Raw genomic sequence first — 125,573 nt, forward strand, 5'->3', positions numbered from 1 at the left:
TATATATATATATATATATATATATATATATATATATATATAGGCTATGCAAAGGGAGTATAAATATTCAACGACAAAAATCATCTCATCTTCATTACAATGACAAAATTACTTCTGACTGATTAATATTCACTCAGATCTCAATAACACGAAAGGAATGTATTCAAGAATACCTTAAAGCATATCTGAACACAAAAAAAAGGATGTTAACCTAAGAAAATTGTCTTGATGTAAAACAAACAAGCAGGTCTCCCTCTTCCATCAGTTTAACCTTTTTTGAGACCCTGTGGGTACAATTACACTTTAACTCTACCATCTCATGTAAAGTCTGCAATTTTCAAAAGTCCAAAATAGGGAAGTGTGAAGGTCAGCATAGTGTGATCAGACAATCCTATCAATGCTTTTTAGCACAGATAACAATGTGGTGCAAAACAAGCAGGCCAAAAACGTGAAGAGGCTTGAAAAAAGAAGAAAAAAAATGTACCAACCAGTATTTCTTCACATTGAAAACTGTTAACTATTTAAAGGCACAAACAGACCATATAAAACAGCTTTCTCATATCGTAATTAGCGATCTTGTAACAAAACTACCATGTAAGACGAGAAGCAAAGGGCACATGTTGAAAGCAGGCCTGTGCGCACAAGATAAAGTTTGTCCATTCACATTTGTAACTGACAGTTAGCGAGTTCTCTCGTATCTCTTGGTACATGTACAACAAATACACAGTATTTTCCTGCATTGGAGATCAGTAGCAGGTGACATTTTGAATGATAAGTTTTAGTGCAAACTAATGGAGTGGTGAAGGTGGATGTTAAAGAGTGGCGTGATAACCTTTGGTTTGCTGGGAAGGCAGAAAACGGGGAAACTCGGTGTTGGATATAAGGCAAGTCATGATGGGCGATGAGAAGACGAAAGCTCATTACTCAATAGTCGATCAACAAAATGTTAAGTTAACCAAATGCAATCTGGGATATTTGGTCCGCCACGATTAGTCTGTGATCCCACACCCTGTTATGATGATTGAATGAATGATTGGCCATTGCGTTGTGGATCAAACTGATTGGTGCCTCCTAAAACACGGAGCTTGTGTTCAATTTATCTAAAAATAAATATTTTTTCCCCATCAATCTACAGATTATCTGGTTCAATAATAAGGGGTGCGGTCACTTCCAAAAAGAGAATATTAGAACTCTATTCCATAATTCATTCTTAATGTACCTGCATTAATTTCTTCATCTCTTGACACTTAATTCAGCAAATATAAAAAGATAACTGCAAAAATAAATACTCCAATTCATGGAGTGAAAAATCACATTTTGGCGATCGGTACCTTTGAACTCAAGGTAGTTGTGCTCAGAATGGCATTCTATAAAGTCACAAGGGATAACCGTTGCAACTTTGTTCACTTTTCAGAAGTGCTGCGTCGAGAGCTTTTATTCTAGAGGGAAAACAGAAAATAACAACTCCTCCCTAAAGACTTGTGGCCATCCAGTTGATACGGCTTTGATTGTGTCACAACGTTTTGGATTCTGGTTTCAGTATATGGCTCCATTCAGACCTACTGCAGGTTTTTCAGCAGACGGCCGTAGCGGAAGTCATAAACATGGCGGCAGACGAACACCATGTCGGGGTCGATGTCGTTGGGCATACAACGATGAGCTGGAATTACATAGCTGGAAGGAGGGACCAGGGAGCTACGTCTGGGAAAGCCCTCCTCACGACATTTCACCAAGGCACAAAATCTGAAACATTCAAAATCACATTTGATTTATAGAAAGGATATGAGGTGATGATACATTTGACACTTGCAATGAGCCAAAAATAAGATCGCTCACCTACAGTATTGTGCTAATGTCAACACATAGCACTTATCCTCGATACATGCCACACTGTTTTCATCCTGATGCCGAGATGCAAAAATCTCATTCTGGAAGAATCCACATACACCATCAATATTTTATAATTAACTTAAGGGATTCCATACTGTAAATGTATAAAATAAATATTGCATGCAATACAATGAAAAAACAAATAAAAGACAACCGTATTCTTTTGACACTTCGTTTTAAATCAAATATTGATGTCGGAAGATGCAGGCATGTTAAAAAGTCCATTTAAATATTCTCTTTATGATTTATGGTACATATACAGTGTTAATAACGTGTTTTGAGAGTGCTGGGAGTCATTTGTTAGTCCAGTGCCCAATTTCAGCGGTTCACTTAACACAGGAAACTTGTGCTGCCTACTTCCTCTATTAAAATAATAATCAAAGGAAGTCAAATGTTGACATTGCTAGTCCCCGGAGGACCACATTGCTGGGCCATGAACAATTCTAGACTCACCTCACAGTGCATGCTGGGATTGCGACCCCCTTGAGTGTGTTCTGGGCGGTAGTACCAAAACAAGCTCATCATCAGCTCCCCTGAAAGTAGGCATCAAGTATTATGAGCTCTTCTGTGACTTCTCACTGATGTATCAGAGAAAGCAGTATTTAGAGGAAGACTTACTTGACTCAGGGTTTTCCCAGAAGGCAGAGACTTTGGCCACGTAAGGCAAGGACTTCTTCCTGGGACCTGAACGCAGTAGCACTGTGTCTCTGACCCTGATCACCTCTCCATCTCTCTGCACTGCTTCATAGCACCTGCGTAGGGATGTGGAATCCTCACCCTTAGACGAAATGAAAAATATAGTTACACATCACATTCAATCTCGTTACACACTTTTGGATCATGTCAGACATTTGAAAAACTACAAATGATAAAAACTAATTAAGGGTCAATGTGAAACCAGCCTAAATGATTAAAGCTTTATTGAAGATAGCTTAATCAAGCATTCTGTGGTTAGCCTGAAGGACTACTCTCAAAATGCATTACATTTGCCACTAAAAATAGAAAAAAAGTTTTGAAAAAAGTTTCTTACACTTACCGAGGCTAAATTTATTTGATCAAACATACAGTAAAAACAACAATACACTGAATATATATATTACTGACCCCAAACTTTCTAAAGGTATGTGTATATTTTACACAAATACTGATGATACTAAGGGAAATATATCTAACCATGATTACACAGTAGAGTCTCTCATCAAAATGACTTGTTTTTATTACTTTTATTTGACTAGGCTAGGACTACAATCCAAATCCCTACAGAGCAGCACAAAGACCGAGTAAAGGAATGAGTCAGCAGTGTGGTCGACTAAACAGACTGCCTGCTGAATCCTGAAGTGTTGCGTTCATAAACTCTCAATTTAATACAGATGTTCTAGTTCATAAAAACACTAAAATTGAAAAATAAAAAAGCAGCATGATAAACATTTTTAAAACACCACCATTCATTGTCTGAGGTTTTCCCACCGGCATACAATTTGTTTAAGAAATATTTGTTTAAAAGAACCTCACAGGAAATTTAATAATAACAATAATGTCAATGTTTACTACTGACATTTTGCAAGTGCTGTTCTAAGGAAAATGCCTGGGGCATCATTTAGTCATTTGTCAGGAAACGCAAATGCTTTCAACGAACTGCTGCTTTGGGCACCTAAATGTCTTTTAAAGAAACTTCCAATATGCCACCATCCCAGGAGAGGGCAACTCTAGTACGTACCACGATGAATACTTCCTTTTCTGTTGCCACTCCAACAGGCAGCCAGCCGTTTGTTGTCCGGCGATGGCTGATCTTCGACTGCTTGGCAGCACTGCTGGCATGGCCCGCTCCCAGCTGGCCATCCTTAATGTGGGGGCAAACAGCAGAGTCCTGCACCCCAGAACGAGAGCCACTGGGTGGCTTGGCCCTCTGAGGGCATTCCCGTCCCACTCTAATCTGCACCTGGGGTCGACCGGGATCGGGAAGAGGTGTCTTCAGGTGGGGCACTGATTGGGTGGGTGGAGGCACAGTGGATATGGGGCAGATGGACAGTGGCAGGGCAGAAGGCATCGTGATGGAGGAGCTGTGGTCCTCCAGAGGGTAAGAGTAGTCTTCTACAGGAGTAGAGGAAGCAAAAATCATTGGTCCATAAAATGCTCAACATGCATTTATGATTATATACAAACTCCATATTGCATGTAATACAACATAGCAGACTAATGTAGTCATAAATGAGTCAGTGTGCCAGATGCTGCGTGGTCAGATGCAGAGCCTGAAACCATAATTATATACAACCTTGAGGGTATTCGATTTTATGACAGGAACAACATATCAATTTAGAAATGTGAAAACAGTGAAACACTTGATTATTAATACATAACTCAACTTCCAACATAACAATGACAGTGTATTATCAGTCCAATAACATCCAATTGCTGTGATACAAGGGTGCTGTAAGGTTTGTGTTGGCATCTGAAAAACACAACCAAATTTTAGGGTGGATGAGCCAATCTTAGGAAACCTCCTGTCAATTGCCTATGCGGTTCCCATAGTGATGAGGAAATTTGAGACGTGAGCCTGTTCATGTGATGCATTCTGTTAATGCATGAAAAGGGATAAGAAATGTGTATTTTATGATCCATCTTAGCCCAGAAATTAAATATCTACTATTATATTCTCATTTCATGTTGTTCCAAAGCTGTACTGTGTCTTATTTTTTTTATCCGTGGAGCACAAAAGGTTTTCCGTCCAAACCTTTATATTTCACATACAATAACAAGTTCATTGTGACCACAGACTGTAAAGTTCCAAAAAGTAAAAAATGCACTATAAAAGCTTGAAGTATTCCCTACAGTATGTCTCATGCACTAAGTTAGTCTTTATGATATGTTGTTGCATGGAACAGATCTATGTTGTGAAGATTCTCCTTTCGTGTTCAGCATATGTTTTGGCATGATATGAGCGAGTAAATAATGACAGATTATATTGTGTTACTTTTCATGTATTACTCAGTAGAAGAGTACATCTCTTTGGGGGAACTATTTCTTTGAACTGCTTAAATGTGGGACTAACTGTGGGAAATGCAACTGTGCAATTACAAGAAATGAAAATTGCATAGTTGGGAACTGTCAAACTAGGAGGGAATTTTTTTTTGAATACCATTTTAAGTTTTATAGTTCATAAACTGACCTTTAAAACTTTCAAATGTACTCATTTAAATGTACTTACTCTACGGCCATCCAAGATCCAAGATGAGTTGACTATTACATCATTTTCTCACCAATAGATAAGAGAACAGGTGCCATCAGAACGAGAGTCCAAACAGCTAATAAAAACATCCAAATAATCCACATGACTCCAGTCCATTAAATAATGTCTTGTGACTGTGTGCAAGGGCTGTAATGCTAAATTTCTCCATACCTATTTTGATTAAGAAGCAAACTCATCTACATCTTGGGTGGCCTGAGGGGGGTGGAGGGGGTACAATTCAATTTGGGTTGAACTGCTCCTTTAAAATGTTTTCTAAATGAAATCATAAGTCTTCCATTTTAAAATTAAACTGGAAATCTGGTGAGGCTGCTGAGTTTCATTTTTCAGTCATTTAATGCAGTTAAGTCTATATGTGAGGTCAAATCAGCACACGGTTGGAGGTCAGATAGTGGAGGCACTGAGTGACTCCTCTGAAATCATTTCAGTTAACCTTTTATAAATACTGTGTTACTGCCCACTGCAAAGTAAGAAGAATGACTCAATAATAGCTGATTAACCTGTTGTTGGTTTTAACCTGCAGCAGGACCATCTCCTTCAAGGACCTCTCCCCCAAAAGATCAGGCATGCAGGACAGGTCTATCAGTAACATCACACTACCCATCCCCTGAGGTCTGACATTAATGAATAGTAAATGCAGACATTTTATTACACTCTGAAATGCCGAAAATCTAAACAGAGACAACAAGGGTAAATCAAACACCAATTTTGAACAAATCAAACTGCCCTCAAACTAAGCGCACAGTGACATGCGGTTGGAGCGGTAATCACATTGTCTACACAAATGAAGGATAACAATACTAAAGATAACCCTATTCACAGTGCTTGGCCTCTGTGGACAGAGATTGCTTTTAAGGAATATTGCAGTCATTATAGCTTCAAATCAAGCATGAAGCATTATTGGAAGAAAACTTCACTTCTCCCTACAGTATACAGACATCTTTAATCAATCTGCACTCTCCTAATATTCAGCTTTTAGTGCACATTGAACCGTACGGAATTGTTCAGTATAGCTGATTGTGTATGTGATACTATCTTGTCGATTGTAAAGCTTTGCACTTTAAAAAATTTCACAACTTGCCAGAGCCGGATTATCCATAAGGGCACCAACCATTCACAACAACTAGGGGGGCACCACATGACACAAGCTTTAAAAATATTTTTCGTAAATTGTTTTATTACTAACTTGAAATTCTTGAAAGACCATACATAACTCGTTTATGAACACTAACTTAACAACAACAATAATAATAATAAATTGTAAATAAATAAAGATTACATGACCACTATCAGTCTCCCCTTTCCGTCCCCAATCTGTCAGAGTTGAGTTGGTCCACAACAAGTACACGGAAATGTGTCATTTTTTAACGGCTTCAGAAAGATAACTCACTGAGTGTTTCTTCATTTTCTTTGTGGTGGAAACGCGGCATAAATGAATCAAAATGGACCGACGTCAATTGAGTGGTTTTGCAAAAATAAAGTTAAAGAAAGACAAGGACGCTAGACGTTTAGCTACAATTCAAAATGTTCCAGGGATCAAAAGATTTTTTAAAACGAGTGAAGAATGAGCTCAGGACGACAATGACACAGAAGCCATCCCTGTTTCCCACTGAAGTTAAAGTTAAAACATTTCCGTCTACAGCCGCCAGAGGGTGCTCTATGCTGCTCAGTGCTCCTGTAGTCTACAATGAAAACATAGAGCGCCCTCTCGCGGCTGTAGACGGTAATGTTTTCTCTTGGTGCTTGGTTCTAAATAAATGCGACTTATAGTCCAGTGCGACTTATATGTTTTTTCCCTTGTCATGACGTATTTTTGGACTGATGCGACTTATACTTAGGTGTGACTTATAGTCCGAAAAATACGGTAGTTGGACAAGTTAAAAAATTACATTTGAGAAATCACCATAATTATGTCTGATTGGGGGGGGGGGCTTTTGAGGTATAATGCCACACTGTCTTAATACGGCCCTGCAACTTGCACATTCATTTAATAGCAAACCAAAGATCAGCTTTCAAGTAATACCAAAAATGCTTCTGCTTTGCTTGTTTTAAAGTCATGCTGTACCTAAAGAGAAACCCACAGGGAGTCAGATTTCAGTCTCATTAATGGAGATTACGGCGAGTGAAAAATGACATTGTATAACCCAGCCGCGTGGTTAAAAACCAACAAGGGAGCATGTCTGCAGAGGTCTCTGCCTGTGCCGAGGTTCATAAGTGGCTGCGAGACCACAGCTGCCACCTCACAATGAACAGACAGCTCAAGTCTCCTGCCAACAAAAATAACCAGTACCCTCCCCACCTGTGGCAATTACTCACATTCGAACCAGCAGCGAACAGACTGCAGGGAACATGTAGCCACAATGACGTGGTTGGGGAAGGGCATTTCACTTCATTTGACTCCTATTCGACCCAATATTTTAAGTCCTTGATGCGACCTCGATGGGGTTTCTCTTGACATCCCTTAATCTGTATCTCACTGTATTTGTTGTGTACACCTTTAGATCCATCACTTTAGAGACTGCATGAGCTCATTCACAAAGATGTCTGCCACTGAGACTGGGTCAAGGTTGACGATACAAACATCATCTCCATCCACATCAGAGAAACATTTTCTCTACAATTCAGTCACTCGAAAACTCTACTCAATTTATTATTTTACACTATTGTTACAATATATTCCTTATTTTAATACTTTTATTTAATAATAATCACAATAAAATCACTGTAATTATATTTTTTGTAGACATATTGAATTAGTCCAAAACAGTGGGAATGTGCCCTACAAAAACTTGGTTCTGAAATGGTTACTGAAAGAGGTCTGGCTGGGTATAAATTGGTATAATTTTCACAAATTTCACAAAAACCTGCAAAGTAAAACAAAAAACAACAACAAAAAAACATTTCATATAATTTTTAATGTCTTTGCAGGTGACCTCCCCAATTTTTTTCATATCGCAATATTGCAGAAAAGCAAATATTGCAATGTGATTTGTTGCTCAGGAAACATTTATTAGTAGTAGTAGTAGTAGCTTGATCAGTTTTGAAGCTCTTGGTGAATAAAAGCATTAAAGAAGTATTAATCTTACTGACTCTGAACTTTTGAACTTCAGTTTATACACATAAAAAAATACTTAAATTAGATTACATAAATGTACTGTATGCATTTTATTTATGCTATATATTAAGCACAAGAAGTTGCTTAAAGATGTTACTTTTACAAATGAAAAGTTAATTACACTTCCTTTCTGTTGTGCTTTTTTTGGCACACATATGTGATGTTTGCTTTATGAAGTGCTTAAAGTTTGACGGCATCTTGGTAGCTCATTTTTTTCCCCAATAGTATCAGATGTAGCCCTACTTAAATACAAAATGCAACGGTTTACCTACTACCACTTTCTCCTCTGTACTTCAATCATAATTACAAGAAAATAAATCAGAGTTGACAGCAAGCAAACTCTTTCAATCTCAAAGGCTCAAACTTCCCTGTAAAGTTACAGTTATGGAACTAATTTGACAATGCAAGAGATAATTTTAAACATTTCATTTTCCATCCTACCTGTTTCCATTTTGTGCATGCAGCTGGAGCATCCTGCATTGTACGAGCAGCCCCTGCTAGCGATGGGTTGGGTGGGTCTGTAGGTATAGCTGCTGAGCCTGCAGGCCTCTCCGTAACAGGTGCCCACAGAGTTACAGTACGCCGGATGAGGGATCCCTGTAGGATGGGACACCGAAGAGGGCAGCAGTTTGGGTCTCTGGACCCTGCTAGTGCACATTGTCAGCGGGGGTACGGACGAGGGTGTGTGGCTCCCTGGATTTGAGCTTACGGGAAGCGTCGGAGTTCCGTGATGCGCAATGTGGACGTAGTACCCTGGGTAACAGGGATAAGGATGGGCACCAATGGGCATTGCTGGATGCGTCAGTGTGTGAGGAGCAGGAATAAATCCCTTCAGAGAATGTTCATCAGTTTCCGGGAAGGTTTTCTGGCCGAGGAACAGGGCTAGCCTATGGCAGTACTCCACTGATCTCTCCTGGGAACAGCAGTAATATGATTTCACATCAGTCTCTGTTTTCTCTTCCTTCACAGGCTTGAGGGGATAGCCGAGCATGGATCTGCACTGATATCCGGGACTAATAAAGCCATGGCTTCCTGTGCTCCCATCCCACAATGCCTCAGTGTGAAGGGCTTGCTTCTCGCAGAGGCTGCAGCATTGCTGCGATACTTTTAACTTGGACTGACAAGCCAAGTTGTGCTGCTGTTTACGCGATTTCAACTGTAGCTGCTTCCCTCCCACTGCACCGCCGCTAGGTTTGCCGTCTGATTTACCCCTGCGCTTCACTCCCGAGGACGTGCTGGTCAGCTTGAGCAGGGCAGCCGCATTTAAACCCGCCAGACGTTTGGGAGCAGGACTGTTTAAAGTCTGTAGATCAATAGCGTCAGACTTAATCTTCGCTTTTTTTGGGTTTCGACATTGTTCATTCTCTCCAGTGCAAGGGCGTTTACGGTTGTCTTGGCCTTTTCTGGAACAAACATTATCTTTTGTGTCTTTAGAGAGAGAAGTGTCTGCTTTTGTCTGTTTCTGCTTCTTTGAGGGTTTTGATGTCTTTTGGGGGTCCTCTCTATCGAACAGCAGACTGTTAACGGCTTCTGCATTCAGAGAGGCCAGCCGCCTTTGGCGAGGTTCAAGGATAAATTCTGTGTGTAAGGCAGATTTATCAGATTTCACTTTGCTTTTTGGTTCAGGCGCTGACCGGCAAGTCTTACAGGCTTTCTTGCGACACTTGCAGATTTTCATCTTCCCCTGCATTTCCTCCACCTGAGCCTTCATGCTGTTCCTGCACGTTTCGCTCTCATCTAAGCGCGTCAATAAGACACAGCAGTTAAGCGCGCTCACTTCACCCAATCCATGTCGTCCCCTGAGAGGGTACAGCTTCCGGTCTCTCTCAGTGGTCTTTGTTTTTATTTCCTTACCTTTTCCTCTTTGGATAGAACATCTTTTAGCCTTCTTTACTGGCCAAGTTCTGTCCATAGTTGTCTGACAGCTCACCTGGTCTGCAGATTCACTCTTATATCCACATAAAGAGTTCCTCTGCCGTGCATGGGTCATCACACTCTGCCATGCAAAACCTATAAAGGAAATATCAAGCCTTGTTATTTGTATTTCAAAGCTGCAACCACTATGATTAAATTTATAGTGTGTACAGAAGCCATTACGACTTTTTTAACCTCTACTAATTAATATTAATGTGAACGGCTATGTGAACTAATGTTGAAAAATCAGCACAAATGTGGCCTTATGTGCCACCTTAATCAGGTTGCTGGTCTGGCTAGAGAATTTTAATTGGGCAGTAACAAGCATGATCAGTAAACAGCGTAAGTGCAATAGGCCTAAAAAAATAATTAATGAGCATATGCTGTTTTGGCCTTTTTTAACAAAAATCTTTCAACTAGAGTACATAAAATGCATTAATAATGTATAACATTTCTGAGATTTTAACCGAGATTTAACCTAAATCATTCCTTTGGCAAAAACTGGCATTACGGCTCTAGAACCGATTACATTCATCTCTAATAGACCTGGAAGACTGCCATAATTAGCCTATGAGCATTTTTCAAATATATGTTATAATTGCTAAAACGTACATTCTGCCATTGTTCACTCATCCTTGTGTTGTTTCAAAGTAAGTCATATCGCTTTTTTTTCTCTGAAAACTACGCAAAGGGAAATGTGCCCTTTTCCAAATAAGTACAATGATGGAAACTCTCAGTGCCTTTAAAACAACTAGCTAGACACCGAATAGCCTAAGTAATGACGCAACTTTTCATTTTTGGGAATTCCTTTAAGAGACCGATGAACAAAGACACTTGTTAACAATAACATAAGTCTGAGTGCCTCTAGTTTCTTAAGTGCCACTTAAATTGCTGTTCCCCAGATATTTTTGGGGATATTTAGGTAGAATTCCTTTAAACTTGCAGATGAGAAACAAATGCAGTATTCATCATTATCTACTCATGATTCAACATGTCCAACATGTTTTCTCAAGACCTACTGAATAAATGAAAGGGGTCAAACACACACCGAGACACAACAGTAAATGGGCTCCATATGAAACTTAACACTATAACTGACACAATACACTAACTGCTTGACCTATTGACAAGTTCCTCTTCCTTTAAAATAGTGAAATAGTGAAGTGACATTCAGCCAAGTATGGTGACCCATACTCAGAATTTGTGCTCTGCATTTAACCCATCCGAAATGCACACACACAGAGCAGTGAACACACACACACACACACTGTGAGCACACACCCGGAGCAGTGGGCAGCCATTTATGCTGCGGCGCCCGGGGAGCAGTTGGGGGTTCAATGCCTTGCTCAAGGGCACCTAAGTTATGGTATTGAAGGTGGAGAGAGAACTATACATGCACTCCCCCCACCCACAATTCCTGCCGGCCCGGGACTCGAACTCACAACCTTTCGATTGGGAGTCCGACTCTCTAACCATTAGACCACGACTTCCCCACAGAAGTCAGAAGTGAACAGAAGTCCTTGAAATGAACAGAGAAATGAACAGAAGTCCTTGAGGCTTTCTAGCTGAATTTGACATTTGACCTAGTAGCTATTATTATACAAAGACATTTTTATGTTTGATGCTTCCCTCTAATTTCAAATATGATTTTGCGTTTTATGTCCTGTATTATTAATATCAATGAGTTCCACCATGAAAGACAGAAAAGCTTTGAAAAAGTATGAATGCTACAGGCTTGCTTGGATTGTGTGAATAGATTCATTTATTCATGTGCTCGGTTATTAAGTTTGACAGCTGCTGTATTTGAAACTCCATCTGTCAAATAAAAGAGGTCGTCATAACCATCAGTCAACCTCAAATGCATCGTTCTCCTTTACAACGCACAGAGCAAGTTTAGCATCCGTGAAAGAAACACTCTTATGCACATTCCTAAAAACAAACAGTAAAATATATACAATAAGGCATCTACCATAACTGACAACTGTAGCATTCTCTCATTTCAGAAACAGTCATCTTCAGTTGTCCTAGTGCTCTCTATCATTTAAAATCATTCAGCCAGATAAAGAGGAATCAATCTACTAACTGGTTCTACTAAATGCAAAAGTGACTATTTTAAAATATTTCCCCAAACAGATTGACCCTTACTGAAAGTAAAATAACCAAACATCAAAGATTACAGAAGAGATCCATATTTATCATTATATTATTACTGTAATCAAAAACGTGAATTCAAAAAATAATAAATTTGGGATTTCCATTAGTTATCAATTTAAAACAGACAAAAAAATAAGCTCTAAAATCTTTACCAAGAATCAACATTAATCCAGAAATCAAACTTTTCACACTCCATTAAATAATATTCTTTGTTGAAAGCCTTTTCTCTTCTATTGCTCGTATATAGACCATTACTGAAAATAATCCTACAGCATGCTCAAAAATGTGGAAAGCTTTAAATAAACTCACTGTGTCACTGAAAACTAAATCAACATTTTGTAATTCTGTGAATGTCGCAAGTTATTGATCTGGAGGGATATGGGGCTCATAAAATAACAGACTAACTGCTGGTCACGACCAATTGAGAGAAACAACACAACTCTCCAATGAAAGGTAGTTGGAGGATGAATTGTTGGCACAATATTGTGGAAAATTAGAGGTTCTCGTTCTAGTTTCAGGAAGGGTGACGGGAAATGGACTGCTGCCCATAATTTAACATTTCGGGTGTTTTTTCGGGTTGAGGTATCAGCCCATGACTTTCTGGCAAATAATCGGATAGCCATCTTGTGTTTCGCTCTTAAAATGAAAACGTTAGGTAAAATGCGTCCAGTCTAGATGGGAATACAGTGATATCTGACGTTTAGATACGAAAGAAGTTGCTTTTCCCTTCTAGTAATTGGAAATGTACTCCTCACTCACTGTACACAAATAGATGTTGTTCATTTCCCCTCCTACACTGCAGATATGGAGAACGGGAAGGTGTGGACGGAAAAAAGAACTGAGAAAAGAAAGGAAACCTATCTGAGTGAAATGTACAGCGCGATTAAAGTAATCCGGGATAAAGGCAGCAAGCGCGTGCTGGAGGTGTATGATGATGAGAGGAGCTCGCTCGGCTCTTAGGGCGTATCACACGTTACACATACACACACACACTTTATAAAAAAAATTAAAATAAAACACACACAGCTCCGTTCGCTTCACATCCTACGGTTTCTGCCACCGCATACCTCCAAACCGAACCAGCACGGTCAACTCGAACCCGAGCAATTGCCAGTGCTGAAAATTAGACTAAATGGCCAACCGTGAGAATCGAACGCCGAAGCGGAAAGCGCTCGGTCGGTCCCTGCCGAGAATTCCGAGCCTTCGCGATGGTATCCTGAGCACGATGAAAGAACAGTTTCACAAGTCTAACTAAAAAGCGCGTCTCGGACCGAATTTAAACAGCAATGTTCGCGGATCATGTCATGTTTCGGGCTATTTCCCCACCGAGAACGAGCGAGAGAGAGAGCGCTAGAGAACAGCGCATAAACAAGATAAAACAGATTAGTAATCCTTCATTTACCTCGTCATCCACTCACTCCGCTGTATTCCCGATCAAATAATCACATTCCGCGAGCAACGAGGGTCCTGTTGTTGGGTTATTACAATAATATCGATGCTCAACATTGGAATGAAACGAGTGGAGCACACACAGCTGACAAGACACGTTTAATCGGTGACCTACTTCCGAAGTAGCGTGCTGCTCGAGATAATATTCATGCGCTGCATTCGTGAAAGCCGCTGCTGCGCTGGGACGAGGTCTCGTTGGCATCACTCAGGTAGTTGACTGATGAAAATAATTAAAAAAATGACAGGTATAGGCTGAGGTTTAGACCTCATCGCTCCTTAAACTCACTGTTGGTCAGTCCTTGATCGCATGCAGTGAGCAAGTGCCTTGAATCAACAGCTATTACATAATGGAGTGCCTTGGACTATCTGATCATCAGTAATACTCAGAAACTATAATTAAATAAGTGCCAAAGGATAAAAGTTCGCATGAGGTTACCAGAGCTGTCTAGGCACGAGTTTTAGTTTTAAAAGATATGTAATGGCTCACATAATGATATTGAACTCCCAGTCCTTCCAGGAACAAGCCCTACTTTCCTTATTCAAATCTTATTCAAACAACCAGTTGGTTTTTTGAGGTTCTCAATACAGAATGCTTGTCAAGCTTAGGTCCTTGTCCCTAGTGAGATGCATGTGAAAACAAGTACCTCAGGCTATTATGAACAAATTCATAAACGAATAATGATTTGGTGTCCCTAGTATAAATATTACAGAGAAATGTTACCTAAACTCTCACACGCACTGATATTTGTTTGAGCACTAAATATGCCTTTCATTTATAGACCATATTATAAAAGTTATAATATATGGACCCCTAGTTTTTTCTTTTAAAAAATGTGTTCATATAGAACTGAAAATATAGCTTGTTCAATCAACTTAGGGAAAATGTTTCCATGCAATGAGTTTAGGTTTGTACAAAAAGTCAATACAAGTTAATTTAAACAAATGCACAAACTTATTTCCCCGAGTAGGAACAGCATAGAATGGGATTAACACGAAGGAGACTAATCTCAGACTGATCTCAGTTAAGTGAAGCCACTCATATGATCATCATCCACATCCTAAAGAGAAGTGCCACTCTTTAACACAATGGTAACCACAAAACTAAAAAACATAATAGAAACTCTTCTAAATCCCCAACATAAACCAAAGCTCTGTAAAACTGTACATTGTTAAAATTAAGGAACTTTATGTGTTGATTATACACAGGTGTTTTACCCATATTTTAAAATACACTTTTCATTGTGTCAACTGATTAGCAAAAACAAAAAAATGAGTAATGGTCTTAAAGACTCAGATGTTTTGTGTATAAATATCTTAAAACAATGTATAACAGCTGGATGCTGTTAAAACTGCTATGAAATATAGATGTTCGTGTACATTTGCTTTGCCTTCAAATTATAAATTAGAGAGTCAACAATAGAGGAATAGAGGAAAAAAGGGCAGCCAAGTATGAAAACCTAACTGTAAATCGATGGGAAGTATAACATGTTTTACAGCTGCAGCCAGATCTCCTTGTTAAACGAAATAGTTTTCTAATGCTGTTAGAAAACTATGCTGTTTAATGCTGTTAGATCTAAGATGCTGTTCAGAGGTGACAAAAATGCATCCACCACACGTATACTTTTCATATAGGGACTGAGGTGGATTAGAGCAGGCATTTATCCAGTATCTTTACACTGAGCAGCCATAGAACAGCCTCAACTTGGCTGTGTAAATACACCTTTAAGATAACTAAAGATAGCCAGAATGTGGCTGTGATGAAGATATAATGTCATAGAGAAATGTGGATACAATAAAAACGTGCTTTGAGCAATCCATAATGATAATCATGTACAATGATAACCAACAGTATCACTATACAGACATGAAAGGTCCTGAAAAGGCTATCTGAGAGAAATGCCGGCAAAATACTATTTCTTTTAACATATAAATTGATGTGTTTAATACCATTCAGAAAGATGACATTTAATGTAGGAAAAATGAATGGAATTTGCATTCTTAGACCAATAAGCTTAACAGATCAAATGGATAAGCACTTAAGAATCTTCACAAAACTTGCTGAAGGCCAGATCTTAACACACACAATGAAACATTAACTAGGATCTAATGCTCAAAGATTCTTCCTCGCAGTCTGCAGCGTCTCAGATAAGAGTGAATATCAAATAGAGTTGTTTAATGAATGATCCCTAAAATGGGTGCCATCCTGTTGATTACAGTTTTAATCAGGGAGCCTTTAAAACACACATTGTGTGTGGCATGATGGAAAACACAGCCTATATGGCAAATCTTAGGAATAAAGTGGGTGGAAATATAAAACCCTTCTAGCATCTGAGTCCATTAGTATCTAGAGTCGAAAAAGATTAGGAAATTGAAACTGTGATTTTCTGCTTTATGAACCAATCATGATGAAATCAATGCAAATGTCTGTTGTTGTCTCAAATTACCATTTGACTTTTAAAATGGTATAACACTATAGAAAAACAAATTAACAGAGGTAACAATTAACACCGTAAGCAAAGCTCATTTTACACTGACACAAGCTCAGCATAAACCTCAAAGTAAAGATGTGTTTGCAGCAGATCAGCCTTCAGGTTAGCCTTCTCATGAACGTGATTATCTTAAGCTACTTGAAATGTGTTTTAATGCTGTTTTAATAAGAAAAAACATTTGAAATGGGCTATTTAACTTCCATAATTTACCCTCGTTTAATAAATGCTCACTGCCTTTGATAGATCAGATGAGCAAAGGACTATGATTAAAGTTTGGCCATCCATATATCGCTGATTCCAATGAGGAGATAAATAAAGTTCTGCCTATTAGAATGAAAAATTGGTGAACAAAATCCACACTGAAAAAAGCTAAAACCTACAAAGTTAATTGGTTTTAATTCCCTTATGCAGGGGTGTACAATACTGAAGAAAACAAAAAGTTCACCAAAAAGTAAATATTTGCTGAAAAATTACTCAACCTCAAGTTATAAATTCATGTTTTGTAAAATTAAAAGATGCGTGTTTGTAATAAAGTCATAATTAAGATGTTTTTAACTTCAAACCACTGCACCAGTCAAAAAAGTCCCATCTAAATTTGGAGAGAAATATGCACAGATCAAGCACAAGACATTAATTATTATGGTGTTTTTAATCAGCTCTCATTCTGACCGCACACATTCACTGCAGTGGATCCACTGGTGAACAAGTGAAATAATGCTAAATTCTGTTGTGATGAAGAAACAAAGTCATCTACATCTTGATTGGCCTGAGGTTGAGTAAACTTTCAGCAAATTAGCTGTAACTACTGCTTTAAATATTATTTGGTTTTGCCTAAATACTAGAACTTTTTGCACATCTGCCTATATAATCAAATTCAATCTACAGACCACCATTGTTAAACTTGTTTTTCAGGAATTACACATCAGCTGTTATGAAAATAAAAAAAATGCTCAAAAGAACCCCAAAAATTAAGCTTTATCAGCTCAAGTGGCCACAAGCACACTGGTTCCATGGGTTCATTTGGACACTGCCATTTGAAAAGCAGAGAATTCACAGAGAAGAGGCTGAGAAAGCGTTAATGTTAACCCACTGCATCATCACACCAAGAGTGCAGTGGCACAGTCTGATACTGACACTAACACATTGTCCAAGAGTTCACGGTCCACTGCGTGACCTTCTGCCAGTTTAGTGACTCGGAGTAATCACTTTACTCCATTACAGTGCACTAAAGTGAAGCTTTCAGATAAATTGTCTTCTAAAATTGTTCCTCTCTGACATCTTCTCCATCAATGCAAGAACTGCCAGATGTGCAATGCTCATTCCAGAACAAAAGCAGCAAAACACATTTATTTGCACTTTAAAGGGTCATAAAACTTCATGATTTAGCAGAGGTATGTGTGTACATACATTTGTGAAGACATACATTGGTTTTAATTTTTGTATAGAACTGGTTTTTGCACGGTTTTCACCTTCCAGGTTTAAAATCGTGTTTATTTCTCAGTTTGTGACATGGCAAATGACTACAGTACTTTGATGACGTGTAGGTGTCTCATAATTACTCATGAAACTGCATGTTCTTATCCTGCATATATTAACTGAGAGAAACATTCATAGAAGGAAGGAGTGTTTCTTTTTAATTTGTAAGAGTTCGGCACAAAAGCAATTAATTCATTTTGTGAGTTTAACAGGTTTTTACAGGCGTTTACATTCAAACCATCAGAAGGCTTATATAAACGCTGCAAAATAACCTTTAAAAGTTATTAGAGGTGCAACAGAATGTTCTTTTTTTTTTGATGCAGAGTGCAAGTGCAAATGGCTGTGGATTTATTTGTTGCTTTAACTCAATGGGAGTAAAATGAAACTGTCTGGAACTGAAGTCTTCCCCCTCCACTCCACAGCACACCACTCCCAATTCTAGCATTTTTTTAAAACCATGGTGAGCACTAACCATTGTTGAAACAGGGTTTCATGACCCAGTGATTTTACAGTGATTTTATGAAAGATTTATAGGCCATTTTTAGGCCTTATAAAAAAAAAAATACATATTTTCAAAAGATGTGCACAATTAAATAAGAAACATGCTTGTTTATCAAAATTCAAAAGAGGTTTACAGGTTCTCCTTTTAGAAATTGGAATATAAAGCCAAAACTAATTTTGGTTATAATAATCACTGTAGAGAAATGGCTGCTTTCAGATTAATGGATTAAAGTAGAAGAAAGATCAAGCTTTGCTATCTGGTTATGATTGCTGGTGGATCTCCTGTTGATGACAAAAACCTTTTGTAAAGACGATTTTATTTTGTTTTGTTTACTTTTTAACTAATTACCATTATCACTGTTCATTAATGCAGATTCCAAAATGATGTTTACTCAAACCAATAAAACAACAGCATCTCTTAATACATGGGACAGAACATACTGGTTGCATCCTGAAATACTGTGAGCTTTTCCTTTTCTTTAATGCTGTCTCTGAAGATATACAAGATACATTGGCTGCCATTAGAGGTCATATTGTTCTGGCAAACAAGATTTTCCTCTATAGTCAACACATTCATCATTTACAAACATCCTAATAACAATCTTCATAATGCAACATCTGTGTGTGTGAATCAGCATTAGGGCAAACAGAACAAAAGGAACTACAACTTATATCTAATAAAATAAAATCATTATATTAATAAATCACACTCAAATGAGAGAAGCTGAAAAAGGGCCCTAAAAAAGGGATGCCATCTAGCTTTCCAACTACCCATCTTCATTACCGATGTGATAAATAAGCAAGCTTAATAGTTTGGCTTTACAAATTAATAACATCTCCTGTAACAAAATTTGATAATTATATCCTGCTAATTTGTGTAATAAATAAATAAATGTTTGTATTTTTTTTCCAGAAAAATAAAATTATAACCTGCTAATAGGTTAATTATAAGTCATTATACCATATGGAAAAACTGCAAATAAACAACAAATTATATGTTTTTTTACTGTGTAATTTTACTGTGTTTGTTTGCTTTTTGCAAGAAAATAAGTCAGTTTATGTTTTATGTTATTTAGTTTGTTTATTTTACAATTTTTGTGTCTTGTGTTACCCTTATGGTATAGAAGTACTGGCCATGTTTTATGTACAGCCTACTTACAAACAAGTATATTTTATGTTACATGTAGTATATTTTAAAAGAAATGTAATATAAGTCTCTGGTGTGTCCCCCATGATGTGTCTGTGAAGTTTCAGCTCAAAATATTCCACAGATAATTTATTATACAATTTTGAAAATGCCTATTTTGAGTGGAAGCACAAACACGCTGTTTATCGGGCCTGTGTCTTTAAATGCAAATTATCTGCTGCTCCCCGCCCCCTTTTCCAAAATAAGGCTGCACCATTACAGCTCGGACCTGCTAAAAACATCTGTTTTGGTTCTGATTATCATGTTTATTGCGCTGGAATAATTTGTTTGAAACCATATGTAGTTTAAACTTCTGATATATGGTTTACTGAGTGCACACATCCAGAGCACACGGACAGAAAACGGCTGTCACAGCATGTGATTCAGGGCTCCAGACTAACATTTGAGAGCACTGGCACCAGTGCCACAAAGTTCTACAGATGGTGACGCCAAGAGCAGATTTGGTAGTGCAGGGGGTGTTTGTGTGGGTATTCAAAATAAAGATCATTTAATCATAAAATTACTATTGTTTTGCATTAATAAGTGCAGTTACTTACAATATTTCATGTTCATTTATTTTTTATTTTTTTTGTTATTGTTTATACAGATTTGACAATAAAGCACTAAACTTGAGTTAAGATGCATATAAAATGTACTTTTATTACAGTAACTGTTGCAAAATCGACTTTTTATATAAAATTTTTTACTGTATATATTCCACTGTTATTAAATGTACCATTATTTTTCTAGCATATGGAGCTGACCAACTTCAGTGATGTGTGATTAAGTAGCAAATTGAAGAAAAGTTTGTGACTTTTCTTACTTCATATACACACAAAAAAAGTGTAAAATTCTGACAAAATCTGATTTGAATCTGAATGACTCTTTATTTTTTGGCAAACAAAGGGTTTACCTTTAAAACTAAAACATGGAAGAAATATATCTGTATATATTATGTATATCTGCATAAATGTATAAGCTTTTTAAAATTTCTATTTAAAACAATATAATAAGAAGTAGAATAAGACAAATAAGTTAATCATATGAAATTAGTACTAATAAAAAACGTATTTGTACTACAGAGTGTGCACAGAAGGACACAATAGTGGCTTGTAGGTACATTTTCAGATGTTAATGAGGTGGCATGAAAGCAATAAAATATTCATGTGGAGATCAATGTTTTAAATATACAATTTTTAATACAGAAATATTAAATGATTTAACTGAAATTATAGTTAAAAATTAAACTGAACCGTCAGCAGATGGTAGCAATTCACAGATTTGATCAAAGAACTATTCATTCAATTTATTTTTTTGAATGGCTGAATCATTCAGGAATGAAGCAAGTGCATGTCTTTATGAATGGGTAATCATTAATCACTTACTAGATTCATTCAAAAACGCACTTACATTCATGAATGAAACACCTCTGTGTTTGCTTTTAGAGATGCAAAGCAGTTGAGATATTACTATATTAGGAACTATCTTTGTTGATGAAATAGAGCAAAATCAGGAAGTACTTGTTTATAGAACTGCCTTATTAAATCAATATCACCTTTGCAAACTCCCTAACTATTAAAAGCTGTCACTCTTCTTATGACAGTCTGTGGGTGCACAGAAAATTAAAGCATGCGAGTGAGTCTTCAAGCTTCAAAAGCATGTGCGAATTATATGTTCTGTCATCTTTCATCGCGTTATGAAGGCGGACCCTGCGGGAATTAGAATTGTTATTTATAGCCGCAATCCTGCGCTGAAATTCAAGTCCTGCTCTGTGTCCTCTGCTAATAACCCGACTGTGAATGATGCGAGTGGCGTTATGTTGTTAGTGAGAAGCTACAGCCGTGGCAGGGATGATGACGAGGGAGTCAGAGCAGTTCTGGATATGTTGTTCATGTATACAAGTCCTCATGTGTAGTCCTCATTTTCTACGTCTGTGCCATTTACATACACAGAGACACGCAGAACATGCTGGTTTCATATTTTAATAGTATTTTGCGGCTTAATATTTAAAGAAACTAGTTCATATTGTGACTATTTAAGTCTACTGACTTTTGATTAATTCATCCAAACTTTGACAAATTCCGTGGCATTCCATTTATATGACCCGATTCAGTGATTCCGTCCACGCTTTCCACATCACGGTAATCATAGGTAATATTGAGGTGTTTTGCAACTTCAGTGCAATGTTAGTGGATTGTGATTTATTGCAACTTAAGCAACGTCTCCTGCTGCCTTACCTTTGAGAGACAACTGATGCGTGAACACTGAAGTAGATCCAGTTAGCAAGGGCTTTTGAGTGAGAGCAAATTCCGCATTGATTGGTCGGACTCGTTTTCCAACAAATCAGAGGGGCGGTGGGCGGAGACTGCTTTAGGCCACAGAGAAAGTGGTAAGTTCTGACAGGCGGCATCAGAGTCAATTAGCACATTTCATAAGTTATTTTATTGACCAATCGGTTTTGAATGGTGGGGGAATCGATAATTGGTCGACCCCTAGAACAGTATGTTTTGCTTAAACTTTCACCATGACATCAGAGCTGGTACACCGTTGATGCTTGCAAAATCAAAATGACGGCGCCATGGGTATAAATTTACAGATTATGGGGCGGTAATATTATAATATATAATCTGTTTGCCACGTAGGGCTGGGCGATATATCGAATATTAGCGATAATATCGGAATAATTTTGACTGTGTTCTGTCGTGAGATCTCAACTGTATTGTTTGCATTTGTGATCGCAAAATAAATGCATTTACTCGACCGCTGATGTTTGAATAGAGAAACATAGGCTATGGCCATTTGGAATTACTATTGAGGAATTTCACTGATATGTTTACCAGTTTCCATAATATAGACAGAGAGAATGCAAAAGTCTTTGGTATTCATTTATATATATTTATATATAAGAAATGGCTATGTGCTTCAGAAACTAGCTCCCCATCTAAGAGGGTTTTTAGTGTCATTAGGAACATAGTTTCATGCCACAGAGCTTCTCTTAAAACCACAGACAGTTGACAGACTTGTGTTCTTAGCTTAAAAACTTGTTAAAAATGTTTAAATAAAATACTTAACCCAATTGCATAGTTTAAATTGTGAATTGCATGCACTAAAAAGTTGACAGAATGCACTTTCTGTAACTGTTACTTAATTTGCACTGCTTCAGTTACATATAGGCCTGTAACGAATTAAACCTTAATATTCATCCGGAAGAAGGAGGCGGGAACCGGCAGACAATCAAAATGAAGCTTTAATAACAAAATAAACACAAAACAGCGCACCAGCCCCTCACGGACGACTGGTGCGCGCAAATAAAAACCAAAACACAACTAAAAGCCCAGGCCTGGTCCTCTCTCGTCCTTCACTGTCGTCGCTCCAGTTTTATATCCTTTCATCTCCTACGTGGAACTCGAGACCGGCGGTGGGCCGCAGGTGCCACTGATTTGCCCAATCACTGCCGGCCTCCCTCCTTGTTCCCACATCCCTTGCCCCCCCCCCCCACTCGCCACAAGGCCTACATGTATTCATTTAATAAAAAGCAGTAAGTGATCTCTTGGTCTAGATTTTTTAACTGCTTAAATTAGCCGTTTAATCTAAATAGTTTTTTTTTTTTTTTATGGGCAAAAGAAAATCATGTTTTATTTTTTATTATTTAAAATGCAAATGCAAACATATCGAGATATATATCGAATATCGTAAAAATTTGGACAATATCGAGATATCTTTTTTTTTATATATAATCGCCCAGCCCTATTGCCACGACACCAAGGGAGAGAAATCTGATGCGCTCATTTTCTCAGACGCTTGCAGAAAAAGGTTTACCAAAACAAAGTTACTGGGTTCATATTTTTCAGGTTCCCTTGGTTGGTAGATGCACCGTGGACCTGATTATAGCACTTAAAACCCAGAAAAGTCAGATTTTCATGATATGTCACCTTTAATGTAAAGAATATTTTGACAATACAGACAATGAAGTACAGTGTTATAAGTAAAACATGCAAGCACCAAAATGCTATCTTGCCATAAAAGTATTGATGGTTAATCAGTTTACTCATTTCAAATGAGCACTGTTCAATTTCTAAAGTATTTCAAATTGACAGTTATTTTAAAAGGTATCTCACTATGGGAAATGCCTTAAGCCCCGTTCACACATCCAGCGACAGAGTGACAAAATCCCATGCATTTTCAATGGAGCGCTGGCGACTTGAGTTTGAATAATACACTGATGGTTCAAGTTGTTACTTATATGATGCAGTGAGCAGTTTAGGTTAATGATTTAATGCACGAGCACTGCTGTAGTTTATATAACAACACTCTCCAACAGCAGAAAAACACTTTTATGTCTTTTGAGTCTAATTCCTAGTCATATTAGAATGATCGCTTAGTTTTACCAGCAATACATATTTGTGATTGGATAGTTTTACCAGCAATATATATTTGTGATTGCATTTTGTGCCAAGACGTGCAGTCTAACAATAACATTAGAGCAAGCAGTAGAAACGCCCACAAGCGTCTTCACAGCACGAGTCTAGCAACACACAGCGAAAAAGTTGACTCAGGTGTGGTTGACTATGGAAGCACCAATCACACCACGTCTATCCGCAGGGCAAATCAATTACAGCTCATGATCAGGAACTCACCCCCTTCCAATAAATATACTGCTAAAATGGCATTCTAAGCACGCTCTTCCCCAGTGCCAAGAAGGGAAGCATGGTGAGATACCTCACTCTGAAGCCCAGATAGCTCTCCTACCAAAATCCCCATTGAAAAGAGCCCATGATATAGCCATACCTTATGTAGAATGAGCCCTTTAGCCCACCTGGGAATTGAGACCAAATAGCTGTATAGGCCTCCTCGAATCGCCTCCACCATTCAATGGGAAAGGTGCTGCAAGGAGATTGGCTTACCCTTACATCGAGCAGCCCATAAAACAAATAACTGATCATTCTTTCTGAATGATTTTGTCCTATTTACATAATGGCATAAAGGCCATACCGGATTCAACATATGGAAATCACACTCCTCCTCTAAAGCAAATTGAGGGAGGTTAAAAGCACTTTATTCCAAGGCAGTGCAGTTATAAACTGGATCACTGACCATGGTGATGAAAGCCGGGTTAGGCAGCAGCATAACCTATCTGCCGTCCAGACTAAAAGTCTAATTTAGCCCTTCATGGGCCAGACCCAAAGAAAGGCCGCTTTTCCACTGTAGGGCCAGTTCAAGCCAGTGCTTTAAATGGGCTGGGCGGGGCTAATAGCCTCGGACCTGTAGCACCAAAGCCAAAATAGCACAGGGTTTCCACCGTCGGGCCAGAAGCTCCGCTGCGCTTCACTAAAACCCGCCCTTTACACGCCTCTCAGGAAAAACGTCATGCAACTCCATTTCACCAACAAAGAGAAGTTATCAGAAAACTAATAAGAAATAAGTCACTAACGCAATCACAAAACAAACATGATAAAAGCGGCTGCTTATTTGCATGCTTTGTTAAATAGTTGAATCCAAAAGCATCAATGTTTTAATATAAGTGATAAATTGATCATAATTAATTTATTGTTTGATTGAAAATTAGTCACACAAAAATAAAGCATTATGAACATAGTCTGCTTACTCAGTAGAGTCCGTTTCTGTTTATTTGAAGTCACAATAGCCTATATGCACCACATTTAGAAAGAATGATAATTTCTATATTTTTATAAAAGCTCCCAAACAAAAACCATTATTATACTTTTATGACAGGCTACGCTGAGCTAAACTCTCAAGACGAGACTTATGACAGATAAAATTATAAAGAATAAGAAGTCGATGTCTGATTTCTTCAAGTAGTCGCATTTACCATGTTTACTATAGTAATGTTAATGCCTAGCATGCATAGTCTTTTGCATCGCTTATAAATATTTCTGCCTAGTATGGTGATTATAATCCACATCAGATCAAGTTATTTCAAACACTCGCTGCTGACTGAAAATTAGTTTTGAGCTCAACTTATTTAAAAAAAAATTTTTAATGCTGGTGTAATAGCTGTTTGCTTTATCAAATGATCTGTGGTGCTGACGCTCTCCAGATGCGGAGAAACTCCACTTTTGTTCATAACTACTCCTCTAGCCCGCTTTGGCCCAAGGTTTTCGTCGGGCCAAAAAACACAGGCCTTTGGCCCCGAGGAAGCATCGTCAAGACACGATCAAGCACCGGAAATGACAGTGGAAACACGACTGGCCCTGGCACGCACTAGCACGCCCGCTTTTGGCCCAACAGTGACAGCAGGTCCAGGCACAATGGGAGTGACCAGGGCTCTCTCTGAAGGAGTTGAACATTCTCTGCCAGCCACAGAATCCCCAGCCAACTGGGGCTATCAGGAGGAAAGATAATCCATTTATCTTACTCTGGTGGGAGAAGTTAAACTCAGCAGTGGAAATGCGTAAAGCAACACATCTGGCCACGGATGTGCGAGCACATCCACATCCAAAGGTGCTTCGTCCAAAAGAAAAAAAAGTGTCTGTCTGTAAAGCAGAGACTTTGTGTACCACCAGTTACTTCATAAATGAATAATTGCGATTTTCTCTCCTTTTTTCAATTTAGCATTCATATTGCTGTCTCATCTGCTTTCCTGTACGTGTTACACATTTTATATTTTTAATAAATTGTATTCCTATTTTGTTTTAGTTTTTTTTATCATCGTCTTTGTCCAGTGAGCCACATTACAGTAAGCATTTAAACGCTTAACGTGCAATGTATTGCTTCCATATTCTGGGCTATTCTGCTTGTCTATAAATATACTTTAATAATAAGGTGTGTAGCCTACTGAATTTGGCCCTTCAATGTTACTGTTTTAGTTCGGCACAACACATTAAGTGTTTGTAAAACAGCCTGCGGCCACACCCCCACGCCAGTGGTAAAGCCCACAGCAAATATTGCAAAAAAAAAAAAAAAGGAACACCTGAAAATTGTTAAGATTAAATTTATTCAAATAAATTATGTCTGAAGTCACAATTTAACAGAAGTAAATTGAAAAAAGGAGAGAAAATGGCAATTATTAATTTATGAAGTAAATGAAAAAAATGGAAAGCATGATTTAATTTTTTTATTTTTGCATTTGCAACATATGGTCTGAAAATTTAATTGTGAAGCATACACAGCCAGTTAGCCAGATGCCATGATTCTCCCCTCCAAGAGCATACCACAGAGTCTTTTCATATCAAGTAATCATCTAGATAGGCAGATATCCTGAGACCCTTGTGTCTCAGTGGTGATAGTGCTGCTTCTATGCACTTCCTGAATAAACGTGGAGCTAGGCTTAGCCCAGACGGAAACGTAAAAAAATCCCCTGTTGCTACAGATGCTATAACCCCATTGAAAGGATTGGGTTTTACAGCAAACTGGAGACTGTAAATCCTGGTTACTGTCGCAAGGATCCAATGATGAGCAGAACACTCTCTTCAAGCCTCCTGATAAAGAGCCAGCAGGTTCTGCTGAAACGATTCCATAGATGGACCTCTAGCACCATCTAACCAACAGAGAGATAAATGGCCAAGATCTGTCTGGCCCATAGACCATTTTATCACTTGGATCATTGTTTTTTCTGTGTCACTGCACCCTTGGCAATGACCCTGGATGCAACAGAGACTTTTTTATTGTTTGCTTTGAATCCAGGGGCTGAAGTGCTTTGTGACCACTTATCAGACCACATTCTTCTGGAGGCTGAATTTTCTGCATTTGAATGTGTGGTATTACTGTGGTCAACACACTGAACATTGTGTGTTTAGGGGAAGCGTAACTGCCCTTAACACAACTTAAAACTATTTTATCATCCGAACTCCACAACCTCCGCTTCTTTGCGGGTGGGGGAACAGGTGTGGCAGACTTGGGAGAAGACATCACAGAAAACCCTTTGTGCAGTCTGTCCCTCCCATGGAGATTGCGTCCTAGGTATCCCTCTTTTTCTTGCTAGAAGTGTGAATGGACCTAGACTTAGCAATGGCTGCTGCGAATGACTGCTTTCCTCACGGTTTACAACTGCTTGGAAAAGTGAGTGGGATGAGCCGTCTGCTATGTGTTTTGGAGTCAGACGAGCTCAAAAAACTCCTATTCTGTGTCAGAGGAACAGGCCACTGGGAAACAGGAGGATGCAGCATTTTCTTACACAGCATGCAGATGTCAAAAGCCTCGCCTTCCTTCTTTTGAAGTTTATATCTCTTTGTTTCATCGCCAAATCGGCCAGGCCAAATAAACCTATCAAGTCCACTGGAGCATCGAGAAAATATAATTTCTCTCTGTTTCCAATGCTCGAGAGGTTAAGCCAGAGCGACTTCTTGCTCACAACGGCAAGAACCATAGTATGGCCACAGCTCTGTATGGCACCACACAAGGTAACTAGATTGCACACCTCCTTCAAAAGCTCAGCTTGAGAGGCCATCAACAATAAAGTGGCGTTAAGGGCCCGCACGGTTGGCGCCATTGATCTATAAAGTTTTTGGAACATGGAAGCAGTGAAGTATTCCATTTTCCTCAGGAGGGAGGGGCTGGCAGATGAGAAAGTGGTCTGCCAGTTCGGGTGCAGGTAGTGAGCCACTGACTGTTGAAGCGTGGGAGGTTAGAAAGTTTGATCTTCTCCATCTTGTTTACATCCAGTGAAGAGTTGCCCTTGACAGACACTCTTTGAAAGAAGGGCTTATCCCACGCTCCCTTCATCTTTGCCACCACATGCCGGTAACGCGGGAAGCAGTTGTTTTGCCGGGGTAAAGGCTTTTACTGTCGTAAATATCTCATTTAACTCCCCGGTCCCCCGGAGTTACTGGCCAAGCGATGTTAAGCTTAGCTGCTGCACTTTTACAAACCTCCACGAAGTCACAATCTTTCACATTTGACAGCAGATCATCCGGCTCATCTTTGAGGAGGTGAGCTAACATACTGCCCTCTTCATCACCACCCTCCTGCTCCTCACCTTCCTCTAGCAGCTGTTGGTTGAGAAAAAAAACAAACAAACAAACAAAAACATACGGTGTAAGCTTCGAGGACTCGGAATCCATAATATCCCTCGACAAGGAAAGATCACAAAGGACACCCATGCAAGTGATAAATATCGGAAGGGAACTCTACCGGAGATCATCATGCGATTTTTGCCATGATTTGGTCGTCTGACAAATTATGAAAATCCTAAAAGATTGGAATAATCCTAGGCTAAAATCTGTAGTCTTTGATAATTAGTTTGACATGTTCACCGACAGCTGATTAATGGCCGTTTCGATCAAATTTTTACCTCCAACTAATTTCTGGCAGTGTCAGAAGATTTGCCGCACAATCCTGCAGTGTGACTCCTCCTACAACGAATGTCAAAGTTTGTTTTTCAAGACAAGCCATGATCATAATTAATGCTAGAGATTTTTCTAACCTCATAAACCCCGGCCCTCTCGTCCACCATTCACGAAATTCATATGATACATTGCCTTTGCCACGATAAACACCAGTTACACCGCTGTTTCCATGTGGGTGTGTAGTGCTGCTTGCACTATTTTTCTTAAACACAGTCATTCATAAACTTTTAATGATAGCCAACATTAAAGCCCCGCATGCAATGCAGCCCGCAGTCATTGAACATATAATGGGTTGATAATGTAAAACTCCAGACAAGTTTACTTGCACGCACCTGTTTTTAATGCACCTTGAGTGTCGTACAGTCTGACATTAATGACAACTGAGTCACAGTGTGACATGATCATCATGTTCATAGAGTCTGACAAGTGCAATCCTAACGGACTTTTTAAAAACTGCATAGTGTAAGCCCGGCTTTAGACACTGACATGGTGGACAAGTCAGACTTGTAGCTCGCCTTGACACATTAGCTATTGGAGACTGCACTATTGAAAGCAAAGTAGAGAAACTCAGTAACCAGCAAACAATCAAACAGATTTACAACTCCACCATGTTTTGTAACATCAACCTAAACCGTATGCCTATGAACTGGATCAGTGCAGCCTAGATGCTGAAATTAAGTGTTCATGGGGAAGAGATCAAGAATGCTGTTTCAGGCATCACAGCAGTATATATAGGAAGGCTGTGGGTTCCTGGTCACGAGCTGTGATTTGTCTGCCCTGCGGACAGACGTGATGTGACTGGTGCCATCACACCTGAGGTTTTTCCTATAGTGAGATACAGAGCAATTTTTTTTGAAAGAGAAACAAAATGGTTTGGTTAACAACATTTTTCAAAATATCTTCTTTTATGTTCTGCAAAAGAAAGAAAGTCATATAGATTTGAAATGACACTTGGGGGAGTTAATGATGACAGAATTTTTGGGAAAAATGTCCACAATTAATTTGAGTAGTTTGATTTAGATCTTGATTTTTGCTGTCAAGTTGAACATAAATGGTTATGCAGCCATACACTATAGTCTGAAAACAGTGTTAAAATTCTTTTTAAAAAATCTAAAGAAACAATGAAGAGATTTTGGAGTTAAAGAGCATATTCATTTTTTTGCTGGTATTAGTTCAGACCCTCAGATGAGTTTGTTGCCACTGAGCTGAAAGAACACAGGAAGTCAAACTCTTGTTAGCTGTTAAAGAGTCTGTCTTCAAAGGCATGAAAGACACAGGGCAAAGTGCCAAGGAAAGCGCAAGGGATGTTTTTTTTGTTGTTGTTGTTTTTAGAATACACTCGTATGACAAATCTTGTTAAAATTTCAGTGAAAGAATAGACTCCTTTAGATGCTTTCAGCATTCTGAGAAAAAAAAATCACAATAGTTTGACTGGGTTTCCAGCGGTGTAGTAACAACCAGCACAAACAACGGAGGCTCAATCTTGTGTTCTCACACGCTGGGTGTTGCCATCTGTGATTCTGAACACCATGTGCTCCACAAGCTTCAGGGGAAGCCTGAGGTCTGGCTTGGAGGATTTTAGAGTGCCTCATGAAAAGGCTTTACCGTCCTTTTAGCATAAACACTTTAGCAGCAATAATAGACCAGGAGAGCTTCAACCCCATAAACATCGACCACAGCTGCAAACCCACAAACAGCTGAGTCTGGTTTTGGTGGCCACTCTTACCCCCCGTCCTCTTCCCGAACACACCAGTAAATTTCACAGCTGTGACTATGGCACGGGACCAGGTAGTGTCTGATGGTTTAAGATTAGCCACATGAAACGACTCTTCCCCATCAAGCATATGTGCAAGCTGTAAATCTCAGGGACACATGTCCTGAAGCTAATGAAGAACAACATTCCACAGCGTCTTAATTCAAATAGAAAAACTGTAATCAAAGAACTTTTGATGCAGCCTGAAGAATGTCTTGCCTTTGGGAATTGCTGAGATAAAAAGAAGGGACATGCCAGTCTGTAACTCAAATAACCCTAATCTCACTCTAAATTATCTTAATAAAAATGACACATTTGTTTCATAGTGTCACCAGTGAGATACTGCACTTCTATAGGCTTCCAAGAACAGCTTTCAGTACATTGCTGTCAAGGGAAAACAACAATTAGTCATCGCTGATCAGTCAGCAGACATTTGTAATCATTCAAAGCACTGTTTGGAAAAGGAATCCTTAAAGATGCATGAGGAAGGAGGTATTTTAAATATTTAAAACGGAGCATGAAAAGCTTGTTTATCTGGTCAGATTATTATATTTTTTTTAATTGCAAAAGTAAACTTTTTAAATGGGAAAGGATGGGAAGACTATAAACAAGTCTGAGATTTCATGGTCAAAGTGTGCAATACAACATACATTTTGTGAAGTGATAATAAAAATATATTAAAATTCTATAGCAGTTTTAAATACATAAAAAATTTAAGTGAATGTCATCACATTCACAGTATGACAAATTAATATTTATTTTGAGATTTACCCAGGATAATCTTAATGTAAAAAGGTAATCTTAATGTAAAAATAGAAATATATATATAGTACGTACTTCCCTAATTTTGTCAGTTATGCCCAAAACTGACTTGTGCATCACAGGAATTTGGAGGCTTTTCTTGGTTCAAATTCTGTAAGTGTCTTTGTCCCTTATTTCCGCTGAAAGACATTTATATTAGCACTGGCAGATCAGCAGAAAAGCAAATTTATTAAATTCATAGAAGCTATTATTGTATGTCTTGATTTATCAGCAAATGAATCGATGCTCTAAATATGAACCAGTCCATACCCTGTATCTCCACTTGCAATGCATATCAATATTGTGAATTCATTGTGTAATCATTACAACTTTGTCGTTTTAAATCCAGTTCTACATGTCAAATTTTCAGATTTGATGTGCAACCAGTGGAGTGGGCCCTGTTATACTCCATAATGTACAAATTTGGTAAAAAGGGTTACGGACCATTAATCTAAAAGTCAATTTGCTGCACATAAGCTGCTATCTGTACTGGGATATCACAGATGATCTGCTCAGTGAAAAATCCGCATACATGTTTGATGGATTTCTTTTTCCCCAAGAGGTGATAATCCATGGCCCTAAAGAGAGAATAAAACCCTTTTTAAATTTTTATTCATACTGCTTATTTCTTTTCCTTCAGCTTCAAGCTTTCTATTTATGTAATACTATAATTACTGTCACTTTATATTCAGCAGACCTGAGCGCTATTTATATCCTATCTTGATAGTAGCATTTAGACCGTAGGTTATATTTGACCTTGTTGGTTTTGTCAAAACACTTCACATTTAGCTGACTGTTTTGGATGGGGAGTAGGAAATATTTTGGATAACACTGCCTTTTAAGTGTAGATTTTAAGCTTACAGACCACACTTACTTTTATGAAGCCATTTAGATCAATTAAATGTAAAACCAAAAAGTTCAACATGAACTTATAGCCATTATATGAGAATCCAGGCACTTAAAAGGGCAGCAAAAAGGAATGTGAATTAAAACACACTGAACATCAGACTAATTAATCCAACATCATTCAGAAATCCTATAACTGGATCAGAAAATGGAACAACAGAACATACCCTAGCTATTCAAACATGGCAACAGTATGAAAGGAGGTTCTGCATAATAATGGCCATAAAACTGGCAAGCCAGCCAGTAGCTGATCAAACCAACCAATGTACTAACTGAAAATTCCAAAAACATGAGAAATATTACAAACAAAAAAATCTTACTTATCAGTTTCAGTCATGTGGCCTAAAATATATTTTCATATCAGCTTGTTTTTCATTACTTAAGTTTTTATATATATATTCTGATGTCAAAAAAAATCAGTGCTTTATCACATGAGAATGACTCAACTGTGACCGCATAGAATACACATACTGAAATAAGTCTTTTTAAATTACGACATATCTACATTCTGTCATGCAAAATGTCATTTTAAAAAAACTTTCAGCAAAACACCCAAAAGTCTTACAATGATCTTTGCTCTCATTAAAACAACTGTGGATAGTACTTAGACAGAAAAGTATAATGTCATCTTTAGTCAGGTAAATGAACAGCAATATCATTCTTCTACAACAGACACAGAAGTTTTAACTAGTATCGTCACATCTCACAGCACAGTAATATGTGAACACGGCCAAACAGCAATGTCATAAAACATGAATAGCCTATTAAAGCAAATTTAAGTGCACCATCATCTTGCAGTACACTTAAAATATTTACATTTTACCTGAATACATGAATCAAACATTCAATATGCTCTTCCTCATGTCTCATGTCGCATCAAATTAAATTGACAAAAGTCATTTTGAATGCATAGAAAACATGTTAGATGCAAGTAAAGTGTCTACTTTCATATTTCAAGTGACTTTTGTGAAAACAATATGGCAAAATATGGGGGAAATAATGTTCTAAATTGTAAAATTGTCATTCAGTTTAATGGTTCGGATTTTGATTTTAACATCTTCAAATAAACATAAAATAAGTTTAAAAATAAATATTTGTTTCCTTGGCATCTTTAAATAAATATTAGCTGTATTATATTAAAATGATTATGTCTTATTGCCTTTTGTAAAGTATTTAAATAATCAGGGGACTTTTGTCCTGAAAATGCAGTTTATTAGAGATCTTTCAGTGAACAAGAAACCATTCTGAAATCATATTTAAAAACTGATAGTCATTCGGCAGTCTGTGACATCATCAGACGGCACCTGGAAGACTGTGTGGTGCTGCAAGAAAAGGGACTTTCTTGCTCTTAAAATGTTTGATAATTTCACCTTTTCATGGTGTGGTAAACCTAAGTTACAAAAACATATCATTCAGTGAAATGGCAAAAAACAATATACTTATTCTGACCAGTGAAATACAAAAGTTAAAAATGAAAGTACTGCGAAAGATGATAGAGCCAGACAATTACTCGTAAATGATAGTCTGGTAGATCTCACAGAAGTTTCACCACGAAGATGAATAAAGTCAAGTAATACAGAATGAGCCAGACCGTTTAGGATTTTCTGAACCATACACAAACTTGAATAAAGTCTAAAATTATCAAAGTCTAAAAAAATTATGTTTCTCTATGATCCTACAAGAATGTAAATGGTTAGGGTTTTTTATCTAAAATGTTTAATGCCTGTTTATATAGAGATTTTAAAGGTTTAATAACAGTATCACCAGCTTGACCCCAACATGTCAAACAGTAAGACATGTGAGCAAAATTTGTAGCATGCATAAAAGCCTTAGCTACATCAAAAGAAAGACATGGGTTAAAACTTAGTGGTTTGAAGGATATCAGCAAAGTATAAAGATTTAGAAAGGTATGAAGATTTATAAAAGGTATACGAGGGCTGCACTGCATTCTTAAATATAATCTTTTAATTTGACATCAAATGATTCTTGTTTAAAATATGCCTAGCAAAATGTTTTGGTATAAATGTTACACTGAATGACATTTTAGTGCACATCTTGTTATATTTGACCTTGTTTGCTTTGTCAAAACACTTCACCTTTAGCTGACTGTTTTGGATGGGGAGCATGAAATATTTTGGAGAACACTGCTTTTAAGTGTAGATTTTAAGCGTACAGACGACACTTTTATGAAGCCATTTAGATCAAACAAAACCAATGAAATGTAAAACCAAAAAAATTCAACATTAACTTCTAGGTTTCTTCTGTAAATTATGAGTTAAATTAAAGTTATTTTTTGCTCTGAAAAACATAAAATTAAACCTATACATTGGAAACAACATTTAAAGCTGTATTACACTTTTATTATTATTGTTATTATTATTTTATGTATTTGAGGCTTGACATCCCCTTTTCGTCTTTGACCCAGTATACAAAAAGCAAATGAAAAATATCAATCAGCATCATCATTTTTTTCAAATTCACTTGTTTGAAAGCTGGCCCTTGACTTCTGTAACTAATTGAACAAAAGTCCGACAAGGTGAAGAGAAGCAAACTTGTTAGTTCCAGTGTTTTCGCAAGAGAACAATCAGAGTACAGACTGCAACCCGTGATTGTGTTAGTAACAAACAAAAGCTTAGACAAACAACTCATCACCTGCACTGCGAGTAACAGTGCGACAAACTCGAACGCTCTCTTTATAATCTACAGCGAGCGCAAGAACCCTCGGACAAGAACGTTGATTATAATGTGAAGCGTTCCAATTTTGACGCGTCGCGCAGGAATGTGGTGGATAACAATCCTCTTAGTATGAATGACGAAATTAAACGATGAATTGGACTTCTTATCTAAAAGCCCTCTTTATTACTTCACAATGTAACGGGCTTTGAAGAAACTTAATGTTGGAGGACATCACGCTAAGAATATCGACTACATTATTTTAAATACACCGATTCTCTTACCTTGAGTGGTGTCGTGGATTTAAATGACAAGAGTTTGTTGGTAACACACACTGCTGGTCCAGTGTCGTTTCTCTGTTGGATACATGGGAAGAGCAGCTCATTGTACTGTCATCCTGAGGAGAACACCTGGAATAGAGCAGACTCGTGCAGAACTGACACAAACACTTTTGCTATGAAGCTTACATAACACCATCCGTTGTCAATGACGGTGTCACAAAACCTTAAACGCTGCCTACATAGACTGCATATTTAGGTATCATAGTCAACTGAACTGACGAACAACGCGTCATTGATTCTGTAAAACATGCTGCATGTACCTAAAATCTTTAAAAATGCGGGTTAAGAACACGTCTATGATGTCCGTTATGCTGTCTATATAGGATGCTCACTAGATTTTGTACCACGGCCAGTGTGCTGACGTAAGGCATGGCTGGAACAACATGGAGTTTCTTAAAGGGCTATGGGCACATGTGAAACACGAAAACCCATTATTAAGCAAAAAGCAATTAGACACTTGAGCTTATGAATCTTACTTGAGCTTATATATCTAACATGTGAAATCAGCAAGTGAATTATGCTAGAGCTTTTCTAAGCACTGACTTTAGTTGATGTAAGTCAGTCCGCCTCAACATCACATTGACTGACTACAGTTTATGGACATACATCTGACAAGTATTAGAATACACCGTCATAAACCACATTCATGCTTGTGCCTAGCTAGATCTTATTGAAATAATAAAATGTTATTTTTTTAAATTCAGCAATCCCTTCAAACAATTCCAATATTGACATCATTTTGAAACTGCATTTGGATACAGAAATAAACACACTTGTTTATATGTTGTCACAAAAGATCAATGCATATTCAATTAACTTTGTCTACAAAGGTTTATTTTTTTACATGGTCTTTTAACTCACAACTCATAAATTATAGTTTTATCTGTCACAATTAATTATATGAATTTTACAAATTAAATATAGGCCTATCCTGAAACTGAATAGATAATATGGAAATATACATATATTTTGATTTTATACATTTGATTTTGATTTTCAATTTTAAGAATAAAAAGAAATGTACTGATGATAGAAATAGTGAACGAGGCATCTTACTCCAGAAAATAATAGGCTGTAGGCTAAATTAGTGTTGTTATTGTTAACTAAAACTATTAAAAATGAAATTAAGCTAAAAGATAATAAAATATAAACATTAGATTAAAAACTTAAAACATAAACAAAAACTGGAACTGAACTGTGATTTGGGCAACTAATTAAAATAAAGAGCTACTGAACTTGAACAATAAAACTGAATTTAAAAATAAATTAAGAGAGAAATGTTTTTTAAAATATGAAAATAAAAGCTAAAATATTTATACTGTAATATACACAATACTACGATAATGTAAAGACATTTCTGAAAATAACTAATGAAATCTGAAAGCACAACAGAAATGATAAAAATAGATTAAAGGAAGATATTTATTTATTCTAAACAATCATTTTCTTCAAATCCAAATATATGACTGGCCAATACAACAGCTTACTTCAAAAATATGCTACTTCTTTTAAATCTAAAGATTACACAATCTTAAAATACAAAGAAATGAAAGAGGAAAGAATGTCTGAATGACACACAATTCAATCGATATCCTTTATAAAGAAACCCTTGAAAAAGAGCCACAAATAATGATGTTAGGTAGGCAGAGGTGATATGGAGAATATCTTACACGGAGTGACCATGATCTGAAAAAAAGCAATAAGACAACTGCAAGTGCTGTACAAGTATGCTACAGAAACACCCATGCCACATGACAAAGGCACCGGAGACAAATTAATTGTTCTGCCCGTTTTCTTAACTGTTCAACTACACAAGTCCTCTTAAAATGACTTAAGGTTTGTGCAACTATTACTATTGCATTCATTCTTGTATGTGAGACCACTTCACCATTTATGTATTATTACAGAACATCATTTAAGCAGCTTTTGACATCCAAAGAAAACACCATAACATACAGTTTCGCATTATTGTTCTTAAAACTGATTAGCAACAACACTTCACATGAATAAAGGTGTTACAATTAGGATGCCACGTGAAATGTGTAGTCTGTGTCAGATCAGATACACGTTCAGTAAGTGCTGTTCTTATTTGAACATGTCATTGAAGGCTCGGCCAATGATCATCCTTCTGACCTCACTGGTTCCAGCTCCTATCTCATAAAGTTTAGCGTCTCTTAAGAAGCGGCCCATTGGGTAGTCATTAATGTAACCGTTTCCACCTGTAAACAGACGAAAATGTGAGTCAGCTAGAGCTTGAGTCATAAGACCTGGGCTTATTGAAATAGCGGGACTTAATTTGCTGATGATTTGACACAATCGTGAATTGTTCCATTTTTGAGCTTGTTGTCATAGCAACAGGACCAGTCTAACATTAGCTGTTCAAACTGTTGGATCAATACACAAGCATTACAATCAATCAACACATGATAGCTCAAGTATATCAGGCGAATCAAATTTGCATGCATGTTCAAAAAACAAAGCATAAACGGCAACAGGTACAAGTTTGACTTGTTTGCCGTTTATACACCCAGTAACTCCATGCTGTGGTGAGAATGAATAAAGAAGGTTTGGCCCTGACCTCTGCATAAGGTACATCAGGGCTATTTCTTGTAGCTTTTGCTGTGCTAACAATTAGGCACTCACCCAGGCACTGAATTCCATCCAAGGCAACTTGAGTCGCGTTCTCAGCACAATAAAGGATTACCCCAGCACAGTCCTACAATAACATCACAAATCAGTACTGTTACACACTCTGAAGCACTGTATGCATCATTTCCAAGCCGATATGTAACACTGATAAACGAAGCAGTCAAATAACATAAACTGGGTATAGAGCTCTTACCTTAGCACTGAAATGGCCTTTGTCACAAGCACGGGCAACGTTGTATAAATACTGTCGACATGAACTGAGACGTGTGTACATGTCAGCCATTTTTCCTTGCATTAGCTAGTCAACGGGGAAAATTTATTTGATTAATTTTATTGCCAAGGGAACAAATTTGTTAGATACAACTATTTGAAAATCTGTAATCTAAGGGTTCAAAGAAAATCTAAATACTGTAAATCTCCTTTGAAGTTGTCCAAATGAATTCTTAGCAATGCATATTACTAATCAAAAATGAAGTTTTGATACATTTACGGTAGGAATTTTACAAAATATCTTCATGGAACATGATCTTTTCTTAATATCCTAATGATTTTTGGCATAAAAGAAAAATGTAAAAAAGATAAAAGATATTTTTTACCCATTCAATGTTTTTTTGGCTATTGCTAAAAATATACCCCACCGACTGGTTTTGTGCTACAGGATCACATATTTATATTTTAAGATCAAAGATTGTATTACAGTTTCCACAAAAATATTAAGCATCACATTTTTTCATGGTTCTTTTATGAACAGAAAGTTTCAAAGAACAGCATTTATTTGAACTGGAAACATTTTGTAAGAATGGAAAAGACTTTCCTGTCACTTTTGATCGATTCTCGACAAATAAAATATAAATTTCATCCAAAAGACCCCACACTTCTGAAGTATAGTAATATGGTACTAATTATGTGTTTAATTAATTCTATAATGTTTATTACTGTTAAAGAAAATTACTATAAAGCGATACCTATGGTTTATGATGAAAAAAGGTTCCATTTAAAACCAGATTGTTGAGCGACACTTCTTAAGTCTGGGAAACATTTCATATTAAAAACTATTATAAAAATGTAAAAAAAAAATAAAATAAAGAAATACATGAACATGGAAAGACCATGGCCAAGTGTTTGCTGCTGGCAAAGAGTATTTTTATCTATTAATAGACAAATATTAAACATGTTGAACAAACAAATCCTCAAATATTTTGAAGTGAAAAGCATACCTGGAAGTGTCCGATTTTCTGTCCAAAGGCTTCACGAACATGTAGGTAAGGAATTGCATGGTCAAGCACAGCTTGCATGATGCTAAGGTAATGCAGAAAATGGTAAAAAATAACTATTAGACATTTTACATTTCTAAGCATGCTACTGAAAATAAACAGAGCAACAATTACCCAACAGGTCCAGAAGCCAGGACGAGTCTCTCTAAGTCCAGTCCACTCATCATAACATATACTCCTTTATTTAACGGGCCCAATATGTTTTCCTCTGAAACCACAACAGAACATTTTAAAATGTTGTTTGGACCTCCAGCATATTCAGACTTCAAAAATATGCATAACAGACTTCACACACTCGGGATTTGGCAGTCTTCAAAGATGAGTTCACAGGTGTTAGATCCTCTCATTCCCAGTTTATCCAGCTTCTGCGCTGTGCTAAATCCTGGCATGCCCTTCAAGAACACAAGCACAATGATTATGACATGCTTATCTATTGAAGCTGCTGCCTTCTTGATCAACGGATTAAAAATGAAACATTCAATCAGAATCTCAAAGCTACGTGTAATATGAGGTCAGACTGAACTGTAAACCATAATCAATCATTCAGTAGGACGTGGTTCAGCTTTTCTAACCTTCTCTACGATGAAAGCGGTGATGCCACGGCCTGCTGCCTCTGGGTCTGTTTTAGCATACACAATCAGAACATCTGCGTCTGGTCCGTTCGTAATCCAGAACTTATTACCGTTCAACACGTAATGATCCCCTTGAAGATGACAGATCAAAGGCAAAAGAAGGTTACAGCCAAACATGTGTTGATGGTACAGTAGATGCCTCAACTTCACCACTCCATGTGCAAGGTGGATCTTTTATTTAGACAGCCATTTAAAATTAGTTATGTATTCTAATGAAAGTTTTTGCTAACAATATAAATCACTAATATGTCATTACATTATAGTAAGTTTTTTTTTTTGCCCTGTAATAGTATAAGCATCACAAACCAACATTACAGACATTAATAAGTAGCAATGCACAATATATCAATAACTTTATTATATTGATTTTTAAAATGTATTAATTTACACAGTAAAAACAGCAGTACTGTGAGATTTTATTTACTTAACTGTTTTCTGTCAATATATTTTTAAATGTTATTTTCAGCAGCCACTACTCCAGTCTTCAGCGTCACACGATCCTTCATAAATCACTCTAATATGCTGATTTTGAGACTTATTACTACCAATGTTCAAAACAGTTGCACAGTTTAATATTTTTGTGAAAACAGAGACACATTTCCCAGGATTCTTTGATGAATAGAAAGTTCAAAAGAACAACATTTATATGAAATCTTTTGTAACATTATAAATGTTTTTACTGTCACTTTTATCAATTTATTGCATTCTTTCTGAACAAGAGTATTAATTTATTTAAAAATAAAATCTTACTGAATCCAAACTTTTGAAGGGTAGTGCATATCAAAGGACAATATATCTAACAAACCAGTCAACAAATAATATGCATGTATATCTAACCAGTTATGACACGTCCATGATGGCACTGATGTAAAAGTGCTTATTATAGCAGCAGACAGTGGTGACTACTATCAGAGCAGCATAGAGTGATAACAGAAGGCTAGTCACCTTGTTTTTTCGCTGTCATTTTCATGGACACCACATCCGAGCCAGCATTGGGCTCACTCATGGCCAAGGCACCCACATGCTCCCCCGTCATCAACTGAAGCACAAACATATGCATAATTGTGAAAAAACAACTGAACCCTAAAATCCATAAACAACCTAAATGCATTTAATTACTCTGCATTTACAGTGCAGAAAATGGATTATCTCTAATGCATCATGTAATGGGTCGGCTTTTTGAAAACTAGTTTAATAGAAAACGTAATAGACAGCAGTTGTTCCGCTAAATGAATAAATGTTTTGACACACACCTTCGGCATGTACTTCTCTTTCTGTTTCTGATTAGCATGTCGAACCATCTGATTTACACACAAGTTAGAGTGTGCACCATAGCTGAGAGCAATAGCTGCTGACACACGGGAGATCTCTTCCATAACAATCACATGATCGAGGTAGCCCAATCCGGTTCCACCGTACTCCACTGCACACATGGATAAAAACATCACAACCTTATGTTTTTCAAAGAGAATCCCATCAGACTGTGCTTAATATTTTCACATAAGCAATATTTTCAGCCTGTAAATGGTCCAACCTGGAGCAGTAACTCCAAGCAGTCCAAGCTCACCCATCTCCTTCCAAAACTCCTAGATTAAAAAAAAAAAGATCAGAATTCATTACTCAGGATTATAAAAGAGAGACTCCTGAGATACTTGTCATGTACAGGAACTCACCCTCATGCGGGGAAACTCGTTTTTCTTATCAATTTCATCAGCGTAGGGAGCGAGTTTCTCCTGACAGAATCTCTGGACTGTCTGTCTGAGCTGGAGTTCAAAACAAAGATGTGTGAGAAACACAGGGCAGACTGTCCACAAATAACCTGAGCTGCCAGAAACCTCAACACAATTTCATGATGCTAACTGTACACTTTTAGCATAAAATCCCTTACAAAAAAAATAATAATAATAATACAGTGGCAGTAATACCATGGTATAGTAATGGCATCGATAACATTGTGCTGCTGTGTGCTATAGTCGTACACTGTGGTTTTTTCATGGTGTTTCAAATATTATCAAGGTATTACAGTAACCAACATAAGTTTTTAGGCTACCTTTTCTCTGAGTATGCATGGAAGGCCAAATCAAAACAAATATTACCAATATTAGATCAAAAGGAAGTATTCCTGTCCAAAAGTACCTTTATGGCTGCAGAAATCCAGTTCAAGAAATATAGCCTAGTTGCAGAATTTAAAAAGTAATGATATGAAAAGTTATTTTTTATATTTAACAAAAGCAAAATACAATTAGTGCTGATAAATTAAAGATATATAAATCACTGACAGGACTTGGTTTTAATTAAATGTTAAAGGTTAAAACGTTAAAGGTTTAATTTTAATTAAAATAAGTCTCTTATGCTGATCATCAAGGCTAAATTTATTTGATCAAAGTACAGTAAAAACAGTAATATTGTGCTTGTTTTTTTTCCCCTCAGAATTACAACTTTAACTTCTATCCATTTCAAAAAAAAATTTTTTTAACTAGTCTAGTTTATCCCTGTGAAGGCAAAGCTGAGTTTTCAGGCATTATGCCGGTCATCACAATCATTTAAAATATTTCTTACTGAAATGTTGAAAACTGTTCTTCTGCTTTGTATTTTTCTTAGAGCTCTTTGATGACCAAAAAGTTCAAAAGAACAGCATTTTTTTAAAATATAAATCTTTTTTAACATTATAAATGTAGTTATTTTACATTTGCTGAATAGAAGTATTAAATTATTTTAAATATTTAAAGATGTCTGTTAAAGATCACTTCATCTGGAAAGCATCTGCTGTGTTCAAACATCTGATAGACATCTTTAAGATGTCAGTTTTACATAAATTCTAAATTATAAACATCTTAAAGACATTTTCTAAACGTTGAATGGAGATGTCGAATAGACGTCTCCATGATGTGTGCCATCAGGGTACTGAATTAAAATACACAGTGTAAAGAAACAGATTATTTCATACACATTTAACCTGGACATCATTTAAACACAGAAGAGAACTGGATCATTCATTTATACTGGACTAAGGGACCTTTCATTTCAGAACTGATACATGTCCAAAACACTATGAGAGTTGCATTTGTCCAAACGTGTGCGATATGTTCAACAGCAGATTTCTGTAAGTGGTGTTATGACTTTCCAGTGTGCTTTAATAAAAAGCTAATAAAGGACATATAAAATGATCCTGTCCAATCAAAACGCGCCGTCCGTTCACACCCACAACACACAGCATGTCCATTTAGCTCAGGCAGCATAGAAACAATGTCGGTCTATAATCTATTAAAACTTTAAAAAATATGTAACTTTTACCTTTACTTCTAAATGTAACATTGCTAAAATGTTCCGATTTCAGGGTTAGATCTGTATTTCGTGTTTTTAATGTCAGGTCAGGAAGACGACAGCTCTATAACAGTTTCGTGGGCAGTCTAAATGATTCTTTAACTGAAAATGAATAAAATTGCGTTATGCTGATAAATGCCTGGAAGCTATACGATTACAGTCTGAAATCCCTAGAGCGGAGTCAAAGGTCATCATGAATGCTAGCACAGCAAACTAGCTCATCACTGCGAAACTTGAACAAGATTAACAAGAAACGGAGACAATTTGGCTCCAGGTCACATAAGCGGGTGTGTGGATACCTGGACCTGCTCCTCGGTCAGACCGTTCACGATGTCGTCCACTGGAATACCTCCAGCGCATCCACGACGCGAAACATTCACATTTGACACTCTTTGACACAGACGCAATGCTCTTCTGACAGCAAACATTTTCGGAGCTGTAGCGAAGGCAGAACAAAACTGTTAAAAACTGTTGAGTTAATTATGCAGCTGCACTCGGGCAGATGAAGACTGCAGGAAAGCAATCCTGAACGTCATATGTTTTATAAATAATAGCGTTCTCCTTCTCGTGTTGTGTGCGCGACCTCTACCTGCCACTAGAGCTTTACTGCCACCTTCTGCGAGGAGGCACACACTACAGGACACTGCTATGACGACCATCACAAACACTGCAGGAAAGAAACATTGATTGAAAAATATTTTAAAACAGATTAAACAATATTTTATAATCTTTAACAGAAAAGATCCCAGTCAGTTAATAAACAGTAGCTTACATGTGATTTTACTTTAAAATGTTTTCTAGCAGCCTACATACAAATTGTTTAGAATTACGGAGAAAATCAATATTATATTTAACAAATTAGGGTAAAATATTGTTGACAACAGGGGTTTTAGGAATAAAATATGCATGCATTATCATTTAAGGTGAAATGGTCATTCCCAGAAGGTACATTGAAATATTTTATTTTATTTATTTTATGTTTATTTCATTATTTTTTGTGCCGTGTGTTATGTGTTTTGTGTTTGTATGACCAAAGTTACTGGAAAGGGCAATTCTGATGAATTTCAGGTCATCATGTGATCTTTCATTATCTGTCTTATTATCTGTGATAATAATAATAATAATAGTTGGCTACATTTTACAGTAACAACCAGATTTAATAGCTCCAACAGGTTGTATTATATTATTTAAAGATATAGAGTTTCTAAAATATAAAGTCATCAAAATACTTGTTTCACTGTATTTTTCCAGCAAGTTCTGACAACCACAACATCTATGAATTATATAGCTACCCTAGTAAACTTCAAATAAAATTAGTTGTTTTCAGTAAAGGATTAGATATTCAATCTGTTTTGGGCATTTATTTTGTGCATATTTTCTGTTGTAATTTAACATAAATCTGATAAACAATAGTTATAAAATAATTTGAAATATGCTAAACGATGCTTTATAACATTGTTGTATAGATATCCCAACATAATCATATAATTCACGTTACTTTGACTAAGATTATTTTTTACTTTTACTACATTTGTAACATGCAGCCTATTTTAACATTTAAAGTCCACTCTGCAGGTTCAGATGGACAAAGTGAAGGTTTATCCCGATGTCTACAGTACACGAATAGACAATAAACAGCAGTGTGGTCGAATTCTACACTGAATAAGGAAATGAGCTACCAAGCAAAAGCCAAATTAAAAGTCAGGAAGAGCGGGGAAACGCTTCAAACGCGGAAGGTGTGTGTTCACTCAGCTCGAGCGCTGTTAACAGGGGCTCCCAGACTGTGAACGCGCCTCCACGCACTCACGCGAAGACAAACAAACTTATCTGGATGGAGATCGTTTGTTACATAACTTACTGGAAACAAAGCCTCTGACACACTGGATTTATTTTAGGGGCCCCCACTCACTATCGCAGCGTGTGGCCCCTCGGACAGAGGTGGGATAATCTGAGCCCTCCTGGCACCTCGATGCCCAAACAGAGGCGGAGGTCGCTGAGAGAGGCGGTGTTCTTCCATTCGTCTCCGGTTGGCGACGGATCCCGGAGAGGAGGAGGAGGAGGAGGAGGAGGACGCGCAGGAAACTTTTCATCCATAGAGATTTGTGATGATCAAGCACAGATGGCGGAACAGTTCAGTGGGCAAGCAGGCTTTCTCTCCGACGGTAACCGGGGGAGAGTGTGCCTAGTTCCGCAGGTGACCATCACGTCTGATGGGGACTCACGGGAGATCACTGAGGAGGATCTGGAGGAGGAGGTGAACGGACGGCTGCGCCGTAAACTCTCCAACTCCTCCATCTCCTCCAACGGCTCCTCCACGGCGTTTGACGAGTCGGAGGATGACATCCTCAGCGACAACGAGACCAAAAGCAAAGGCATCGTGACACTCGAGCATTTGGGGGACTCAGTAGATTCAGGAGAGGTAGGTTATGTAGTCATTCACGTGCTATAATCTATAAAAAAAGGTAGGTGCTTGGTAGACCGAGGTAGGTGTTGAGAGTTTGTAAAGGGGCTAGTTGTCGCACTTTTTACTCTTGTGAATATTTTTCAGTATAGAGTCAACATTAAATTTCTAATTCTGGCTGCAAAAAGCTATTGTATATTTCAAACGGTATTACACAGGGGAAAATGATTTGAGTTCATTAAACAGTTGATCTTTTGTGATAACCTGGTGCAATAGTGTTTCGTGTTATCAGAGAATATGGGGCAAGTTGTCACATTTGAGCCTAACATTTGGCATCCTGTAACGGGATTTTCAGCAAATTAATGACTGATGACTATAAGATATATAAGAAATAATTGTAATTTTTTTATTGGGATTTGTTTATTATATAGCAAATATAGACTTCTGAAGAGACTTGGGGTGAATTAAATTATGGGCTCTTTATTCTTACAGATCTCTTTTTAAAGGGGTCATATGATGCAACTAAAATTTTTCCTTTCTCTGTGAGTGTTAAAAGCTCTTGGTGCATCAAGAAGATCTTTAACGTTTAGTAAAGACTAAAGTCTCCAATCCAAATAAATATTCTTTATAACAGTTAAGAGTCAAACTGTTATCAAATACGCCCCCCTAAAACGCCTCCCACATGTCTATGTCACTGTGTGGGAAGATTTGCATAACGCCGCCCAAATGTTCACACAAAGAAAGAAGGTGTAACTTTGATTCTTGCTGTAGTGTTGTTGTGGAGGAGCTGTGTTTCATTAGCCGCATTTCCACTGTCGGGCCAGTGCGAGCCAGGGCTTAAAACGGGCCGGGCGGTGCTAATAGCCTCGGTCCAGTAGCACAGAGGCCAGAATAGCGCAGCGTTTCCACAGTCGAGCCTGAAGCCCCGCTCCAAGTAACTAAAACACGCCCTATACACGCCTCTCAGGAACAACGTCACGCAACCCTATCATTTCACCAACAAAGAGAAGTTATCAGAAAACTAATACTGGATCTATAATAATACAGAATACTAATAAATCACTGGAACATGTGCGACCACAAAATGAACATTATAAAAACGGCCATTTGTTTGCATGCTTTGTTAAATATTTAAATTCAAAATCATCAATGTTTTATTATAGAATATATGATACATTGATCATAATGAATTAATTTATCAGGACCCAAAATTAATCACACAGAAATAAATTTATTTATATTTTATTTATTTATTTTATACGCTTATGAAAATAGCCTGCTTATTCAGTCGAGTCTGTTTCTGTTTATTTGTAGCAACAGTAGCCTATATACGTCACATTTAGAATGAATGATAATATCTTTATTTTTATAAAAACTCCCGAACAAAAACATTATTATATTTTTATGGAGCTATAACTCTCGAGACGAGATTTATGACAGATAATATAAGTTACTAAATATATACACGATTGTGATAGAGAATAAGAAGCTGACGTCTGATTTCTTCAAGCGGTCATATTTACCATGTTTACTGTGGTAACATTAATGTTTAGCGTGCATAGTCTTTTACATCGCTTAAAATATTTCTGCCTTGTATGGTGATTATAATCCACATCGGATCGGATTGCGTTATTTCAAACACTCGCTGCTGACTGAAAGTGAGTTTTACTTATTTTAATAACTTATTTTAAAAAGTCTTTAATACCAGTGTTAAAGCTGTTATTTTTCTGAAGTGATCTGCAGCGCTGACGCTCTCCAGACGCTTAGAAACTCCGCCTTTGTTCATAACCCCTCCTCTAGCCCCAGCTGGCCCGCTTTGGCCCAAGGTTTTCATCGGGCCAAAAAACCCTGGCCGTTGGCCCTGAGGAAGCCCTGACGAGGCACGATCAAGCCCCGGAAGTGACAGTGGAAACGCGACTGGCCCTGGCACGCACTAGCACCCAGTTTAAGCTCGACAGTGGAAACGCGGCTATTGTGAAAGCGAAGCTACTTTGGCCTTTCAAAAGAGGACGCAACTAGAAATCAATGGTTAAGTTAGATTTTCAACACTGTTCCAGAACAGTTCAACCAAATATTCAGATGTGTGCAGCACATTTTATGGAGGACTGTTTCCTGAACCAGTAGCCTACAATGCGTCCGTAGCACGAAAGCTGTTTCTATAAAGTTGGGCAATTCCAGCTTTGTAAGGACAGTCTGGGGCTTCTGACTCATGGTCTGTAAGTACGGTTTTTATATTTAAATGATGATTCAAACGCAAGTTTTGAGCGGTCTAGAGTAGCACTTGCTGTTTGTTGTTTCTCCGATCACTAATGCAGACATGGTTTTATGTTTACACAGCGTGATACGCAACGAAACACATAAAAACATAGTATAAGTCATTATAATCAGTAATTATGTCCCCACTGGATGCAACAATGCCTCATTTGTTATGGGTTTTATTGGTTTTGTCTCGTCTGATGTACGGATCGTGAACGAATCGTTCTATTTAACCGGATCTTCTTAGTGAACCGGTCGAACCAGTTCACCAAATCCAAATCGAACTGAATCATTTGAAACGGACTCAGTCTCGTCCTGCTGGGAGATGGCATGACAGTATGTCAAGGGGCGTAACATTTCTGTCACACGCTTGAGGTATTCAGCCAATCACAATGCTCTGGATAGCTGGCCAATCAGAGCACACCTCGCTTTTTCAGAACAATGAGCTTTGTAAAAATCGATGCGTTTCAGAAAGGTGGGCCATAAAGGAGAAAAAATAATGCACATCATATGTTTTTTTAACCTTAAACCGGATACATTGCGTTAGACCAAATACGCAAAATAATGTTCTTTTTAGCAATGTCATATGACCTTTTTAAAATAAAAGCAGACAATCATGAGAACATGAGACTGGCAATGAGGAACTGTCTTGTTGAAAGTTATGAAATAGTTTTTATCTGTTCTTGAGTTGCCAGTGAGTCTTGTGATAACTGTCATTGTATCTTGAAGAATTTCATTTTTTGTAATTATGACTGAGGCATTAGAAAAACTTGATTGAAATCTTCATATCCAATAACAGCTTTGTGTTCAATTGATAGCTGTAAAGAGCTCATTCAAGGTCATGATTATTGTACGTTCGTGTGGGTGTTTGTTTGTCTGTACTTGCTCCTAATTGTGAAAGCATGTCCGTTCACTGCGTTGCCAATTCAAAACAACACATGGTATTTGCGGCTAGATTTGTATCATGTGGCTCTTCTTTGTTATTTCTTATTAAATATTTGCAGTAGTAAATAGCAAAAAAATATAACGGAGATATCCATCCATCCATTGCATCATTGTTTACCAAGTAGGATGTTCGGAGTTTTTTACCGGAATTGTTTATTTTTTGTTTGCATTAAGTATCTTCAATGTAGTTTGAGTTGGGCAAATATCACAGGCGTGCAGCTTTAACAAGTTGGCAGCACTTTGAGTGTTAAAATAACAAGCTCAACAGGCTTAACCGCTATGTGCTAAAGCCTTTTTAATACATTCTTATAATTTCTGAAATAGAGGCAAAAGTGATGACCTTTGTAATTTTTTGTGAAAATATTGCAGTCATTGGGTGGGAAAGTTACTTTGAATACATTAAAACTCACTTTGGATTGAAGCATCTGCCGAATGCATGAATGTAAGGGTGAATGTAAATGAAAGGACTATACAAGTCTTTAAAAAACAGAGCAAATAAATATGTAGAAATAGTATTTTTTAACCCAGTGCTTAATAGATAAATCTTACCAATCGTCTCTGTTTTGTTTCTCACTTCTGCCATGTGATTATTCTGAATGGATGTCTTATGTTTGGTGGTCCTCAAGCTCATTCGTTCCCATAGAAGGCCTTCGCTGTCATTGTACTTTAAACACTTTGCCTCTGTAAATCTTGACGCCATGTCTGCATAGTATTTATTCTTTCTTTTTCGGAAAGTTACACACCTTGCACTGAATGAACTGATCAATGTTCATCTTCTTTAGCCCAATAAAAGTCAAGCTCAATGGCACTGTGAAAAAACCATTTAGAGCTTATAAACTGAATGTTTACGCAGAGCTGTTGCAGACACCTATTCTGAAAAAGGAAAACACATACAGTGACAAACACTTCATTTTATCAGCCTGTATCAAAACATAAACTCATTGCCGTTTGACATTTAAGCAGAAGCCACAGTGTCACAAACAAGTTTCCACCCGCAGTTCGATGGAAGAGCAGCTCAGGTCAGTTTTATAAACTCTTGTGACTATAATACATATTTTAATACTCACATTTGAAATTATTCTTTTTATTTATTTTATTTTTTCTTGCTTTTTTCTTGCAGAACATTTACACTACAAAAGAGGATTGGCAATGTAAAAAAAATGTCAATCCTCTGTTGTAGTAAAAATAGCCTATGCTTCAAAATGTAGTCTCAGTAAAACTGAGATGAGTTTTTTTTTGTCTAACTAGTAAATAAAAAATACCAAAGATGTCAGGTTCAGCTTTAAGCTTTATATTTTCACTTTCATATTTATATAATTTCAAGTGCCTCGTTTTTAATAATCAATTATTATAATCGTATAAAAAATTTCAAATGACTGCTGAAATGTAATTTTCAGTAGCAAAGAGACTAAACAGATGAGTGTTGACTTTTTTTGTGGTTCAGTAGATATGTTTATTGAAGGTAAAGCTTTTTATGTTTTCATAGAAACATGTCACATTTTCATAAAACGTGATTGGTAGTTGTTTGAGAGTTGGCACCATAATGTTTGAATTGTCTGCATGACCGTCCAGTTCAATATTTAGTTATGGGTGTGTTAAAAATGTGTGCACAGCTTCACAAAGTGCAGGGCATACCCTTTGGTTTATGGCTTTTCTCTGTATGTATACAGGGCCGTACGCAGTCTGCATGACTTTAAATTATATGATGTACTCTCTGGATCTTGTCCAAAGTTTTATGTACCACATCCATTTTGAAGGCTCAGTAATAATTGCCGCACACTTACACACTTACACACTTACACACAAAGTATTGTATTGTTTTCCATTCAGCTGTTGTACCTGAGGGTGAATTCAACATATGTTGGCAAACTTCACTCATCTGCTTCATCAGCAGAGGCAGAAAGTAACAAACATATTTCTTTCCATATTAAGTGGAAGAACAAACACTTCACTTCAGTTACACCCTTAACATTTCAACACCTGCACCCTTTTCCTAAAGGTTTTTTTTTCTTACAACCCGAATTCCGGAAAAGTTGGGACGTTTTTTAAATTTTAATAAAATGAAAACTAAAAGACTTTCAAATCACATGAGCCAATATTTTATTCACAATAGAACATAGATAACATGCAAATGTTTAAACTGAGAAAGTTTACAATTTTATGCACAAAATGAGCTCATTTCAATTTTGATTTCTGCTACAGGTCTCAAAATAGTTGGGACGGGGCATGTTTACCATGGTGTAGCATCTCCTTTTATTTTCAAAACAGTTTGGAGACGTCTGGGCATTGAGGCTATGAGTTGCTGGAGTTTTGCTGTTGGAATTTGGTCCCATTCTTGCCTTATATAGATTTCCAGCTGCTGAAGAGTTCGTGGTCGTCTTTGACGTATTTTTCGTTTAATGATGCGCCAAATGTTCTCTAAAGGTGAAAGATCTGGACTGCAGGCAGGCCAGGTTAGCACCCGGACTCTTCTACGACGAAGCCATGCTGTTGTTATAGCTGCAGTATGTGGTTTTGCATTGTCCTGCTGAAATAAACAAGGCCTTCCCTGAAATAAACGTTGTTTGGAAGGAAGCATATGTTGCTCTAAAACCTTTATATACCTTTCAGCATTCACAGAGCCTTCCAAAACATGCAAGCTGCCCATACCGTATGCACTTATGCACCCCCATACCATCAGAGATGCTGGCTTTTGAACTGAACGCTGATAACATGCTGGAAGGTCTCCCTCCTCTTTAGCCCGGAGGACACGGCGTCCGTGATTTCCAACAAGAATGTCAAATTTGGACTCGTCTGACCATAAAACACTATTCCACTTTGAAATAGTCCATTTTAAATGAGCCTTGGCCCACAGGACACGACGGCGCTTCTGGACCATGTTCACATATGGCTTCCTTTTTGCATGATAGAGCTTTAGTTGGCATCTGCTGATGGCACGGCGGATTGTGTTTACCGACAGTGGTTTCTGAAAGTATTCCTGGGCCCATTTAGTAATGTCATTGACACAATCATGCCGATGAGTGATGCAGTGTCGTCTGAGAGCCCGAAGACCACGGGCATCCAATAAAGGTCTCCGGCCTTGTCCCTTACGCACAGAGATTTCTCCAGTTTCTCTGAATCTTTTGATGATGTTATGCACTGTAGATGATGAGATTTGCAAAGCCTTTGCAATTTGACGTTGAGGAACATTGTTTTTAAAGTTTTCCACAATTTTTTTACGCAGTCTTTCACAGATTGGAGAGCCTCTGCCCATCTTTACTTCTGAGAGACTCTGCTTCTCTAAGACAAAGCTTTTATAGCTAATCATGTTACAGACCTGATATCAATTAACTTAATCACTAGATGTTCTCCCAGCTGAATCTTTTCAAAACTGCTTGCTTTTTTAGCCATTTGTTGCCCCTGTGCCAACTTCTTTGAGACCTGTAGCAGGCATTAAATTTTAAATGAGCTAATTAAGTGGATAAAAGTGTAAAACCTCTCAGTTTAAACATTTGCTACGTTATCTATGTTCTATTGTGAATAAAATATTGGCTCATGTGATTTGAAATTCCTTTAGTTTTCATTTTATTAAAATTTAAAAAACGTCCCAACTTTTCCGGAATTCGGGTTGTACATTTTATTTTTACAGTTTAGGTAATTAAAGTGCATTTAAGAAAAATATGTATTATATTTTTACTGCAGTGAAGAACATTTAATATTTATTAAGTAACAAAAAATACAGAGAAAATGGAAGTGATTGGTGATTGTCTCAGTAAGGTATAGTACATGATAATTGATGTTAAAGTATAATGAATCTTTATATCGGAACCATTAACTTGGCCTGAAATTTACATTTTTATTGTAGGGCTAAGCAATTAATCAAAATTTTTTGGATCCCAATATCTCTGAAAACAAGATCATATTAAACTATTGTTGATCTAATTAATGTTTATTTTTGTGTTATTTATTTACATCACAGTAATTAATTACATTTTAAAGTATATTAAAATAGAAATTAAAATAGAAAGCTTATTTTAAATGGCAATAATGTTAAACAATATCTTGATGAGTATAATAAACATACATAAAAAACAAACATAAAAATCACATTGATCAGAAAGTTTTGAATAGCAGTGTGTGTGTGTATATATCTATCCAGTCAACAAGCCATAGATCCAAGTCCTGCCCCAAATTTTTTAATTTGATTTATGTAACAATGTAAAAGATACGATCTGTCGCTGCGTCTGTTACATCATGACCACATAATCAAAATAAAATCACATTTGACTTTATTTGGAAAATGATACAATTGGACCTCCTGGTTCACCTGGTTCAATGGAAAGTATGTCACATTATTAAAGTAAAGGATTTTGTAACATCACACTGACTTCAAGAAACAGCTTATAAGAGACAGTGTGCTGTGCAAATGTTACTCCTCAAATGAACAGACTTGTTTTTCCGAATGTTTATTTGAAATGGGCAGCAAACCATACGTCTATGTTATGGGCTGAAGTGCTAGATTACAGAGCTTCACAGCTCCAACTGAGACCATGTGTGTATGACTCAGTCTCACACACTGAAGGGACATTGTGGAGTGTTGAAAAAACATTGTCAGTTGGTTTTGGTCACTGGTCACACTTCTTTTATCTCAGACCTATTGTCAGACGGTCAAGGGTTGAGTTTTATTTACAGCAGAGTATTCAATGTATTCCATAGTCATGAATGATTATGTTTTAATGTGTTGCAGCAAAGCAATGCCTGGTGGAAGCTGAAGACTATTGTCAGTTGCCCATTAGTGAACTCACAGCGAAGACGACTATCCTGGGTACAGTTAGCAGGCCATAAAGGTAACACCCCCCGCCAAATTCGGCACATTTTAGTCCAATTTAAATGCATGTTACAGTTCCATATTTACACAGTTTCTGGGGTAAATGCATATAGGACTGCAATTTACAATCAACATGCAACCAATAATTGAATATTTATATTACAATTCTTTTTAAACAAATGACTATGATAATTATTAAATTATTAACCTCAACCTTCAGACATGAGTATTGTTTTTATACTATTATTTTGGTTAATTGTTTTAAAAAGCGATTGTTAAAACCAAATCAGACGCTTTTTACTCTGTAATTATTATTCTTGAAAGCAGTCATTTTGTATGTAAATTAAAAGTCAAAAAAAGGGTGAAAAGCATATTTTATGTAGCTCTGCTTTTATTTGTAGTTATTAACTTCTTTTTGGACATTATTTCATAAATACCGTACTCATCTCCATCAAATTTATTTGCAGACAGATTGCTTCCTTGTCAAAAACGTCACTGTCTTCTGGCTGTTTTATTGTAAACAACAATATTTTTTTTTGTAAAAGCCATGAGGAAGTTTAGTCATTTGATTCCATTTTAGGGAAGCGGTTGAGTAGTGTTATGTGATGACACTGGACTCACGCATATTCACATGCCAAAACCATGACAGTATACATATAAACTTATATTCATCAACACATCTGAAACGTTGCTAAACACATGCAGATGTCAAACATAAATGATTTATCATGCAATGTTCATATCAGCTAACAGATGATCCTGACTAAGGTCTGTGCGGCTCAGTGTTGATGATATGTGCTTCAGTGACTCAGTCATCCTTTGTCTGTGTTTGTGTTTCTGCCCAGGCAGCTTTAAAGCAGGGGATGAGGGCTCCATCCTGAAGAAGTTCTCAGAGAATGAGAAGCTGTGTTTCGAGAGGCTGAAAGAGGACGCTTTACATTCCTTCGTGCCCAGCTACTATGGGGTGGTCGAGAGAGACGGAGAGCTTTTTCTCAAAATGAGAGACCTTTTGGCCAAATTTGATTTGCCCAATGTCATGGACTGCAAGATGGGAGTGAGGTAGAGTAATAGTTTTATTGTTATGTTTTTTTTTTGCCAAAAAAAGGAATTTACTTTATATTTTGAGTGTCATTTGTTAACTTTCCCATACTTTATTTTTTTATGATAATTTTTGCAGGAGATACAGGGAATGCATGTGGAAAAAACACAGTTAGAGCTTCACAATGTTAACTGTTTCTGTAGCATTGCTGAAAACAGTTGTGCAGCTTAATATTGTGCAAACCGTAAGACATTTTGTCACAGCGTTCATTTATTTGCATTTATTTGAAATAGAGCAGTGGAAATATTGTAATATTAACTATTAATTATATATATTTTTTTTTTAAAATAGTAATAATACATTAAAATTATTGTCATTAAATATAACACAGAACATATTACTTGTTTTGCTAATGCGTAATTCTTTCCTTTTTATCTTCATGCTAATATATTGTGCATGGCTGGTTTACTGTGCCTGTCGAAACACCTGTTCTGGTTGTTGGCCTGCATCCTGTCAGGGCGATGGGTGGAGCTCGCGAGGAGAGAGAGAGGCCCTCGCACAACAATAATAACCACTTCCTGTGCACATGCAGTCAAAACTTAAATGCACACTTAGCGAGGCAGACTCGGGGCGTCCCTGAGGGCTTCCTTCTCACACACACACACACACACACACACACTTGTGCATTCTTTTTACACACTGAGAGAGATTTTGTGCAAGGAGTCCCTTGGTGACTTCCTCTTCTCACACAGGAAGTCAAGTAAAGTTCAAGCATGCAAAAAATAAAAACTGCAGATGACTGAATTAACGTTTCAGGCACGATTAGTTGACCTTTCCCTTAGGTTATTTAAAAAACTACTTCTTTCTTTCTTTCTTTCTTTCTTTGTAGGACATATCTGGAGGAGGAGTTGGCGCGGGCCAGGGTGAAGCCAAAGCTGCGTGAAGACTTGTATAATAAGATGCTGGAGGTGGACGGAGAGGCTCCTACAGCGGAGGAGAAGAAACAGAAGGCTGTTACCAAACCACGTTATATGCAGTGGAGAGAAAGTCTCAGCTCTACTAACACTCTGGGCTTCCGGATTGAGGGTATCAAGGTAGCCACAGTGCCTAAAAATCACAGCAAGCAGAATTTGAGTTCAGCCGAAAACCAGGTTTTGGAATCTTGTACTTGTAATATTAACTAATGAATATTAACTTAGTTATTATTAATAATAATGAATAATAATAAAATGTCATATTAAATTATTAAACACATAAATACAATTATTACTTATTATTATTCTATAATTTTTGTAATAATTGAAAATAAGTCAATAAATGTCCTATAATACTATTAATAAATTTAAAATAATGTAATCATTATCATTTTTATTTGTTTATTATTTTATGTACTAACACAAATCAGTTTAAGATAATTTACAAATCATTTTAAACACTATTAAGTGTACAAGGATTAATGTATTTACTGACATGTTTTGCACACTCTCCGGAAAAAAAGGTACAAAAGGTATCACTGTAGTGGAAACTTTTCAAAAGGTACACATTTGTACCTAAAGGTTCCATATTGGTACCTTAAAGGTAGATATTACTACCTAAATGTACATATTAGTACATAAAATGTACAAAAGTGTAGCTTTTGAAAAGGTATATACCGCCCCAGTGACAGCTTTTTATTTTTTTTTGAACACTGTGTTATCCTCAACCTGCTGTTTTTGTCAGTAACAGCTCTTCATCTTGACTTTTTTTTCTTTTCCATTCAAAACAATACATTCTTTTCTTATTTCAGAGGGGGGAAACCTGCAACACAGACTTTAAAAAGACCCGGTCAAAGGAAGATGTCATTCAGGTCTTTAAGGATTTCGTCAAAGGCAATAAAAACATAACTGTGCGTGAGTTCTTGAGAACTAGACCAACCTGTTCTGTGATATAATGCATGCACATCTACACTTCAATGGAAGGATGTTCTCTTTGTGGCATAATGAACACCTTAAGTACGTTGTATCCGGGATAGATATGTCTGATGTAAAAAGGTTAGATATCGTTGCTCCCATAAGGCAGTTAAAACAGTATCATAAAAGCTCATCTGTTCATTATGGGGTCTATATGGTTTAAAGTCATTATATTTAAAGGATATATTTATTTTAAAACAGGCAAGCACAGGAATATAAAGCCTCAACAGAAAAAAAATCTGAAACAAATTAACTGCACTTACTGTATAAGGTGTGATTGTAATTGGAGCCTCACTAAAAATTACTTCTAGCATAATTCTAGTTGAATTAATGATTCATGCTGTGCCCTTCTCCTTCACCTACCTAACAGAACTCCTATATTACAAGGCTTGAAGATATTAAACAGGCACTGAAAGCCTCAGAGTTCTTCAAGAAACACGAGGTAAAATATATTGATATATTTTAATGATGCATTTTACCTTGATCCTTTCCCCATTGTGCAATGTTAACATTTTCCAATCAATTTTCCAAACTGATGTCTAACTAGAACATATCCTATATATTCTACTATATTATTTATTAATGCTGTACTGTATTGCAGTGCAATTCCAATTAATATCTAATTAGTTAACTTAATAATTAATATATTCATTATCCATCATATTATTAAGGTTGTACTGTACTGTACTGCAGTATTTGGGGTTAGTAAGATTTAAGGAAATAAATGAATACTGTTATTCAGCAAGGACACATTAATTGTTAGTCAGTAAATACTTTTATGTTTCATAAAAGTTCTTTTGAACTTTCTATTCTTTAAAGCATATTGGGAGAAAATGTCATGGTTTATTTAACTGTTTTCAACACTGATAATAATAAGAAATGTTTCTTGAGAGCAAAAAGCAGTATGTTAGAATGATTTCTGAAGGTTCATGCGACACTGAAGACTGTAGTAATGACACTAATTAGTACAGTTTTTACTGTATTTTTGATCAAATAAATGCAGACTTGCCGAGCATAAGGGACTACTATCAAAAACATAAAAAATCTTACTGACCCCAAATGTTTGAATTGCACTTCACAACCCTCCCATATGGTATGGCCCGCCTCAAAAATGTTTCAATGTCTTTAAGGTAATTGGGAGTTCGCTTCTCTTCATTCACGATCACACAGAGAGAGCTGAAGTCTGGCTCATTGATTTTGGTAAGACTACACCACTCCTAGACGGACAGAATCTGGATCACTACAGACCCTGGGAGGAGGGCAACCGGGAAGACGGATACTTGTGGGGCCTGGAGAACCTGCTGCAAACCCTTTCCTCATTGGCCAGGGAGTGACCTTCTGACTGCAAACTTCTCACTGTCCGAGTGACAGCCACAGCATGCTAATAGACACTTTTAAACCTTCTGCAGTGCATTATAGGGAGGCTACCAGAGACGAAGTCCATTACTTTACAGTGTTAGGCTGTAAAAGCATTTCACCCTGATCATGGTTTTAATAAATGCACCATGAATATGTCTGTTGTCATAATGCATTATACAGTTACTCTTCCCCACAGTCCAAAAAAAAAAAAAGAGAAAGACAAAACGTAATTGTAAAGAAATGCATATGAGGGCACAATTTATGTGTGCATATAAAACTAATTTCAATCACTTAAGCATAGACCTTTCAATCAAAAATTGTAATATAATGAGGAACAAAATCAGTTTAGCTTGTCCAGTTTCTTTGGCTGGGTTTGCATGCTGGAATCTATTAAAGTCAAGTGTTTATTTCTGCGCACTTCATATAAGACTTCATATAATCAAATTTAGTTGTAAGCAACATTTTGTTCAATGTCTAGGCCCTGCAAACACTAGTCAAACAATTGACGTTGCACATCTGACTGTTTCTTAAAGTACCATCAAACTAAAGTGTATAGTTGGTGTAGCACATGCATTGAAGTGTGTTATGTAGAATGCATATACAGTGATACAATGTGAATGATGCACAACAGTAGTGCATTTATTGTACAATAGAATGATATGTATCGCTTTGACTGTAGTGATCAATCATGGGTGGACTTATTAATTCTTTCTTGGATATATTATATTGGTTTTAAGAACCTGGGTTGTCATTTTCTCTACCTGCACACCACTGAAAGTGTTTCATTATCAGACAAACTTAACCTTGTGACACTATTTTGTTTATGGGGGCAGGTGAGTTTTGTTACAGTGTTCCCTGTGCAGTATGTTTATGACAAATAAAAAAAAACATCTGCTCAAAAATCATTCTGCGTTTCTGAAATTCATTTTAGTCTTTCATATCAGGATTATAATCAAAAACGATTTATTTAAGGTTTGCTATTATACAACAATGTCCATATTTTAACATAAAAATTACAGGTGGTACAAGTACGTTAAAATTCACTTCATGTGATGGTACATTTCTAATCTGGCTGATTAGAAATGATCCCTGCAAAGTCCTCTATAAAAAGAAAGATGCATGCAGAACATTGGCAGTGATCATCAAACGTCAACAAAAATAATAATTATAAAACAAACACCAATAAAACTGAGATTATATATTACAGCTACATATCATAAGGGTTAGTTCAGTTTGAAAGGAATATTAATCCAAAAATACAGCAATCATTTTCCTGGCTAAAGTAAAACTATTTCTACCCTTCTATCCAGTATCCTACAAAAAAAGAGTAAGCTCTTTAAAATGCAGTCAAATTATGAAACATTTAAACGGTTAAACAAGACAATAATAAACTCAAGATTGTGCTAATACACTTCAGTCTCATCTATCTGTGCATTGCATAAGGCTTTTCTCAGCAGTCCCTAACTAAATAACTAATAAGTCCACACACAAATAAATCTTGGCACACAAAAACATTATTCACCTAATAACTACAATATCCAATAAAATATTGGAGAATAATTCGTAATAATACCTAAGAATAATTTCAAAATCAAACTTCTCATGCATCACATTACGCTCACTGAGGTGTTATGCGGTTTGTGATTCTGTTTGCTGTAATACTTGAAATTTGCAGGTGATCTGTGGGAACACAGTCACACTTCACATAGATAAATCACACTTCTATTTACTAATTTATTTTTGAGGGAAATGTACTAAGAAACAATAGTCATTTTGAGAATTATTTTTGAGAACTTAAGAAAAGCTCCCTAGAGGAGTGCATTGACATGTAAATCAATACAATCTCTGCAGCAGCCACGACAATTACATCCCGTATCACATGCCTCATTTACTTCTAATACATTTGAGTGCAACACCTTTGTGAAGCCCTCACAATTATCTCGACGTTTCGCACACAAAACACATACTCAGTGAAAAGGCAACATACTGTTTGTAAATGAGTTGATTTTTCAAAGCCAACAGCAGACAAAACAATGCACAAAACACTAAATCTAGTCTAAATAAATGGTCCTCAATGCTACTTTCTAGTCAAAACACCCTGTAAAGTCTACCTGATCTGAGATCAGTGGTGCTTTCTGTCAGCATTTCCTTATTACTAATAACTTTCAACACAATCTGAGTACCTCTGAGTTACTGGGGACAGAGCTAAGCTCTAAAGGGACAGCCCCCCCCCCCCCCCCCCACCTCCAAAAAAAGAGAAAAACATTGTCAACATTTATTAATCTCCATGTCGTTCGACATCTGTATGACTTACTTTCTTCTGTGTGTGAAATACTTTATGGAGTGTTTCGATGGACTTCTTTCACATTTCCAGGGTTTCTCAGAAGTGAAAGTCTTAGTATAGAAGTTGAGTAACCTTCTAAAATGGTGAATATCAAAATAAAAAAAAATCCATGATAGCGTTTCCACAACTTTCTAAAAGAGGAAAAAAAATACAGACCGGTTGGCTACGGCAGTCCAAAACAACATACTGACTTTTTTTTGTATGGAGAAAAATGGCTTTGAAAATCATTTCATCAGATATTTTTGAAAATATAGAAGAAAGAATGTCATACAGGTTTGGAACAACTTGAGGGTAAGTAAATAATGACAATTTTAATATTTTAGTGAACTGTCCCTTTTTTAGATCAACTTTTTTGTGTTTCTTTTAAAGCTGGTCAAATCACTCAAATAGCTTAAAGCAAACAACTACTTTTAACAAATCAATTCAATGTTACGGTCTGAACATGCATTGGATCTTCCTGTAATATAAACTTAAAATCAGCTGCAAATTGCAAATTTGTAAAGGACATCTAAACCTACATATGTATTCATTGATAATTATGACTAATCAGTAGAAAAGGACTTCTCACTTCATGTGGTCCTTAAAGTGAACATCGTGTTTTCACAGTGTTGACAGTAGATGAGAATCCAGTGTAAAAAGGCTGCTATTAGCCAAGTGGAAGTTTCCATAGAAACCATCAGCCATTTGCCGCCTCATAATGGCAAATTAGCTACGACTCATGTCTTTGGTACCTCACAGCAACGATGTAGTCTCTTGCTCATAGTTTCCAACATACAGTTACTAAAGACTGGAATATACTACAAAACATTTCCTCAGATCTTTGCCCTAATTTGCCGTCTGGATAAGGATGACCAAATAACCAAAGTCTGAAGATTTTGGTAGTCACAGATTTCACAGAAAATTGTATAGTGTATGATGGATAAAGAATCATATTTTAGCTTCAGGCTATGATAACTTTTTTTTTTTTTTTTTTTACCTATGATAGTTTCTGAGAGTATCAAACATGTTTGATATTTTAAGCCAATTTTAGAACACATTGTTTTCATTTGTCATGAAAACTGCTTGGTTTGAAAGTGACTTCGGAGTGAGTGGTGTGATACGTCTCTACACTATTGACAATCAACCTTTTAAGCCTGCGAAAAAAAGTGAAGTGACTGAATCTTAGTCATTTAGTGTGTGGTGCTTTGTTTCACCTATGTACAATGCCTAGTGTTTTAAAATTACACAGATTTTAAAAGTTGTGAAGTGTATTCCAGTCTTAACCTGCCATTCTGGCTCTAGCTAATCCACTGCAGATATTGCAGTAAAATACCTCTGTGCCAAAAACAAAATAACACCAAAAAATTAGGACTATTCTTCAATACTACACAGGGGTGACACTGAGGTCTTCAGACAAGGAAAAGCCAGAATCCCTGTCCCTCGTGGGTTTCTCAGATTGGGTGTGCCTCCTTACATCCTCATGTCCATAGCTAGCATGGCGTTTCACCAGTGGTTTTTGGGTAAATGTCGTGGCCAGGCCAAGGGCAGCAAGTGAAGGCATAGCTGAAGAGCTGGTGCTGGGCCCCACAGATTTGGACAAAACTACAGGCAAACTCTCAGTCTCGTAGCTCTGCTCATCATACGCATAGTTAACATTGCCACACGGGAAGCTTTGGAGTTTTGCCAAGTCCATAACCGCAGCGAGTGAGCCGCCCGTAGCCCCTGTTGGGCCCTTCTGAGAGGGAGTCCCTGTAGGACTGAAAGTGGTCTGGGAGGATGCTGCAGACAAAGGTGGGGATGTCGAGGTATTTGTGTCAATTTCTACTCCAGGGTCAATGCGCTCCAAAGTAGAGGACGGGACAGACATAGACGTGGGGTTGCAAGACAGAGGCATGGACTGGGTTTGACATAAGGCTGTCTTCCCTCTTCCGAAGCTCTCCAGGATCCAGGAGCCGTAGGTGGGGTTCCAAAGGTTTTTAGTTTTGTTCTTTAGCTTCTGGCTGCCTGATGATGAACTGCTCCTGGAGCACGGCTGGTTCTCTGGGACCTGAAGCCATTGTCCTGGACAAACTCCTGGAGCAGGAACTGGCTCAGCCCAAGATGGCTCTAATGTTTCTCTGTACGTGCCCCCCTCCTGTGCGAGATGAACCAGTCTTTGTAGCTTTGTAGGTTTGAGGGCTTGTGGGGCTGAACCAGTGATGCCCATTTGAGGGGAAGCTTCCTGGGACATAGAGTGGGTCACTAGAAGAGGGGTCATACTGCCTGATCCTTCAGGACGGATCACAGTGCCACCTTCTTCTTCGACAGCTGGACCATACTCCACTGGAAGAGGGGTGTTGATGACATCAGGGTCCTGACGGATCAAAGGATGAAAGAAGAAAAGGGTCAATACAAGTGATGCAAGTCGGGGTTTTTGATTATTACTACTATTACTGGATTATTTTATCTTGTTGACTCCACTTTTTAAGATTAAGAAATAAAATAAATCTTCCAGTAGTTCAGGTGTTCCTTATGGTTTCTTTTTGAATTGAAATAAATCACAATTTAAATTAAACTTGAATGGAATTTAGAAAAAGTTGCCTTGGTAACTACCTAAAAGGAATAAGTTTAGGTTAAAGTTCTAAAATTAATAAAAGTGAAATAAAGATGAAGATAAACAGAAATATAAAAATTAATAATGACAAAAGCACATGATATAAAGCATAAACAAATATGAAAACTGAATTCTAATATTTAAAAGAGTTCATTTAAAATGTTAATAAAAATTATCATAGAATATAAATACAAGCTTGGAAACAACATTTAATGTAAAAGATGCTCCAGTAATAAAGTTTTTAACAATTAAAAAATAAATTATTAAATTTTTTAATTGTTTTTATTATATCATGCTTAACATTTTTCTCATAAAGTAAAAATAGTTGTTTGAACACAATAATATATTTTAGGAAGAGGGTACCAAGACAGAAAAATATTTGAAAACCTCAGATCTCAGCAAATTAAATTAACTCACCATTTGACGTAAAAAAATAAAATAAAATCTAATTTAAATCTGTCAGCTTCTGACTCTGTTATACCTGTGTGCAGTAGTTGATCCTCTCTAAAATAGTAGAGAAGTTCGGTCGGTGTTCTGGAAAGTGTTGCCAACACTGTGTCATGATTCGATAGCTAAAACAGAACGAAATCCAAAAAGCTTATAGTAATTGTAACAATTATCCTGTTAATTATCATAATTAAAACAGATTGGTCACATTTCACTAATGATATATACTTCTTCATAGCTTCTAAGTCACATTTTTTTACATTCACACTTATTTAAAGAGGACACTGGATGCAAAATTCACTTTTACATGGTGTTTACATTGAGGAATTGTAAATAAAAGTATGTTATAGACATTTTTTTAAGACCCTAAAGAATCATACCAACTTGTGAAAAATAGATCATTCGATATCTCCTTTAAGGGGATAGTTCACCCAGAAATTTAAATTCTGTCATTAATTACTCACCATAATGTCGTTCCAAACCTGTAAGACCTTCGTTCATTTACAGAACACAAATTAAGATTTAAGATGAAGCTTTCTGACCCTGCATAGACAGCAAGGGAACTATCACACTGTTGAAAAATGTTTTTTTTTTTTTTTTTTTTTGTGCACAAAAAGTATTTTCGTAGCTTCATAAAATTAAGGTTGAACCACTGATTACGTGGACTATTTTAACAATGTCCTTACTACATTTCTGGGCCTTGAACATGATAGTTGCACTGCTGTCTATGGAGGATCAGAAGGTTCTCAGATTTGATCAAAAATATCTTAATTTGTCTTCCAAAGATGCACATGAACATCTGATGAACATCTTACAGGTTTATAACAACATGAGGTAGAGTAATTAAGGACAGAAATTAGATTTTTGGTTGAACTACACTTTTAAGTTAAGGTTAGGCATGATATCTATTCTCAAAGCTGTTATTGTTGCTTACACAGGGCCTGGGCAGCTCTTCGGCGGATCCATACGTCCTCCACCTGTTACAAACTCCAATACCTCCTGATTGGTCTTGCAGGGATAAGGCATGTATCCAAGAGAGAAAATCTCCCACAGCAGTACCCCAAAAGACCTGCAGATGGAGACAAATGGCATGTAATGACCATGTCTGGCCTCAACTATCTGCTCTTTTTATACACTCTTCTTTTTTTCTTTTTTTTTTATGCTAACAGAAGAAGGTCTTTCAGTAAACCAGATCTGCTATGTACCAGGTGTCAGTCTTGCATGTAAAAATGCCCTCTAGAAAGGCTTCAGGTGGCATCCACTTCACTGGCAACATGGCACGGCCGCCCTTCCTATAGTAACTCGCCCTGCAATGCAAAGTATTCCTTTGTCAAAACTCAATGCTTCTTCTCATTATTACACTTAACAGGTACTAAAATACAAAAAAGCATGTGAGATAAGAAGTTTGATAAAAGCACCTATAAATGTCTCGAGCCATCCCAAAATCTCCAATTTTAGCCACTCTCTCTGGACCGGGACAGGTCAAAAGGCAGTTTCGTGCTGCAATGTCCCTGAAACACACACCAGACATACCTGCTTGACTTGTGTGAGACATCAAGGTCACACGCTGCGATGAGTTCATGACATCTACATATTCGCTAGAGAGCAGCTTCCACTTATCGAGACAATGAATGCTACTTTAGGGCAAAATTCAGTCAGGTTTGGCTGTGAGAAATCACCTGTGGATGAAGTGGTTCTCTTCTAGATAGCGACAACCAAGTGCAATGTCTCTGGCCATATGTAGAAGCTCCAGCGTACTTAGAGAAGACGGCTGATTCTGTGGGAAAAAAAACAATATTAATAATTCTGAACTACACAGTACTTCTATTGTACAAATCAAAGTTCTTTTAGAGAATTGTTTTGTATTTAAATTGTGCTTATCTTACCTCTCTTCATAATAAATAAAATGTATTATTCATAATTAATGTTGTTTTCTAATGCAAAGTATGTTAACAAATATTGGCAAACAATCGTCATGAAAGCAAAAATGAGAAACAGAGTTATATGATAAACAGTATGATGTCTATACACTCAAACACACACAAACACTCACAGTTCTGGGCCGGTTTAGTCTCAGGAAAGTTTTCATGTCTCCTCCTGTCATGAGCTCCAGGAGTATGAAGCGAGGCAGGATCTGAAGACTGACACCAATACAGCGCACAATGTTCTGATGGCTGAACTTACTGCAGACACAAAAGAGCGAAGGAAAAAACAACAACTGAACTACTGGACAACTTGACTCACACACAGCATGTCAATGATAATATTGAATGAATACGTCTTTTCAAATTAATATTTGACTGTATTCCATTTATTATAATGTTTATTTTTATTTTATTTTATTTTTTGCTCATTTTGGTTTAAGCATCTTGAAATGAACGGAAACAGATCTCTGAGAAATCTTTAAGCCACTGTACTGAACAATGTGATCCTTTTACAGATCTTGAAAAAATAAATAAATAGCAACATCTCATTGGAATACTTTGACTTTTTCTTATGATATATCATAACTTTTTCAAATCTATGCATTATTAAGGCTAGTTTTTCCAACTATATTTGTCTTACATAATATATCCCTATAATCCAACCAATAAAGCTCAGTATTGCACTAGTAAATCATTAGTACCAATATAATAATTCTTCATGTAAGTAAATAAATAAAAGGTATTTTCACCTTTTGCAGCTTTAATGTTTTATTTTAAAATGTTCATTTAAAGATATTTATGAGTTTTTATTTTATATAATTTTATATAGTAATATAAATTTTATAAGTTATATTATGGACCTATTTTAACATTTCTGTTTGATTAATTTTACAAAGCCAAGTCAAAATGAAAATATCCACTGGTAGGGAATCACTGATCTAGCCCATGCAAATGAAGTATGGAGGATATGATGTTTTTTTATTAGCTACAGCTTTGCTCAGAAGACTATGAATCACTAGAAAATATCTGCTGCTTGTCTAAAGAGGATGCCATACCCTCAAAAACAAACAACAGATGTGAACCCGCTAATCGCGACAAATGATTAAAAAAAGAAACAGATTTCATAGCCTACAGATAGTGTGACTGAGAGCAGAGGATTGGAATGGCAATATCTCGTCCCTCATGTTCTGTCTGTCGCACACATGTGGGGCCACAGCATTGCTGCAGCCAAGCATACCTCATAATCAGAGCCTCCATTAGGAAATCCATCTCATCCTGCTCTGAACAGATTTCTGGAAGAGTCTGTCAGAGGGATGGAGCGAGATAAAACACAGAATCAATTAAGAGAAGCCAGAAACCTGTTTCAAAGGGAAAGGCAGATCTGGGAATACTCACCTTTATAGCAACCTGCATGGCTGTGTTTTCTCCATTCATACCCAAAACCTGTCCCTCATACACTTCCCCAAAAGCACCATGTCCCAATGCCCTATAGTTAAAAATTTCATTACTGACATGTTTAAATATGGAACTAATTTCCAGTACTTTTACATGTCATCACAGAATATTAAATGTATATTGTGGGTTCAGTGTGATACATACTGCAGTCATGTACAAGTCAACATTACTTTTAGTTGTTATTCAACAGCACATCACATATGCTGTCAACAGAGCTCAACTTGTATTTAACCTAGAACATTATTTTAACTAATAACAGGACCTGCACAACCTGGGTATTATTTTCAATAACTTTGAATTAAATTTTCAAAATTTTACAGAGTTATTGCAAATGTGTTGCAAATTAGCCAAAATAAAATGTAATGCACAGATGCAAACATATAATGCACAGTGGATGTGGAAGACTTTCCATTCAAACTCTGAAGATTTCACAGAACTTTACATGGAATTCTGTGCATGCAGATTCTTCCAGTTACCATCCTTGAGCCTTAACCTTGTCAACATTAGATAATACATTAGGTATCAAGAATTAAAAATGAAAAATCTTTTAATGTATTAATCTAGGTTAATGTCAACTTCTATAGAAACTATTTTTTATTTGTTTTATATAAATTAGCATTAATGTATTTACAAATATCATTAACCTAGATCAATAAATTCTAAGAACAAAAAAGATTATTACTAAAGACCAAAGCCTCAAAGTCTTAAGATCAAAGAATGATTAAATTAAAGAATAATCAGAATAATCTAGCAAAGATGCATTCAGCATTCAGCAAAGATGCATTATTTATCACAGTAAAGACATTTATAAGTTAACGGAAGATTTTTATTTCAAATAAACGCTGTCCTTTTGAACTTTCTATTCATCAAATAATTGTGAAAAAAGTATCATGGTTTCCACAGAAAACTGTTTTAACATTGATAATATTAAGAATCGATCATATCAGAATGATTTCTGAAGGACCATGTGACACTGAAGACTGGAGTAATGATGCTGAAAATGCAGCTTTGTCATCACAAGAATATATTACATTAAGTATATTAAAAAAGGGGAAAAAAGTTATTTAAATTGCAATAATATTTCACAATATTACTGTTCTTACTGTATTTTGTCTTCCTGAGTATAAGATACTTCATTTAAAAACTTTTAAAACAAACATTTAAAAACAATCAGCATGTATGAAGTGGCATGTAGATACCTGAGGAGGGTGATGTTCTTACGTGGAACCTCCTTAAGCTCACTCAGTGAAGCTGGATTGCCAGCAAAGCAGTAGTTGGGGTTGTAGTCAGTCATTATGGTTGACGAGCGGATTTTGCTAAGCTTATACTCTGGGCTCTGTAGTCGAATCCTGACCGCATGCAGGTGGCTCTTCTTACGGTAATAGACTGCAAAAAAGACAAAAACACACAAGGAATTAGCAAAAGTGATGCTGTTTTTAAGAAGTTCTCTTTAGGAATAATTTCACCTGCTTGATTTGCATAATTATTGGTCTAAGAGTACAATTTGTACAAGATGAAGTGATGGTAATGGTGGTAATTTTCTCTAAGAAACAGAACAACCAAGTGCACTTATTTCTCCCATGGAATTCTATCAAGGACAAAACTGTGCATTATAAAACCAGAAAAGCCCCTCAGGTGAGGACTGAAGCTCTGGGCCTGTCAGCAAGCGATCGGGCAGGGTGGACTCACCCTCAGTGGAGGCTGCCCATGTCCCCGATGCAGGTTGGTAGTCTGCTGGGGAGGGCGTTGCGTGGAGGTGAGGGGTCCCTTTTGCCGTCGGGCTGCTGGCGCAGTGGCGCGAAGCGAAGCCGGCAGGAAGTTGACCAGGTATTAGGGGTGAGGGGGGAGGGTTAACCCGAGCAAAGACTACCAACCTGCATGGGGGAGAGCTCAGGGGAAGACACACAATTAGCGTCCAGTGGAGCTCTGTTAACTAAGGACCAGACACCTCACTCTGTTGTTTGCATTTGAGTTTAGATTACATGTAAATTGCCGAAAATTAAATATAGTGTTCAAAATATGCAAAGCAAAAGAACTTTTCAAGAAACATGCTTTAAGATGTCTTTTCACTTCTCTTTGGGAATTTGGGTTATGACAAGTCTTTATTTACCTTAAAAATACATACAAAACAAGTCATGGCACAGCATTAGTCAAACAAACAATATGTTTTAAGTCAAACATAAGGAGGATACATGATATTAAGCATGGTCAATATAAAAATAAAGCATTTATAGTGATGAGTCCATCACATATACATAAAGTTAGTGCACTGTGACAGATTGTTGGTTTATGGCATATCTCAATCATATTTAAAGAGAAATGGGTTCTAAAAGAAATTTAAAGTAAATAGTAATTTCTAGGAATGCACAATACATATTTCAGTAACACTTTACAATAAGGTTCCTTTTGTTAACATTAGTTATCTACTATACAATAACAACATGAATTAACAATGAAAAATAATTCTAAAACATTTTATTAACATTTTATGTTAATTTCAGCATTCACCAATACATTATTAAAAATCTAAAGAGGTATAATATTACCTGAGCTAACATGAAGAAACAATGAACAGCTTTATTTTTATTTTTATTTTATTGTTAACTAGGTAACAAAGATTAATATATAGTGGAAGAATGTGTATTGCTGTGTATTGTGTATTGCTCATTGTTGGTTAATTTTAGTTTATCGATAGAACCTTATTGTAAAGTGCCATATTCTTTATTTACTGACACTGACCAGATTAAGGTGGTGATAAAAGCAAGTACTTTCTTTCTTCTATTCAAACGATACACTCTTTCTATGCCAAGCTTCTATTGCATATTATAATGTTTTAATGCCTATAGCTTTCATTTAAGCATAACATTTTAAATTGTAATGTAAGGGGAAAAACCAAACAGTATTTATTTATAATCTCGGCCATCATGTTATCATCTCTTTTTTGTTTTCTTATCTATTTATATACAATAAAATATCCTAAGTGATTATATGTAATAAAGTATTTATCAATATAATCACAAATCTTGGTGCACCCCAAAGTCACTGCTTTTGACTTGATATAAAAAACTTAAAAAGGAATTTTTTAGATTCCCTTTATGAGAGTTAAATTCATAGGTCGGTGTTTTGGACAGCCACCAGTGTGATGAAAGTATTATACATTTTGACCAATATTTTTGAAGAACAAATGTATAACCTCATTAATTCCACAAGACGCTCACATTTATAGGGACAGTGCATTATGACACCCTCAATATTCCCTCACTGTCCTGTACTGGAAAATAATCATTTTTTAAGCACAAAACGTTGTTGCAGGTAAAAAAACACATGTTAAATAGCAGCAATTATAATACTATAAGATACTGGTCAGCACACACTTACAGAAAAGCCTATCAAGTGAGACTGCAGTTAGTTTTGAAAATAATTTGTCTTGATTGTTTATTTATAGCATTAATTTCAGAGGCCATGTTTTAAGATTAATAGCAGTCCCTGTCTTAGTTCCCTCCTCGTTCCTTTAAAGGGTTAGTTCACCCAAATATTAAAATTGTGTCATTAATAACTCACCCTCATGTTGTTCCAAACCCGTAGGACCTCTGTTTATCTTCAGAACACAGTTTAAGATATTTTAGATTTAGTCCGAGAGCTCTCAGTCCCTCCATTGAAGCTGTGTGTACGGTCTACTGTCCATGTCCAGAAAGGTAAGAAAAACATCATCAAAGTAGTCCATGTGACATCAGAGGGTCAGTTAGAATATGTTGAAGCATCGAAAATACATTTTGGTCCAAAAATAGCATTATTCAGCATTGTCTTCTCTTCCGTGTTTGTTGTGAGCGAGTTCAAAATAAAGCAGTTTAGTGATATCAATCTTTTGATTGTTATCTGGCTCGGCTCGGTGTTCATCTTCAGTTCTCTCTCCACAGCAGTTCAGTCAGTGTACTGTTTGAGTAAATGAATTACTCCGGGATATTGGTTTGTTTGAACTCCGAGGGAGTGTCAGCCACATTAAAAAAGTTAACAGCTTAAGTCATTTGTGGATTAATGCGTATTGGAGAAGCGAACCATTTCAAACGATTCAGTTCGATTTGGTGAACTGGTTCAAAAAGATCCGGTTACATCGAATGATTCGTTCGCGAACCGGATGTCACAAACTGCTTTGTTTTGAACTCTCTCTCACAACAGACACGGAAGAGAAGACAATGCTGAATAAAGTCGTAGTTTATGCTATTTTGGGACCAAAATGTATTTTTGATGCTTCAACAAATTCTAACTGACCCTCTGATGTCACATGGACTACTTTGATGATGTTTTTTTACCTTTCTGGACATGGACAGTATACCGTACACACAGCTTCAATGGAGGGACTGAGAGCTCTCGGACTAAATCTAAAATATCTTAAACTGTGTTCTGAAGATGAGCGGAGGTCTCACGGGTTTGAAATGAAATGAGGGTGAGTTATTAATGACATAATTTTAATATTTGGGTGAACTAACCCTTAAAGCGATATTGTGCAACACTACATAAATTAGGTACCGGTAGATAAAAACAAGCAAGCAATTTTTACAAATATTAAAAACACACTCAAAATCTGAAAAACTGAAAAGAAATGTTAAATGAAACATTTTTCCATTTATTACACTGAGTGTGAAATTAACAGCAAGCGCAACTGCGAAATGTTAGGAATTAAGAAACAAATGAATATATGTAAATATATTGCTGGAGGCCTAACTGGCAGTTATCTTATTTAGCATAACTTAAAGCTTCTGTAATACAAATTTGATAATTCATAAAAAAAATTTTTTTACTCAGTGTGCACTATGGTTCAAAAGTTCGGTATGAATTTTAAATGTTTTTAAATTCTCTTATGCTCACCGAGGCTGCATTTATCTGAACAAAAATACAGTGAAAACCACTTTAAAATAACTGTTTTCTTTTTGAACATATTTCATCATGTAATTTGTTCCTGTGATGGCAAAGCCGAATTTTTAGCAGCCATTTCTCAAGTCGTCAGTGTCACATGGTCCTTTAGAAATGCTGATTTAGAACTCTTCTTACAACAATTATCAATGTTAACAGTTGTGCTGCTTAATATTTGATATATTATTAAACATTATATTTATTTCAGCATTCTTGATGAACAAAGTTCAAAAGAACGGCATTTAAGTGCATGATATATGTCTTTACTGTAACTTTTGATCAATTTAATGCCTCCTTGGTGATTATTATTATTATTATTAATAATTATTATTAATAAAGTATTACGAAAAACTTACTGATGCCAAACTGATAGCCAAAGCTAGTGTATATGTTTAATTGTCACTGTTACTTGTGCCTTTCCCACAGTATTAAAGTGCTGTATAAAATTTGGCCACATAATTGTCCCTAGTGTTGTGTTTTTTTCGTGTCACAGTTTTGTTCATGTCACATCTTTTATCCATTTTCTTTAGGTTTTTTGAATGATGAAACACTAATGCCCAGTGGCTCCAATGTTTTAAAGTTATTTTTTTACTTGCAAAATAATTGTGGGGCATGAAAAAAAAAAATAGTGACCAACTTTGGTTATAATTCCCACTCTCCCTCCTGCTGTTCTCACAATTATTGTTCCTAAAAGCTCTAAAGGCACTGATGTTGCCCTCCCCTAGTTTTTTGCAAGCCTAAATAAGTCCCGGGGAGATAAAAGCATGTCAGAGACGATGGAATGCAGAGGGTACAGAGCTGATGCAGAACTGGAAGAGTCTCTTACTGAGCGTGAGGCTGGCACAGGTCAGAACAACACCTGTAACTAACGTGGATGTGATCACCACCAGGATAAATATCAGGGATGGGGGTCCATCTGCCAGGGAGCCCAATGGAACAACTGCTGGATGACATAAAAAGTGGTGAATTAGAAATATTGCAAACAAATGCTTTAATAGACTAACTTTGAAGGGCAAATGGCCACCGGCTGTTTAAGTACCTAGGCAGGTGACGTTATCTGGTGCAAGAACCTCATCGCTGTCACACAGGCAGAGGATGAGTCTGGGATCTTCATCTCTCTTACAGCTCTGGGTCTGACAGTGGCTGCAGTTTAGATACACCTCGATCTCAGCTTCCCCATGACTCTCCATAGCTAGAACACATACAAATACATCAGTACTGCACAGCACTGCTTCACAACCCCAGTGCTACAGTCTAGGGCATCTTCTTGTAAAAAAAAAATTGGGAATCTTGAAATCTGGAGAAAAACAAACAAGATAACTATTCATCTAAATTATCAGGAGTTTAAAGCCCCTATAAAAAAAAAAAAGAAAATGTGTTTTTGCCTTGAAACCATCTGTATAGTAAATGTTGAAATACAGTTGACAAATTAAAATTTTGGCTGCAAATTAAAAATGTACAGTTTAAAATATTCAATTTAATCTAAAACATAAACATTATTGCCAGTGTCTCCTTAAAAATAAAGTTCATAATTAAAGATAAATTTATGATAGTTTATCATAGCATTCATAATTGGTAAATTAACTGGCAACTAGTTGCGCTGAATCTTTTTTAAACTATTCTGTTAAGCATTTTATAATGTTTGTTAATTAATTAATAATGAAGTTATCATGAAGTAATATCAGAAATTTGTGCGCGGCCTCATAAGCGACAGTCAGTCTGAATTCTGGCCCTTTAACTCAAAACACACTTGCAGTAATAAACAGTGGCGCCAACTTCAATAAGTCACATAAGGTCTTCTATTATCTACCACAAGTTTTCATGTTTATTACTGAATCAGTGTGGATGTGTGCGTGGCCTGTTTTCTTAATACAGCCAACTTCTATGAGAAAAACAATCAGTGCCAGTGCATACTGGGTGTATTGAAAAATACTGAAACAATTGGTGGATTTATTTCTGATTTTTTTTCTAGGTGACATACATGTGTCTGTGTATACATTTTGGCAAATACATAAATTCTGCAAGATTTAGTGACTGTTTCTGGATTTGTGTAATTAAAGACATTTTAATAAGAACTAAACAAACATTTTTTTTAAAAATCTTATTTTTTAAGACACTAAAATTTTTTGTTATTTCGCTCTTAATTTTTTTTTCATGTCTTACAGATGTAAGGGGTGTGTAAATTTAAGAGCACAACTGTATACCATTATAGACAATCTGGATTAGATAAAAACTGACCGGCAAGTGGCTGTAGAAATATCTTTCCAATGGGGTGAACAAAAGAGACACCATCTTGTCCATCTGCTGTGATGCCATCAAGAAGGGGCGCATCACCACCTGGGCAAAGGTGACAAAAAAAAATTAATAATAATCATTAAATCAAACAATCCACATTGAAAAAAAGACTTGCGGTGCAAATGCACATGTGATGATTTAACAACGGCTGTACAACAATCTTCTTTTAAAATGAAACATCTGCCTAACAAAGCAAGTCATTCTTTGTGATAACTGACAACAGATCTTTTTTTTTACAGTATCTGTCAGTAAAAACTCAGTGCAAAGGGTCACTGATAACGCACAATAATTCAGTAACTTTGAACAGAACACTTGAATTATGATCTAAACCTTGTAGCTTTAGGCTTCTCCTATATTTTCCATTACAATGTCAAAATATTTTGCTTTTGTAGTAAAAAAAATAATAAATAAATGCAACGTATCGTTATATCACATATTAAATAAAGTTATATAACACAATTTATTATTATTTTTATATACACTACCATCTAAACGATTTTTAAAGAAATGTTTATTTAATTTAATTTATTAATTTTAGGGGATGTCTAATGTTATTTCATGCATTCTGACTTATTTACACTGCTTAATAGATGGCTTCTCATGCTAAACATGACCAAAGTTTCAAAAAATGAGTTAGACGTATAACAGAGTATTTCTGTGCCAGAGATACTCCTTCATGGTTTGTATACATTTCGGAAAGATTCTTCTTTTGAGTATGGCCTTGTATGATTGTCTCGTTTTTCGGAGAGTTGCTGTAAAGCCGTATCTTTCTTTTAGAAATCGGATAAAACTAAAGTCTCTTCAGCGATATGAAGGATGCAATACTACGCTATAGGTACTCAAGATTAACATGAAATTGGAAGAAACTGTTATGTCCCCTTTAAAAGTTTTTTTGAGCACCAAATAAGCATATTAGAATGACTTCTGAGTACTCATGTTTTTAATCTAACATTCACCTCTGTATCCTCCACCACCGCCGCCAGCGCTGCAAGCACCCCCTCCTCCCCCAAACCCTCCAAATGTAGCCCATCCCAGCCCTGACAGAGCCTCAGGACAGGATGAGCCTCCTTGACCTCCTTCGACAAGAGATTTCCCCACCCAGGGGAGTGAAGACAGGTCACCCCATCCACCTCCTCCACCTAAATAAACACACACAGAAATAGAGAAAATCACATACATATATGTTAACTCTAACATATATTGTTAATGTTAGTTTAAACAGTTAGTTTAAAGTGGTTCCACTTGGAATTTGCTAGAATATTCCTTGTCCTTCATCCAAATCTAAACCACAGAGTAACTGTTAGTGTTCAAAAAAAGTAATTAAAAAAATCGACATATTGCACATCCCTAATATATATATATATATATATATATATATATATATATATATATATATATATATATACCTGCTGCTCCGGATTTGCCATTGACACCAGTGGCGGAGGTGTCATTCTCATACTGTTCCAGAAAAATCTGGTCCAGGCTGCTTTCAGGGTCCTCCAGGTAGGCCTTTCCTCCTCCTCCTGCTGCAATCAGCAAAGGCACTGGTTCCCCGTTCTCCATCTGCCCCCGTGCATCCCGAAAACAACATCAGAGTTACTTTTCATTCAAGTAAAAAAGAAAGCCTCCAGTGATTCCAGACAGGCCTTGACTTCCATCTGTGTTGCAATTTGGACAACTCCAAATTATTTCAGGATGTCTCAAAAATGCTTGTCTACACAGGAATTATTAGGCGACAACTGCCGTCCACATGGCTCCCCTTAATGGGACTCACAAGTCAGTGATGGATGTTTTTACAGATGTGTTTGAGACAATAAAACAGGAAGAAAAGAAAGATCATACCCGATAAATGTATGTGGCTCCCCCACCACCACCTCCGCCCCCTGCCAACTTCAAGACCGAACCATCGCTGTCAAAACCATCCTCTATCACAGAAGACTCCCCAAGACAGATTTCATGGGTCAGGGGGTTCCTCTGTAGATATAAGAAGAAAACACAGAAATGTAAACTGAGATCTATACAGAAATATCTAATTTCCTGCTTCACTCACTCCTGGACAGGCATCTTCTCCTTGGTGTCCAATTAGGATGTAGAGTATGTCACCTTTCTCCAGTGGGAAGATAGCTGAGATGATGACACCATGTGAGCGCTTGTTATGGTTTTTTGCTCCTTTGCCTCCTGCGGCTCCATAGGCTGAAATCCTAGAAAATAAGGATGTTCCCTTAGTATTCCCCATGCACTGAATTAACAAACAGAAGGCACACCTGCTATCCCAAAGTCCTAATACCAATAAAAAGAGCAAATATATATATATATATATAGTATAGTATAGTATATATATAGTTAATTAGTTAATTTTTTTTGTAAACTAAGTAAATATATTCAAGATAATATTTCAGTAATTTGCATTGACTTTAGTACACTGTTAATATTACAGTAAATAATTTTATTTGGAAACAACAAATCTTTATACCATGCTTCATATTACTAATTCCACACAGTATTTCATGGGTCTTTACACATGAAAATACAGCTGCCTTATTTTTTTTTAAACGGGGTCTCTCACAAAGTGATCAACATACAACCCGAATTCCGGAAAAGTTGGGACGTTTTTTAAATTTTAATAAAATGAAAACTAAAGGAATTTCAAATCACATGAGCCAATATTTTATTCACAATAGAACATAGATAACGTAGCAAATGTTTAAACTGAGAAGTTTTACACTTTTATCCACTTAATTAGCTCATTTAAAATTTAATGCCTGCTACAGGTCTCAAAAAAGTTGGCACGGGGGCAACAAATGGCTAAAAAAGCAAGCAGTTTTGAAAAGATTCAGCTGGGAGAACATCTAGTGATTAATTAAGTTAATTGATATCAGGTCTGTAACATGATTAGCTATAAAAGCTTTGTCTTAGAGAAGCAGAGTCTCTCAGAAGTAAAGATGGGCAGAGGCTCTCCAATCTGTGAAAGACTGCGTAAAAAAATTGTGGAAAACTTTAAAAACAATGTTCCTCAACGTCAAATTGCAAAGGCTTTGCAAATCTCATCATCTACAGTGCATAACATCATCAAAAGATTCAGAGAAACTGGACAAATCTCTGTGCATAAGGGACAAGGCCGGAGACCTTTATTGGATGCCCGTGGTCTTCGGGCTCTCAGACGACACTGCATCACTCATCGGCATGATTGTGTCAATGACATTACTAAATGGGCCCAGGAATACTTTCAGAAACCACTGTCGGTAAACACAATCCGCCGTGCCATCAGCAGATGCCAACTAAAGCTCTATCATGCAAAAAGGAAGCCATATGTGAACATGGTCCAGAAGCGCCGTCGTGTCCTGTGGGCCAAGGTTCATTTAAAATGGACTATTTCAAAGTGGAATAGTGTTTTATGGTCAGACGAGTCCAAATTTGACATTCTTGTTGGAAATCACGGACGCCGTGTCCTCCGGGCTAAAGAGGAGGGAGACCTTCCAGCATGTTATCAGCGTTCAGTTCAAAAGCCAGCATCTCTGATGGTATGGGGGTGCATAAGTGCATACGGTATGGGCAGCTTGCATGTTTTGGAAGGCTCTGTGAATGCTGAAAGGTATATAAAGGTTTTAGAGCAACATATGCTTCCCTCCAAACAACGTCTATTTCAGGGAAGGCCTTGTTTTTTCAGCAGGACAATGCAAAACCACATACTGCAGCTATAACAACAGCATGGCTTCGTCGTAGAAGAGTCCGGGTGCTAACCTGGCCTGCCTGCAGTCCAGATCTTTCACCTATAGAGAACATTTGGCGCATCATTAAACGAAAAATACGTCAAAGACGACCACGAACTCTTCAGCAGCAGGAAATCTATATAAGGCAAGAATGGGACCAAATTCCAACAGCAAAACTCCAGCAACTCATAGCCTCAATGCCCAGACGTCTTCAAACTGTTTTGAAAAGAAAAGGAGATGCTACACCATGGTAAACATGCCCCCGTCCCAACTATTTTGAGACCTGTAGCAGAAATCAAAATTGAAATGAGCTCATTTTGTGCATAAAATTGTAAACTTTCTCAGTTTAAACATTTGCTATGTTATCTATGTTCTATGGTGAATAAAATATTGGCTCATGTGATTTGAAAGTCTTTTAGTTTTCATTTTATTAAAATTTAAAAAACGTCCCAACTTTTCCGGAATTCGGGTTGTACTTGAGGGTCCTGGTCATCATCACACAGTTTTATAATTGATATTAATATGCCAGTTAGTATATTTAGCTATTAAGCCATAAATGAGCCCAAAATGATCACCATTAGGCATGTGATTATACTGTAATTTGTAAAAATGTAAAAGGAATACTTTACTTCCCCCACATCACTAAGAATGATAAAACTTCCTATCTCAAGACAAATATAATTTTTTTTGCTATTAAAGCCAGCCAGTGCTTTGGGCACCAAAACAAAAGGATACAATATAAAATAATTCCGTTGTGAAAGAGGGATTGTCTGGGTTAGATCTCTATATTTCAGTCTGGCACCCTGAATGCAACAGTATCACAACATAGTGTTGTATAAGTTCATCTGATAGTTATCTGTCATATTTTCCTGTCTCCTGCATCTCCTCTTCTGCATGCCCTTCTTTCGCAGACAGTTTTGGAGTTGTTTTTAATGAGCTCCCATGACTAGCCTTTATAATCACTGTAAATCAGTTCAAAGGCTTGACTACACAGAGGCCAGATTAAGCAGAGTACAGGAAGAGATTTATCTGTGCCTACAGCCAGTGAGTCATGCCTCTCGCTGCCTTTATAAAAAAGAAATGAGAGTCACCTGTTTGCACCTGGTATTAACATGCATCTTGCAATTGGATTTTGAAGGGAGAATCTCTGATTTTTAAACTACAAAGATTACATTGACAAAGCATTAAAAAGTGAAACTAGTTTATAGGAGCACACATATTTATTTGAATTGTATGTAATTTGGATGTTGGTCGCAAGCATAGGATGATCTTCAACAGACTTATTTTATCTTATTTTACCAAACAGCACCTCCAAAAAGTCTATGAGTAGTACCTGTATGGTACCTGTTTCTGAATCCAGGAACGACTCTAGACCAGAACTATTTAAAGCTTCTAAACTTACTTGTACATGTTGGTAGCTGGAACGTTCCACATCTGAACCCCCCTGAGAGGGCCCTCCTTCCCCACCACCACACTGACATTGCTGTTGCGATAGGCACTGTCACACTGGGCTTGAGTCGGACCTAGAGGTCCGCTTGCTCCACAGGAGGTAAACCACCATGTTATTTGGGACACCTCTGAAAATAAGACATTTTTTATTTTATTTTAAGTTTCACAACTTACGGGTTTGCCATCACAGTAATAAACTGCATTTTAAAATATATTAAAATAGAAAACAGTTGTAATAATAATAAACTGTAATACTATTTGACAATATTACTGTTTTTACTGTATTTTTGATCAATCAAATGCAGCTATGGTGAGCATAAGAGATTTATTTCACAAACTTACCAAATGTAAATTTAGGAACGCTAGTGTATTTTTAAATGTGCAGGACAGAAACCATACCTGATGCTGAGGGTTCTGGGAGAGGACTGAAGGAGTCTAAATCATGATGTAGTCCTTGTCCAAGAAGCAGTTCATTTAGTTCTAATAAACCAGATGTGAAAGAACAAGTAAATAGAAGAACAAAAATGACATGTTGGAATCAATGAATCTTTGTGTAATTGTATTGTTTTTTACTTTTTATTTTTGGTAGTCACGAGCAGTATTCTATAAGATGCTGGTTTCCCAAATAGTCATCTTAAAGGGTTACTCCACCCCAAAAAAATTTCAGAAGATGAACAAAGCTTTTATGGGTTTAGAACGACATGGGGGTAAGTTATTAATAACAACATTTTTGGGTGGAGTAACCCTTTAACTAGCTTATTCAGCAAGACATCCTTGGTCACCCAGGTAAAAAAAGAAATACACTTCAGCTGTACTAATATCGATGCACTTATTATATTTTTATTATACTATACTAAGTGCATAATAAATGTGTTGTTTTGGAACTTTAAGTTTGTTAAGTGCTCTTTAAGATATGCTTAAGATAAACTTTAAGCTAATTGGAATATATTAAAAATGTTTTAGTTGTATAAATGGAATCACTTAAAGTGTAATTTAATTGTATTTCTTTGCATTATAAAAAAACGCTTTTATACTTTTTGAACTACTGTTAGAATATTAAGCTTCACGTTAATGTGCTATTCGTTTGTAATAAAGCTATTTTTCAGATTTCTAACATGGTATATTAAAAAGTACAAAATCACTAAATTTAAATGACACAAACACACCGTTTCATGTACTATAATGTAGTTTAATGTACTATATCCTGTGTACATTACATCAATACATTCATTGAGTACATTTAAAACATACAGCAGAGCATACAGTATACAAACTCTTGTCCAAAATAATTATAATATGTGATAAATTAAATTAAAGATCAGTGAAATGCTATAACAGAACAACTTTAATCAATTTGTGAACATTTCTGTAATACCTGTATTAATGGAAAGTACTCAATGAATATTCCATTACTGAATAAATATGCATAATGCAATTTTCTGTTCAAACATACATTAAGCAGTTACTGAAAATCAATAAAGAGAGTGAATAAAATGATTTTTTTAACAAAAGTTAAGCCTGCAAATGGCTCAATCAAACAAAAAAAATGAGCATCAGAGGGCTTGCAATTCAGACACTGTGATATTTGAAAACTGCTTCATTACAGGGTCTGTAAATGGGAAATAATTAATCAGTGGTTTTGAGTAGTGTTGTTGAATACTATATTTATTATAATTTGCATAGATAAGCATTATAATTTCTTTGACCGTTCTCAGTTTAAAGGTAAAGCTTAGACTTTATTCTCATCAAGCTTGACATGAGTGTTCATTTTTATCCTCTTGTCTGTCATCACCATACAGAACTCTCTGTTACATTGAACATTAGGTTAGAAGAGACCCAACATTTCTACAGCAGAGGTCCTGAATCCAAAGTTAGTACGACACCTAGAGCCCCAAATGTCAGAATTAAACCTGTGAGATTCATTGATATGAGAATAATACATACCACTCTTTTAATTGCTTGTCCCTCTGATCTGATTTCAATTTGATTTCTATTGCAAAAGTAGCTGATCTGAAAACAACAAATTTGAACTAATATTTCACAATGAAATACTTATTAATATTTAATATTTACTTCATTAAAATTGCTACAATTACAAACTGAGGGGAAAAAATACACAACATAATAAAAAAAAAAAAAAAAACATGTTAATTGTGTATATAAAATTATTCCTTCTGCAAATACATTGGACAATGTTTTTATAGTTGTTATATGACAGAGAAATGCCAATACCTAGACTTAAAGCAACCATTAGTCTCGCTTAGCCAGACCTTATGATGGACGGCAGAAGGTCTGGGAACCATGGCTGCTTTTTGAATGGCAACGCCCAAGAGGCTATATGACTGACAGGTAAGCAACCAATCACGTTTCGTTTGGGGCATGGCAATGTACCCACAATAACAGACCGGTGTGTAAAATGGACTTATTTTAAAGATTCTATGATGCTATGCAAATATTTCACAAACTTTTGAAGATCCAGCGTTTAGTTGATCCTGATAAGAGTCACAGCTGTAAACATATGACGGCTTTCTTCTTCTATAAGGGGGTTTGGCAGGAGCTGATCTGGTTTTCTAGTCAGGAAAATAAAATAAAGGAAAGCTGGGATGATTTCTGCTGAAAACATGTTACCGTCTCAGCATACAATAGTGTGATTGGACTTTGTTCTTTTTGTTCAGTGTTGGTTGAATGTAGCTATTGCACTTAAAAAAAAGCTTTCTACTGGCAACGACAATTAGCAGAAATAAAATACTTACCTAAAGTCACAAAATCACGAGGTTCCAAATCTACACTAGACGTTTTAAGAAGCTGGGAAAATAAAGATATAACAATGAATATTTCATTTAATGTAACAGTTCACCAAAAAATTTAAAAATGTATATGTATATATATTTTCCATAATCAAGTACTCACCTTGTTGTTCCAAACCCTTTAAATCTTACGTTCTTCTTCAAAAACTGATGTATTTTAGTGAAATCTGTCGAGAACCAATCAGGTTTTGTAACATGTGTTACATATGCGCACCTGAGCTTCTACAAAAGCCAACGAGGTTTTGTTTTTGTGCATCACACGGTGGGTTGAGCTTGTTTGAATTTAGGTACATAAACGGTAAAGTAAATAGTTATATGAAGCATATATTTGGAAAAATGGTTTATGATGCACTTCAAATGATGATGAAATGCTTGCGGAAAATACAGTTCAGCAGTAGCCTAATATATTATGCTATGTACCCTTTTTAAAAGTGAAGTAAAATGTCTTTGAATTGAATTACAAAACATTATTTTGTTAATTATTATTTTACAAGTACAAACAAGTAAAAGCCAAACATATGAGCATATATTTATTACTAAATTACTTCTAGTATACTTCTGAATTGCAAGTACATTACTAAATACATTTAAGAGTACTCTTCTTTTTACCTGGGCAACTATCTCCACTTGTACAATAATGCTAGTTGATAGACAATTTTTGCTGGTGAATAACATGGCTATGCTAGTCTATCAGTCAGACAGAACTAGCCAGCACAAACCAGGATAAAACAGCCTGGACCAGCTTGGACATTCCTCCTGGTCTAAGAGCAGGAAATATCATAAACCAGATTCATACTGGCATTACCTACAAACCTACTAAGCCAGAGTGCTTACATTTTCAACCATTTAGAAGTTTATCATTTCTCCTATATTTCAGATTAACTAAAGATCAACAAAAAAGAACATTTAGATTAAAGAGAGAATTCAAGCCCTCCAAAGTCCATGGCTTTTATTGGATGAGATTTGAAGGTGGTGAGTGACCACAGACCATGACAAAGACAACATGACAGCAAGAGGAGGACTAAATAGAAAGCTAAAGATGATATTTAGTGAGCAGATGGCTCAGGAATTTCTCAAAATCACAGATTATGGGAAATAAATTTAAGAAGGATAGTAAATCTCGACTTTCACAAGTCTAGAATGTCAATTAACAGGCTCATCAATTCCTGCGGTCAACCGTGGCACGGAAAGAAATCTGATTCTGAAGATCTATAAATGCTAGTTAGAAAAGCAGAAAGTATATCGCTGGCATTTTTACGACAATTGCGGATTACGAGATAGGAGGTCCTCTTATCATTTCTCTCATCCTTCAAAACAAATCAAGCACAATCTATATCAACCATGTTACGAGAACCATCTCCCACTGCTAACTGGAGACAGCGGTTAGACATCATGTGTGCATCACATCTTAAATTCTCCGTCTGTCTTACTAAATACAACATTTTATGAAAACGCCCTTTCACTGAATGCTTGGATGCAATTTTGAGTTTAAAACTGTGCTGTGGTCAATAAACTTTTGTACCAAGGATGAACAAATGGACCATTATTCTGCCAGAAATTAGTGTTTGTGTGCATACTTATGTGTACAGTACATGTGTGAGGCTTAAAGGTTACCTGTGTCAAAACATGCTGCACTTAATGAGATATCATCCAGTGCAATGTCTGCCTTAGATCCAGAAGTCCAGAAGGCCTGCACTTTAAGATGAAAGCTGTGCTCAAAACAAATTATCAATTATTTTAGAATAAGAGCAAAGGTGAAATCAGATTTGTTTATGTAAATGTAGACATTTAATGAAATAAAATAACTCAAATACAGTTCAACAATTCCACTCTAAGCAGGGTAAGAAGTTCTTCTGGGTAAGTTGCCTCCTAATTTTTTGTTTAATTGTACAATCTACTTAGTAAATGTTTTATTTGTATTGTTTGTATTTTAAAATTGTAATGTTAATTGTACATTTTTATGAATAATTGTATATTATCCTCAACTCATAAACCCCTTGCAGCTCCCACATGAAATTTCATTTGTAAATAAATAGTCAAAATGCAAAATGTAATCAACATATGTGACCCTGGACCACAAAACCAGTCATAAGGGTCAATTTCTTAAAATTGAGATTTATATAACATCTGAAAGCTGAATAAATAAGCTTTCCATTGATGTATGGTTTGTTAGGATCGGACAATATTTGACTGAGACACAACTATTTGAAAATCTGGAACCTGAAGATGCAAAAAAATCGAAATATTGAGAAAATCACCTCAAGTGAAGTCAATCATCAAGTTCTTAGCAATGCATATTACTAATCAAAAATTAAGTTTTTATATATTTACAGTAGGAAATTTACAAAATATCTTCATGGAACATGATCTTTATTTAATATCCTAATGATTTTTGCCATAAAAAAGAAAAATCAATAATTTTGACCAATACAATGTATTTTTGGCTATTGCTACAAATATACCCCAGCGACTTCAGACTGGTTTTGTGCTCCAGGGTAACATATTTGATTTAGGAATTTTACTTCAATACACCTTTTTAAAAAATCTAAAGAAAGCATTAAAATTAAATGATTCAATTATAACTCTATGGAAATCATATGACAGCTGAGATAAGATGCCCCTGATGGTTTATTCATCCAGAAAGGTGATTCTTTTAACCCAGAACTAGGACAGAATGGTCTCTTTATATGTTTAGTCCAAAAACAATCCTGTACATGCTAAATATATCCAAGTACGTTACATACATTTTTACAGTTAAAAATACATGATATATACAGTAAGGGGGAAGTTTTACCCCATCTTCCTTTACCCTAAATTTCCTCTTGGGGATTAAAAAAAGTATTTTTCTGTCTGTTTACACATCCATCTAATCATCTCACCCTTTTAAGATTTCAGTAACTGGCAGAGTGATCTCTTGCCAGGCGTCCTTCCAGTGTCCAGATATCTCCCAAATCAGAGGAGACGCTGACACTCCATTCTCCAGCACTGACAGGAGCACCGTTCCATTGAAGTCCCCGTATAGGTACAGAGAGAACTGCAACTGGACAGAAAAATTAGCAGTTGAGCGTCTGCTACAAGATCAGATGTCTCGTAAAATATCTTATTCATGAAAAATCAAGTGTAAAATTGAAACTTTGGCTGCATGTATTGTTACTCTGTGTAAGCTATTTGTAGATATGCTGTACAGATGTGTCCCCATTTTTCATGGACAATTAACTTGAAATCTGCCCATAAAGCAATCTCAGAATCCAAATATTGTGACATAGCAAAACCATGATTTTATGTGAACAGTCATGCTCAAAAAGGTAGAGAAAGTTAAAGTTTTTTTTTTTTTTAAGAAATTCATACTTTCAGCAAGGATGCATTAAATTGATCAAACGTGACAGTAAAGAGATTTATAATGTGATAAAAGGTTTAAATTTCAAATAAATGCTGAAGATTGGAGTAATGGCTGGTGAAGATTCAGCTTTGCTATCACATGAATAAATGGACATTAAAATATATTAAATTAGAAAACAGTTACTTTAAATTGTAATAATATTTCACAATACTGCTATTTTGATCAAATAAAGGTAGCCTTGGTGAGCATGAGAGAAAAAAAGTAAATCTTTAAAAAAATATGACAGACTATTAAAAGAATCCTAGTCTTCGACTGTCAACATAAACTCTTACCTGACAGTCCTGATTGGATATAGTCGAAGGGAGAGCTGGGCTTTGAACCAACACCTCACTTTCCTCACTGCGACCTGTGGCCTTTAAGAAAAGAAAGTGCCCTGAGGCGAGAAAGGATCATTACTTGGTAAGTGCTCGGATATGCTTGCAAGAAAAAAACAGCTGGAAACATCTTCAAAATAGGCTTTTAAAGTCTCCTAACACAGTGCAGTTTTTTAAAAGGGTACATTTCACTTTAGCAAGTTGGAATACAACTAATCAGCCATAAAGTGGACTTGGACACCTGTGCTGTGGATTTGAGATTTGTCCTGCATCATTCTACAAATACATCACACTATATACAGCACTGTTCTCCTGCAGCCTGTAAATCTGGAAAGACTCCTTCCAAGGATAACATTTCAATCATGTTAAAATCACAGGTGCCAATAACATGTCATGAAAATTGTTTTCCTTCAAATTTTTTGGATTCCCATGTCATGAAAAATCTCACCGGTGACATTCATAACTAAAAGGATTGCTAAAAGATAGTATTTTTTCTATACATGGGGCTCCTATTTGTCCCTGTCTCAAAGCTTTTATATTATATATATATATATATCTTTTTTTTTTTTTTTTAAGGTAATAGGTAAATTTAAAAACATTTACAAAATGTGTTCTGTATTTGAATTAATATCTATTCACAAATCATTTATTTTGTAAATTCAACATATTTATACACTACCATTCAGGCTCTGTAACGCGTTTTAATGTTTCTTAAAGAAAGCTGATATATTGTGAAATATATCATTTTAAATAACTTTTAAAATTTTTATTTATTTGTGCAATGGCAAAACTGAATTTTCAGCAGCCATTACTTTAATCTTCAACAGAAATATAAATCTTTTTAATATTATAAAATTTTTACTGTCACTTTTAAACAGTTTAATAATTCCTTTATGAAAAAAGATATACATTTATTTAAAAAAAATCTTACTGACCCCAACTATTTAAATGGTAGTGTACAGTATGTCTGTTGGCAAATTATTTGTTTATATAATTATGTAATAAATGCAATAATATTTCAACACTGAGAATGGAAACTCTGTACTTCTGATGGGTAATCAATAAAATAAATGAAAGAAGATGTTGTTTCACATTTACCTTGAGTGTTTTGCAGAGTTGTGCCCAGTAGATCAGTGTCTTCAGTCAGCTGTTGTCCACTAACTAGTCTCCAGGAGGACTGTGAATCAGCCACTGACCATCCACAGGATCCCAACTCAAATGAGCAGTATGAGCCCAAGGGTAAGGAGTCTGCAAAGACATTCAGACACTTATGAAATGTCTGATAAATCTGTATGCACAAAATACTACAAACATTAGCAGAGCTTTAAAAGCTTATCAGATATACGTATATTGCATTTCTTCCTTCCATTTATCCATTAAGTTATCATGATGCCTAAATAAACAAAGATGGTTTAATTAGATTTTCCGGTTTGTTCACTTCAGCTTTAAGTCAAGGTGCTGCATAGGACAAAGTCCGTTTTTCAACAATCTGATACAGTAATAATTATTTTATTTTATTTTTTCCAATATTTCATAATTCCAACATCATTTACTTCTAGTAATAAACAAACCACAGTTATGTTGATATGGAACAAGGATAGCAAGATTGTTTTCCAGAATCAATTTAATTTCTTACTGGAAATACCATTTTTCTCTTGTGTGAACATGTTGTGTAGTGGCACATAGAATATTTTTAATGGAGCGCAAATTATTTTTAGGTTTTAATGACAAGAGCTGAGAAAAAATTCAATATTCACTGCTGTCTACAATGTATGGTTTTAATAGAGAAGAATCAACATGAGGCAAACTGTGCCTAAATTAGCTTTGCGCTTTAAATATTTCACACCTAAAATGACAGCTGATATGACTGGACTCCAGCTAACGGTTGCTTTCTGGGTGTTAGGTTATAGACTAGGACAGATTTAATTAACTGACTGATTCATTATCTAGCGGACACATTTTAGAATGTCATGGATGTAATTAACAAGCTTAAACTTAGTGGGAGTTACTTAGATCATCTTCATTAGGATGCTGTCAGTTATTTATCATATGAAACCCTTCAAACAATATCAAAAGAAGTTTCCACATGTTGAGGAAGGAATGAAATAAGGCCAGAATTTTCTTGTAGCCGCATTGGGGGTTTACATACTTCTGCATTACTCGTGACTACTACTATTTTAAAGCAAATACGTATAATATAATATAATCACAATTTGAATATAAATTATATACTGTACATGTTTTTTTAAAGAAACCTCACTTACTAACGCTGACGCAGCATTTCCTTCAGCAATCATAATAATAATAATATTATTATTGCAGCTTAATAATCCTTTCTTATTATTATTACTGTTGGTATGACAACAATATATAACAGAATGAATTATGAAAAGTGCTAAACAAATAAACTGAATTGAATCTAATTACATGGTAAATGATTAATAAAATGCTGTTTATTGCTGTTTAAATTATTTATTGTCACATGTTACTAGCTTTTTTCAAGTGGCTAATCAAACCTTTAGGGTTCTTTTGTTAATTCCAGAATAATTGACAGAATATTTATGCAATGTGTGTATGAATCTTTAATGCATTTTAACAGACTCCCTGTAAATTTGGATTTCTCTGTCACCTTTTTTTTTTTTTTTTGTCTTTGTGGATTTCACTGTAAGTACTGTGTGCCAAATAACACCATCTACAAAGTTCTTTGCACACACACACAGACAATAATTATAAATCATCTAAGCATAGTATAAATGTTAATGGAGATTAAATAAATCAATAAAAATGCTAATAGTTTTCCTAGAGGAAAGCAAACACTCAGGGCCTTTATGCAGCTCTTTACTCAGTGAAAACTTTGACAGAGCAGGTTTGCTAATCCAACGCCTCCAGTGAAAGGATTAGACATTTATCTTGGCCTTAAGATTTAATACAGCTAATGTGAGTAACACACAGCCAGCCAGTTACTCAGCGGCACCCTCTTATATCACCCTGTCACGCTGCTACTCATTCGTTAATTGAACACTCTCAACGAAATGCAAATTGTCAAGAATGACCTTGCAAATGCTACAGATTTATAGCTTAAAGGCCGCCTTTCAAAGAAATGTTTCGATTATCATAAACTGAATAAATGGATTGGTGAGTTGTAGCCCGTTCTCTACATTAAAAAATAACCAAATAACCAAAACATGAATAAAGAATGCCTTTTTTTTAAGACTAAAGAGCTCCACACAAACTAAATGGTCTGATGTGCGCAACAGTGCTTGCATTAAAATGTTGAGTGTGGGGAGCTCACAATTACTGACAGACTGACAAACAGAAACCACGCATCTTCATGGCTTATAAAATATTTAAAATCTTTTATTTAACTCACTGCATATTAAGCCCTCATCTTCCCCTTGTGGACAGTCGGTATGAAAATCACACACTCTTCGCTTCTCAATGCAGCCTCCAGAATGACAGTGAAGTGATGAGTATTTCTCACAATCTGAACCCAAATCCAAATAATCATCAACTGCAGAAAGACACAGAAAACCATAAAGATTTTGTTCAAATGTGCCACATAAAGATAGCATTCATTTAAATAATTCAATATAGAATAATAAATAAAAATAGTGATATAATAGAAATGCTCTACAGATGCAAGTAACACATACAGTAACCTCAAAACACATTTGAGAAAACTTCATAAGCTGTTACCCATGACACAATCCTTCAGCTCCAGTGAATCAAATGCCAGAAATCCCGCTTCGTGGCTGCTGCAGGAAGTGTACTGCACTGTCACCTGGAAAGGCTCATTTAACTGGCCAATCACAGCCTCCAGCACCTCCCACTGCGGCCTGGGACACACAAAATGAAGCGCTTTTAACAAAAATTTCAATTTTAGATCAACCCAAAGGATTCAACATATAGTGGATGCATAAAGTCAAAATCATCTGTACATCTGGCAAAGCATACTCTATTATGTCAATTATTAATCAACCACACACTTGAAAAGCAAGGATGTGTTCAAAAGCATATACTAGAATATAGCATATATTTGATTCCATGTGTCACAGTGTCTCAAGGTCGCAACATTGTGCTTGCATTTTTCCAGAACATTTGTACAGTTTGTCTTAGTTTCATTCTTTCTTCAAATTGCCAATTAGAGTACATGGACCTCAGATCAATTTAGTGGTGTTTGAACAACAAGCTTAATAATTAGGAGAGAGAAGCTAACTTTGTAGAACTCATCTTACAGTACGTCATTAAAATAAATACACATGAATCTCTCAGGTACTGTACATGTGAGTGTGCTTCATTAGATGGACAGGAGATTAAATACAGCAGAAATATAATGCATTCTGTACTAAACTAAATCTCTGAGATGGAAGGTATAAGTATATGACTAATTTATATCATATGCCAATTAGGCCCTGATCCATATAGCCAAATGCAGAAAGTAAAAGTATATTAGCTACATCATGATCTTCCTGGCTTGTTCCAAACTGCATTGCATCACCATCTATTCCTAGCTCTCTGTCAGAACCAATTACGCCAAATGAAACATCAGGTCCTACTTTTAGAAACGAAATGCTTTCGTCCATCTTCTACGTGATGTGCGTGCCCAGCATAAGAAAATCAATATCAACTACATCTCCATAACAAAAGACTTTTGGTTGGCATTTGTTTCTTGTGGGTACAGAATGCTCCTTTATACTCTTCTGTGTGAAAATAAAGTGCATATGTCATTGCTTTTTATTTATTTTCAAAATTGGCACTGAAAATGACATTCAGATCTGTTATGAGATCACCATTATATTTAGATATTGCTGTATGATATGCACACACACACACACACACACACACACACACACACATGTATATATATATATATATATATATATATATATATATATATATACTCAACATTAAAGAAACATCCCTTTTTCAGGATGCTGTGTTTTAAAGATAATTCTGTGAAATCCTAATAAGCTTCAAGTTCATAGATGGAAAGGTTTAAACAATACTTTTTCATACTTGTGAACTACAATCAGTTTTTATACAGGCACCTATGCAACAGTCCTTAGGACTTTGCATAGGCAATTAAGGTCACAGTTATAATAACTTGAAATAAAAACAATATATATATATATTTTTATCTATACACATACATTTGGGTTCAGATTTGTTTTTAAAGAAATTAATACTTATATTCATCAAGGAAAGGGTGCATTAAATCGATCAAAAATGACAGTAAAGACTTTCATGTTGTTACAAAATATATATTTCAAATAAACATAGTTCTTTTGAGCTTTCTATTCATCAATTAATTAATCAAGGAAAACATATTGCATAACAACATTGCTGATGATAAGAAATGTTTCTTGAGCTCCAAATCAAGTGACACTGAAGAATGGAGTAATGACTGCTGAAAATCCAGCTTTGCAATTACAGAAATAAATTATATATATATATTATTATATATTATATATTTATATATATATATATTATTCCAATAGAAAACAGTTATTTTAATTTGTAGTAATATTTCATAAATGCAAACTTGGTGAGAAGTAAAAAAAAAAAAAAAAAAAACACTGTAACTGTAACTGTTGTGACTTTCCATTTCTGTAATTTTCTAATTGCTTCAAGTTTGAGGCAATTCAATGACTGTATAGTTGAAGAACTGAAGCTCTATCTCACCTGTCAGTTCCTTGGTCTTTGACTATAAGGGCTATAGGTTTGATAACGGAGTGGTCAATGAGTTTCACAAAGGCAGATATGTTTCCTGTATGTGGTTCCGGTTGGAAACGAGCGAGACGAAGATGACAAAGTGGCCCACTGCTGTACACTACAGGACTGGTCATGTGGAAACTATATCTGCCAGCAGCAAAATTAGTGGGCTTTAGTAAGAGAAAATGACCTGTTGAAAGAAAGAAAGCTCTTACTGAACTGCCAATTATTATACAGACAATTGATTAATTGAAAAAAAGGTCCATCAGTTAATGTTTGATCTGAATTGAGTGAAAGTTATTAAACATACCTTCACATTTTCCAGTGGAGTAATCTTTCATTGGTTGGTCACACAGATTTTGCTGTGGTGATGTGACATGCCAGTCGCCTCCAGCGCTGTGATTGGATAACGTCCAAGAACATGGAGATTCAAAATCACAGAAGGAAACTGAGGATGAATGAAGTATAAATATATTAGGAGTTTAAAGGGACTCAAACGGCATTGGCACAATAAACACCTGCTGAAAGCAAACTGTGTACCCTCTTCTGTGTCGGCCATGACACAAGGATGCACTGTTTTCTTTCAAATCAAAGCATGAATTCACGTAGAAAACATATCCTTGTGTCGCGGCTGAGTTTGCGTTCAGCTCATATTCTCCAAAATGGCGCTACGGTAATGCAGAGAGAGACAGAGGAAATAAATTGTTGAATAGTCATTATTTTTGTTTTCTTCTCGTACTAAAAGTATTCTCGTCACTTCATAAAGTTATGGTTGAACCACTGATGGCAGATGGACAATTCTGACGATACTTTTCATACTTTCCTGGACCTTGACATTGTATTTTACTTGGTCTATTGGACAGTCACAAGCCTCCCAGGTTTCATTCAAAATATCTTAAATTGTGTTCCGAAGACAAACAAAGCTTTTATGGCTTTGGAACGACATGGGGGTAAGTGATTAATGACAAAGTTTTCATTTTGGGTGGAGTATCCCTTTAAGGCATGTTTCTTGAAAAGTTTTTTGTTTTGTATATTTTGAACATTATATTCAACATAATACATAAACAAATAGAAAATAGTTTATACAGAAGTTGACATTAACTTAATACATCATTTTTAGTTCTTGATACCCTCATGCATTATCTAATGTTAACAAGGTTAAATGAAGGACCAGCTGTAATAGACGTAATCAAAATAGATAAAAGATTCAAAAGTCTGAATATATGGAAGTTAATAACATATATATCAGCAACACACAGGCATTTCTGATGTTGAACAGTTGTTCTGCTTAATATGTTTGTGGAAACTCTGATATTTTTTTCAGGATTATGTGATGAATCCAAAGTTCAAAAGGACAGTATTTAAAATAGTATATATTTTATAATATATATATATATATATATATATATATATATATATTTTTTTTTTTTTTTAATTATAATTATTATTATTATTATTATTATTAAGTTAGTTAGTTGCATTATTAATGTTACTATAGGCCAATTTATTGTTTATGTATATATACACGTGTGTGTGTGTGTGTGTATGTGTGTGTGTGTGTGTGTGTGTGTGTGTGTGTGTGTGTGTGTGTGTGTGTGTGTGTGTGTGTGTGAGTGTGTGAGAGAGAGAGACACTAAATTCCCTAAAACTACCCTTTCAAATATTATATGTCAGTAATTAAAATGGGCAAGAAAAAAGCGAATTTGTTTGTAAACAGATTCAGAAAGAAATTGGTTTCAGTGGTAGGATCACAGTGAAATGGTCTGTAATTAATGTAATGTAATTAAATATAATTAAACTGTTTTTTACTCCCCATTCATCTAAAGTACATCCAAAAATGCAAAACTTTATAAAAAAAGAAATAATCAGGACAAGGGTATGTTAGTTTGGACAAGAGAAGTAATATCATGAGGACTTTCTGTTTGCCATCAGGCATTCCAGTGGAAGAACACAGGAAAGTTGTCTTTGGAATCATTTAACGCTATAATGAAGAGAGACCGCAATGAGGGAAACCACAAAGCCCCTCTGACATTCAGCTGAAACATCCTAACAGGAAGTGCCCCGGGTGGACTAATGCTAATAATGCTTCTTCTCTGTTCAGTGTTGTGACTTGCAATGACAAACTCCATTTAGGAAAAAAAAATAGAATGAAACAAAAAGAAAGAAAACAACTGTTGAAGGAATAGGGAACAAATAAATAATCAGTGTTTTACGTTCACTGTCTTCTACTGGACTGGAGTCGAGAGGATTTGGATGTGCTGGATCTTCTGGTCTTTCCAACAGAGCACAACTGCTCCTGACAACTGAGGAAAGACAAGAAAAATAAAGGTCAAACGCACCATCAGAGAAAGTCCTTGTTCTCTTCTGACATGATTTAATTAATAATAGGACCAGTCAGTTTTAAGAAAAGTGGTTTCAAATGAATCCTTGAGATGAAAGAACCAACATCTTTGACTGAAGACCATTGATTTTGATTAGATTATCTCTATGCTCACAGCCAAAAATGACCCAGGAAGCCTCATGACATTTTATGATCTGCATAGTGGTTTGCCTAAAGGCGATTTTATGCATAGTTTTATCAATGAAGCATTTATTTAGAACAGCTGAATGCAGTGCTAAGTGTTCTAACATTAATTTTATCAGCTAACATTCATCATCAGCACCCATGGGTATACTTATGTGTAAACTAAATAAATAAAATTAAGCATTTAGCAATACACATTAATAGTAGATATATGCTCATGTTTGTTTTTATAAGTTATACACAACTCCTTGTTTTGCATAGGACCATGGGATCCTACTTAGTCTGTTAAGTTTGCCCTCTTAAGACAACAGAGCTGTTTTGGATGAGCGCTGGATTGTGACTGACTGAGGTGGACCACATTTCAAGTGATGTCATTTATTATAACAGCACTTACCAAAAATAATAAAACATCAGTGTTTCTTTTGCAGACAGTAGCACATTCCAGGAAACAAAAATTCTGGGAGAAAAAACTGGGATCATTATGGACAAGTCAAGCCTCATAAAATTAACTGCTAATGAATATCCAGTAAATGACACAAAAAAGGGTCTAGATCCATCAGATGAATACATATTCACACTATCAGAAATGAATAAAATACATTTAAATGAAATAAGTAGTCTGCTTAAGAAAAATCCCCCAAATCCCCAAAAACGTTAACAATTCTACAATTGGCTAGGCCTACTTTACTTGACATGCAATAGTGGTGCTGTCACGGTTCATGAATTCGTTGTCCCTCTCTCGGCTTGTTTAGTGTACAGGTGTGTGACTGTGGGCGTGGTCCCTGATCAACAACTCTCGATGGTGGAGTACACCCACAATTTGTTGCCAGTGTCATCCACGGGCCTTTCTCCATTAGAATGTAGCTTAGGTTACCAGCCACCAGTTTTGTCCCAGGATGGAATCCGAAGTCGTGGTCCCCTCCGCTCACGCCTTCATCCAGAGGTCCCGTCACAGCTGGAGAAGAGCCCGTGAAACTCTGCTCCAGGTGGGGACTTGCACGATTGCCTCTGGTCAAAGCCGTCCATATACGTCGTTGGTCAAAAAGTGTGGCTTTCTACTAAGAACATTCCGCTCCAATCCGTATCTAATAAATTGGCTCCTAAATCTATTGGCCCGTTCACTGTCACCAAAATCATTAGTCCGGTGGCAGTCCGCCTCAAACTTCCTCCTGTGTACAGGAGAATTCATCCCACTTTCCATGTATCTAAAATAAAACCTGTTTCATTCACTTATTAACCCACTGGTCCCGGTTCCTCCCCCGCCGTGTCTTGTAGATGTGGAACCCACTTATTCGGTTAACCGTATTCTAGATTCGAGAAGGCAGGGACGCGGATTCCAATACTTGGTGGACTGGGAGGGTTACGGTCCAGAGGAGAGAAGTTGGGTTCCTGCTAGGGACATTCTGGATCACTCCTTGATCGATGATTACAATCGACAGGTAAGTCCGTCGGGGAACGCCAGGAGGAGTTCCTAGGGGAAGGGGTACTGTCACGGTTCATGAATTCGCTGTCTCTCTCTCGGCTTGTTTAGTATGCAGGTTTGTGTCTGTGGGCGTGGTCCCTGATCACTACTGATTAACAGCAACACCTGGGTCCCATTATGTGTCTATTTAAGTGCAGTTACCGGTGTCTCATGTTGTCCGATCGTTGTGGTTCTTCCATGTGTTCCGTTCTGTTCCCCTGGCTGTCTTGGATCGTGAATTCCCCCGTTGTTCTTCATCGAGTCTTCTTGTTCCCTGCACAAGAATCATGAGCACCTTCACTGGGAGATACAGCACTGGATCACCGAGGTCCCTGCATCACACACCACCTGAGCTTGTGATCGTTGCCACTCTCCCCCTGTGGTTCAGCGTCTTTGTTGTCTGTTTGTCTGACCATATTTATATCTTGTCATTAAACCGCCTTGCATTTGCATCCTCATGATAGGTGCATGTTGTTACACAATATACAATTTTCCACAATAGAACCTTATAATGGGCATTTCACCTATATTTGAACAATTCATTAAACAATAACTACAATTTTTTTTGAATATGGATGAATAGATTTTGTCACTTTCATTAGGACAAACTGAAATGAGACAGACTCCAAGTCAGTTTTAAGTCAGACTAAAGGCCGTGACACATGAAGTCAACAGATGGCTGCATCCCCTCACCTCTCTTGCAGGCCAGAACATGCTTATTGGCCATTGGCTGCATCCGCTGCAGTGTATTCAAGTGCAACTTTTTAGCCCACACACATGCAAGACAAGGCAACAAAAATTTTTGCCACCGTAATTTTTTTGTTGTTTGTTAGATTTGTCAAATAGGTAGGTCTGTTAGTAAAATCTGCTGACTTTAGCAATCTTTGTTGCAGTGTATGCTAGTGGTGACCACTGAAACATGAGGGAAAGCACTTTTCAAGTTTTTTCTCCAAAGTTTGCTTGTCTGTAACTCAAGAAGTATTAAAGATACAAATGATACAAATTAAAGATATAAATGTCCTTTTAGATATTGGGTCTTAATTAACAAACCTTCCTTTTGACATCTTCATTTTTAAGGCTTTATAAAGTTCCGTTCCAGAGATATTGCAAACGCAATATGGCTCCAGGAGTAAATAATTACATTGTACACATTTTCAGTGGTCAGAAACCAAATGAGGGTCAATTGCATTCAGCTGATAGTGGAAGGTCTGAAGAACAAATAATGTTACAACTTTAAATGTATCGTGTTTTCCTCTATCAAAACATCTGCATAGAACCTGTCTGAGTGCCATAAATATTATTTTTACAAAGTTTGCATATTTGTAACTCAACAAGTAGTATTAAAGATATCTGAATATGATTTTAAATTCTAGTTCTTATTTGTTGAGGTGACACAAAATTACCCTGAATTACGAATATTAAAGTATGAATATCTCCACTTCTGTGATAAACCATAAACAGTAAACCATGATGGTTTTTTCAGTGAAGGTCAAAACTAAGAAATCCAAAGCCATTACATGGAAATCCCCATACTAATGAATCTCTGATGTGTATTTCTATACACATTTCTAATGGCCCAAGATTTGATAGTTGTCTCAAGAGTTGTAACCTCAATTTAACCTGCTTTCATCTAGGTGGTCTGTTCTTCAGCAGGAGCAACTTATTTGCACTTATTTCTCTCTGCCAAGAGAGCACTCTGTGCTTGATTTGCATATGTGACAGTCCTCTGATTCATATCCGAGCGGTGAAGCATGGCATCTGGCCTACCTGTTCCCCCCAGTTTAGGGCAAAAGAGGAACATCTGACAGCTGGACTTCGTTAAGCGCACACTCTCCGAAGAGAACTGTCACTCCTCACCAACATGATACACAGCACAGCATTCCCAGCTGACTTATCTGCTGAGAGGGTGTGCAAGTCTGTCCAAGTCTTATCCTACTCTTTCTTTCTCAGAGAGAATAATGTTGACTCTTAATACTCTGTATTTCAGTTAAGAGGCACACATGCAATCCTCACCACGAAAGGCTTATGTTGTGAAGGAACTGAGATATTCGATGTGGGTTTAAAGGGGTCATGCATTTGCAGATCCTGATATCATGTTTCTAGGGGTTAGCTTATCAAGTTATTATGTTTTGAACTAATAAAGTGGGGGGTTACCTCTTTGAGAAATGCAAGTACAGTAAATGGCCACTTCTGTGATTAGCGAAATTCATTGCACCGTATCCACGCACAGCATGTGTGAATTGCTTTGATGCTAGAGATGGTAAATGCCGTACAGCCATATATGTTTGAGACAGACACAAGAAAATGACCCAACGAACCACAGTGATTCCAACATACTGTTTCAGCGAGGTAACTGCTCTCCCTCGTTCAAATCTATTATCTGTATATAGTTCTAAAACTACTATTGTCACTTGTTGTCGGGCTGCTATATTTTTGATATTTAGAAAAAAAAGCAGGCAAATTGAGAATAAAGAAGAAAAGATTCAGATGTAAAATGAGGGAAACAAATTAAAACTTTCTCCTTCAATTGCTCAGGCATGTCATTACAAATAAACATATTTAAAATCAGTTTATCAGTTTATTTGAAGGGGTATGCAGAGTTTTGGGAAGTGGTCACCCTCCAGGGACAGAACAATGTTGGACCTTCTTGAAATAAAAATTCTAAAATAAACAAATAAATAAATAAATAACACCTATATTAAAACAATATATTAAAACTGAAGAGTCTGCAGAATGCTTTAAATTTGCTGTTACTGTCTGCCTCAATGTTCATAAGCAACTTATTGCAACACTAAACCAGGCTGTCAGCACATATTGTCACCATAAATGTAGCTTAATTGTAGCACTTAGTGAAGATCACAGAACATTGTTTTGGGTTTGTCTGGGACTTTGAGGCAGTGTTGAGAGTGTAGAATGATGTGTTACATGTTTAGATGAGAGGAAGAGAGACAAATTCAACTAATAATGGAAAGATTTCACTGATCGATTTTTTTATTTAAAACTTAAAATCCTCAGCATGGCTGCATTTATTTGAACATAAATACTGCAAAAACAGTAATATTGTGAAATATACAATTTAAAATGTTCTATTTTAATATATTTAAAAATCTAATTTATACCAGCAATGTAAAAGCTGAATTTTCAGTATCATTACTCCAATCATCAGCGTCACATGATCATTCAGAAATTATTTTTAATATGCTGATTTACAGCTCAAGAAATATTTCTTACTTATTATTACTGATGCTAAAATCCCAAATGAACTCTCCATCCACCTCTGCAAACAATACGAAACATTCATAGCCCTGACTTTTAGTCACAGATTTTGTTTTGTTCTACATCCCTAAAGGAAATTAGCTGATAAAGATGTGTATTATGTTCAAACTAAGCCATACAATGAACAGCATTTGACTTTTAACAATATATATATATATATATATATATATATATATATATATATGGACAGCTGTTATAAAGAATGGACAGTGAGAGTATGCAAGCCAACTTATCTGAGCCCCCATTCATGAATCAGGCTTTTGGCATTTAGAAAAACATTACTCACATAATTAAATTTTTCTTGTAATTGGTTGCAGCTAGTGTCAAATTATCAGAAGTAAGGGGTTTTAAGATATATTTCATAGTGAAAAAAAAAACATCCTATCCATGCTCAAACCCCCAGCATTCACTTCCTGTCTGTACAGCTCTATGATAGAAAGCAGGATGTTTTCTTTTTTGTATTGGCCTACTCTGCATCCATTCCATAGAGTACCTTTGAAATTAATTTAATTCTGCACAGGTCAGTGACTTTATAGATTTATTAGTAAAAAATGAAAATATGATAGCAAGGCACAAAAGATCATAGGCTTCGCAATGACGGATCTGCACAGCAGGAGCAGTGATTGAGTTAGTATGAATGCTGTAGCTCACCAAATGTTAAAAGCTTAGTTCTACTAGGAATTCTTTTAAAAAGAAAGTCATTTTCTGTCTGTGAACCTGAAGACATAGTATGAAACAACATGAGTTATGTACTGAATCTGACATTGATGATGACTAACTGAATGTATAGCATTAATTTTTTTTTGTTGTAATAATTCAGTTCAAGCCTACACTGTCTATCATGGGATTCAGCTCTGCTTGGAATAAAATCAATTAGAAGATTAACAAAATATCGGGACTATACACACGTGGCAGCAGTTGTATCCCTTTGTTTTGGAGAGAGTCTGTTTTTATTTAGTCTTTTGTCTTATTGCCCGATCACTGCAGAAGAAACTCTCTACCATATATGAGGGAAGATTCATCACAATTTTATGTCTCAAGCTCTCAAGCCTTTATTCTGACTATTTGTTTTTGCAAGAAGCATACAGATAGTAAGTTACTAACATAATGTTTTGATCACTGGACTGACAATTGTCAACACTGAGATTTTAAGCATGACTTTTGCAAGGCATTCGCATTAAACCAATCAAAAGTGACAGTAAAGACATTTATAATGTTACAACAAATTTCGATTTCAAATAAATGCTGTTCTTTTGAACTTTTTATTCATCAAAGAAGCCTGAAATGACTGGAGTAATGCTTGTTGAAAATTCACCCTTTCCATCACAGGAAAAAAATTATATTTTAAATATATTAAAATAGAAAACTGATATTTTAAATTGCTATAATATTTTACAATATTGCAGTTTTTACTTTATTTTTGTTCAAATAAATGTGGCCTTGGTAAGCATAAGTGACGTTTGAATGCTAGTGTATATCATAACAGTGTATATTTGTGCATCATATCAGACCTATATCTGGCATAAAATACTTAATATTGTTTATTTTGTAATTATTTATTATCAGTTCATTCATAAATAAAATATTCTATAGGTTCCTGCATATGGACCATATTTTATTTGCCATGTTCTATAAAATGTTATATGCTGTGACATTTGTCAATTACAACCTCCAACCTGGTCCAATTATTCAATAAAACTGCAGTTCTTTTCACAACTCTTTAAAACATTATTTTTAATTACTTTTGGGATCCTTATCAGATTTAATGCCATTGAGAGAATATCACTTGACACAGAATGTTCCTTATAATCATTCAATCATTAACTAGATCGTATCTGAGCTGCTGATAACAATCTACACTGCAGGATGTCAAAAACATGAAGTGGTTCATGAGCTAATCGTTTAAGGTTACCATGTCTGGGATCCAAAGGGATGTACTGTTTTTTCTGATGTGAAGGATGTATTCAACACATCTTCACTCACCAGGAGTGATGCAACAACAATATTTTAGATCAATTGCTGCTCTTAAGGAGCCACAGGCCTCTAAAACCACCTAAACACTGATTCACTGAATGTCACAAACTAAATGTCAACAACATGACAAGTCAAAAAAGTCTTGTGAAAGCAACAGAGGGAAGAGCTGTCTATAAACACAAGCCCATCTGGTCTGCCGCTCCACAGGAATCAAAGTGTTTCATTATTATGTAGTAGGTGTGACAGAAATTAAGAGGGAACAAAATAATTACAGACTAATTGTGTGTGGCTGGCCCTCATGACACTGTTTAGTTGCATTTTGTTTGAATATTATAATTACTTGTATAAGTAACTGGACTTTTCACAGCACACTTTGGCGACCCATTCATTTTTTTGAGGCAGAAATCCCATGTTGTTGTACAGTGAGAACTATGTTTATACTATTATTAAAAGCAAAGATAACAAAAATGTGGATAGAAGGTTGTTGTCAACAAACCTCCTTTTAACCCCACTCAAAGGGGTCATCGGATGCCCATTTTCCACAAGTTGATATGATTCTTTAGGGTCTTAATGAAAAGTCTATAACATACTTTGGTTAAAATTCCTCAATGGTAGTGTAAAAAAACACCCTTTTTAGCCTGTCAATATCAGCTCTGTTTTCAGCACGCCGTTCTAGTCCATGTTGCTTTAAATGCTAATGAGCTCTACTGACCCCGCCCCTCTTTTCTGTGGGGTGACAAGCACACTGTAAACTTCAGCCGAGAAACTTGCTAACTAGCACATATTAGGAAATGTTGACCGAATTTGCTAAGCGCAACCATTCAAACCTGTATCCCTAAATATGGCAAGAAAGAGATTATCAAACAAAGGTCTGTTTGTTTGTTTATAGAAAACATATAATATGCAAAAGTCACAAACTAGCAAGAAACCAAGCAGACTTAATTTAAATTTGCATCCGCATTCAAAATGTCCTTTTCTCTATTAACTTTTATAGTTATTTAAATGTGTATATATTGAAAATATATATAATTATTATTATGACTTTTGTTTTTTTATTTAATACGTTTTGTTGATTTCCTACAAATAAGTTCAGTATTATACAATTAATAACACATTTTTAAAAATTGCAGACTAAAAATTTACAATAAATATGTATATATTCTATTATTGTAAAATAAATAGAAAATAAAACATTAAACACCATATTCCAAGAGTTTCAGACCCCTATTTGTATTATATATACTCTATATATGTGTGTATGTAGGCGAAGTACAAATGCTCTGCTTGCGAGTGACGTTGCAGTGATGCACATTACGACACACTTATTGTGCCTCTGTAATGTTTCATGCTAAAAGCAAACACTTTGATCTGTGTTTAGAGATTCAATCCTGTAATTACTGGACGATTATGCAGCTACCTTGGCAATGGAAGTCCATTTCACCAGACACACAGTCATGCTGAGCACCACTTATAAGTGAAAGCACCCACTTGACTTTCACAACTAAAAACTTCTTTAAGTTAAAGTCAACATATTGTCATTTCAGCAATTCATGAGGTGGGAAGAATGAAATGCAGTTTCCCCGAAAATCATGGTGCAGATATTTAACACAACAATGCTGGAGCATTTCACAAATGATATTACTCTCGCAATGATGCCACCTTAGGCTATGTTGTCACTGTTACTATGGTATCGTGTGTCAGTAGTGTCTCATATCTCAAATAGCAAACAGCAAAAAGTAATGATGAAATTGCTCATTCAAAACGTGAAAAACGGATGTGATAAGCATGATAAGGCTGAGCTGTTTTCTCCATCATCGTAAATTCAGGGAGAGCTCACTCTTAGGAAACTAAAACATAAATACATATAACATGTCAGCTGAGCCTCCAAAACAGTGATAAGATTAAATGGAAAATAAATGGAGACTTTTGTCATTGGCTACCGTCAACTGTTACCCAAATTCTTCAAATTATCATCTTCTGTGTTCAACAGAAAAAAGAAACTCATACAGGTTTGGAACAACTTGAATTTTCATTTTTGGGAGAACTCTCCCTTTCATCGCACACATTTTGCATGTATCTTTTTTTCGGTTGCACTTTATTTTACAGTACGTGTACTTACATGTACTTATAGTGTACTTACAGTGTATTTATCTAAGAAAGTTCTGGTAATACAAGGTAACTACACGGGGTAGGGTTAGGGATAGGGGTAGGTTCAGGGTTAGTATCTAGTTATTACATATTTATTGTAATTACTATAATAAGTACATAGTATGTACATGAGGAACAGGACTGTAAAATAAAGTGCTACCTTTTTTTCTTTGCCTTTTAGTGATCTCATCAGTGTCTAATTCAATGCTCAGATTTGTCAAGTCTGCAGATGAAAGCCAGAGATTCAATATTGACTCAAACATTTCTCATCTCATCACTCTATGTCAACAATTGCCTGTTGTGTTCATTTTAATTTTCTTATAATGGGTTTTGTGAGAAACACAAGACAAAACTGATACTGAAAAAAGTATGTAAATAACATTTAAATGTATTTTTTTCATTTAACCAAATCCAAAGTCACTTACAAATTAGAAACATAACAGCAATTCATCACAGAGCCAAAAATAGTCAAAGCAGAAAATGGCAGGGTTTTTTAGAGACTAGATTGTGAAATAGGTTAGTGCAGAGAGCTTCTTTTTTTCTTCTTTTTTTGGGGGTAAGTGCCTTGGTTAAAGGTTGTAGAGAGGTTAAGTGCTTGCACGAGACCTTGCACAAGATGCGTTTACATCAAGTCAGAAAATAATCCTTCAGTTAAGGGACAATGTTTGCCCCCTGGAATTGATTTCCTGGGACATTTTTACCTTTGTGAGGGCATTTTTTTTATTATTTAATGTATCTGTTCTTTTTTGTTTCATTCTTAAATAAAACCAGTTACTCTCATCAACTAGAATACTATAGACTGTTTCCAATCAAATTTTATGAACAGCCATTTTTTACACTGCACAGTTGGAACAGAAGCTGCATATGACTTCGCATCTTTATTTATTCAGGGGTCATTTACACAGACGTAGGGCAGTTGAACAAAAATAATAATAATAATAATAAAAGCAAGCTCAAGATAAGTGTTTATTAAAAAGTTAAACTACTTTTAACATGAGTGCTACGATTTTAGAATGTTGTGTCATGCCAAGTTATGTCAAGGACAATGAGACGTGAGCGCAATGGTCGAACACATCCATCTAGATAACAAAACAATACAATGGAAAAGCAGTGCAGTGGAATGCAAATGGCCCTTTACACAGAAAGTTGCTGCTCTAAGGTGGTATAAATGTATTGGATAATTTGATTGAGTATATCAATAAAATAACAGGAATGGTAGGCCTCTTGATATTGTAATAATGAATACTTTGTTTTGAGTTTGGGAAAACGGCGTGTTATATTCTGGCTACACAGACAAGTTAAAAACCACATATGAAGTAGTTATAGCTTTTTATGTATTAGAAAACCAATAGTTTTAGTAGCCCGAAAAACATATTATATACAGAAAGAAAGCAAAGAATCCCATGAAGCGGTCCCTTCAGAGTGAGTTAAGCACTCTCACAAAAACACCTTTTATAATCACTAAAGCTGTCTACACTACAAAATGAATCACTTACATCATATCAGGAACATTTTGTTTATGATGAGAGAATTTGCGAGGGTACATATTTCACTCAGCAAGAGCGCACTGAAACAGAACTCCTTTTTGCTGTGATAATATAAACTTCTCTAATTGGCCATTGTATTCATAAGCCTAACAGAGAGATGTGTGATTGGTTATAATAATCAATGCCGCAAAAACATGTAAAAAGAAATCTGATGCAACATGAGCAGATCTAAACTTAATGCCACAATCAACACAATTTTCACATTTCACTTATGAGTACATGTGAATTAAATACAGATAATGATGTGCACAGGTAAAATTATGATAAATACTGCAATATTTCATTACAAAAAAATAATTAAAATAAAAATTTCAATCAGCTGCATCCACTTACCTAAGAAGCCACCTCTCTCAACATTCATGTCCCATTTAGTTCAAATGACCTCCTAAAATAGTCAGCTACAGTTTGCCCTTATAAAACACTTTTATACCATACTGTACTGTATACCTTAATTAAAGTGCTGGTAAGAATACAAATGTAGTAAAACTCAGGTGCGACCTTGCCATTTAGGTCAATAAATAATCAGAAATGTGGGGGGTGGAGTCTAATAATCTTGAGTCTCTGCTTGAGATGGCCTAATGCATATTTCATGTTGCTTGATCTGGCAAGCTGTAATGTGATTGGCTAGCTTTGTGCTAGCTTTGGCTTCTACCAGTCTGTCTCCCTTTATTTATGCCTATTAAACAATCAACACTTATTACTTTCCGTTTAATTCAATGCAATTCAAGGTTTAAAGGAAATTGTGATTATACAGTCAGTTTCCACACATTTGCATTCATTTTTGGAATGCTTTATCTACAGCTGATCACAGACCGACCTTGCAGCACCATTATAAGAGTTTTTTTTTCACTATTACATTATTTCAGCTGAACTCTTTCACATAAATCCACTGCGAAATGGGTAAAACATCTGCTAAAATCCCTGCTTTTTCATGTTTCATGTCTTTAGGGTGGCTCTTGCTATCAAAATATTCATCTATCTTCTAATTTAGTGTGGTTAGAAAATCTGCCAAATGTAAAATAAATGACAATGCATCTGAACAAGACGGAATCTGGATCATAACTCTTACTTCTTCTCTACAGCACTGACATTCACAATCCCTAGATGGTTAAATATCCTCAAAGATGAATGTAAGATGACAGAGACTCATAATACACAATATCAGAGTGCTGCTTTCTGTCTTTAATGTTCATAAAAAAGCAGAGCATTTTAGTTATATCATGTACTGTAGTTGATAGTACTATTGGTAATTCCTGAGTGAGTGAGTCAGTTATTTTATTTGGCTTGGAAAAAAACACAAATGAATGAAAACTGGAAAGATAATAAAGAAACCACTAGAGAAAAAGAAAGGGAATGTAAAAGGCTAAAGGCAGTATTCACCTACATACTTGAATGTGCCTTGAGCTACTTGAGTTTGCGTGTTTCAGGTTTTTCTCAGCCTGACATCTGCGCATTCAGTTTTGCTAAAAGCTCAGCTCAACAAAGTACAGCAGATACACAACTGATTGTCGTGTGTGCCAAAGTATTAATAAACAAACAAATAAATCCATAAATAAATATGTTAGACACATAATGTATGTATTGAATACTAAATCGCCAGATTGCTGGACACTGCTGAGAAATGACATACTTTCCGATTTCAACATGAATAGAAACTGTGGACCACTCTTACCAAGTTTGTTTGCTATTACATAAAAAACGTCCTTATAAAAGCAAAACACTCATTACATAAATCATATATACTCTGACAACAAACATGAGTTGATAATCTGTGATGCTGATGAGGTAATTTTGCCTAAGAAGGACAGATGAGGCACTAATGAGAAGGATTACATTAAATATCACATCTCATAGACAAAAGCCAATAGACACATTAGCATATTCAAAGCCCTCTTAAATTAGAAACATTTTTGTGAATTCTGTCCTTCAAAATATTGGATGTATAAGTGGACAAAAAAAAACAAAAACACACTGGCATATGTTCAGACACAAGTGAATTAATTGAAAAGTTGAAATGGGATTTCTATTTTTCATAAAGGCAAGGTCAGGAACGATGCAACATGATTTGAGTATTAAATTTATCAATCACAATATGTGTTGACCAAAATTAATTGTTTCATAAAGTTTCAGAGCTTATTTTGCTAAAAAAAAAAAAAGCCTATAAAGGCTGTTTAATGACAGTTTAACACAGCTCATCAAAGTAAAACATAACCAAAATCAATCATAAGACTTAGTGTATTAAATCAACTATCTTTTTTTATTCTTTTTTTCATGAGCATTCAGAAATTGACTTACACCAATAAACTCACCCTGAAAAGATTTTGTGGGATAAACTAGCCCCGACTCTCTTATATTTTTTTCAACATAGATCTGCACATGAAATACATTCTGCACATCTGTTCTGACTTCAGACTGAATGTTTAAATGGTCTCCTTAGTCCCATGCAGAGCATTAATTAAAAACAATAAACAATAATAACAGATATTTTGGAAAGCCAGTAGCTATTTATCCTCGACATAAAGCTCCTTTTAAAGTAAAGTGCGCTGATATGAAACTTGCACTGCAGAGCGCTTGTCTTTAACTCAAGAAAGGTTGCCAAGAACGTTAACATTAATTCTTGGTTGCCAAGAATTAATCTCCCCAAGCTTGCTCATGTCTATTAGTTCTTCCCTATATACTCTAACACTTCGCGAGTAATTTTTTTAAGTATGAAACCACACATTTGGCCAGCATATTCTGAGATGTCCGAATAAATTAATTTAATGTCAAAGTGCTGCTGAAATCCGCGCTGTTCAGCATCCTTAAAAATCATTTTGTAGAACTGAGAAATCTGTTTACACGTGTTAAGGTCTGAATACATTTCTATCCGCGTTTCATAACAACCTGTTTATCATCGCCAGAAATCAGCAGGTCAGAGTTAGTTTGCAAACACTTACTTACCTGTGAAGATGAAAAAAGCAAATTGAAAAAAAGTTTGACGAGCAACATAATCCATTGCTCCTTGGAGAAGGTGGCTCCTTGGAGAAGTACTGTTAGCCTAATATCTGTCCACTTTTATTACTGGAGCGGGAAAAGTTTTTTTTTTTAAGCTAACAATAACAACAAATAAAGCGTCTTTCCGTAACTATCAAATTCCGTTTTACAGCTCCAGCTCCTCGCGCTTCAGAGCCGCTGTGATTCATTATGATGCTGATGCTGCAGCGCCTCTCTCTCTCTCTCTCTCTCTCTCTCTCTCTCTCTCTCTCTCTCTCTCTCTTTCTCTCTTTCTCCCTACTGTTCCTGAAGAACTGACGCTTGGTCTTAATGCCGGTTTGTCACGGTAGGTCAGTCTTATGCACTCTTCATGGTCAAAGGTAATCTCAAAGGTAAACTCGGTAATGTTTTACAAATGACGCGTTTGTTTTACAAGTCAGGCTTTCCATATAAATAAATGAACTGGGCTTTAGGAAAAATATCACTAAAATGATGTACATTCACATAAGGTGACAGAAGGCCTACATATACCGGTGTTCTAGACAAAGCCAATTGATTTACTCGGAGCAGGTCACTTTTTCACGGGGACAGCCATATTGTCATCACGTGACCAGTTATGTCATATAACTGGCAGTATTATGCAAGTATTAATTAATCGAGCATCCTTTTCTAAAGGAGACAACACATCTTTAGAGCATCACAGCACATGCTGTTGCCAGAATTGGGGGTTATTGTGTTTCTCTGTCATGTGATGGAGCATGTGTTTTACATGAGTTTCTAATATAGAGATTAGATTCGCCTGTCATCTCTCCAGAATAATGATGAGATGTCTGGCATTTAACATTTCAGGAAATAGTTCACTTCCTGACATACAGTAGAAGTTCTGCACATACCTGACTTATCAAAGAAATCAAGGCATTGTATCTCAAAAAAAAAAAAGAAAAAAAAAATCTTTTTTTCAAGATTTTCCAAATCTTGGCGTGTTTCCATATTTCTGTGTGGAACACACAAATATTTATTTTGAGATAATGTTTTAGATGTAATGCTCAAAAATATGTTCATTATGTCCTCAGCTCTGTATGTGACAAAGCAAATATTATTTTGGCATACCACTTAGAAAAATGAACATGAAAGCATGTAAATAATAAATAAATAAATAATGTAGTTACATGATACATTAGTGTCCTGCAGTGTCATTCGCGAAATGTCCCATTAGATCTATTACTGTTTTATGCAAGGGAACTTACAGTTAAAAGGTTTTTACTGAAGCATTTTTACAGTCTCTTACAGTTAAAATAATCATTATTTACAGTGTAATGACATTAGCACAGCCTCATGTAAATTCATTCAAATCTTAAATTAAAGCAAAAACAAAGGTTTATGTCTCCCACTTAAACGGTCCTTTACAACACAGAGAGGATTGAAAATGTAATGTCTGTCAGCAGTCCAGTCTGTGTGAGGTCTGTTTTAAAGTTTGATTTCTCTAATTAAAACGGCATGATTTGTCAGATAATGGATGAATCAGCAGCAGATACATGAATTTTTTTGTTTTGTTTTGTTTTTTGCTTTTGCATTACACTTTGTAAAGCCTCAGCTATTCATAGAAACCTTACTCACTCATCACTGGCCTCTGTTCTTTAGTGGAAAAATAAAGAGAATGGTAAAATTCCAAGAAACTTCCAACATAATAACATGTTCCTGTAGGTCAAATAGAACATGGTGCTAGCATTGCCAGTACCATGAATTCAATTCCCAGGTTATGCATGAATTCAAAAGATGTATAAACTGAATGCAATGTACAGTATGTTTGAATAAAATAATCTGCCAAATGCATAAATGTAAATATCATTAGATAGTTGTGTAAAAACACCTCAGTGGACTATTTAATGTAATTGATGATGAATAATATTATTGACACTAAGTTTGACCAAGCATTCAAATGGAATTTGAATATACTGATAACTTAAAAAAGTTTACAATTCTATATTCAGCATTCAGCAATAAGCAGAGGGTTGACATACAGCATGTGTCTGCTTATACTTGTAAGTTTAATTTCTGCAATATATCTGCTCTCATTCCATTATTCCATTACATGTGTGTGTGTGTGTGTGTGTGTGTGTGTGTGTGTGTGTGTGTGTGTGTGTGTGTGTGTGTGTGTGTGTGTGTGTGTGTGTGTGTGTGTGAGGTATGGCTTTCTGTCCTTTACTGCATGTTGTAGGACAAAATGCAAGAACAAAATAAAAATGAATCTTAACTACACAGCTTGTTCATCATTTCTGGGTTTTAGGGCTACAAACTTAGCAGCTTCATTGTAGATCAATCAGTCAGACCAATATTTTACAGATCAGTCATATCTCACACACACCTTTGTAATGAAAAACATTTGTTTCACAAATGTTGCTGGCAACAGTTGCTAGATAAGGAGCACTGTTCATGTGCTTAACGAATATTGTGCAAATAATTGAGTAATGTACACTGTGGACACATATATGCAAGGTCAATATCATTTTAAAAACAAACAAAAAAACTCCCACTTTAACTGTGGATGCATTGCTAATTAGTTTAAATGTACAAATAATTTCTCCTGTCACTGCACAAGTTGTAATACAATATGAAAGGTAACTACATCAATGACAATCCAAAATTTACTCGTGTGCTGAATTAATAGGAGCTTTAACAAAATTTTGATATATGATCCCTTCCTTAATCCTTTTATGGATGTCTTGCATATGGCAATGATGAGAACTGTTTTGGAGTAATAGAAAAATGAAAAATTAGGTATTAGAGCATAGCTGGCTTGTGTTTAGACATGCAGATTTATAAAATATTAACTTCTGATTAAATAATAATAAATAAAGCATATAAATCCATAATAAAGCAACTACGTTTTTTTTTTTATTAGTGCACCAGTGTTTTTAAAACAGCCAATAGGTACTATCATGAAATATATTATTTTTGAAAGGTAACTGTTTATTTGGATAATTATATATAATACATTTAATGCTGTATCAAACATTATTGCATTCAGTTGTAAAAAACTTGATTCTGATTGGTCAATCACACTATCCAGTGTTTAAAAAACTGGCTTCCAAATACACCTATACTTTATATGGAAAGTGAAAAGCAGTATGCAGCATGAGTAGAATGTCCAAATTTGCAGTATTCGTAAAACAATAGGTCTAAAAAATATCCGGATGACTTACGACTTCATGTTCAATTGTGTTCTGTCCTGCAATTAAGGTGCAGTCACATTAGCAACATTACAGCCAAGTTTTGCTGGAATAAAATGGTCAATAGTGTCAATAGTGTAGCAGTGAAGCACCGTTCACACAAAAGTCCAAGCTCTCTGTTGGTCATTGTGGTGAATCTGCGTGATCAGCTTGAACCCTTTGTGAAATCTGAGCTTGTAAATCCAGTAAAATTCCAAATAGGAGTGAAATGACCAAATTATTAAATTATTTGTTTAATTTTAGCCCAATTGAAAATGTACATTTTGTTGTCATGATGGGACCTCTTGTTCTCAATTGAGGAGGCTTTGTTCCAGTCTCCATCTTCAGTCTTCTTTCAATTTTGGAGAAATCAGTCTTCTTCTTCAGTCTTCTTTCATTCTAACCACACAATAGTTGTCTGGTTAGAATGAGATAGATGTGCTCTTATGGTAGGAATGTGACAACTGGATGCATACAAAAGCCTCTAGGAATTATTCTCTTGGAGCACTACTTGACCTGAACATTACATCATCACTTAGAAATCATGCGTAATACCATTCAAATGATTCCTCACTGTCTATCATACCACTTTAGAGAGAAAAATGACTGTGGATTTCAGTAGGTCATCAAGAGAAGAATGGAAGACATATTTTTTAAATCCAAAATATGATTAAAAGAAAAAACAGTTTGAAGTTGCTCCCAAACTTGGACTCAATCTGTTTAGCAAGTTCTTTTCTTTCAGTTAGCAGAGCTTTTTTATTTCTTGTTGGAAGTGATTGATCGTAGGTCTCATTTATCTTAGCTTAAGCACCTCAATGTGTGAAAAAAAAAAACATTATTGTAGATAATTTTGGCAATGTTCACTCAGAAACTGAGATGCTCAGATCAATGAGACCTACGATCAATCAATTCCAAAAGGAGATAAAAAAGATTGAATCCAGTATTTGGTAATAATATTGCATAACAAGAAATTTTATAAGTAGATTTTTAAGATATTTAGAGGCTGGTCGTTTTTGATCACGAACAAAACCAAGTGTAACATGGTGGAAAAATTTCTCAAAAAGTACAAAAGTTATAACCATCTTTTTTTTTTTTTTTGAAAGTTGTTATACCCAGTGTGAGCCAAGTCAGTAGGTATTAGTCCCATGAAAAATGGAGACATAAAATGCACACAAACTACACACGAAGGCACAGATTTAAAACTGTACGAATAAAAAATAATGCAGTGATGATAAACTACACTATGAAACAACTATACACCTTTTTTCCAAGCAACACTGAGCAAAAATAGAACAGAAAGTCTTCCATTCAAGCAGTTTATAAAAATGTTAGCTTTTTTCATTGATTAAGTAATCAAGTGCTATACTTTCTCAAGAGAACCGGTGTCAAAAAGCACTTTGTGTTATAACAGGCTGCACAAGAGTCACTCCTATAGCAATTCATTTGCATGTTGCACGCTATGTACATATATATATATATACAGTACAGACCAAAAGTTTGGACACACCTTCTCATTCAAAGAGTTTTCTTTATTTTCATGACTATGAAAATTGTAGATTCACACTGAAGGCATCAAAACTATAAATTAACACATGTGGAATTATATACATAACAAAAAAGTGTGAAACAACTGAAAATATGTCATATTCTAGGTTCTTCAAAGTAGCCACCTTTTGCTTTGATTACTGCTTTGCACACTCTTGGCATTCTCTTGATGAGCTTCAAGAGGTAGTCACCTGAAATGGTCTTCCAACAGTCTTGAAGGAGTTCCTCGAGAGATGCTTAGCACTTGTTGGCCCTTTTGCCTTCTGTCTGCGGTCCAGCTTACCCCTAAACCATCTCGATTGGGTTCAGGTCCGGTGACTGTGGAGGCCAGGTCATCTGGCGCAGCACCCCATCACTCTCCTTCTTGGTCAAATAACCCTTGATGCCTTCAGTGTGACTCTACAATTTTCATAGTCATGAAAATATAGAAAACTCTTTGAATGAGAAGGTGTGTCCAAACTTTTGGTCTGTACTGTATATATATATATATATATATATATATATATATATATATATCACCACTGAAGTAGGTTTTAAATAATCCATGCAAAAAAGTTATATGATACAGATATCTTCCCATTTAATAAAAATATAAAAAATCCAAATGTTATCTCCTACACGGCAATAAAAATAAATGGAGAGTATGTGCAAACATTTGTTAAGACTGCAGTACACTTTTTCCCAGTACTAGCAGTCTACACAATATCACATTTATGTTCAAATTTGTCATGATATCAGTCAGTCTACAATCAATAGAGACTCATCCCAATCAAATTCCCAAAATCATCTGGACTATATACACTTCTTAAATATATAGCTCTACACTCCAGCTGCGTGTTAATAAATATCTCAGGAATCTCACCATTTTTCCTCATGGAAGACATGATTGATAGATCAATTTACCTCATTTTAATCAAGCTGGACATGTACATCAATAACTGGTAATTAGTGGTTAGCACCATGCTGTGCAGTCCAGTGAGCTGTTAAAATGAGTTAAATGGGAAAAGCATTAAGTTAATGTTATCCAGCAAACTTCATTATTGTGATGCGTATCTGTAGACCCATACGTTTATGACTCAACAGGAAGTAACTGTATCCTAATGAAAGGAGTAAATGAGCTTCTGTGATGTTAAATAAGTTACTTGGATAAGCTAAGGCTTTGTCACTCACATATGATCTTTAATCTTTAAACTCCTTGTGTGTATCAGAAATGAATATAGTAAGATTACACATACATACAGAGAGGTTCAGCAGGGTCACATTAGAAATCTGTGATTTAAAGTCTAATTTAAACCTAACTCCATAGTATTTGTTTTAAACTTCCTACATATTTTGCTACATATATATATATAACCTTTTTTTAAAAGGTCAAAAAACGTTGAAATTAAATGGCACTTTATGACATAAAGGTTGCCGACCCCTGTATTAAAGTTTTCGAAATAGCACAAGCTGTAGCTGAATTATAAGTAACCACATATTGCTACAAATTTCTACACCTTAAGTTCCTCATAAACTGAAAACCATGGCAAATTAGCCTTCTGAGTTGGCCTTCGAACTGACTTAATGACTGAACAATGCTAAAAATATTTTTTTATATTAGGGCCTGTGCAAATTAAATTCATATGTGAGCTGTTTTCAATAATACCAATCAGCAGGACACTGGCTTCCTCTTTGACAGTGTCACATATTATCGAGTATTATTAACAGTTAATTGATTCAACATGCCTTGAAGGGTATTAAACCTGAAATTTATCAAATACCTCTTTTTTATTATTGTACTGAAAATCTCAGATGTCTGAAGTTAACTCATTTGTTTATTCCCAATTTCATGGCTTTAAGTATTCAAGATCAAATACAACAGAGGGTTCAGGTAAAGTTGATCAGGGAGGTAACACGAGCGTAGTTGTGACTGAGATGTTTCTTTCTTTTTCTTTTTTGCAGGATAAATGACCCAGATCTAGACTGAAACCCAGACTGTATTCAGAATAGAACCTGCTATGAGATACACCTGCTAATTGAGAAGTAAAACGTATTTTTTCTGTCTATCATGATCTGTTATAATTGAAAATGGACATGCAGTGAAATTACATAAATTGAGAACAACAAAAAATATCATTTTTTCTCTGTGTTGAGTAGCTGAAAGTCTACATTTCAGTCTTGTTTATTAGACCAGTGCCAAGAAAACACTTATACTTACTAAATGCTTAAGTGCAAACAATTCCAAGGACCCAAAGTTTCAGTTCATGCATAATTAGCTTAAGATACTAAAGTTATTTTTATTTGTAAATGTCATTTTCAAACTGTGAAGGAACATGATTTTCCTCCGTCTCAAATTTTATGGCATTTCTATTAAAACACTTGTTGTGTTCCACAAAGCTGAAATAATGAGGAATAATATAAAAAAGCCTAACAACATTCACAGTGAGGGATATTATCACAAGTAATCTGAGTATTTTCAAATGTCCCACACAAGAAGATATATTCTCACTGCACTTTATCGTGTATTTTTACTGGCAAAGTAAAAACTGGGGCAGTTGCAGAGAGGAGATAGAGTGAATTATACTTATCAACATTGCAGACCTAAAGCTAATAAGTCATTTTCCAAGCTTGCCAATAATGTGCTGCTGCAAGTTTGGAGGATTTTTACAGGCTTTGTGGGACTGCTCATGGAAGTATTTGGGAAAAGAAACAGGTGTGTCTTGATATGCAATTAGGTGAGTGCATTATTTCACCAGCCTGGAAAGAATACGCAGTGGGTGTTAATGCTAGCAAGTGAGTTATGTCTGGGTCTCTGGTGTATCACACACATTAAACAGGCTTTGTCTGGTATGTGCAGATGACTTTGAGTGTTGAATGACTTTCTCTTTTGACATGCTCCTTGCACAAGATCCTGGCATTCTTGCTGCAAGACATCTCAAACACAGCTTGGATGAGGCCTAGTTATGTTCTTGATGTCATAACTCTACTGGGAGTAGAGCTTTAAACTTGTTTAGCTTAAGCCTGTCAACGCATATATTTTTGGAACAAATGAGGAACAATAAACATATTTAGTACATGATATAAATCATCATGATATAAGTCTCTCCTTTTATATCGTTATTGAAAACAGGCACAAATATTGAATTATAGGATGTTAGCTAAGATTGTGTGTGTGTGTGTGGATAAATGTGAATTGTGTGATTGTTCCATTTAAAATATTTATATCTCAGCTTAATATGCAGAGACAACTAATTAAAGCGAGACACTGCAGGTGAAAAGGGCAAAAAAAATAACTAATAGTTATCACCTTACTTACCCAGTTGATTGATTACATTGATTATTGCAAACATTTTTTGTATTACAAGTTTTCAAAAATGTTATGTTTAAATATGCAAATGAGGCATTATTTAATGAAATATGTGCTAATTTGCATAAATGTCTAGTACAAAAATCTGAACACTAGATGAAGTCAGTTTCACATTTTTTGTTAAATTTTTTTGACATATTAGAGTCAAATGTTTTTACAGAGGGAATTCTGGTTATCTTTTTTTGTCACTCCATAATTCAGAAAATACTTTGAACAGCCAGAAAACAATATATTTTCACAATTTTGGGGGGAATAAAATGTTGTATATAATCAAGGAAAATATATATGAACAAATCCCTCTGTAAAAACCTTCAGAATATAGACAGGAATAAAAATGTCAAGTTTGGTGTAAGTGCTACTGAAGTGGAGATTTATGGCTCAGTGTTGACGAAAAAACTCATTTTGAGAAAACAGCCTTTAAAAATATGTATTGTAATTGAAATCTATTGACACAAACAGATAAAGTGCTATAAAAGAAACACTTAACAGTGTCTTTTGGATGTTTTCCTTCCACTAGTTTGAAAAAGCACTTTATGAAAAACCAAAAAGCCCAAAATCTCAAAATTGACAGGTGCTGGAAAAAACAGTGTTTTTGCCTGCAGTGTCTCACCTTAAGAAATTTGCAGATTTGCCCAAATTTCCCTTTGTTTCTTTAAGCATTCTGACACACCTAACCTAGCGACAATGTCACAACCATTCATGTCAATTTGGGAAACTCAGGCTCATTGGAAAAAAAACATGCTTTTACATTTCTGCTCAACTCCGAAAAGGTGCATACAATTCAATAGTTTACAGCTGAAACGACCACTAGGGATGGTAAAACACCAACAACTTTTTGTTGGTGGCAGATTACACATAAATAGATATTTTTGCGTAGTAATATGTCAAAACACTTTTACCATATTGTATGATATGTAAACTCATTTTGACGTTTGCATCACATAACCAGCTCCATATGTATGCCTTTTCTGACAGCTCACCTGGTATCAGAGCAATCAGCTACAATAAGCATATCGCTCAGAATAAAAATATTATATTATTATTATTTTGCCATAGGTACCTTTTCCCAAAGGGCATGTCTTGAATGTGAGGTGGGGCTATTAGTTTATCTGACTAATGATGTGGCCAATGGCAGGAAACCTGTTTGATAATAGTCATTTTGCGTTTCTGTTTGGTGATGCTAGTGGTGCAGAAATTTCACACTTCATCTTTAAGGAATAGTTCCCCCTAAAATTCAAATTCTGTCAATAATTACCCACATGTCATTTTAAGCCCTCTAAAGCCAAATCATAGTTTTGCATTACAAAGTAAAAAGGTTATAAAAGGGGTCTGTATCACAAGAAAGACTGAAAACTTTGCGATCATATAAGGCAAATAAAAAATCAACACTGTTGTGTTCTACATAAGTCCTACATTCATACAATTCATTAATCATTTCTTTCACTTTGTGCTGTGAAGCGATCACACAACAGTGGCTTTTCTTTGTTTCAAGTTTACACAAAGATCTCAATCATTAGTATAATGGAAAAAGAGATTTTGAGGCACCCTGGGATGCAGCACAGCTGGAATAGCAGGAGTGAGACCACAGCCAGCATCTGGGAAAAAGTGAGAGAGAGAGGACGATTGAGAGAGACAGGGAAAAAAAGGTCTTCCGTCACACCACGCTTCATTATTTGGCCCTGTCAAAATACACTGTGCTGTCAGAATATTCAACTCATGACCCTTTTCAGAGTAAGTTCACCCACTACGGCCCTGATGAGAGAGGACAGGTCCTCGGATTTCTCTTGGACTGGGCGAGCTCCAAGTAGCACCTGAGCAAACATAAAAAGTTACCTTTTCTTTCTCAACTTTTACTGATTTAAAGCAGAAGTTTATCCAAAAAAAAAAACAAAACAAAAAAAAAACAGTAAAGAAGTGCAATTATCGGACAATTATTTTAACAAAATGCAGCAATTAGAGCTTCAATGATTATAATGCACAATATAGACATTTTTGGCTGATATTAGATATTAATCAACATTTTGTGAAACTGATTACAAAAACAAAATGTTCATCTTTCAAGATTTCAGGATATATTATGTACATTATCAAGAATAATTAAAGAAATTAATAATATTTATTATCAATTATGGTCAGGTAGAATAAATGCTTTATAAATGCTAATAAGCAGCCAATATGTTAATAATATACCTGATAACAAACATAGTTAATAGTGAGAATCGGTCCCTGTACTATATCTCTCAATTTTTCAGCATAAAATAAATAAAATTAATGAGTTTATTTATTCATTTATTAAACTTAATATTTAAAATATTTTTTTTCTTATAATAGGAAATTATAAACATTTAGGCATCTGATTTTACTCAGGTAAACCAACAAAATTATCAGCATGATCAGTTGGCTTATAATGTATTTGTCCATGATATATCTGCCTACATAAGACCATATAGCAAGAAATAAAAAAGAAAATCATAAACATCCCTGTTGAGAACATTTAAAATAACCTGATTTTCATTGACTATCTGTCTATCTGAGGTATATTCCAGATATACAGCTCTGCTCTGATTAGCCCAGAAACTTAGGGGGGCCGATCAGAGACCAGCCAGGCGGAACCACTAATTGGAAACCTCGGTCCACTAATTCCAAAGGCATGATCTTCCCCTAAGCAACCCTGATAAAGATGAGCTTACGTACAAGATCAATACTGGTTGCCTAGAGATGCATTGGCTGGCTGAGGACCTTGATCGTTGTATCTATCCGATGCCATTTTTCCTTTTCATTAGCCCACATTAGCCTCCAGCCTGAGGCTTGATGTAACACACAAGAGGAAGATAACAAAGGAAAATGGTGCTAAACAATTATCCAATTAAACGGCTTTTGTCCTAAAAGACTGGCCATGTACGGATGACCTTAATGGGTCATTGTATTGTTGGAGAACAGGCTCCATTCAGAGGAAACTTTAATTATTAATTAAATGGAAAACTCTGACCTTTAATGTAAGTGACTTATTTTGACATTTGGATGGTCACTTGATGCAAACATTGTATCTCTGAGACATCTGTTCATCGTGCTGAACAGATGCTATAACATTATTTTTACACTCTTTGCTCTCACTTAAAAGAGCTAAAAAGGTTAATGAATTTCCAGGGTTCATGAATAAAACAGGCAAAAAGAAAATATGATTCATGAAAAATGAATGTTCTGTTTTCGTTCAAAACAGCAGATATAAACTGTGACTGCTCTCAACTGAGTTTCTCTCAAGCTTGGTTATATTCTGCCAATGAACTCTAACGAACCTGAATCTATACGCTGTTCACTCTGACATGGACTTAGTTTTACAAAAAGAAAATTCCACTCCACCCTCTCATTTCTCTAACACAGAAAGCCCTCCATCCTTCATCTTAATGTTCAGTTCTCCCCAAAAATCATGCAATTTACACAACATTAGTGTATGCAGTTACACACAAAAATGTGTTAAATTGCTATAAAAGCCTGGAGATAAATGTGAATGAGACAGATTTTGAGTGATTTTGCATAATAAATTGAAGGATCAGCTTCACCAAAAAAAAAAAAACAATCCTAAAGCTTCAAGAAGATTAAGCCTGACGGAGGAGTACAGCTATTGACGAAATTTCCATTTGGCAGAGAGGTGCTGTGAAAGTAAATCTGAAGAGTATTTGCAGAATTAATGTTGTTCAGGAGCACAGTAAAGGATTTCTTGATAAGTTATTAATGACAGGTTGATATTAAAAATTAACAAGCTCAAAAGATCCAGCCAGTTTGCACGAAATCAGTACTTAATGAGATGGTTGTGTCAAGTAAAACCTTCCGTTTTTAGACTCGCTGATGGGATCGACATGCATTTTATGAGGTCAGTGTGAACTCCATTTTCTACAGTTATAATCAGTGAAAGAATAAATGGCGACCTATCAAACAGCATGCTCATCTATTTTGAGCCGAACCAAAGGCCAAAAGACAGCTCAGTCTTTGTAGAACAGACTTGAAAAGCATCATAGCTACTTGATAAATAATGAAAACACCACAAACTACAGAGGGAGAGAGAAGCTGCATCATTTTTGGATTTAAACTCTCTCTATGCCCAGGCATGGTCTCTAGATCATTATTGATAATTGAATACATTAGTGATGTTCAAACAGTAGGGTGTGTGTCATCTACAATTAGAAAACAAGCTGGTCATTTTTTTACAATTTATGCAAGAATTATTAATGAAGCTGCCAGCTCCATGCTGGGCTGCCACTGACGTATGTAAAGTTCACCTTATTGGCGGTGTTTTCAGACATAATGACATACATATCTATGCATTTACAGACTTCTTGTGGTCAAATGCATTAGCGATGGCTGGTAGGGCAACCCTGTGAACAGGAAATCTGCTGTTAAAGAAGTAGTTCACCCAATTTTTTGTAAACTTGAGTGCCACGTAATACAATAGTAATGGTCAAAGATGTCCATCTAGAGCATGTTTACGTAGAAAAACAAGGCAAAAACAGCACAATAAAATGCAAAAACAGGTTCTGTGTGAACAGCTCCTCGCCTTTATAAGGAGAAAAAAACGTACAGTAAAATGGACTGGCAAGTGTTTCGAAACAGTGTCAGTATAAATTAGCGTAACACAGACAGAGACCTTTGCATCCACTGGTTTTCTCTCCTCAGTGATGTTTAAGAGAAGTCAGTTTATGAACTGCTCAGAGCAGGACTTGGCTTTAAGTCTCCCTTCTGAAATGTCACTTCTATCTGCTCTTACATAACATATGGCTTTTAGAAGGGCACTTTTTATCATGGGCAAAATGCATTCTTGCATCAGCATTTGTGTTCTGTGGCAATACATATTTGAGGCTGCTGTTATCCATGCAGCACCAATGAATTGCTAAAATATCTCAATCCAAGCTGCTGTGAGATTTATAGAAGCAAGAGTGAAATTGAGAGGACGATAGGAAGACTATGTTTTTTATAGACATAATTCTCTTTTGACAGAGCGCATAAATCAATAAGTGATGCACAAAACAGAACTCCCAGTAACGGTTCTCTAAATCCCAGTCAACAGAGAGACACAAAGACAAAAAATTCAGTATAATATTTGTCTTCAAATATAGCAGTTGTGTGGATAAAAACTTTTAGTCTGTAAAATATAATGAATATCATTCTGCAGTCTTATACCAATGTTACCTTGCCAGAAGACAAACACTTCTTTTAGACTCCTAATACTATAAACCCGCTTTTGACTGTGTGAATTTGCAGAGAAAGAACTGCACAATTTGAAGCATATTTTTCCAATTTGGGGATTTTAAATATTTTTTTTCCCTTTCTGCTCAGGATAGTCATTAGTAAAGGCTGTGGGACTGTGCAAATTCTTGTGGCAGATGGGGAAGTCAAGAATTTTTCTTTCATTTGCTTCACATCCCCATTTCATTTCCCACTGCTCCGGGTGTGTGCTCACAGTGTGTGTGTGTGTTCACTGCTCTGTGTGTGTGCACTTCGGATGGGTTAAATGCAGAGCACAAATTCTGAGTATGGGTCACCATACTTGGCTGAATGTCACGTCACTTTCACTTTCACTTTTTCACTTTCACTTTTTTTTCACATTAGTTTACAGGTTCTGGTATATTGAATTTCTGTCCATGTGTTTTGCTGGCTGGAGTGAACTGCTTCTCAGTGCTGGAGACTTTTGTTCTTCTCTGCCTAAAAGAGTCAAGAGAGCTATCTTGAATAGGGACTTTTGTTAAAATCATGGGTCCTGGAGACAACATTTTTACATAAGAAAAAAAGAAGAAGTTTTATCTGTATTTTTATATTGTTTTATCTAATAATATAGAGTATCGTTCCAAAAGCTTCAGTGCAGTTTTGATGCTTTTGTCTGTTATGCTCTCCTAGGCTGTATTATTTGATAAAAAAAAGAAAATTAAGAAATAAATAAAAATGGTAATAACATGAAATGTTACATATTTTAAAATGTTATTTATTCCTGTGATGGCAAAGCTGAATTTCAAAAGAACTTATTTTTTTTAATAATTTTTTTTATTGTCACTGTTGAGCAGTTTGATGCATCCTTTTTGAACTAAAAAAGTTCAACTGTACTGACCAAAATAGTTTTAATCAGTAGTGCATACATTACTATATGATATTATTATATTATATTATTTATAACATAATAATATATACAATTCTGATGTTTTTACTATAAAGCAAAACTAAAATACAGACAAAAAAAATCTTGTCACCTTTGATGACAATTCTGTTTGATAATTCAAACCCTAATTCTGAATATTTCTTTGGAGACTGCATGACATGCTGACTTGTAATAGAAAATGTTACTATTTACTCACAGTTGTCATCTGTTAATTGTTCAGCTTACACATGAGCAGTTCTGCTCTGACAGATTGGTTGAACTGGACATGCATTGTGAGAACATGCAAGTGCATCCCCTTCGCTTGTTTTCTGCCTGCAGTCAACGTGCTTCCAACTCAGTGTGGGTATTGTCAAGGGCTTGAGATGTTGCCAGGGCACCATGTCCTGTGTCTAATATAATCAGTCAATTCACTATCCAAGCTAATAACATTATGACCTGGTGACACCAATTTAGTCCCCTAAGGTTGGGGTTCTTGACTACTTCATATTACACGGTCTGTTTGCCTCAGCTGCTGTGTGTGAAGATTTGTCTGTGTAGCCCCTAAAAAGAGCACTATGCTGAATAATGAGTGATTAGTCTCCAAAGCCCCTGAATAAAATGGGTTGGATTCAGTCTTTTTAGACAGACTTTCGAGCCAACAAACAAATGTAGTCTGAAAAATGAGGTAAAAATTTGTTATACAGGAGGTCATCCAAGTGACAACCACGAACAGAAGAAAAGCTGTCACAAAAGATGAAGTGGGGAACTGTAATCTTGTGTAAGTGGACACTGAGGGACACCATTTACAGATACCTATGGGCACAACCTGGATATTGTCCACTACTAATAATACGGCACATCTGGACTCTGTCACCATTACACAGAAAAACTTTTTTTTTTTTTTTACATCTTATATTTCAGCTGCACACACAAACACACACATAAATCCATAAAATGTAAGTTAGAGGCACACAAAAGAGTCCTCTGTGTCTGTGTTCACACATACGAGAAAGTGAAACTAATTAGATTAACTACCAAGTTGGGAGAAAAATACCAACCACTATTAAAAATAAAAAAGGCTGTGTCCTGGAAGGTTATTTTTGTTTCATATCCGGCCAAAAATAATTTTATCATGAATATCCAGACATGCATTCCCTGAATTTTGTTTAGTCATGAGACATGAGGTAAGATCGAAGTTCACAAACGATTGACTATAAGCCAAACAACTTTCTGATGGATTGAGAATTTTTAACTGCATATAAAGATTGCTATCATTGTTTCCCTTGTCATCTTGTTCTGTTTATTTATTGTTAACACATTTCCGCAACTCTTGGCGATATACTACGAATTCATGTTTTTAATTTGCTGCTGTTACTTTTGCTAACAGGCAGGGCTGGAAAAATATACTACCTTCTCCTGCAATATCATTAGAAAGAGCTTTTACAATACAATACAGATGCTAAAAAAGTCCGTGGCTCCAAACAAATAACTATAAACCACTGGAAAAAGAGTTCTCTCACACTTTGATGCTTTGAAATCAAATGCCACACCTATATAATATACTGCAGTCTAAATAAGACTAAACGACCATTACCATAAGTCAAACATGCCCTAAAGACACACACACAGATGTAATACAACAATCCAAGGTGCAATTAACATTTTTTATTTGTCTGTAATAATGTAAAACATGAGAAACAGCAGAGCTGACAGACTCGAGGCCTGTGCATTTCACAGCCTCTGTTGCACATCTAAGTTACCTCTATTGGAGAAAGTGTTTTAATAAAAACAAAATCTTTTAAAAAATAGAACATAAACGCTTCTGACCATTGTCTTATTGCACAAACAGGTTAAATGGAGACAGCTTTCCATCAGCAATTTGTAGTCGCATCAAGTTTGAAACGGCACAAATGAGTCTGGACAAAAACAAATTTGGATAAATAGGATCTCACGGTTGGCGATCCAGTTGTGATGTTGTGTTGTCTACAGGAGCCGTAGTGAACCTCAGTGCCCCCTGCCTGTGCTTTAATGCAGACCAGATGTCAGCTGAACCGTGTGACTAGCATTAGCAGCGCTCACAGGAGGCTTCATTGTCTTTCACTGGCGAGCAAAAATACAGCATTCCTGAAGCAAACAAGAGCCTGACCAGCAACTGACGCCTTTTCCCGTTCTTTCGCATTTTACTTTAGTTTTATTGAATTCCTTAATGACATTTAAACACCAAGATGAGGGGGACACTGCAAGAACAGCAAAAACAAGAGTGCTTTGTCCATATACTTAACACCAGGCCTCAGTCTATATGACATTGTGGTCTTGACATATTTTCTGAGGATGACATTTAAAGATTCCTATTCCTTAATGATTCTTTTAAATAAATATATTATTTATTTGTAGTCAGTAACTACACTGATTTAGGTCTCAAAGGCCCTACAACGTAACATACTAGGCTATCATTTCTTGGTTCATGGAGTTGAATATGATGAAATGAATGGCTTGCGGTTACAGTTCAGTGAGTGAGATTAACTAAGGATCTGCTCCAAATGATTCCTAAATGTTTGTGATTCACGAAAACAAATCAGCTCAAAAGATTCATTAGCTTGGGATTCTGACTTCACTGGTCATTCTTCTTTTTTTGAAATCACCAAAAACAATCGGCTCAAGGATCGGACTTCACTGATCACACTGAAAATGAGTATGGTTTCATTTACCAAAGTATGAATGCACGTACAAAAATTAATATTGGTTCCCACACTAGTTTGCTATTTTCAGTTATGTTATCATCCAGCATTAAAAACCATTTAGTTACTTAGAGTGAAAAGATACGTGTGCTGTGCTGTATCAATAAGCCAAATGATTCAAGGTTGTTTCCATGAACCGCGCAGGAAAAACTATGCATACTTTAAGAAAAAAGGTAGGTTTTTCAGATTTTTCTGCCAGTACATTATCCGTTAAGTTTAAAGACATTTCCTTCAACCCTAAAACACAATGTGCAATTTACAACAAAAAAATCTGTACTAAAATTGTAGCAGTACATTGGGTCGTATTTTTATGGACATTTCTTGGAGTGTCGTAAAGTTCACTACAAAAATAATTCTTTCCGTCATATTTCCATTGACATTCAGGTCAGTCAGAGTTGGTGAAAGAATACATATCCCTTTGTTTCTATTTAAGTCATTTTCTAAAGTAGATTCTGAAGTCATTTTTGTGTTACTACAATTTCAGTATATTAAAGAGTGTACAGTGTTTGTTTCCCATTATGCAGTATTTTGAATTGTACTGACATAAGTGGAGCATGTTGCTCATGCCTCTTGGACTCATCACAGTATGAGATGAAGGAAAAATAAACAACCTTTAAAGGGTTCTTTTTGATTTCCCACAACTATCAGTGCAATTAAAAGAAGCTCAAAGCTAATATTTATGTTAAGGAATTTTATGTCAGTTGTGATCATGGACAGAAATTGTTTATCAGAGTGACATTTGTAAAACAATATATATAATAATATATAGATTTTAGACATTTTGAAATGTCATGCCAAATATTGGCTCATTTTGGATTTCATGAGAGCTACACATTCCAAAAAAGTTGGGACAGGTAGCAATAAGACGCCAGAAAAGTTAAATGTACATATAAGGAACAGCTGGAGGTCCAATTTGCAACTTATTAGGTCAATTGGCAACATAATTGGGTATAAAAAGAGCCTCCCAGAGTGGCAGTGTCTCTCAGAAGTCAAGATGGGCAGAGGATCACCAATTCCCCCAATGCTGGGGTGAAAAATAGTGGCGTAATATCAGAAAGAAGTTTCTCAGAGAAAAATTGCAAAGAGTTTGAAGTTATCATCATCTACAGTGCATAATATCGTCCAAAGATTCAGAGAATCTGGAACAATATCCGTGCGTAATGGTCAAGGCTGGAAAACCATACTGGATGCCCGTGATCTTCGGGCACTTAGACGACACTGCATTACATACAGGAATGATACTGTAATGGAGATCACAACATGGGCTCAGGAATACTTCCAGAAAACAACGTGCCTTTCACCTTTGCTAAATCTCTTTAGGTCAAAAAAGAAGCCATATCTAAACATGATCCAGAAGCGCAGGCCTTTTCTCCAGGCCAAGGCTCATTTAAAATGGAGTGTGGCAAAGTGGAAAACTGTTCTGTGGTCAGACGAATCAAAATTTGAAGTTCTTTTTGGAAAACTGGGACGCCATGTCTTCTGGACTAAAGAGGACAAGGACAACCCAAGTTTTTTCAGCACTCAGTTCAGAAGC

General features: G+C 36.0%; 4 protein-coding genes across 7 annotated transcripts; 1 reads left to right on the plus strand and 3 right to left on the minus strand.

Moving 5' to 3' along the window:
- Positions 1-300: 300 nt before the first annotated feature.
- On the minus strand, positions 301-35,505 carry bahd1 (bromo adjacent homology domain containing 1). 3 transcript variants are annotated; one of them, XM_059519118.1, is made up of 7 exons: positions 35,141-35,505; positions 8,691-10,259; positions 3,608-3,981; positions 2,509-2,668; positions 2,344-2,423; positions 1,837-1,928; positions 301-1,743 (listed from the first exon to the last, which is right to left on the minus strand). In XM_059519118.1, exons 2-7 carry the CDS (start codon positions 10,237-10,239, stop codon positions 1,560-1,562), a joined length of 2,439 nt encoding a protein of 812 aa, XP_059375101.1. In that variant the 5' UTR covers positions 10,240-10,259; positions 35,141-35,505; the 3' UTR covers positions 301-1,559. The 3 variants fall into 3 exon arrangements, with proteins under 3 accessions (XP_059375101.1, XP_059375099.1, XP_059375098.1); XM_059519116.1 differs by lacking the exon at positions 35,141-35,505 and adding an exon at positions 13,882-14,135 and having other exon boundaries at positions 302-1,743; XM_059519115.1 differs by lacking the exon at positions 35,141-35,505 and adding an exon at positions 13,720-13,873 and having other exon boundaries at positions 302-1,743.
- A 1,100-nt stretch (positions 35,506-36,605) lies between these two features.
- ivd (isovaleryl-CoA dehydrogenase) lies at positions 36,606-43,656 on the minus strand. Its single transcript, XM_059519119.1, has 12 exons — positions 43,376-43,656; positions 41,426-41,515; positions 41,287-41,338; positions 41,006-41,175; positions 40,698-40,791; positions 39,693-39,823; positions 39,416-39,512; positions 39,235-39,328; positions 39,064-39,145; positions 38,040-38,144; positions 37,841-37,913; positions 36,606-37,416 (listed from the first exon to the last, which is right to left on the minus strand). The coding sequence occupies exons 1-12, from the start codon at positions 43,502-43,504 to the stop codon at positions 37,283-37,285; spliced, it is 1,251 nt and encodes a 416-aa protein (XP_059375102.1). The 5' UTR covers positions 43,505-43,656; the 3' UTR covers positions 36,606-37,282.
- A 1,148-nt stretch (positions 43,657-44,804) lies between these two features.
- On the plus strand, positions 44,805-58,737 carry LOC132111629 (inositol-trisphosphate 3-kinase A-like). The gene is made up of 7 exons (XM_059519120.1): positions 44,805-45,495; positions 53,405-53,504; positions 54,331-54,544; positions 55,414-55,618; positions 56,311-56,409; positions 56,844-56,915; positions 57,604-58,737. Exons 1-7 carry the CDS (start codon positions 45,046-45,048, stop codon positions 57,805-57,807), a joined length of 1,344 nt encoding a protein of 447 aa, XP_059375103.1. The 5' UTR covers positions 44,805-45,045; the 3' UTR covers positions 57,808-58,737.
- A 2,523-nt stretch (positions 58,738-61,260) lies between these two features.
- On the minus strand, positions 61,261-107,256 carry LOC132111630 (tyrosine-protein kinase receptor). 2 transcript variants are annotated; one of them, XM_059519122.1, is made up of 29 exons: positions 107,045-107,256; positions 93,387-93,476; positions 91,484-91,621; positions 91,144-91,363; positions 89,158-89,297; positions 88,832-88,972; positions 86,560-86,709; positions 85,420-85,520; positions 84,627-84,787; positions 83,362-83,456; positions 79,340-79,420; positions 78,894-79,068; positions 75,832-75,982; positions 75,624-75,755; positions 75,188-75,344; positions 74,738-74,920; positions 73,725-73,823; positions 72,526-72,678; positions 72,313-72,426; positions 67,775-67,961; positions 66,516-66,606; positions 66,358-66,422; positions 65,249-65,378; positions 64,875-64,972; positions 64,614-64,706; positions 64,401-64,502; positions 64,130-64,264; positions 63,230-63,320; positions 61,261-62,508 (listed from the first exon to the last, which is right to left on the minus strand). In XM_059519122.1, exons 1-29 carry the CDS (start codon positions 107,097-107,099, stop codon positions 61,540-61,542), a joined length of 4,497 nt encoding a protein of 1,498 aa, XP_059375105.1. In that variant the 5' UTR covers positions 107,100-107,256; the 3' UTR covers positions 61,261-61,539. The 2 variants fall into 2 exon arrangements, with proteins under 2 accessions (XP_059375105.1, XP_059375104.1); XM_059519121.1 differs by having other exon boundaries at positions 72,313-72,429.
- Between the last annotated feature and the right edge of the window lie 18,317 nt (positions 107,257-125,573).

This window comes from Carassius carassius, chromosome 31, assembly GCF_963082965.1.
Source record: "Carassius carassius chromosome 31, fCarCar2.1, whole genome shotgun sequence".
Lineage (NCBI taxonomy): Eukaryota > Metazoa > Chordata > Actinopteri > Cypriniformes > Cyprinidae > Carassius > Carassius carassius.

Excerpts from the sequence above, each read along its gene's own strand:
- ivd (XM_059519119.1), bottom strand. The coding sequence starts at position 43,504 with ATGTTTGCTGTCAGAAGAGCATTGCGTCTGTGTCAAAGAGTGTCAAAT. Across the intron at positions 39,824-40,697 it reads AATGACAGCGAAAAAACAAG|GGGATCATTACGTGTTGAAC; the intron begins GTGACTAGCCTT and ends GTCATCTTCAAG. Across the intron at positions 37,914-38,039 it reads AAGGCCATTTCAGTGCTAAG|GACTGTGCTGGGGTAATCCT; the intron begins GTAAGAGCTCTA and ends ATGTTATTGTAG.
- bahd1 (XM_059519118.1), bottom strand. The coding sequence starts at position 10,239 with ATGACCCATGCACGGCAGAGGAACTCTTTATGTGGATATAAGAGTGAA. Across the intron at positions 3,982-8,690 it reads CATGCACAAAATGGAAACAG|AAGACTACTCTTACCCTCTG; the intron begins GTAGGATGGAAA and ends CTACTCCTGTAG. Across the intron at positions 1,744-1,836 it reads ACATTAGCACAATACTGTAG|ATTTTGTGCCTTGGTGAAAT; the intron begins GTGAGCGATCTT and ends TGAATGTTTCAG.
- LOC132111629 (XM_059519120.1), top strand. The coding sequence starts at position 45,046 with ATGCCCAAACAGAGGCGGAGGTCGCTGAGAGAGGCGGTGTTCTTCCAT. Across the intron at positions 45,496-53,404 it reads ACTCAGTAGATTCAGGAGAG|CAAAGCAATGCCTGGTGGAA; the intron begins GTAGGTTATGTA and ends AATGTGTTGCAG. Across the intron at positions 55,619-56,310 it reads TCCGGATTGAGGGTATCAAG|AGGGGGGAAACCTGCAACAC; the intron begins GTAGCCACAGTG and ends TTCTTATTTCAG.
- LOC132111630 (XM_059519121.1), bottom strand. The coding sequence starts at position 107,099 with ATGGATTATGTTGCTCGTCAAACTTTTTTTCAATTTGCTTTTTTCATC. Across the intron at positions 75,345-75,623 it reads GAGCCACATACATTTATCGG|ATGGAGAACGGGGAACCAGT; the intron begins GTATGATCTTTC and ends GCACGGGGGCAG. Across the intron at positions 66,607-67,774 it reads AAGAACATCACCCTCCTCAG|GGCATTGGGACATGGTGCTT; the intron begins GTATCTACATGC and ends TTTTAACTATAG.